This window comes from Nicotiana sylvestris, chromosome 12 (genome assembly GCF_000393655.2).
Source record: "Nicotiana sylvestris chromosome 12, ASM39365v2, whole genome shotgun sequence".
Classification (NCBI taxonomy): Eukaryota; Viridiplantae; Streptophyta; class Magnoliopsida; order Solanales; family Solanaceae; genus Nicotiana; species Nicotiana sylvestris.
This window is the reverse complement of record NC_091068.1, coordinates 90,056,899-90,201,077: the sequence shown is the minus strand read 5'-3', so window position 1 is coordinate 90,201,077 and position 144,179 is coordinate 90,056,899. Positions and strand designations below refer to the sequence as shown.

General features: G+C 37.5%; 7 protein-coding genes and 2 long non-coding RNA genes across 15 annotated transcripts; 6 read left to right on the top strand and 3 right to left on the bottom strand.

The window, feature by feature from the left end:
* Window positions 1–42,102: 42,102 nt before the first annotated feature.
* Window positions 42,103–43,071, top strand: LOC104236034 (uncharacterized). The gene has a single exon (XM_009789877.1). The coding sequence runs from the start codon at window positions 42,103–42,105 to the stop codon at window positions 43,069–43,071; it is 969 nt and encodes a 322-aa protein (XP_009788179.1).
* Window positions 43,072–46,247: 3,176 nt separating this feature from the next.
* On the top strand, window positions 46,248–47,916 carry LOC104236030 (uncharacterized). Its single transcript, XR_713340.2, has 3 exons — window positions 46,248–46,423; window positions 46,771–46,834; window positions 47,610–47,916. It is a non-coding gene; the product is annotated as an uncharacterized lncRNA (long non-coding RNA).
* Window positions 47,917–49,641: 1,725 nt separating this feature from the next.
* Window positions 49,642–50,853, top strand: LOC138883349 (uncharacterized). Its single transcript, XM_070164030.1, has 3 exons — window positions 49,642–50,070; window positions 50,515–50,632; window positions 50,774–50,853. Exons 1-3 carry the CDS (start codon window positions 49,642–49,644, stop codon window positions 50,851–50,853), a joined length of 627 nt encoding a protein of 208 aa, XP_070020131.1.
* A 3,128-nt stretch (window positions 50,854–53,981) lies between these two features.
* LOC104236031 (uncharacterized) lies at window positions 53,982–59,914 on the bottom strand. Its single transcript, XR_011404498.1, has 6 exons — window positions 59,758–59,914; window positions 59,394–59,547; window positions 59,204–59,303; window positions 55,073–55,172; window positions 54,883–54,985; window positions 53,982–54,799 (listed from the first exon to the last, which is right to left on the bottom strand). It is a non-coding gene; the product is annotated as an uncharacterized lncRNA (long non-coding RNA).
* Window positions 59,915–74,353: 14,439 nt separating this feature from the next.
* LOC104236033 (two-component response regulator ARR9-like) lies at window positions 74,354–75,900 on the bottom strand. The gene is made up of 4 exons (XM_009789876.2): window positions 75,440–75,900; window positions 75,188–75,336; window positions 75,022–75,092; window positions 74,354–74,917 (listed from the first exon to the last, which is right to left on the bottom strand). The coding sequence occupies exons 1-4, from the start codon at window positions 75,543–75,545 to the stop codon at window positions 74,611–74,613; spliced, it is 633 nt and encodes a 210-aa protein (XP_009788178.1). The 5' UTR covers window positions 75,546–75,900; the 3' UTR covers window positions 74,354–74,610.
* A 17,379-nt stretch (window positions 75,901–93,279) lies between these two features.
* On the top strand, window positions 93,280–111,518 carry LOC104247479 (uncharacterized). 7 transcript variants are annotated; one of them, XM_070165184.1, is made up of 10 exons: window positions 93,280–93,419; window positions 97,461–97,523; window positions 97,803–97,933; window positions 98,578–98,723; window positions 99,754–99,859; window positions 100,767–100,940; window positions 109,809–110,294; window positions 110,377–110,463; window positions 110,540–110,635; window positions 110,782–111,518. In XM_070165184.1, exons 4-9 carry the CDS (start codon window positions 98,676–98,678, stop codon window positions 110,599–110,601), a joined length of 963 nt encoding a protein of 320 aa, XP_070021285.1. In that variant the 5' UTR covers window positions 93,280–93,419; window positions 97,461–97,523; window positions 97,803–97,933; window positions 98,578–98,675; the 3' UTR covers window positions 110,602–110,635; window positions 110,782–111,518. The 7 variants fall into 7 exon arrangements, with proteins under 7 accessions (XP_070021285.1, XP_070021284.1, XP_070021283.1 ...); XM_070165183.1 differs by lacking the exon at window positions 97,803–97,933 and adding an exon at window positions 96,555–96,624; XM_070165182.1 differs by lacking the exon at window positions 97,803–97,933.
* A 3,412-nt stretch (window positions 111,519–114,930) lies between these two features.
* Window positions 114,931–120,879, top strand: LOC104247478 (ASI1-immunoprecipitated protein 1-like). Its single transcript, XM_009803501.2, has 3 exons — window positions 114,931–115,068; window positions 119,972–120,437; window positions 120,514–120,879. Exons 2-3 carry the CDS (start codon window positions 119,994–119,996, stop codon window positions 120,670–120,672), a joined length of 603 nt encoding a protein of 200 aa, XP_009801803.1. The 5' UTR covers window positions 114,931–115,068; window positions 119,972–119,993; the 3' UTR covers window positions 120,673–120,879.
* Window positions 120,880–127,417: 6,538 nt separating this feature from the next.
* On the top strand, window positions 127,418–128,167 carry LOC138883348 (uncharacterized). Its single transcript, XM_070164029.1, has 3 exons — window positions 127,418–127,729; window positions 127,814–127,892; window positions 127,947–128,167. The coding sequence occupies exons 1-3, from the start codon at window positions 127,418–127,420 to the stop codon at window positions 128,165–128,167; spliced, it is 612 nt and encodes a 203-aa protein (XP_070020130.1).
* Window positions 128,168–134,869: 6,702 nt separating this feature from the next.
* On the bottom strand, window positions 134,870–135,280 carry LOC138883346 (acyltransferase Pun1-like). The gene has a single exon (XM_070164028.1). It carries the CDS (start codon window positions 135,278–135,280, stop codon window positions 134,870–134,872), a length of 411 nt encoding a protein of 136 aa, XP_070020129.1.
* Window positions 135,281–144,179: the final 8,899 nt, after the last annotated feature.

The following is a 144,179-nucleotide window of genomic DNA, read 5'->3' as shown; positions in this document are numbered from 1 at the left end:
TAACATAGTGCATTTGTATATTTTTATGAGTTTTCTACATGCTGACATAATAAATATCTAGCTAGTTGGGTAACTCTAAGAAATAGGTTGACTTTTTTGTATTCTTGCAACAAAAAAGTTACAGAACAATATTAAATAACAATGCTTGTCTATTCTGTCATTTGTAGTACTTTAATTTAGAACCGTACTCAACCCATGCATTCAGTTCTAAAAAAAAATTAGACTTCAGTTGTAACTTAACTCAAGGCATCATTAGTTAAACCCCAAGATAGCAATAAAAACTAATTCAGAGTAACATACATAACAAGATAAATAAGCGAAATACACAAATACACTACCAGCAAATTCAATTACCAAAAATTTAAATTAAGAAAACTTACCAGCAGCAGGTGTTCCCTAAATTACCAGCAATGATTTCTCCTCAACTACCAGAAATAAATTTTCTCTCAGCTAATAATATCTATACCACCAAAGAAGGTTTCTATAGATCAACAAGGAGGAGCATGCAAAAAAAACAAAAAAATGACATCAGAGAAGGATTACTTGGAGAGCATTCAAGCAACGAGAACAAGAAATAATTTTGCCTTAGATACAAAAACAAACTAATTATACTCAAAGTTTATGCTGATAAAGATGTTGAAATAGTCATGTCAACAATTTATGGAACTTATGTACTATTGGAAGCTATCAGAATCCAAGTAATAGCAGAAGGGAGTGTTATAAAAATCAAGATAATGCTTTTAATCTATAGATGAGTGTTCTACCAATGGCCAAAAGTTACTTTCCACTTTGTGTAAGAGAGGATTCTATGTTAATCATATTTGCTAGTAGTTGACCATTATATTACCATTTCTTCATTAAACCAATCATTAAAGGAACATACAAGCTAGATTAAAACTATTGGTTAGCATTTCCTTGTCATGTTTGTAATCACCAAAGGAGACAAGAGGGGTTGTTCTGATGGTAAGCTACCTCCACTTCCAACCAAGAGGTTGTGAGTTCGAGTCTCCCCAAGAGCAAGGTGGGAAGTTCTTGGAGGGAAGGATGCCAGAGGTCTATTTGAAAACAGCCTCTCTACCCCAGGGTAGGGGTAAGGTCTGCGTACACACTACCCTCCCCAGACCCCACTAAGTGGGATTATACTGGGTTGTTGTTGTTGTTGTTGTTGTTTGTAATCACCAAAGGAACATAACTGGAAGAGAAAAAAACAGTTTGAGCCTCCTTAAAAGCTCTTCTTTTTTCCAACCCAATATGCATAGTGCAAGAAAGAAATAAAGAAAGCTATTATTTGTAGACCACTAGAAGAGATTACAGAGAATTCCACTATGAATAAAATAAGTACAGTACTCCTAGTAGTGAAAGATTTATCTTGGTTATAAGATATTCTTGATGTGTGGGAAATCTTAGACACCTTTATGCCAATTATCTTTCTACACAAGGGAATCAAAAAATACTTGTACAACTGACAAGGTATGTAATCTTAACTGAATTGGTGTAAAAAGAGGACAGAATCTGAGGAAAGCTATAAATATTAAGTCCTCTTTTTCTTATATTTACTTAGCAACAGGCCAAGGAAAAAAGTGAAGAAAAAAATAAAAGATTCTTTGTTAGTTATATAAAGAGGAGGTTCTTCAACTGTGGTGAGAGCTTCTTTTCTTGAATGACATATTGGTATGTGTAAATGCATGGACAAGAAAGTGGGGTACTATGAGAAATTAGCCAATGAGTTGTCTGAATATAAAGGAAATTGGCAGCATAGTTTCTGTTTCCCAAATGGATTCTTGAAATCAACTAATTGACATTTCTCAAAGATTTTGTCATGTCCTTCCTCAGCAATTATTTTTTCTAGTACATAAGTTTCCAATCAAGAGGACCACCACTTTCATCTGATTTTTCATAATGGAGTTCAAGTTGATACCTTTATATTCATCTTTATGAAAAAAATTCAACTTTTTAGCAGTAGTTTTGACTTGAAAGTTTCTTCATTGGTCGATATTATCAGTACAAGTGTCAATTAATGTTTTAAAAAGTTTGATGATTTTCTTGGATGGCAAGTTCATTTGCAGCTATAGGAGGAGGTATTGGAGGGGCAGTAGTCCTCTTGGGAGTAATTTTATTTTTATGCTTATGCGCGTTTCGCAACAGGAATAATGCAAATAAGAATTCAGACAGTGCTTCTTCAGATCCATCTGCAGTAGGTAATGTAGAAAAAAATATCATCACTAGTTTACAATAGCAATGGAAATGAACTAAAAATTTGCCCTGCTAACTCTACTTTCTGCTAAATGTACTGACCAAAATAGTTACAATGGAGCTGAAAAAGGGAGGACCAAGCCCATCTTTTAAGCAGTTCAGTATGGAAGAGTTGGAGAAAGTCACAAGGAATTTTGATGAGAGCAATAATGCAGTATTACAGACACATTATGTTAACAGTTACCTGATAACATAAACTTAATATTTCTACTCAAGCAAGCAAGAACAATGGAGTGGGAATCAAATTTAAAATTAAACATCGACAAAATAACAGCAGACAATAAATTCAGGAAATCACAATAGTCAATACTTAATCCTAAATTCTGATATTCGAAATCAATTTAACCATTCCTACTCAACCACATTATTACCAATTGAAAAGACTCATAGTCCCAAAACTTTTAAAATTAAAGAAGTTCTTGACAATTCTTGAATCCTAAATGGTCAGCAACAGCGAGCTTCAATGTCTGTAAGTTGAGTTGATTTAACAAAAACAAACAAAAAAGCAAGAAAAAAATCAGATTCACAGCCCTAGAGCAATCCTACAACAATCAATATAAATATAAATACACCAGCCCTAGAGCAATTCGATAACCTCCATGGATAGATTGAAGAGTTAAAAAAAGGCATCAAAATAACTTACATGGCTAAAATCACTGGTGTTGGATTTAGGAATTTGGGGAAAGCACCTATTTTGAGGAAGTTTGCTCAGATGCCTCAAAATTTCGCCACCCCCTTCACGATACCCAAAATTTTGCCACACCCACTAAATCAGCAAAACTTATTTGTAAAAACCTATCAAACCAAGTTCAGAATGAAAGAAAGGAATATGATAGAGAGGAAGAAGAAGATTTTTGAAGAGAGAGAGGCGTTTGCAATCGAAGTTGTCTAAGGGTTCTTAATTTGGGGGTATCAGCTATAGCATTGGGGGTATCGCATGTTTTAATGGGGAAAAAGCAAAAAAGGTCTTTTCACTTAATATTTTCATTATTAAAATTATTCAAAAATAAAATAAATAGGGGTTGTTTTGGCGGGTTTAACAAAATTCAGGGGGGGAAATAAGGAGGGAAAAAATAACCGTTCCAATAGAATTTTTTACAATAAAAGCATTCCAGTAGATAATTTTATTGGGACGGTTTATATAACCGTTGCGCAAGATTAATCTATGGCAACAGTTGTTTTACAATTGCAACGGTTGTATAGCTTAAGTGTGCTGATATCATCTAAATGCTATTGTAACGGTTGTAACTGTTACCATAGATGTGTTATGGCAACGGTTGTTTAATCGTTGCTAAAATAATTGTTGCCATAGGCCCTTTTCTGGTAGTGAGGAACGCTTGTTTGCATCACGTGCATTTGACTTAGGAGACTCAACACAGGGGTTAGGTCCGTCTAGGACTAGTGTACCCAAAAATAAAAAAAGACCATCTTGATGCTTCCTATGTGCTACATGTTGCATTTCCTTAAGGGTAAAATGGTCATTTGGCGGACTAATGAGGGTTGAGGATAAATGAAAAGAAGAGAGGGTGAAGTGTAAAAAATAAAGCAAGTAGGGCTCGTTTATGTTTTTCTAAGAAAAATAAAAAATTCAAAAAAAGATTTTGTACTTTTTCATCATTTTCCGAAAATCAAAAAATCAAAAAAAAGGGAAAAGAAAATTCAAAAAGAGTATACATGTTTCATTATTTTTTCCAAAAAAGGACAAAAAACATATTTTTCTCTAAATTAGTTGTTGTTTTTTTAATTCTCGCCCGTATCAGATCTGCCCGAACTACGCATACCTGATTCTCGTCTTTTGGGGCGTGATACGTAGGCAACCCGCATAGGGTCCGATTTTCCTAGTGAATCTTAGGTTCTTGGCTTCGCGGGGTCTTAGCCAAATTTTGCACTTCTAACCACCTTTTGGCCACATAAGCTGTTTTGTAAAAATAGCCTCAATCATGTCTCATGTGTCTAATAGGGAATGTTATTATCTCACATAGTGTTGGTTAAAGTTTTCTCATACAGGTATGGATCTACTTACCGGATTTTGAGCATGACAGAGCCCCGGGACCATTTAGTCAGGATCGCTTATTTAGGAGTGGATTAAAAGGATATTTTCTTTTCTTTTTTATGTTTTGAGTTTTTCTTTTTATGTCGTCTTTTACTTTCTACTTTTGTATAGTAACGTCAAGTTTTTTTATAATTATTATACTTTCTGTTTTGCATTTGAAAAAGTGTGTTATAAATCAACAAATCCAAAAAAAAAAAGGATGTTGCATTTTATATTTCCGTTAGAAGTTTTCTTTAGAATACTAATTCTAGGAATAGGAAAATAAAAATCGTTTGAGGTGGTTTTCCTTTATTGAATTAATATCTAGAAATAAAAAAATTATTTTTATATTCCTTTAGTATATTAGGACTAAAAATTCAAAAAAAAAGAGAATTTTCTTTTAGTACCTCTTTAAAAAGTTTTCTTTAAGGTATTAATTCCAAAAATTCAAAAAAGATTTTCTTTTGAGGTTCTTCTTTGGGAAATTAAAGAAAAATGAAAAAAATCTTTTTATTAGAACTTTAGGATATTGTACATAGAAGAAGAAAAACATACTTTATCTTTTGTTTATCTTTAAAGTTTCTTTCTTAGGTAATCAAAAACTGAAATCCAAAAATATTTTTTATCTTGTTCATTTCTCGTTTCAAAATACTTCTTCAGGGATATCAAATGAAAATTCAAAATACTTTTTTTTGGTTTATTCTTTAGATTTCCTTCCTAAAAAAAATCAAAAAAATATTTTTTTTCTTCTAGGGTTTTTTCCTTAATAATTTTCCGTAGAGTATTTGTTTCTAAAAAAATATATGCTCATTAAGCTCGAGTTTAGAATAGGTTATAGAACATTAAGTCTAGAAAATTTTTAAAAAAAAGGATTTGCTTCTTTTATTTCTCTTTTCTCATCAAAGTAGTCATTAAGGTAAAAAAGAAAGGGTAAAAGAAAAGGAGAACGTTAGTTTGTTTACTTTATTCCCGATCTTCCCGAACTACGCAAAGATTTGATTCATGCGACGTCATGATACGTAGACAACCTACATATGGTTCGATCGAATCATTTTTTTATTAAAAAAAAGAAGAAAAAAATAGGGGAAAAAAGAGAAAAGGAAAAAAGAAAAAAAAATGAAATTATGGGATGTGAGAAATGAGAGGAAAGAAAAGAGTGATAATTAGAAAGAGAAAAAAAAGAGGAAGGAAAATGAGCAAGCAAGTGCTGGAAAAGGAAAGAAAAGAGAAGTTTGAAATGAACAAATTGGGATGATGCCATATGACCTTCATACCCTCGAAGTCATGTTAGAACCAATAACTGTGACTAAGTGCATTGCACATAATGTGAGATTATCTTATGTTAAATTCCCTAACGCTAACGTGATGACTTCATTCTTTTCCTTTTGTTATCTTCATTATTGCAAAAGGGTGGTTGGTTTGTAGTTCTTAAAGTGATAACTCTTCTCTACAACATAAGGTCGAAAAGCAATGGCAGACGGCAACGGAATTGAGTCGATTGATACTGGTGCCCAAAAGCAATTGGTTGAACAGGGCAATGGGTTGGTTGAAGAGGTAAGGATGTTAAGACAACACATGGCAAACATGTATCAGGCTTGGATGGCTGGTAAGGCACCACCCCCGCCACCACCTAGCTTCTTAGATGCTACCCTTACCCAAATTCCGGTCATAGTGCCAGATGATCCCTCATACTCTCCAGATCCACCAGCTTATCACAGCTTTCCCAACCACCCTAGTAGCTCCATCACTCATCTTCCAATTACCTCTCCCCAAAATTGCCCTCCTGTCATATCCATTATCCTCATGATCACAACTTCTCAACAATCTTCCCTTCATAGATCTGATAATGAACATCCACTCAAAGCCTATGATGCCCAATATTACCCCTCAGAGGTTTCCCACAAGGTTCCTGACTCATACAATCAGAGCCTTCGGAATGAGCCTCATGTTGAAATGAAAAGTTCACAGGAAAATAAGGGCGAGATGGGATATTCAGAAAGTTAAAAGGGTTTAAGATGCCAAAGTTTAATTTGTATAATGGGCGTGGAGATCTAGTAGCCCATCTGAGGGGTTATTGCAGTGAAATGAGAAGTGTTGGCGGGAAAGATGATTTGTGATGGCGTATTTTAGTGAGAGCCTGACTGGGGAAGCTTTGGAATGGCATACTCGTCAAGATGTTGGTTAGTGGCATACATGGGATGACATGGCTCAAGATTTTGTGCGACACTTTCAGTACAATATAGACATTGTCCCAGACCGCTCCTCCCTATCTCAGATGGAAAAGAAACCCAAGGAAAGTTTTAGCTAATTTTGGTTTAGATGGAACATACAAGTTGCTCGGGACAGTCCTCCCATTGATAGAAAAGATGTTGCTGAGCCCAGCCAACGACAAGATCCAGTGGGCATTCTTGCTAAATGCTTTCAGCCTCAATACCGACCCCATGAACATCCCCAAACTCCACATAATCCACCCCAGTATTATCCTCCGAACAACATCCGGCCATCTGTCCAACCACTGGGTCGCTCCAAAAGGCGAGCACGAGCACCGCAAAAGCTTCACCAGCTTCCACAAAATTTTCAAGTGCCCTATAACCCACATTCAAGCCAAGGGTGTAGAAGGGAACAAAGGCTGAAATATAATTTTACAACAATAGGAGGTTCCTATGCAAGTTTGATTGAGAGAGTAAAGCATTACGACATGATTGCACCTATTCCTCTAAATTATATAGACCCACGTGCGAGAAGCTTTGACCCTGCTAAAAGGTGTGAATACCATTCCAATCCCTAGGGACATAATGTTGAAGATTGTCGTGCTTTGAAAAGGAAAATAGAAAGAATGATTCAAGAAGGAAAAATTGTGGTCCAAGGCAGTAATACCCCACGTGTCACACATAATCCTGTATAGGTGCATGACAACGCACAGATTGTTGGGATGGTTTGCAATAACGAAGGGTTGGTCAAAGGAGTCAATGAGCTACTTGGTGAAGTTAATGATATTGAAATTGGTAATGTTCTTGGTAATATTGATGTGGAACTCAGTGGCTAAGATGCCGAGCTTGGTAATTGGAAAGACGCTCCTTTCTTGGCTAGCCAGGGAGGAGTTTTGGTATTTCATTTTGTTGTCATTTCTGTTGTCCGGGTTATTTCAGGGTTGTAATTCGGATATCGTCTTGTGACTCAAACCCTTCTGCCCTTTATTTTTGCCTAGTTCCTTTAGTCGTAGTGACTCATTTAGTGTTATCTAGGTTGTTCCAGGGTTTTACCCCAGTTTATTTTGCTTCTCCTGTTGTTCAAATCCTTTCAACGTCTGTCTAATGCAATTTTCTGTTTTCTGTTATTTCTAGTCATTTTTGTTTAGTTCTCTTTTTATTTTATAATTTTGTTCATGCTGACTCTAGTGACATGACATGCACATGTAATTCTCAGCCTGGTCTTAAAGATTAGTTTAGTCATGAAGCAATGAAACAATTTTGAAGATGATAGGGACACTTGAGGGAAATAAGTACAGATTTGGATATTTTGAGATCATATGAAGACCGAACCATGTGAAACTGGGGCAGATAATTTGGGAAGTTAATAGGGACAAGAATTCGTTAAAAGAGAGTGCATCCTGGACAATTTGAAGCAAGCAACCTTGAGTTCAAGTGCATCTCAAGTTACAAGATAAAGTCACTAAAGTTTTCTCCGAATTGATAGAGGATATCTATTGTGAAGAGGTAATCACCCAACGACGGTTCTGTACTTGACAAGGCACTAAAAAAAGTGGAGAGCATATCGGTAATATCAATGCTGAAGCTGTAAAACAAATGTTGTATGTGCTATTCCTTTTTCATTTCAAGTTGCATGTGTTGTACTTGGCATTTTCAGGGATTGGGAGGCCCTCTTTCAGCTACCCAAACACTTATACCATTCGATACCCTTTTGAGCCTGTACTGATTTCTTTGACCTCCCCTCTTTTGAAATCAAGTTAGAGTCATACGAAAAAAAAAAGTTCATGTCCCCATAGGTTTATTTTAGAAAGTTCATTCCGAAAGGAAAATTAAAAAAAGAGGAGAAAAAATAGAGATAAAGAAAAAAAGGAAAATAGTAATAAAAAGTAGTCTTGTGAACTACGTTCGACCTGATTCTTATCACCAAAAGATACGTAGGCAGCCTTACAGTTCGGTCGCACCAAATAAAATATTTCATAATCCCACGAAGTTAAGAGTGGGGTGATTTTTCTTAGAATCAAATTCTCTTGTTTTAGAAATTAGGGCAAAGTTTTGAAATGCATTCCAAAAGTTGTAAATAAATTAACCTCGTCGTCTTAGTTATTTTGAGCCTTTATGATATCTTTTCTTTCTACTCTTATCCAAAAGCCACATTATAGTGCAAAAAAAAGACCTCCCGAATAATCTTTGAGAGTACTGAGCTTAGACATGCCAAGAGTATATGATGTTTTTACCATGGTTAATGCCTTGTCATCTGCAGAATTAGAGGAAATAAGAAGAAAAGAACAAAACGAGAGAGTTTTATCGGTGAAAACCTTTACAGGCACCAAAAGGCGATGGTGAGTTGAGAGAAATAGCAAAATGAGAGAGGCTTGATGGTGAAAACCATTTGGGCACTACAAGTCGGATAAGGATCGTGAATCAGAGTAGATAATCAGAGCATTGAAGCCCAGTTTCACGGTATAACAAGAGTTGGACATCAGACTTGCTTGACAGATTAGGCCACAGGTGCATGTCATGGTCATTAGAGTTGGTATCCACATATGATAAATTTCTACTTTGTAGTTTTCTTGTTAGGAATCGTCTCTTTCTATTGTCCTTTACATTGTTCCTTTTGTCTTGTTTACTTCCGCTTCCTGAGTCTGTTTGGTCAGAACAAGTGAGAAATGACTTTAAAATTTGTCACCAGCTTTCCAATTGCACAAAACGGGATCTGACTAGCACATCAAAGTGGCATAAGTTAGGGAAGAACAGCATGCGCACTGAGTTGGTAACAATCAACATGCTTTGGGATTCATGTGAAATACAAAGGTTTGGTATATGTCAATTAATGAACAATGCAACAGATAGAGGATGTTGGGTGAATGGATCAAAGGTATTTTCTGTGATAAGGTTGACAGAGAAAGTGGTTAACCAATGACAAGCAAGGCTTTCCAAGCGGAAATCAAAGTTATCATGGCAAGTGAAGGAGCAATAGACCTCAAGTCCAAGGCCAATGGGTTAAGTCAGGAAAGAACAACATGCACACTGAGTAGGTGGTAATTGACGTTGCTTTGGGATTCATGTGAAACACAAAGGTTCAGTATATGTCAATGCATGAGCATAATGCAACAGATGAATGGTATTGGGTTTGAACGGATCAGAGGTATTTTCCATGATAAGGGTGACAGAGAAAGTGGTTAGTCAATAAACAAGCAAGGTCTTTCGAGTTGAAATCAAATTCATCATTAAGTGAAGGAGCAATCGCCCTCAAAGTCAAGTCCACAAACCAACCACCATGTTTAAACTCACAATTTTTCTTTGATTGAAACAAGGGCAGGAAATTTTGTTTGTTCCGGAGAAACCCTCCGTGAGGAAAGCAGGTGCCAAACAGGCTCGGCAGTATGTTTCTAGTACCCTCCTGGATAACGGGATTTAGTAATTTCTGAGACCCTCGGGAGTGACAAGGTCTGACGAGAATTTTATTTTTGGGAAGTATAATTTAGCAGTTAAGTTTTTCACTTTTTCGATGAGACTTGGTTTGAATTTTTTCAGGATAAGGGAATTTAGCTTAGAACTTATTTTGATAACAAGAATTGGTTAACATTCACAGATGTTTCCAATATCAAACTAGAGCAGAAAAATTTCTTTTGTTTTTTTTGTTTCGTTGTAATCAGGTGCCCACCTGGATAACAAGGGAAAATAGTTTCAAGTGACAAGAGAAAATGGTTCAAGCTCAAGGGAAAACAGTTTCAAGTAACAAGAGAAAAGGGTTCAAGTTCAATGGAAGACATCACGAGTTTCAAGAATACAAAGCAGTTAAAGTTTTGGCAATCAGGCACCCACCTGGATAAACATGGGAGGACAGTTCAAAGGAAAAATAGTTTCAAGAAGAGGAAAATTTAGGTTCGGCAATCAGGCACCCACCTGGAAAACAAAAGGAAAGCAGCAGTTTCAGAGGAGTCAGTTTGAGTTCGGCAATCAGGCACCCACCTGGAGAACAAAGGGAAAGCAGTTCAAGTGTTGGAAATTAGGAGCCCACCTGGAGAACAAAGGGAAAGCAGTTCAAGTGTTGGAAATTAGGAGCCCACCTAGAGAACAAAGGGAAAGCAGTTCAAGCGTTGGAAATCAGTAGCCCACCTGGAGAACAAAGGGAAAATAGTTCAAGCATTGGAAATCAGGAGCCCACCTGGAGAACAAAGGGAAAGTAGTTCAAGCATTGGAAATCAGGAGCCCACCTGGAGAACAAAGGGAAAGCAATTCAAGCATTGGAAATCAAGAGCCCACCTGGAGAACAAAGGGAAAGAAATTCAAGTGTTGGAAATCAGGAGCCTACCTGGAGAACAAAGGGAAAACAATTCAAGTGTTGGAAATGAGGAGCCCACCTGGAGAACAAAGGGAAATCAATTCAAGTGTTGGTAATCAGGCTCCCACCTGGAGAACAAAGGGAAAGCAGTTCAAGTGTTGGAAATCAAGAGCCCACCTAGAGAACAAAGGGAAAGTAGTCAAGTGTTGGAAATCAGGAGCCCACCTGGAGAATAAAGGGAAAGCAATTCAAGTGTTGGAAATCAGGAGCCCACTGGGAGAACAAAGGGAAAGTAATTCAAGTGTTCGAAATCAGAAGCCCACCTGGAGAACAAAGTGAAAGCAATTCAAGTGTTGGAAATTAGGAGCCCACCTGGAGAACAAAGGGATGCAGTTCAAGTTTCAAGGAGAAACAGTTCAAGTGATGGAAATCAAGAGCCCACTTGGAGAACAAAGGGAAACAGTTCAAGTCTCAAGGAAAAACAGTGCAAATGTTAGTAATCAAGAGCCCACCTGGAGAACAAAGGGAAGCAGCAATGTTCAAAGGAAGACGGTTCAAGTTCAGCAATCAGGAGTCCACCCGGAGAATAAAGGGAAAACGAGTCAAGGGAAAAGCAATACAAGTGTTGGAAATCAGGAGCCCACCTGGAGAACGGGAAAGCAGCAATATTGTCAATCATGCGCCTACCTGGAGAATAAGAGAATTCACTTTAGAATGCGATTCAAGTCAGCAACAAAAGAAGCTCGCGGCAAGAATGCGAGTCAACAATCCGAGATGATCAACAGAAGTTAATCACAATCCATAATAATAAAAAGGAAAGGCAAGAAATGAATCCAGATGCAGAAGTTGATGAAAATGTGAGCTGCTCAAGACATGACTGAAGTCACAAGCATGGTATGTCCGGTTTTGGTCCGAAAAACTGAAGAAGAATGAACTAGCACCTGCAACTAGCAAGCATCAAGGTTCAAATCCAAAGTGTGCATGAAGAACCATTCAAGACTCAAAATCAAGTTTCAGAAGACTTATAGATAGAAATCTTGTAACTCATAGTTGACATGCTTAGTTAGTCTTTTTCACTTTTTTTTATTTTGATATAATAACAGGACCGCGACGGCACCTCAATCGGCTCTCCATCTCGGTATACTCCATCATCTCACTCACTTCTGAACTACACGTGGCCTGATTCCTTTATAGCCAAGGATATGTAGGCAACTCAGATACCAGGGTTCGGTCACTTTTCCCTTTCTCTTAGTTTTGGTCTCCCCAAATAAGGTTCGGGTCAAAAAACCTGTCTAGTCATTCTTTGTCTGAAAATATTTCGTATTTCCAGTCAAAGAGAGGTAGTTGTAGGCATGTGATTTTTGACCCTCCCCAAGATTTTTCATATTTTAGCACGTAAATATTTAATTTAGGCCTAATATCGCTATTTCAACTAATTTTGATTCTTTTACTTTATTTTATTACAAGAAAATAAAAATTACAAAAAAATAGTTTCATTAATATTTTATAGTCATTTTTAATCTTGAAAAATAACAAAAATAGTTTTATTTTAATGATCAGTATTATTTTAATAGTTATTTTATTTAAGTAAAATTAATTAATAAATAAGGTAGTATTTTAGTCTTGTTCGCGGCGAAAGAATAAAATTTGGGCTCAAACGACTCATTTTAGGCTTAACTTTTGGACCTAGCCCATAATAACCCAATCCCAATACCCTAAAATCCTAAACCCATAAAAAGAAGCTAACCTAAAATGCCTAAGAGAACTAAGAGCTGAAAATACAGAAAAGATACAAGAAAAAAATGCTGACCTAACGCCTATAGGGACCAAAAAAAACAACGGTGTATTCATCAAGAGACCCCCCCCCCATGATCTCATCTTCCTCGCTCCACCCCAAACGACCTCTGCTTCTTCACTCGATCCCAACCACATCAACCATCAGCAACCTTCTCATGCCGTAGCAGCCAGAACAAAATGACCCCCACCCGTTCTCTTCATCTTCTATAGCCGCCAGCCTCTCCATTCTTCACAAAAACGCGCGCACACACACACCCACGAAATAGAGGCTGAAAACGAAACAAAACATGGAGCAAAAGTGGACTTAGAATCTAGTTCGATTTTTTGCTTTTCTATGTTTCATCATTTTCTGGAATTCCATTGGTATTTCAAGGTGTAAAGGAGATGTGTAAATCAAAGGCTAAATCTGACAACAACAGTTCGTTATAGAGGTCATTTGAATTTCGATGTTTTTGTTACTTCTGATTTCAATGGAGATGAGTTAAATTCTACCCGTGTCGGAGTTTGTTTGAGTGTTCGTCGCCGCTCGTTCGTGGCTGTTAATTTCTCTTTCTTATCTACGATTTGCATTGGATTTTCACTACCGGATTCTTTTGTTCTTTGCTCCTAGAATTAATTGAAGTTCTGCAAATTCAGGTCCATCCCTTGATTCCCCCTTAATTTACTTGTAAGGTGACTAACGTATGGTGAGAGCCTAGGGTAAAAGAGATGTAGGAATCTGAAACATATGGATATGAAAAAATATCAGTAGATTACAAATTAGATGAGGTTTGCTTAATTATTAGCGTGGGTATACATACATATTTTGATGCATTACGGTTCAATTACGTGTTTCTTTTTTTTTATTGAGTTAAGATTTATGTGGTGTCGATGTGATAACTTGCGCTTTGATGGATTTTATAGTTGTTAAGAGAATTGTGAATCAGTGATATGTTTACTTGTGAATCCTTCTAGCATTTTGTCTGTTGAAGTGAACTCGAGGCTGCAACAAAAGGAATGTTTCGAATCCGTTGTTCGTCACTTGCTTAGTTGCTCGAATCTCTTTAATATTTTAGCTCAATTTGAATCTGTACCTATCAAGTTTGGCATGAGTGAGGGAAGCATGTGCTAGTTTCAATGCCTCTGTTCAGTTCATTTTTTCCCCTTGGCAGCATGAATAGTTGATCAACCCTTTTTGCTTTAAATTCGATCTTCCTGAAAATACTAAGGTCTTGCTTCCTTAATAATTATATTTCTTAATAATCGCTAGTTGCTTTAGCTGCAATTAAATAAATTGTCATTATCATGGGTACGGTTCCCGTGACATAGTTGTCATAGCTACTACTAAAATCCGGGTGTACATTTCGTGTGACCCGGTTCTAATTTCCAACAAGGTTAAATAGAACGTAGCGTGAATCACGAGTGCATTTCATGTAGCGTGGCTTGCGACGTGTTTTAAATAACCTTGGATTAATTCTTTAAATAAATAAAAGCGGTTATAAAGTTAAAATATGCACATAGGTTCAAAAGTGTTTTTTAAAAATCAGATAAATGGGCCAATAATAATAGTGAGCGACCGTGCTAGAACCACGGAACTCGGGAATGCCTAACACCTTCTCCCCGGTTAAAAGAATTCCTTACCAGGATTCCTGTGTTCCCGAACTATAAAATAGGGTCAATCGTTCCTCGATTCGGGATTTGAACCGGTGACTTGGGACACCATAAGTTATTCCAAGTGGCGACTCTGATTTTAAATAATTAATCATATTTCGATTGTCACTTAAATTGGAAAAAACTCCTTTATACCCAAAAGGGAGGTGTGACAGAAGGGATCTCCCCCCTCACAACCATATCCCGAGAAGGGTCCCTCGCCTGTACCGACTGAGAACGACCCTCTCAGGCAGACTCTATTGATACCCAATGTTTCCCTATATATTTTAATTATGCATAAATGCCTTCAAAATAGCATATATATGCATATATAAGCATGCACAAAGTTTTTATTATTTTTTCCATAGTTTTAAGTGTTTAAATTCATTTATTTTCTCCTCTTTTATTCATAAAATTCCTAATAATTATTTCCCAAATTATTGTTATGATAATTCATTTATTTAATTTCTATACAACAACAACAACGACCCAGTATAATCCCACAAGTGGGGTCTGGGGAGGGTAATATGTACGCAGACCTTATCCCTACCCCGAAGGGTAGAGAGGTTGTTTCCAGGAGACCCTCGGCTCAAGAAAGCAACAAGAGACGATATATTAATACCATAAAAACGCATAATAAAATAACATCAATATAAGAGATATGAAATACAGAATACGAAATACGAAATAGATGGCTGGTATAGTAAAAACTAGCAGGTAAAGCCCTGCATCAATAGACGACCAATGGCATTCTTAGTCTAACTCCTAACTGACTAGTCTCACTCTATTGTGCTGTAGAAATATTCACAACTTTCCCCTAACCTACAACCTTAATGCTCGACCTCCATAATTCCCTGTCAAGGGCCATGTCGTCAGTAATCCTAAGTTGCGTCATGTCCTGTCTGATCACCTCTCCCCAATAGTTCTTAGGTCGCCCTCTACCTCTCCGCGTGCCCACTACAGCCAGTCGCTCACACCTCCTCATCGGTGCATCAGTGCTCCTTCTCTGAATGTGCCCGAACCATCTGAGTCTTACTTCCCGCATCTTGTCCTCCATGGGGGCCACACCCACCTTCTCTCGAATATCTTCATTCCTAATCTTATCTATCCTTGTATGCCCGCACATCCACCTCAACATCCTCATCTCTGCTACTTTCATCTTTTGGATGTGTGAGTTCTTTACCGGCCAACATTCAGTTCCATATAACTTGGCAGGCCTAACCACTGCTCTATAAAACTTACCTTTTAGTAATGGTGGCACTTTCTTGTCACACAAGACTCCCGATGCTAACCTCCACTTCATCCATCCTACCTCTATACGGTGTGTGACATCCTCATCAATCTCCCCGGTCCCCTGAATAACCGATCCAAGGTACTTGAAACTACCCCTTTTGGGAATGACTTGAGAGTCAAGCCTCACTTCAACTCCCGCTTCCGTCGGCTCAATCCCAAATTTGCACTCGAGGTATTCCGTCTTCGTCCTGCTCAACTTGAAACCTTTAGACTCAAGAGCATGTCTCCAAACCTCTAGCCTCTCGTTGACACCGCCTCGTGTCTCGTCAATTAGAATAATGTCATCAGCAAATAGCATGCACCATGGCACCTCCCTTTGAATATGATGAGTCAGTGCATCCATCACCAGGGCAAATAGGAATGGGCTGAGTGCATACCCTTGGTGCAACCCCGTAACAACTGGAAAGTGTTTAGAGTCGCCTCCTACTGTCCTAACCCGAGTCTTAGCTCCAGCATACATGTCTTTAATCACCCTAATATAGTCAACTGGGACCCATTTATCCTCTAAGAAACTCCATAAGACCTCCCTAGGAACCATATCGTACGCTTTCTCCAGATCAATAAACATCATGTGGAGATCCTTCTTCCTATCCTTGTACTGTTCCACCATCCTCCTAATAAGGTGGATAGCTTTTGTGGTAGATCGCCCCGGCATGAACCCGAGCTGGTTGTCTGAAATAGACATCGTCCTTCGCACTCTCATTTCTACCACTCTCTCCCAAACTTTCATGGTATGACTTAGTAATTTGATGCCTCTATAGTTGTTACAGCTCTGGACATCACCTTTGTTCTTATACAACGGAACCATTGTACTCCACCTCCACTCTTCAGGAATCCTATTAGTCTTGAATATAACACTAAACAATCCAGTAAGTCATTCCAAGCCTGCTCTACCCACACACCTCCAAAATTCAACCGGAATTTCGTCTGGCCCGGTAGCTCTACCCCTTCTCATCTTACACATTGCCTCCATGACTTCATCGATCTCAATGTCCCTACAATTACTTAATTCATGGGGACTATTGGCATTCCTCAATTCCCCAAGTATAATATCCTGATCCCCTTCTTCACTTAGAAGTTTATGAAAGTAGGTCTGCCACCTCCTCTTAATCTGGTCATCTCCCATCAAAACTTTGTCGTCATCATCTTTTATGCACCTCACTTTGTTCCTTAGTTCCTCATACAGACGAGCAAAAGTTGTCGTCTTAGCCTCCGTCACTTCCATCTTCGCCTCCTTCCTAGCTACCTTATACCTTTCATTGTTCGCTCTTTTCTCCTCCTCGTCAGTGCTCCCTACTAACCGTAGGTAAGCCGCTTCTTTGCTTCCACTTTACCTTGGAGAACTGCATTCCACCACCAATCTCCTTTGTGGCCACCATTGTGGCCCGTAGATATCCCTAACACCTCTCTCGCCGCCTTTCTTATATAGTCCGCCATCGTCGACCACATTGTGTTTGCGTCCCCACTACTTCTCCAAGCTCCCATTGCCGATAACTTTCCTTCCAACTCCTTAGCTTAATCCTTAGTTAAGGCGCCCCACCTAATCCTGGGGCGTCCTTGTACTGACCTCTTCTTCCTCCTTATCCTAATACAAATGTCCATCACCAAAAGCCTATATTGCGTTGAGAGGGTCTCACCTGGGATAACCTTGCAGTCCTCGCACAACTTTCTGTTGCATCTCCTAAGGAGGAGATAGTCAATCTGAGTCTTCGCCACCGAACTTTGGTAAGTAACCAAATGCTCATCCCGCTTCATAAAACTTGAGTTCGCAATGACTAGATTGAAAGCCTTGGCAAAGTCCAACAGCGAAATGCCCCCTCCGTTCCGCTCCCCGAAACCAAAGCCGCCATGCACCTCAGTGTACCCACCTACAGATGACCCAATATGACCATTGAAATCTCCTCATATGAATAACCTCTCAGAAGGCGGGATACTACGAACAATCTCATCCAACCCCTCCCAAAAGCGCCTCTTAATATCCTCATCCAAGCCTGCTTGCGGTGCGTACACGCTAACGACATTTAAAGTACCCTCACCCACCACCAACTTAATAGTCATTAGTCTATCATTCACCCGCCTGACCTCTACCACGGACTCTCTAAGATGGATATCTACCAGGATACCCACTCCATTCTTACCCCTCAGGACACCAGAGTACCACAACTTATACCCATCCACGTTTTTCGCCCTCGATCCGACCCACCTAGTCTCCTGGACACACGCTATATTAATCTTCCTCTTCTGAAGGATTTTCACCAACTCTATGGATTTACTCGTTAGTGAACCTATGTTCCATGACTCGATTCTCAACCTATAGGCTCCCTTGCCCCCTCTACCTCCCCTGCTACCCATCCCACCCCCTGACCCCAGCCCCACACTCTGCCCCACCCGAGGACATGCCCTTATTCTATCATCCCAGACTGCAGCCACTACACCTACAACAGTCTAAAGAAGACTCGCTAGTGCACAACGGACAACGAATCAAACTAGAAGGAAACAAGTGGTAACTAGTATCCTAGTTGAAAGGTTTAACTATTGCGAAGTAAAGTAACAGTAATTTAGCTAACACCAAAAGGGAAACAGTAAAACAGGAGGTACCAACTCCCGATAACAAAACCTGTGGTTGATTTACTGTACTCGATATAGTTGTACGCTCACGCACCACTTCCAACCGCCCTTTGCTGACACTCGCCCAAGTTGCTCTCCTTTGCTAGTGCTCGTGTGCCCAACTTGTCTCCAATACTTCGAGAATTCCTGAAAACACAGAAAATACCACGACCCAAAAACCAGAAGGAGCTATCACAGCTACCACTGGTATAGCCCCGACAATATAAAATGTACAAAGAAAGGAGAAGAATAAAATGAGAATATAAGGGGGTGGGGCAAGAAGACCCGAAAATCAAATAAGGGCCAAAAACTTCTGAGATAAAGCTCAGCTGCGACAGACCCGAATTCAGCAACAACTATAAAATCCCTAAAAGATGTATGCGCTGGTTTGGTCTTTTGGAAGGGATATCTCAAAGAATTTCTACTATTAGAAATAAAAGATGCAGAAAACCTATCCAATTTTGTGAAAAGCTCAGAATCTTGAGTAGCAAATAATCAAACTAAGGACTCAAATAGAAAACAGTAGCTGAGGCAGTTTATACTCTATAGCAAATCGGAAAGAGAGATAAACAAAGACAGAAGAAAGAGAAAAGTTTAAGTCTACTTACTAACCAGAAAACGGAAGAGACGACGATCGCCGGAAAACTCCACCGGAGATGGCGAGTTCTTAATTTAGTTACTTACCCGAAAAGTAGCAGTAGTCTCAACATCTATATTTTGAAGAATGAGAGAAAGTACTATCTTAATGTTTACACCATATTAAAGAATTTAAACTTAGCAATTAAAGCCTTATTCCAAAATATGGCTAATATAATTTTTATGCATTTTTATAATTACATTAGTATTTTTAAGCTAAATTGCATATAATTGCAATGTTAGCCCATTTTAAGATACAATTATATTTTATATGTGTATACGGTGAAATCGGATGAGTCTATTTCTCGCCACTAAGGTGCATTAGGGGGTTCATATCAGTATCTCGAGGCTGCAGGACTACGATCGAGCTCCCTCCCCCAAGGTTCGCCCGCGACCCAACAAAGGTCCCGAGGATGGGAACCCGAGGCAAGCAACCAGCATCAGCAGGGTCTAGCATCGTGCCTAGCCGTCCCATCCCTGTATCTTTACATTTAATGCACTCTGTACTATATTGTATTCCCTCTCCTATATAAAGGGAATCCATGCCACTTTGTAGAGGGCGAATGTTGCTCCATCTATTTTCTCCACAAGATCAATAATATCTCTCTCTCTCTCTTCTCTCTAACTTACTCGTTCCTACTAGCTCGAGGCAGCTCTTAGAGTTATTAGGTTCATACTTGTTCTCCATTCATTGCTTGGTATTGGCCATAAAGAGCCTTATTTGATCATATTTCAACTATTATCCCATCCCCGACTACCCTTGATAGCTCGAGCTCGATCCAGATATCGACCTCGAGATCCTTCATCGACCTGTCCGAGGATCGGGCTGCCAGCATCTCGGTTTGATTACTGCCTTGTTTTAGCTTGTATTTCTTCATTAAACTTCATACTCTCAGCATCAATTGCTCTAACAACTAGCATAAAAATAGATCACGTATTTTTAGAATCTCATTTACAAATTTAATTGTTGTTACCATTTTCACGGTAAACAGTTTGGCGCCCACCGTGGGGCTAAAAATAATAGTGATTATTTTCTTGCTGGTTTCATTCCACAAACACAAGTTACCTTTCACACTTTTTTTGTCCAAGATCTTTTGATTTCAGGTCAAAATGTATGGCTCGCTAAACAGAGTCGAGAACGACAACCTCGAAAACCACGGGGAAAATGGCGTGGCTGTTCCGGCTATCGGAACGCAGCCACAGAATCCCGATAACGCGCCCGGACCAATTCTGGCGGACGCGAACTCACAGGACGCACAACAGGTCGATGAAACCTCACATATCGATGGAAGCATACAGCATGGCGACCAACTGGAAGCCCAAAAAACCCCGGCTCGGGAAGCATATGAAGTTAGTCTTCACAAAAATTTTCAAATGTTGCAGGCACAGCATTTGGCTATAGCCCAGTTACAAATCTATGCGAAGACCCCTAGCACAGTAGCGCCGGAAACTACTCCCCCAGCCGAACGGGTACTGGAGAGGTCAAGCAACGACGAATCGTTAGACGATCCTGCCATCGTGAAAATGCTGGAGGATCTCACCAAAAGGATCGAGTTAGGCGAGAAAATGATAGCATCCAACGATAAGAAGGTCGAAACTTATAACTTTAGAGTTGACCAAATCCCGGGCGCACCCCCAGTTTTGAAAGGTGTAGATTCAAAGAGGTTCGTGCAACGGCCGTTCCCAGAGGAAGCGGCTCCGAAACCCATTCCAAAGAAGTTCAGAATGCTAGAACTCCGAAAATACAATGGGACTTCGGATCCCAATGAACACGTCACTGCCTATAAGTGAGCGGTGAAGGGCAACGACATAAAAAGCGATGAGATCGAGTCAGTCCTACTGAAGAAGTTTGGAGAAACGCTCTCAAAGGGGGCCATGATGTGGTACCACAACCTAGCTCCCAACTCCATAGATTCATTTGCCATGCTAGCAGACTCCTTCGTAAGGGCGCAAGCCGGTGCCATCAAGGTAACAACAAGGAAATCCGACGTATTCAAGATTAAGTAGAGGGAGAACGAAATGTTGCGAGAATTTGTGTCTCATTTTTAGATAGAACGAAAGGAGCTACCCCCGGTCTCCGATGACTGGGCAGTGCAGGCCTTCACTTAAGGTCTGAATGAACGAAGCTTGGTGGCATCAAGGCAGCTAAAAGAAAATCTGATCGAGTATCCCGCTGTAACCTGGTCGGACGTCCACAACCGATACCAGTCAAAGATCAAGGTCGAGGACGACCAGCTGGGAGCCCCTTCAGGCTTAGTATACCCGAGCAGGCTCTTGGCGAAGGATCCAAGATCAAATAAAGAGAGGTACCAGCCATAACCCGATGATAGGAGAAACGATCAAAGCTCAATTCGGCCTGTTACAACCGATTGGTAACCCAGGACAGAAGCCTCGGGGACCCTTCAACAGAGGTGGCTTCGACGGGCACGCGGGACCAACAGGGGCGCCCCGCCTATCAGAGTACAACTTCAACGTCGATGTGTCAGACATTGTCATTAGCAAAATCAGGGACGCCAGATGGCCCAGAGCAGTACACTCGGATCCTTCCCAAAAGAACTACAATTTGATTTGCAAGTTTCACAACTCGCATGGGCACCGAACTAAGGATTGTAGGTAGCTCCGAGAGGAAGTGGCCCGACTGCTCGATAACGAGAACCTTCGGGCATTTCTTATTAGTCGGGCTAAAAATCAATCCTGAGAAAGAGAAACGACCAAAAGGAACAAAACAGACGAGCCCCTACACATCGTCCACATGATTTTTTGATGGTCGCCCCAGACGCATTCAAATAGAGGACCACCTAGCAACCGCCAAACAAGCACCAGAACTCGAAAACACAATCGCCACCAAGGTATAATCACCAGTCCCTCTTTCTATCTTCTACTTCACGATAACTCTTGCGCAGGCCAACGACCAAGGTAATCGGGATGCCACTCCGGCTTGAAGACCCTGAGGTTTAAAAGCGTCCATTGCACTCTTTTTCTTTGATCGATTTTTTATCCTGTAGTGGGTTTTTACCGGCATGGGTTTTTAACGAGGCAACACCTACGCATTCCCAAGAAGGATTCAATGAGCCTATGAGACTTTCTTTGCAACTAACCCCGCTCTGAGAAATGACGAACGAGACTCCAATAGGAAATGACGTACCAGACCAAATGGTCCAAGGATCCGCGCGGGCCGAGCTCACAAAAATGAAATAGCATGTATTCACGCCAAACAATAAAGAATATCTTTCAGCATCTCGTACTCCAAAGAAGGAAAATTTAGCATGTTCACGGTAGGGGTCCCTCCACCAAATGCGTCCCAAAATACTCGGAGACTTAGCGTCAACAATTTGGCACTCGCACGACCCAGGTCGGAACTCCGGGCTCATAAAGCCCCAACAAGGTAACTCCGAGCTCACGAATAACGGCCTTCGAGCCTAAGCAAACTCGATGACTCGGAGATTGTCTCCAATCACTGTATACTGGAAAACCCGAGGCTGTAAGACCCCGAGCGGGCAAACTCGGTATAACCAGATCTATTCTACATAGCAACAAAAACTGTAAGACCTCAATAGGCATGACAAACTGTAAGACCTCAACAAGCATGAAAATTTTGTAAGACCTTACTACAGGCATAAAACTCAATTCCGAAGTTTAGACTATACGTTGCATTTGTAAGAATCCCGAAAGGGCATACCCTAGGTGTAGACGCCTAAACTATCACTCGGGACCAAAAATGGCTCCTGCTAAACACATATGACTACGGTCAAAATGGCTACTCCAGCCAAATTAATGTGACTCGGGAACGCCCGATTGTCGCTAACAAAATCATAAGCCATTAATTCGAATATACTTCGAAAAGAACCGGTTAAAATAGGCTTCCCTCAATAGGCAAATGAGTTTCGACCATGTCAGTTCCAAATCACAAGGCTTCGAGCTACTCAGCACACGAGCTAAGAACCTTTCGAGGTGCTCGAACATCGCCGCGAACGACTTGAAATCGAGGTTCTTCCCAAACCGACGATGAGTCAGACAAAATCATTTCAAAAATACTTTAAAGAGAGGAAAACAAAGCCTACAAAATGTCCACGGGCAAGAGCGTAAGAGCCATTGTCGCCAGCCAAACGAGCCTCCGGGCCGCACACTAAAAGGTCTCAACGACCAAACAGCGTAAGAGCCACTATCGCCAGCTTGAAAATTGAAAACTTGAGTATTAAAAGAAGCTCGAGTCGTAACCCGATTCGGAGAGCGTATCCAAAATTGTTAACTATGTATGCCTAAGGGCCACATACATAAAAAGTCGCTCCGACCCAAGGCATAAGAGCCATTATCGCCAGCCCATGCAAACGTAAAACTCAAGGTTAAATTGAGCTCGAGTCAAATCTCGACTCAGAGACTAAACCCAAAGATGGTTAAAGTACACAAGCCTAAGGGCAAAAAATAAAAGCTGCTATCGTCGGCCTAATAAACATCAGGGCCATATTGCAGGTTTAGAGTTTCTGTCAGTCCAAATGTCGAATCGACCTGATTGAAATCCGACGAACAAGAGTATAGAAGATACAAATTGCAGGGTTCACCCTCTTATTTTTACATATTGGCGGTGAAGCACAATCTCAACCTACGACATATTATGAAAGCTATAAACACAAAGAGGACAGCAGGGAATAGACGTTCCCCCTTTCGACAACTATGGCCAGGTGGCCTCCTCCTCACCGTCCTCAAAATCGGACAGAAGGAACTTGGCATTGTACTCCTCTCCTTTGGATTGCTCGATTTCCCCCAAGAAATCGAAGCCCCTGGCATGAATCTCCTCAAGGATTTCCCTCCAAGATCTGCACCTCACATATTTCTTGCTATTGCTTGCATGATCGAGGGCCCTCCTCAGCTTAGCTTTAGCAATGCCAGCACTCCTTGAATAGGACGCCACTTTTTGTCCCGCCCTGGTATTGTTCATCACAACCTCGGCCCGGACATTCACTACCTCGGTTTTCACCCTCGAAAGCTCGGATGAAAGCCTTGCGATCATCTTTGCCCGAGCAGAATCGTTCGCAGGGATGGTCTGGATTTGGGCCTCAAGAGCAGAAGCCCCGGCCTAAGCCCTCTCTTTGGACACAAAATGGGCACTAACATGCGCCTGCAGCTCGGTGAATTTGCGCTGACTCAGCCAACCTCGCCTCAGAGTTGACCCAGCTGATCTGCATTATCCTTTAACTGAAATATCAAAACATCAAGATGCCAAGATAGAAAGGGAGCGCAAGAACGCATGAAATACATGGTACCTATTTCTCCAGGAGGACCTCCCAGGCTCGGCTCTGATCCACCTCATGCCATAAGGAGACGGGCTCATTTTCCTTTGCCGCACAAAGAAGCTTGAGGACTTTCTCCCTATCCAGAGCCTCTCGCAATGGGGCATCGCAACGAAGAAGCTCGACTTTAAGCCTGTCGAAGGCCTATGAAAGAAAGCTAGGTAAAGAAAATGAAGAAGAGCACAAGGCCAGATGATTCTTACAATAGTCGAAACTTACCATAAGGCCAAAACGCTGAGCCTCGCCGAAGGCTAAAGCAACATCTGATGACGTGCCACTCCCGGAAGGTTGCCGATCAACCGAATCGCTTCTCCTTAACCGCTGCGAAGAAGTCGCCTCACTACAAGCCTTCTCGCACCCGGGAACATCTTTCCCTTTATCGGCACTCCTTGATCCCGAGGCTAACAACCTCTCCTCCTCCCCTGGGGACACGGCCTCGCCTCGAAAGGACTCCCGGCACCGGCGACAGATAAATCAAATAAGCCGGCAAGAAAGATGCCATTTCTTAGGAGGCAGAGCATCGGGAACCTACCATGATGCTTCGCCTCCCATATCCCTTTTGACAGATCTCGTCACCGGCGCCTATCATAAATCGAGAAAGCTGCCAGCTTACGAGACCACTCGGCTAAATCAGGGACCACGCCGGGCGACCAATGAGTTGCTATAAATAAAGAATAGAAAGATATCATTACGGAACCAACCTCAAGTTGAAACGAAGACAACTCATATGAAGCACTTACGTTTGAAGTTCCATTTCTCAGGAAACGGCAAAAATTCTCCGGGGATAACATCGGTCGTTCGGATCCAAACGAACCGATTCATCCATCCATGGTCCTCATCCCCCTCGCTGCCAATTGTAAGAGCTCGGGTGGATTGATGCTGAAGAGCAATCAGGCCCCGGTAGAGCAATGGCCGATACAACCTTACGAGGTGGCTGAGGGTAAATTCTATCTCGGCCTTGTCAGCAAAATATCTCATCGCCTGCACTATTCTCCAAAGAGAGGGATGAACCTACACCAACCTTACTTGATATATTCGACAAAAATCAAGCACGACCCAGTTCGGGGAACCCGATGCAAAAACATGAGTGTATACGCTCAAAATTCCCTCAACATATGTCATGGCACTCTCATCGGGGGAAGGTACTTGCAAAATCGTGCCTTCCCCCCATCCGCAATCTTTTCTGATCACCTCAAGGTTTTCCTCCCTCACTGATGAAATGATCCTCGACACATGCTCTCGATAGCCCAGAACATTGGGAGGTTTCCCCGGTGTGACAGCCCTCCTCGAGGCGGAGCACCCCGAACCTCGCTCTCCATCGGAGGCGAGCCGCTGGCACCGACCAAATGTGGAACGTAGGAGAGACTCCCCTCCACCCGATGATCAGACTTCAAAGCAGCGGCCATGGATAAGGCAGATTAGGGGGAAAAGCAAGGATCCGAGCAAAAAGTTTCTGAAACAAGGAAGCGGAAGGGCTAGCACAAAGCGCCAGGCTCTACAGAGGAGATAGCCTTATCAAGAATAGAAAATTCACCACTTAAGATACAGATAAACAAATATATAAGGGCAAAGAAACAACTACCCGCTTACCCAAGAAGGCCAATTAATTTTGGTCGCATTAACGTCACCCTCTCCTAGGGGAACGTACTAGCAAAGTCACTCCGGCTCCCACGTGACTCAGAAAACTACGGGACCTCAGGGAGATCCCCGACGTCACAAACATCGGTCTGAGAGGAGCTGTTGATTTAACCTCGGGGTATGGCTAGTTTCAGGGCCCCGGTTGATCCGAGAGCAGGCCCTGAAGGGCCGAGCCGAGACGCAAAAGCAAAGGGGAAAAGAGAAGGGCTAACAGAAAGAAAACTCCTTTTCTACATTATCAAAAAAAAACATCTTTACACTGTCCATTCCCCGGGGAGCCACATACATAGGGAAAGGGAAGGTATACAAAAATGATTTGGAGACTACTCCTCGTCACTATTATCTTCACCCTTATCGGGGGCAATCAAAAGCGCCTATTTTTCCTCCACTGCACGGGCCTCCTTAAGGTCAGCTGACATGTCAGGTCGATACCTCTGGCCCCGAGTTCCTCCAGGGTCTCTCTCCTCGACTCCGCCTTAGCATGCTCAATAGCCCGGGTTGGTTTCTGTTCAGCTGCTATGGATATGTCACGAGCTACTCTATGCGTCGTGGCAGCGTCCTCCTGATAAGTAATAGCATTTTTCTCGACCTCGGACTTAGTCGTGGCCAAAGCAGCAGTCTCCTTGCGAGCACACTTGAGAAGATCCCGGGATGTTGCCAACTCCCCGGCCGCTATTTCATTTCACTCTCTCAAATCGGAGATCTCCGCATTCAATTGATTAATCTACGAGCCACTCTACTCGACCTACGTGAGAAGGGTAAGACAATGAATATATGAATACAGAACATATGTGAATACAGGATAAAAGTCGGGCACGAGCAAGGCAAAGTACCTGAGCAACAAGATCGGTCTTCTCTCGGAGCGCCATTTCCAAAGCGGCCTGAAGTTCTCCCAGCTCTTTATCTCCCCGGGCAGAGAGAGCCTCCGAATGATGCAGCTTTGAAGTAACTTTCTTACACTCCTTTTCCTGATAAGAAATCTCCCCGCGGAGCTGGAGGATGGCATAATCGTACATCTCATCACACTGCGGCATAGCGGAAAAGTTATAAAGACGAAGAATGATGCTCAAAGACGAAAGAAATGCACGAGAAATGGCTATCAACTGCTGCATGAACTTTTTGCCGCTTTGACGGCTCTAGGAATATCGAGATCAGCTCTGTCAATAACACCATTAAAGATGGTAGCAATAAAGTCCCCCCTTCCCCCCTTGAGAGGAGTCCCCATTGTGGCGCCGATCATCCCGTGGGCATCCTACAGTTCCCCTGACGAGACAGGAAAGCTCGACATAAAGTCGTTCAGGTTTCTAATTTCTCCAAGAGGCAACCCACGTTCATGGGAGGCTCTAAGCCCCGACCCTTTAGGACCAACACCAGTGGTCCCCCTGGCGGAAGCTGCATCAAATCCGGCTGCGTGATTCGAAGCTACATCAACATCCTCTTCAACGACCCTCGGCCCACGAGCCCGACTAGAGCCAGTTGTTTCAGACTGAGCAGCCTCTGACCGAGGCGCCTGCAAGTCTCTCGCACTCGACCTTATTTTCCTCCTTAATGGGCTTCTATCATCATCCTCTCCTTCGGTATCAGGATTCGACTTTGAGGTTAAAGCAGTAGTATCGGTAGCAGCTCGATGCTCGAGTGACCTGGTTTTCTTTGCCGCAAGATGGACAACAACTGCCCCGCTTTTTCTCTTCTTGCTCATGTCGGGCTCCAATACCCCTTCTTCGTCACCAAAGGGCAGCCTCATCAGCATATTCTCGCCAAGACCTGCACTAGCACAGTAACCGCAATACGCTTTCGCTAAAGGATCAGAAAGAAACACAAAATACAAAGCATAGGCGGTAAATGAACCTCACCATGATTCTTGGCCACCCAACGCTTCTTATCCAGGCTGGTCCAAGACCGAACGCAATATGGAACTTTTCATTCAATTGCCCGATCCATCCCGACAAATCTGGGACCACCTCCGGGTGCCAAGGGGCGGCTGCAGGGAGCACAAAGAGATTATTATTTCAAAAGGAAGAATAGTTGAAAAGCGTCTAAAGGGAAAATTGCCTACGTCGGGTATTCCACCTCTCCGGAAAGGGCATCCTCTAGGCCGGGATGATATCTGAGGTCCTTACTCGGATAACCTGCTAATCCATCCTCGATCCTTTCCCTTGTTGACGCTCTTGAAAAAAGATTTTTTGGACCGATGGCGGAGCCTGATTAAGCCTCGATACAATCAAGGGTTGTACATCCTGACCAGATGATTGAGGGTAAAGATCTCACCCTCAACCCCTTCGGTGAAATAACGAAGCATCAGCACTATTCTCCAAAAAGAAGGGTAGATCTGACCAAGCGTCACTTGGTATCGGTCGTAGAAATCAAGGATAACTAGATCTATCTCCAGGGGAGGGGACTCGACAGATTTATTAGGTCCTAGGGTGAATGGGTAGGTGTACACATGAATCCAGCCTTAAAGTCAGTTATATTATCGTCGGGACCGGGGATCTCCAGCTCCACTACCTCGTTCCATCGGGAGACCTTCCTCACCTTGCTAATATCGGTCACAATGCTAATGTATCAAGACACATGCTCGCATTGGCCCGGTGTAGATGAAGTGGCATCGACATTAAAATCCTCTAACATATCAAGAGCAGGTGGGGTACATTGTTCCAAGGAGGGAACTGCTCTGGATTCTTCCTTAGGCGATCGGGATGATGATGCAGCGTCATTCCATCGGGGAACTGTCCTAGAGGTCCTAGCCATGTCAATGGTAAAAATCCTTCTAAGAAAAAATAAAGGGTATTAAATACAAAAATTCTGGCTCGTGAGCTTGGAAGTGGGGTAAAAGTGGAAAGTGTCAAGCAACCGATGCATTTATAGGAACCGCTAGGGAAGTGGAAGGGATGAACCAATGGCAGTTCATGGGTTTCTCGATTACCGCATCTGACAACGACCTTGCACAATTCTTTGGAACATGGCATTTAATGCTCTTAAACGGTTGACGTCACGGCAATGATGACCTCGAGACGACGGTTCAAAATCGTTTCCTATTACTTCATTCTAGGAAACGCGGAGACTATCTGTATACGATGAAATCAGAGGAGTCTATTTCTCGCCACTAAGGTGCATTCAGAGGGTCATAATAGTATCCCAAAGCCGCAGGACTATGATCGAGCTCCCTCCCCCGAGGTTCGCTTGTGACCCAAAAAAGGTCCCGAGGATAGGGAATTCCCGAGGCAAGCTGCCAGCATCAGCAGGGTCTAGCATCGTGCCTAGCCGTCCCATCCCCGTATCTTTACATTTAATGCACTTTGTACTATATTTTATTCCCTCTCCTAAATAAAGGGAATCCATGCCACTTTGTAGAGGGTGGATGTTTCTCCATCTATTTTCTCCACAAGATCAATAATATCTCTCTCTCTCTTCTCTCTAACTTACTCATTCCTACAAGCTCGAGGCCGCTCTTAGCGTTATTAGTTTCATTCTTGTTCTCCATTCATTGCTTGGTATTAGCCATAAAGAGCCTTATTCGATCATATCTCAACAGTTATCCCATCCCCGACTACCCCCGATAGCTCGAGCTCGAGCCAGATATCGACCTCGAGGTCCTTCATCGACCAGTTCGAGGCTCGGGCTGCAAGCATCTCGGTTTAATTACTGCCCCGTTTTAGCTTGTATTTCTTCATTAAACTTCATATTCTCAGCATCAATTGCTCTAATAACTAGCATAAAAATAGATCACGTATTTTTAGAATCTCATTTACAAATTTAATTGTTGTTACCATTTTCCCGGTAAACAATATGCATAAAATTGGTACCTATATTTTTAAAATGATAATGATGTATTTTAAATCATTTTGGCCCCTTAAATTATTTTTCAAAAATTACCTATTATTTTTATAAATTAAAATAGGGAAAAACTGGCTATTGAAATAATAGCCAGATTTGGCTTTAAATTGTAGCTCAAATCGGACCCAATCCCCAACCCAATTTCCTATTAAATAACCCGACCCAGACCCTACAAACCCTACCCAAACTTGGAACCCACCTACCCGGTTGAGTCCTGACCGTTGATCTCCCAGATCAACGGTCCAAACAAGCCCCTTCCTTTTTTAAACTCTAATCAACCCCCTAACCCTAATCACTTTTCTAATCTGCCGCCTTCAGATGCTCTCATCTCCCTCTTCTCTCTCAACCTAACCCTAATCACTTTTCAACCGCCGCCTCCTTCTCCGGTCTTCTCCGGCGACTACCTCTCAACCCCAAGCCTCAAATGGTCACTCCACCACCTTTCTCATCATCTCTAAAGCCTTCAAGGATCCTGGGCCATGCCGATTTGGATCTAGGGTTTCTGTTTCTGTTACTTATGGGTTCTCCGGTGTGACTTTGGGCAAATTCACACCTTATTTGTCACGATCGGTGAAGTTTACGAAATAGGTTCTTTCGTTCAATTTGGGTTTCCCTTTGAAACCCTAACTCTCATTTGAATTCCTTAGATTTGTGTTATTTTTAATGCTTTAAGTCTGTTTCTTCTTATGATTTGCACTATTCTCGAACTTCTTCTGCAACATCCTCAACTTTAAACCATTTTTACTTTCTTTAAAAAATTAGGGTTTTCTCGGAGTTCTTTATACACTTGTTTTAACTGATTTTCTTTATGATTTAAACCTCTTTCCTTGCTTATTTTGACCAATCTTACGTTCTTACTGCTTTTAATTCGCCTATGTCAAAAAGCCCTAATTTCTAAGATTTTCTTTACTTTAGTTATGTGTGTTAGCCTGTTTACTTGATTCTTGATAATCTTCTGTGGTTACCATGCTTTGAATGTGTTTTTACTGAATCTTTAGCCTACTTATGTCACTTCTGTATGACTATACTCATTTTGTTTGTTCATCTCTTGCTTATTTTTGTCACTATGGTTGACTTTGCCTGTTTGCTATGTATGTTCGTTCTTCTCTATTTATTTGTTGCAATATAGAATCATGACCCTCTCTTGATTTGATTCTGATTTCCTTAATTGATGGCTTGATTGCAAGACTTTCTTTCAAAACCCTAAAATTCTACTCGTTAGTTTAAATTGATTGATTTCATTACCTTATTTGCTATGGTACTTTATTTTTACTGAGTCATCCCTTAATTGAGTTTTTCTGAACTTAGTCCTAATTGACTACTCTATACTTACTGAACCTTGACTCCTTCCTTATTTAGTCATGCACTGATTTTTCTTCTTGCCTTATATGATACTGAATCTTCCTGTTTGATTTGATTCCCTTGACTTAAGGGAGTACTTCCTTGATTTTCTAATTGATTGATTCTGAGTTCTTCAATTATTATGCTGTTATGATTCTTGCCTTATTTCACTATCTGCTTTCAACTATAAATATTCTAAGTCTTTCACAAACACGACACGAACACTTAGTTTTCAAAACTACCTCTCTTACTAAAAAATTTCTGCTCTCCCCTCTCTCTTGTGCTGTTTGCTGCTATTTGACGGCTGCAAGCCAAGGCTAATCATTTGTGCTCTCTTGTTCTTTCATTCTGCTTACTTCCCTCTTCACTGGTATGTCCTAGTTCTAATTTAAAGCCTCAACAACAACATGCTTCTCTTATTGCTTCAGTTTCTCTTATTTCTAGTATGCTTCTACTTGGTTCTGTTGTGAAACTTGTAGTTGAGTTACATTACTAGCACGTTATTATGTCTCCATTTCCCTTTAGATTAATGTATTCCCGTATGTGTGTTTCAAAGCATGCCTTGTCAATTCTCTTTTATTTACCATCTTATGAATCCCAAATCCCTATCCCCCTCTATGTGTTTATATTATCCATGACTAGTTTGTGATTATGCCAGTGTCAACTATTTCTGAGCATGTCCAAACCAGTCCTAAGACCTTTGCTGGGGTTATGTGTTTGCAGTCAAATGTTTGTGTATCCCCAAACCTCTTGACCCCTGTGTGACTATTGAATTCATTTGGATCCTGTGTGTGACCCTATCCTGAAGTGCCTGACTTTGTTTACCACTCCAACCTCTTTTCAAACAACCTCTGTTGCTTTACTAATGGCTTTCAAAACAGACTTCTAAATTTTGTCTTTAATAAACCTCTTTCAACTTGTGTCCTGCACTTTCACTTCACTCTTAGTTAATAAGTTCTGCCCTCTCTAGTATGTGTACTGCCCTGGAATCCTCTTGAGAGCCCTCTGAACTCTGGCATACTGAGGCTAGCCTTTCCACACTACACTGGTTCAATGCTTGGTTGCTAAGTCTAGGTGTAAGCATTGTCCGGGGTCCTTGAGACCCTTAGGGAACTTTGATACACCTAGACTCTGATTTGTCTATGGAAATGAGGCTTATGAGACCATTGGAGGCTTTGAGAAACTTGAGCCTGATTGCAGGCTCCCTATAGAATAGCTTCTTGATTTCTATTTCTACTTATGTAATTCATTTATTGGCTTGTAATAATTTGTAAACAGATATTTGGGGTATTTAGTAAAATGGTGAGTAGATGTATACTTTGTGGGGTAATATGGGTAGAAATCCTGCTTTTAGGATCTTACTTTCCAAATCTGCCTGCCTTAATCAGTAGAAAACATGCTCATAGGTTTGCTCTTGTGAATCTGATTGCTTTTGCCTAATAGAAATCATGTCTATAGGATCTTATTTCCAATTTCTTTTGCATCAGATAAAAACCTTCATCATAAGATTCTGCATTTGTCATGTTAGAAACCATGTTTCTAGGTTCCAAACCATTATATCTTAAATCAGTAGATGTCATGCTTGTAGGACTTAATTCTGATTCAGTTCTAACAAGTCTTTTCATATGTTACTGCAAATTGACTAAAATCAGTAATACGCCTAGATACCATGCCTATAGGGATTTCTATTCGCAATTATGTCTAATAATCTAATTAGCCTAATAAATCAATTTCATTTCGCCTAGTTTACTTCTTAAAACTGGTCTTATTAAGTGTCAATATTTCCTAAAACCAGTTCTTTCAAAATTGCATCAATCACATTAGATATCATGCCTATAGGTATTAATGTCGAAACCCTGTTTGTTTCTGCATAATACCAGTATTCTGCATATAAGCAAGCCTTAGGGCATTTTCAAAAACTTTATTTCTCTAAAACTGTCTCTGTCATTTAACGTTTCTGATTCTAATAAGCTTTTAAAAAAGGAATCCCTAGGCAACTACTAGTTTATAACTTCTGGGTATAAAAGGTTTGGTCCGTTTTTGCATAGTCACTTAGAGATCCTGCTTTAGGACTTTGATTAATAAGGACTTTAACTGTGCTTGAGACGTGCTGCTTGTATGTTTGTTTGAGGAGGAAACTGTAAGCCTCTTAATTGCTCCCATTATGTGAAAGTCCTAAATGTTTTGACTGTCGCCTTAGAGTTTTTCGTCTTTCTAAACCTTAAGGGTATGTCTATAACTACCTATAGGTAGAGGTCCTAACTCCCTCTAGGACCATTAAGAAGGGACGGGTAGCAGCACGTAATAGGAATCAATGACCAAACACTCGCTTTACATGACCAATAAGGGGATGGGAAGGGTAGACATGGGATATGATGACTACGCGTTAATGACACGTGTAGCCCCTCATCGAGGAGTGTTTACCGGACATTGCGTGGGGTGAGCCTATAGGAAAAACAACCTAGGACCCCTCTCTACCAAATCCTCTCTTTATTTAAAACTTTTTGTCGTTTACAACTTGTTCAAACCTTTATCTTACTACTTGAACTATCCAACATGGTTTACTTGCAACTCGTTTGATTCAACTGTTTATATGGACTAATTTGTAAATATAAGTTCAGTCGGGACCCACAGTTGTGGACTAAGAGGGGTGCCAAACACCTTCCCTTTGAGGTTACTTCGAGCCTTTACCCTAATCTCTGGTAATGCAAACCAATTCAAGAGTTAATCACTCTAGGTGCCCTAACGCACCATAATCCGTTAGGTGGAGACTCTTCAAATACCCAATTCCCAAAAGGAAATGAGTCATTACACCCCGTGAATGTCTGAAACCCAGACTTTTCTCCGCGGAGGAAAAAAGGGGGGCGTGATAGACTCATTCAAAGTGAATTGCATTCCTGAGGAGGCGACAGCCTAACGAAATGCAGGGACTAGGGCCCTCCGCCTAGAAGCTATGCGACCTATCATCATAAAGAGTCGTATCAATAGACTATGTTATATAGCAGAAAAGTTATACAGAGGAAGACACTCACCATATGAAGCTTTTGGCCCAAAATGTTTCACGAAAGCGGGCAAGTCTTGAGTCTCCGTTGCATGGGGCAATAGACGGGCTACCCAATCCCTTATACCTGCAATGGGATACAGTGGGCGCCCCATAGCTACAAAAGAGACCCGCAAATAAACACTAAGGTGAATGAAGTAGAAAAGAAAGAGTAAACAAGAGGCGACATTTACGATTCTCGTTCCACCGCTCCGGGAATCTAGCGGAGTCAGACACGATGTGTTCAGTTCTAATGAAGAAGTACTTATGACAAAATTTGCAACTCGCCCGATCATCGGTTCCGACCACCGGCCCTTTTGTCCCACGGTGCCTTAGATGCACCATAGTACCCCTATGAAAGTTGGGTGAAAACAATTGTAGGAGGTGGTGAACGGTAACTTCGCACCCCACCAACTCACGCGTATTTTGTCAAGAACAGGAGTATTTTGAGCGTGTACGGGGAAAGTTGCGCCGGGCAAGCCTGATAAAATCGACAGAATTCTTCCGCTAACGGGAGAAGGGGAAAGGAATGACCAATCACATAGGGGTACTCATAAAAAGTACACTACCCCGGACTATGGACTTCCACGAAGTCCCTTCCCGCTAGAACTATCTCAATATGAGCGGGAATGTTATATTTTGCATGGAGGGCATCAATATGGACTTGCTCAGTTTTAGAGAATACTGAGGCGGGAGTAGGAGGAGGATCTTTAAGAAAGTCGTTTCGAGACATGGGGTGTCTCGTCAGTAACTCCTCTACGGTGGGAACGTTATCCCCTTCCTCCACCGTCATGTCCTCACCACCATAGGGGAGCGCCATGGATAATGAGGTGGCATCAGAAACCCCCTCACGAGATCGGTGTGTTATAGGCATCTCTATGGCGGAAGATGTGTTAATATAACATAAAAAGCTAAGAACGGAGAATGGAAGAGAGATAGTAAAGAAATCGTTGGAGCAAACACGGGAGGGATGAGAAAGAATAACCAGAGACGAAATGGCCAAGAGTTTTTGAAAAAACAAACCCTATACCTATTTATAGGATTGGGTGGCGCCAGAATCGAAGCGGAAGGCAGCAAAATGGCACCGAAATCGAAGCGACAAACCATCATCCTATGTCTCTAAAACACGCATAATGATGACGCGCATGGAAGTGACGTCATTTCCCGATAAGACACACCACCCAGGGTATCGTTGGGCATGCTAACCTTCCGTTATTAGCCAAACCATGGCGATTCGTAAAACCAAATTTCTCCACAGGTGTGGGCGATGTCCGCTTATCGAGGATGCACCAGGCCGCAATCTCGACAAGCGGAGGGACTAATTGTATAGGTCCCAATTTGGACGACCACGGCTACTGACGAATACGAAAAGAGACGAGATCTTCACGGCACGACGCCCTGTGTCCGTTGAAGACGGCGACGATCGACAACGGTTAAAGGACGCATGAACTTTGCAGCAGTATAGGCCCAACAGAAGGCAGTAGGAATATACTTTCGATTATTCTCTATGATATGTCTTTTAGGGTTCAGGAGGGGATTATCCCTTATATATAGTGAGTAAAAACCCTTGTAAAAGACAGGAACTTTCGGCTAAGAGCACCCATTGTAATATCTTCTACATTCTAGGTTGTCATTTTTCACGCTTAATCATTCGGTTCCACAAGATCAATAAATATTATCTACCTTATTCATCCCGTGTATCTTTCATTCTAGAGTTTATTATACTTGGCTGAGATTTACCTTTTCATCTTCTTTAATTGATTTCATCAAAAGGCTTCAATATCTTTTGGATCAAACAGTTTCCTCTTATTCTCTCCATGGAATAAAGAACTTGACTAATCCTTCTATTTAAACTATATAAATGAATACAAAGTGCAATTAAGCTTCTAAAACAATAAGAAGATCCGTGCTTGGGAAAATTCGATGTTATCTTGCGTGCATGCCTAAACTCTCTATTAATTATTTCCTCCGGTCCACTTTAAATAATTTTTGGATGTTTTTACACATTTAAGAAATTTATTTTTTAGTATTAATTAACAATAAAATTGATCATATTAAACTTAATCTATTCATTAGAAATACAATAAAACACTCATATGCTCTTTACTCCAATGATAACTTTGAAAAAAAGAAAAAGTTAATTCCTTCTTGATATTTAAAAAAAAAGTTAAATATTATGGACCACAAAAAAGGTAAAAAGTTAATTAAGTGGATCGGAGGGAGTAAAAGCCTCATTAAGCTCGTTAATTAATATTACCTTTTTCGGATATATTTATTTGAAAGGGTGTGTTCGAAACATCATATTAAAACAATAAAACCGGTTTATTTGCAGATAATTACATGATTTGACGTTTATAGCTTTCAAATTCTCAAGAAGGGTTTTTTATTTTATATATTATTAGCATGTAATGAATTTATTATTTAGATGTTTCAATTTATGTGAACGGTTTGAGGAATGAGGATCAAAATGCTTAATTTTGACTATGAATTCGATTATAATTTTTTTGAAACTTTTAAAATAAAATTTATAAATTTGAAAACTATTACCCTTCCGGTTCACAATAAGTGACCAGTTTACTTTTCCATTCTTCAAAATAAGTATCCGGTTAGATAATCAAGAAAAAATTTAATTTGTTTTTACTCTTTTACCCTTACGTGCATATCCCTAAAAAGCTTTCTCACTCCTCACTATAACTATGTGACCAATATTTAATAAGGGTAATTTAGTCATACTAGGTATTTTTGTATAGGATTTAACATTTTCTTAATGGACGTGCTAAAAGGAAACTGGTCACTTATTGTGATCCGGAAGGAGTACATGTCAACAAATATAGAATGATTCAAAAAAGTTTAAGAAAAAACTATTTAATTCGCCAACAGTATCATCGTCACATTTAATGGTGCGGAGGGAGTGATAAAACATACAAGTTTGATATTTTTTGAAATGTGATAGGGGATTTTCAGACAAATAACCTGAATTCAAAATAAACTTACAATATATGGTAATGAGCAACTTGATGACGACTTTTGATAATTTAAAAAGAGAAATTTTCATAAAGCACTATTTTTTAGTGGTAATTAGCTATCTATAGATAACATTTGCTATATTACGGATTGTAGATATGTTTTCTGTTGTTATAAGATGTATTAGATGTATTTAAGCTACTGTATTCATGAATACAGTAGCAAAAATAGGCGTGAACTAGGGAAGTCCAGCTAATCAGTTGCTGTATTCGACTGTATTCATGGCGTGAAACATGGGATTACAGCTGGACATATTATTGTATTCGACTGTATTCACGGCGTGAAATAGGGGATTACACTGTTTCTAAATGGAAAGTGAATCAATTAACATAATAGACTCCTAATATAACTCAACAAACTCAATTATAACACACAAATTTTGTATTTTCGGTTATAAAAAAGATTCTCAACCGAAAAATACCCCCAAAAACATAGCAATCTTGAGAGAAATTATATAATACATCTGAATACATAAATTATATTAATTAAAAAAACATATGAATACATTCATGGAATATAGCGAGACAGTGAATACAATAAAATACATAGAATGCAGCGAGATACATTGAAATACAATAAAAAAGACAATGAATACAATGAAATACATAAAATACAGCGAGATACATTGAAATACAATGAAAAAAACAATGAATACAATGAAATATATGAAAATACAGCGAGATACATTCAAAATTATTAACAGAAAATTCAAGTTGCTCAGCCTCCAACTCCGTCGTCTTTGTTCAAGAACAACCCTAATGTCGTCTCGTTGAAGCAACATCAATATCCAGTCCTTGCTCGTCGTCACCGTTGCCTCCGGTTGCCGACGATTAGCATATAATTACCAGCAAAATAACGGAGATTTTTATTGATCTGATATGTTGCATCAGAGAATGTGGCACGCCACTGGCCGTGAAATCGCCCGCCACTATGGTGTTGACGCCGCCCAATTTTTCCTTATTGAAAGCGGCAGCTCGGGTCCATTCAAAAATAGTGAAGAAAATGTTAGAGATAAATATGATAGAGGCAAAGAGAAGAAGAAGGGTATGTGGGGGCTGATTAAGGCATTGAGTTGTAGTGGTGGTGCCTCCTACAAGGCACAATCAGTTGTCAAAGGCCTCCATTGGTTGCATTTCACTTGTCTAATATGGAAAAAAAAGATCGTTCAATATTAATTTCATTGGCAATGTCAAATACAACCCAATTTTTGATTTATACATAATCATCTAGCATTAGTCGGAGAGAGAGGGGAGAATAGATATGGGGAAGGGGATAGGAGAAATTTGAGGGAATATGAAAAAGAAAAATAATACAAAGCTTATTTTATGGCTTAAGGGTAGGAGGTAACCATAAATAAATATTTGGTTATAAAAAATCAAAAGGTAGTTATGGAATATTGTTTTTTAAAAGGGTATTTATTTAATATAAATAAGGTATTAACCTTTGTTATAGGAGGTAACTATTCCTAAATTCAAAGACGTGTCAGCCCAAACAATAATTACGGGCTAGAATAATTGAATTTATTATTTAAATTCAATATGCGTGAATGGATTTAATTAAGAGCCTGAGTTAATTGGGCTAGTTCATCTTGTTGGATATGATAAGCCCAAAATTCATGTCACGTGTCAAATGACATGGCACGCCAAGTCAAATCAAGGGCCACTAAAATCATGTCACGCGCATAAGTGATGTAGCATGCCAAGTCAAATGTAAGGACCAATCAAATGTCGCCAAATATTCAAATGACATGGTTCAACCAATTATGTGCAAGCTTATCACATAGCTTTAGTGATAGGTTTGATGACTCAAGTTGGCCAATCAAATTGGAGGAAAAAGATATGTGTTTATCACAAGTTCCCTCCCCTCCAACTATAAATAAGGGGTCTCTATAAGGCTAAAGGGACAAGAAAAAAAGATACATATTGAAGCTCTCCTCCACAGTTGTAATACCCTATATTTTTTTTAATAAGGGTGTATTGGTCATAATAATAATAATAACAATAATTGTAATAATAATAATAATAACTATAAGAAAGTAACTTAAAAAAAATTAATAAAAAAAAGAGAATAAAACATTAGGAGAATGGGCTAAGCCCACTGAAAAGTGAAACGAGAAAGGTGGAAACAAAACAAAATATAAAAAAAATACAAAAGCTAAGGGATTTTGGGGGAAAGGAACGCAACATATATGCTGCAATTGAAGCAGAAGCTTTGAAAAAGAGAAAACCCCTTTAGCCAACGCAAGCATCAACAGAAAAAAAGAAACAAAAAAGTTTCTGGTGTACTCGTAGTGTCGAATATCGTGTTTCACCATATTATCGACATAAATTCTTGAGCTTCGACAATAAACTCCAGGTGATTTTATGTAAAAAAAAATTCTTTTGAGACAATATTATTTTATATTCATGATTCTTTTGGGACTGAGTTGGGATTGGATTAAAAGTTTAAAGATAAATTAAGAAAATTGGGAGAAACCCATAAGACTTTTTCAGATATTAACGGAGTATATTATATAAATAGGTTGTATTTGGTTGATTTTTAGAATTTGGTTTAAACTACCAGTAGCACGAGAAAGTATAAATCGACGAATTAAAAGTCAAAAAAATCTCCGAGGGTTGGGCATTCTAAATTAGCTACGAATTAGCCTAAACAAGAAAATTAACACGAGATCGATGTTGGTGTGGTTATAGATTGATTGAAGAAAGTCGTACGGATCGCTCGAAGTGACGAGTTTGGTATTTCGATACGAGTACTGTGAGTAGTAATCTTACCGCAATTTGTGTTTTCATAACTTGCATGATTTACACATGATTTTTTTAATATGAATATGTTACCGATTATTTTGAGTTGTCTGTGGGACAAGTCTTTTACTCGATATGATAATACCGAAATAGTTATTTGAGATGGTTACCGTGGTTTTAAATATTTCCGTTGTCACTAGATCTGTTTTATTGTCACTTGAATTTACTGTTATCGAAATGAAATTATATGATTTGATAAGAACTGAAATGCCCTATATAGATTTAAAGGATTTTATATGAGTATATACGGATTACAGAGACAAGTATAAATGGGAGTAGACATTGAAGGATCATGTAGCTAATGACGGGTTCGTTAGACCTGGTGCACCTTGTAATTATAGATTATCGTTATAGCCCTTGCTAGTGGGAAGGTAGAACTAGCATACCGTTACCGATTTCCCTCGAGTAGGGACTACCGTTATATTTGACTTCTTGCGAAGAAGTCCACAGTTATACCGATTACATGATCCGTTCATTGAAACCTCCCAAATGTGAATATTGATATTAGACAGTGGTTACCGAGCTTATTACCGAACTGTTAATTGTATTATACTACAAGAAAAGCACGACGAGACTGAAATTATTTATTGTTTCTGAAAGGGCATTTTTATGTTATTTTCTGTTTGATATACTAGCATGTTTTCTGACTTGTCCCCAATAAAAACGGTTGTGGTTAAGTGTTATTACTCACTGAGCTAGCGACTCATTTCCCGCTAATTTTTTTTACAGAGACAACAGTTGGCGCAGGCGAGGATTTCGTTAATTAGAACGCACAGGTTGATAGTTCTCGGTGAGCCTCGCACTTGTTCGCGTGGGCAGAGATTTTATTTATTGTTATGGTCTTTTCTTTGAATTCTTAGAGTCGCTCCATAGTCATTAATGTCATGAGTATTATTTTGCTATTAGTCTTATGTCGAGTATCGTTCTTTATTATCAAAGTCGGAGATAAATTAGTATTTCTGGTTGTTATTGGGTTGATTAGTAATGGTAAAGACTATTTTGGTTAATTGATAAGTTGTCGATTGTTTGAATTACTATTAGGATGTTTGGTTGCTGATTTGAGACAGGAAATTTTTTTGGGATAGTCCAAAAATAAGGGAACTCTGTCCGATTTTCTGTAAAATACCGATGAGGCTTACTTGGGAGCATTTGCTCCTACGGGCCGGTCACGATCCTAAATTGGGTCGTGACAAAGTTAGTATCAGAGCTTAGGCTTTAAGTCCCGAGTCATGGAGCAATATTTAGTAGAGTCTTGTTCATGGGTATGTAGGCGCCCATACTTATGATCTTGAGGCTACTGAACATCTAGGAATATTTTCTCTTCTTTCATTCTTTGATCGTGCATTGAGATAACTTGAGATTGACTTTGGAATATTTCTTTCGCAAATGGCTAGGACACGCACACCCTCATCTGCTGGACATAGTGTTGGACGTGGTGCTACCTGGGGTGGCGGTCAAATTGGGGTTCATCAAACTAGAAGACGGACTGCTCCTCAACCCCAAGTTGGGAACATGGGTCAAACCCAAGCTGTTATGCCAGATCAAGTGCAAGAGCAGGGAGTTCAGAACACTCTACCACTAGTGCCAACTGTTGTACCTACTGTTGCCTTACCTGCAGATGCAGTAACAAGGTTATTGAATGTGTTAGAGGCATTGGTTCCTACTTAGGGCGGAAGTTCAGCTCCTCAGGCTACCTTACAGACACAAGCACCTACACAGACTCAGCCTTTCGGGAATAAGGAAGTATCCCTACACGAGTCCCTAAAATTGAAATCACAAAAATTCATAGGTTCCGATAATTCAGCAGATCCTCAAAGTTTTTTGGATGGGACAATCAAGGCATTACGTGCTCTTGGATGTTCTAGTGAGAGAGCCGTGGAGCTCGCAACATACAAACTAGAAGATATGGCCAACACATGGTATGAAACGATATTGCTAGGAAGGCCAGCAGGAGCACCACCACTGACATAGGACGAGTTCACTAAGTTGTTCAAGAATCATTTTCTTCCAGACAGTCTAATGCAACAATATGCTGGAGACTTTGAGAGATTGGTTCAGACTCCATATATGGATGTCAACATATAACACTAAGTTCTGTAAGCTGGCTATATATGCTCCTCACTTAATGCCTACCGAAGAAGCTCGAGTTCAGAGGTTTGTTGATGGATTGGTTGGTCATCTATACACTGCAGTAGCCCCACAAATGAAGACTTTATCCTACTCTGATGTAGTCGACCTTGCTAGAAAGATTGAAAACAAGAGACGTGAGGAGCGTGCAGCTAGTGATTTACGTAAGAAAGCCAAGACAGGAGAGGCTTTCAGTGGTGATTTAGTGAAAATAGAAGAGTAGGAAATCAGGGAAAATAACAATAGGGTTCTCAGACAAGGACACACATGACTTCAGATTCCACATACAGACCACATTACAAACAAGGTAATAGGGGACCATCATCTTCTGGACATCGTAATTCTTGGCAAATTTATGCCACTACTCCAGTCTGCCAGACTTGTGGTAGATCACATTTGGGCCAATGTCGTGTTCTAACTGGAGAGTGCTTTCGGTGTGGCCAGTTGGGACATCACTTGAGGGATTGCCCTCAGCCTCCGAGAAATTTCAACCAGGCTTCTATTCAGTCAGTTGCACCGACTCAGACTACTCGTAATACTTTAGGTGCTACCGGTACAGGAAATAGAGGTCGAGGTGCTGGAAACCGTGCTACTGTGAATCAAGGACAAGGCAATGCTGGTAAAGGTCAGGCGAGAGTTTTTGCATTTACTAGACAGGATGCTCAGGCCTCGAATGCAGTGGTTACAGGTATTCTTTCTGTCTGTTCATTTGATGCACTTGTGTTGATTGATCCGGGATCTACTCTCTCCTATGTGTCCTCGTACTTTGCTTTGAGATTTAGTAGACAACCCGAGTTATTGAATGATCCTTTTCTAGTTGCTACTCCTGTTGGAGAGTCTTTGTTAGCTGAATACGTGTATCGTGCTAGTCAGATTCGAGTTGAGGGTAGGGATACTCTAGCTGACCTTATTGTACTTGGTATGATTGACTTTGAAGTGCTGATGGGAATGGATTGGTTATCTTCTTGCTATGCTATAGTCGATTGTCATGCAAAGATAATTAAGTTTGAGATACCAAATGAACCTAGTTTTATTTTAAGAGGGAGTCAGGTTCCAGAGACTTGCAAAATTATATCTTTTATGAAGGCTCAACGACTTCAGAAGAAAGATTGCTTGGGTCTCTTAGCTATTATAAATGATACAAGAAAGGAAACAGTTAGTATAGAAAATTTACCAATAGTGAGAGAATTTTCTGATGTATTTCCTGAGGATTTACCAGGATTGCCTCCAGTATGAGACATAGACTTTAGTATTTATTTACTACCTGACACACAACCCATATCGATATCCATATATCGAATGGCACCAGCAGAGTTGAGGGAGCTAAAGCTACAGTTACAGGATTTGTTAGATAAGGGTTTTATTAGACCTAGTATATCACCATGGGGTGCACCAGTACTGTTTGTAAAGAAGAAAGACGGATCCCTGAGAATGTGCATTGACTACAGGCGGTTGAACAAGATAACAATACACAATAAATATCTTTTGCCTCGTATAAATGACATGTTTGATCAGTTACAAGGAGCTGCCCACTTTTCAAAGATTGACCTCCGTTCTGGTTATCATAAACTTAGAATCAAAGATGAAGATATTTCTAAGACTGCTTTCAGAACTCGATACGGGCACTATGAGTTTCTTGTGATGCCTTTCGGACTGACAAATGCTCCAGCTGCATTCATGGATTTAATGAATAGGGTGTTCAAGCCGTTTCTGGATAGATTTGTAATAGTATTGATTGATGATATCCTGATATATTCTCGTAGCCAAGGAGAACACGAGAATTATCTCAGGACTGTGTTGCAGACATTGCGAGAACATCGACTTTATGCTAAGTTCTCGAAGTATGAATTCTGTCTAGACTCGATATCATTTTTGGGACATATTGTATCCAAATATGGAATTATGGTAGATCCTAAGCAGACCAAAGCTATGCAGAAATGGCCCAGACCTACTTCTCCTATAGAGATTCGTAGCTTTTTAGCTTAGCAAGCTATTACAGGCGTTTTGTGCAAGATTTTTCCAGAATAGCAGCGCCGTTGACCAAGCAAACACAAAAAAATGCAAAGTTTCAGTGGATGGAGGAATGTGAGCAAAGCTTTCAGAAGCTCAAAACGTGTCTGACAACTGCACCAATATTAGCCTTACCATCAGGTTCTGGAGGATTTTTAGTATTCCGTGACACCTCGAGGGTGGGATTAGGATGTGTACTCATGCAAAATGGTCGTGCTATTGCTTATGCTTCGAGACAATTGAAAAAGCACAAGCAAAACTATCCTACACATGATTTGGAGATGACTACAGTGGTATTTGCTCTAAAAATTTGGAGACATGATCTATACGGCGAAACTTGTGAGATTTATACTGACCATAAAAGTCTGAAGTATATCTTTCAGCGGAGAGATCTAAATCTCCGGCAGCGTCGTTGGATGGAACTACTCAAAGACTATGATTGTTCTATTTTATATCATCCTAGAAAAGCCAATGTGGTGGCTGATGCATTGAGCAGAAAATCTATGGGGAGTTTGGCACATATAGCCCCTACAAAGAGACTTTTGGCCAAAGATGTTCAGAGACTAGAATATACAGGTATCATGTTTAGTGTCGGAAATTCAGAGGCATTGTTGGCTTGTGCTCAAGCTAAGTCTTTATTAGTTGAGCGTATTAAGGCCATCCAATATGAGGATGAACGATTATGCAAATACAGGGATGAGGCCTTAGCTGGTAAAAGCAAGGATATGATTGTTGAAAATTATGGTGTTCTTCGAATGGGTGACAGGCTATGTGTAGCAGACATAGATGGGTTGAGACATGTTATTCTTAAAGAAGCTCACAACACTAAATACACTATACATCCTGGATCCATAAAAATGTACCATGACCTGAAGCAATTTTATTGGTGGGAAGGTATGAAGAAAGATGTTGCTAACTTTGTTTCTAGTTGTTTGACTTGTCAGCAGGTCAAGGCTGAGCATCAACGACCCGCAGGACTACTACAACAAATTGAGATTCCAGAGTGGAAATAGGAAAAAATTACTATGGATTTTGTCACCGGGCTACCACAAACCTTTAGAGGTTATGACTCGGTATGGGTGATTGTAGATCGACTAACGAAATCAGCACACTTTTTGCCGGTGAAGACTACATATGGTGGAGTCAGGTATGCACAGATATTTATGAATGAAATTGTCCGACTTCACGGAGTTCAAATATCCATCATCTCTAATAGAAAATCACAATTTACCTCACGTTTTTGGAAATCTTTTCAAGAAGCATTGGGTACGCGAGTAGATCTTAGTACTGCATTTCATCCACAGATAGATGGGCAGTCTGAACGTACTGTACAGATCTTGGATGATATGTTAAGAGCTTGCATTCTTGAGTTTGGTGGTAGTTGGGACACGTATCTACCGTTAGCTGAATTTTCTTACAACAATAGCTGCCAATCCAGTATTCAAATGGCACCGTACGAAGCATTGTATGGTAGAAGATGTCGTTCTCCTATCGGATGGTTTGAAGCTGGTGAGACTAATTTATTGGGACCCGACTTAGTACAAGAAGCTATGGACAAGGTCCAGTTGATCAGACAGAGATTGCTTACAGCTCAAAGTAGACAAAAGTCCTATGCTGATAAGAGAAGAAGAGATTTAGTGTTCACAATTGGGGACAAAGTATTCCTACGAGTCTCCCTTATGAAAGGTGTGATGTTGTTTGGGAAAAGAGGTAAGTTGAGCCCCAGGTTTATAGGACCGTATGAGATACTAGACCGAGTGGGAGTTGTGGCTTATCGTTTGGCACTTCCTCCTGAGTTGTCCTTTATTCATCCAGTGTTTCACGTCTTAATGCTAAGAAAATGTATATCAGACTCATCTCAGATGATTGAAGCACCGACTATACCACTCGATAATAGGTTGTCTTACGAGGAGGAGCCAATGGTTATTGTTGATAAACAAATAAGAAAACTACGGTCAAAAGAAATCGTGTTCGTGAAAGTCTTATGGATAAATCATACAGTTGATGAAGCTACTTGGGAAATAGAAGATACTATGCGAGTCAAGTACCCCCAATTGTTTCAGTCTACAAGTACGTACTTGAGATAAATTTGGGGACCGAATTTCATAAGGTGAGAAGGATGTAATACCCTATATATTTTTAATAAGGGTGTATTAGTGATAATAATAATAATAATAATAATAATAATAATAATAATAATAATAATAATAATAATAATAATAATAATAATAATAACTATAAGAAAGTAACTTAAAAAAATTTAAATTAATAAAAAAAAGAGAACAAAACATTAGGAGAATGGGCTAAGCCCACTAAAAAGTGAAACGAGAAAAGGGGAAACAAAAAAGAATTAAAAACAATACAAAAGCTAAAGGGATTTTGGGGGGAAAGGAACGCAACATATATGCTGCAATTGAAACAGAAGCTAAAAAGTGTTGAAAAAGAGAAAACCCCTTTAGCCAACGCAAGCATCAACGGGAAAAAGAAAGAAAAAAGTTTCCGGTGTACTCGTGGTGCCGAATACCGTGTTTCACCATATTATCGACATAAATTCTTGAGCTTCAACAATAAACTCCGGGTGATTTTCTGTAATTTTTTCTTCTTTTGAGACAATATTATTTTATATTCATGATTCTTTTGGGATTGAGTAGAGATGATGTTGGGATTGGATTAAAGTTTAAAGATAAAATTAAGAAAATTGGGAGAAACCCATAAAACTTTTTCAGATATTAACGGAGTATATTATATAAATAGGTGTATTTGGTTGATTTTTAGAATTTGGTTTAAACTACCAGTAGCACGAGAAAGTATAAATCGACAAATTAAGAGTCAAAAAAAAATCTCTAAGGGTTGGGCATTCTAAATTAGCTACGAATTAGTCTAAACAAGAATATTAACACGAGATTGATGTTGGTGTGGTTATAGATTGATTGAAGAAAGTCGTACGGATCGCTCGAAGTGACGAGTTTGGTATTTCGACACGAGTACTGTGAGTAGTAATCTTACCGCAATTTGTGTTTTCATAACTTGCATGATTTACACATGATTTTTTTAATATGAATATGTTACCGATTATTTTGAGTTGCCTGTGGGACAAGTCTTTTACTCGATATGATACCGAAATAGTTATTTGAGATGGTTATCGTGGTTTTAAATATTTCCGTTGTAACTAGATCTGTTTTACTGTTACTTGAATTTACTGTTACCGAAATGAAATTATATGATTTGATAAGAACTGAAATGCCCTATATAGATTTAAAGGATTTTATATGAGTATATATGGATTACAGACACAAGTATAAATGGGAGTAGACATTGAAGGATCCCGTAGCTAACGGCGGGTTCGTTAGACCTGGTGCACCTTGTAATTACAGATTACCGTTATAGCCCTTGCTAGTGGAAAGGTGGAACTAGCATACTGTTACCGATTTCCCTCGAGTAGGGACTACCGTTATATTTTGACTTCTTGCGAAGAAGTCCACAGTTATACCGATTACATGATCCGTTCATTGAAACCTCCCAAATGTGAATATTGATATTAGACAGTGGTTACCGAGCTTATTACCGAACTGTTAATTGTATTACACTACAAGAAAAACATGACGAGACTGAAAATTATTTATTGTTTCTAAAAGGGCATTTTTATGTTATTTTCTGTTTGATATACTAGCATGTTTTCTGACTTGTCCCCAATAAAAACGGTTGTGGTTAAGTGTTATTACTCACTGAGCTAGCGACTCATTCCCCGTTAATTTTTTCTACAGAGACAGCAGTTGGCGCAGGCAAGGATTTCGTTAATTAGAACGCGCAGGTTGATAGTTCTCGGTGAGCCTCGCACTTGTTCGCGTGGGCAAAGATTTTATTTATTGTTATGGTCTTTTCTTTGAATTCTTAGAGTCGCTCTATAGTCATTCTTTTAGTGTCATGAGTATTATTTTGCTATTAGTCTTATGTCGAGTATCGTTCTTTATTATCAAAGTCGGAGATAAATTAGTATTTCTGGTTGTTAGTGGGTTGATTAGTAATGGTAAAGACGATTTTGGTTAATTGATAAGCTGTCGATTGTTTGAATTGTTATTAAGATGTTTGGTTGCTGATTTGAGATAGGGAAATTTTTTGGGATAGTCCAAAAACAGGGGAAACTCTGTCCGATGTTCTGTAAAATACTGATGAGGCTTACTTGGGAGCACTTACTCCTAAGGGCCGGTCACGATCCTAAATTGGGTTGTGACAACAGTGATGATTCGCAAGTCTTCCGCATAGCAAGAAGTCATCGTCTCCAAGGGGTGAGCCGCAAGTTTTCCATCCTCCACGTTTGTGATCAAAGCCTAGCTCTGCATTCGTGGTCAAATCCCAACAACAAGTGGTCCATCAATTCAAGAACAAGCGAAGCTCTTGAATTGACGGTCGTGAGGAGAAGAATTAGAGGATTACATCTTTTAAACTTAAGATTGTTCAAAGATTGTAGCCCGCGTAAATTATTAAAATACAAATACTTTTTTTGTCGCTATATTTCTTGTCTTGATTATCATTTTCAGGAATGAAATTTTAGTTGTTACAAATTTTGGTACACCCAGTGGGACTATCTTTGCCTCTCATCTCTTCTCTCCAACAATCAAAATCCAAGAACGCTAAAATGACTTCAAAGAAAATCAACTCCGGTTCAACTTCCACCAAGGCTGCTAACTCCAGGTTCTATGCTGATGTGGAAAGCATCCTCGATATTACCTTTGGAAGCTTCGGACCAGCTATAAGGAGCAAAGCAAGCTCTTTAGGACACCAAGCACCCCAAGTGTCGTCCGCGTCAACCCCTGTTTTCGGATCTTCATCCTCAAAAGGAGCAAGATCTTCCACAAACGCATCTGAAGGAAGAAGCGATGTTGCTGAAAAGATCAAGAAAACTCTTGCTTTGCTTAACCTCTTCGGATCCAAGCACTCTGCTGTGAAGGAAGATGGTGATGCTTCAAGTGATGGATTCTCCCCACTTACACCACATAGCGTGAGCCGATCAAGGATCAATCTGTATAAAAATCATGCTACTCTCTGTCGTCCACGACAATCATACAAGCCATGGTGATAAATATTTCATTTGTAGAGGAGCAGTTGGCAAACTTGACGGAAGTAATCACTGGCTTGACCAAATGCATGCAAAATCAAGAGGCTAGAATCGACAAGCTAACAGACAGGGTGAGAATCTTGATAGAAGAAGAATCCACCCATGCACCCGGCAAGCTCCCAGAAGTTCTAGAGAATGACTCTAACCCAAGACAAGCAGCATCCACTAAGGCTATCCCTGTCTCATCTGAAGGAATGATTCCAATCGATCAACTGAAGGAGTTCATTGAAGGAACCATTAAGAACAAATATGAAGTTGTTGTCAAATCCTCCCTTTATGCAAAGTCGTACACTGCAAGGGTCGATATGTTGAAGATGCCTGCTGGCTATCAACCTCCAAAGTTTCAACAGTTTGATGGTAAAGGTAACCCCAAGCAACATGTTGCGCACTTCGTGGAGACGTGCAACAATGCTGGGACTTATGGAGATTACCTTATCAAGCAGTTTGTCCGCTCGTTAAAAGGAAACTCTTTTGACTGGTACACGGACCTCGAGGCTGGATCTATCGATAGCTGAGATCAACTAGAACAAGAGTTCCTCAATCGTTTTTATAGTACGAGACGTAGTGAGTATGATAGAACTTACAAATACTCGTCAACGAAAGGGGAAACCAGTTATCAACTTTATCAATCGTTGGAGGAATGCAAGCCTCAGCTGCAAAGACAGGCTTAGTGAAGCTTCATGCATAGAGATGTGCATCCAAGGCATGCATTGGGGATTGCGCTACATCTTGCAAGGTATGAAAACAAGAGGGTGGATGCTTCAGCTGCCCTAGCTTCATCGTTAACCCTGCCTGATCAGGCGCAAGTTACTGTCTGCCAAAAATGGGTAGTACCACCGCCAAATGAGGCTGAAGGTGAAGAAAATGAACTCAAGCATCTTGTCATTGTTTCTGAAGTCGAGAAAGAGGAATGGAGACAACCCATTATCGACTACTTGTGCTATGGGATACTTCCAGAAAATCCACGGAGAAGAACTGAAATCCGTCGTCGTACACTTCGCTTCCTTTACTACAAAGATACCCTATATAAAAGATCATTTGAGGGAGTACTCTTGCGATGCTTAAGGGAAGATGAAGCACTCCATGCTTTGCAAGAAGCGCATTCTGGGGTATGTGGGTCACACCAGTCTGGACCAAAGCTCCACTTCCATATAAAAAGGATGGGATACTATTGGCCAACGATGGTAAAAGATTGCTTGGACTACGCTCGAAGATGCAAGGCTTGTCAATTCCATGCGAATTTTATTCATCAACCTCCTGAAGTGTTGCACCCAACTGTGGCATCCTGGGCGTTTGACGCTTGGGGATTAGATGTTGTTGGACCACTGCCAAAGTCCTCTGGTGGGCACCTATACATCCTGGTTGCAACCGACTACTTCTCAAAATGGGCTGAAACTATTGCTCTTAAGGAAGTAAAGAAGGAAAATGTTGCAAATTTAATCCGAGTAAACATTATTTATCGCTTTGGCATTCCTCGTTACATAATAACGGATAATGGAAAGCCATTCGATAATAGGTTGATGAATAAGGTTTGTAATCTCTTTGGCTTCAAGCAACATAACGCTTCGATGTACAATGTTGCTGTCAATGGTCTAGCTGAGGCATTCAACAAAACTCTATGCAATTTGATAAAGAAAGTCGTCTCCAAATCCAAACGAGATTGGAATGACCGTATGGAAGAAGCTCTATGGGCATATAGGACGACTCACCGCACGCCAACACAAGCAACGCCTTATTCACTCGTTTATGGAGTCGAAGCCGTCTTTCCACTTGAGCGTCAAATACCTTCATTACGACTGGCTATTCAAGAAGGGATCATTGATGAAGAAAATGCTCGACTTCGATTAGCAGAGTTGGAGTCTCTTGATGAGAAGAGGTTGGAAGCTCAATAGAGTCTAGAATGTTATCAAGCTTGATTGTCTCGCACCTTCAATAAAAGAGTTCGTCCGAGATCCTTTCAAGTAGGAGATCAAGTCCTTGCGGTACGAAGACCCATAATTACTTCCCATAAACCTGGAGGGAAGTTCACTTCAAAATGGGATGGGACATATGTTGTACAAGAAGCTTACTCAAGTGGGGCTTACAAGCTGGTTGATGCAGATGGCATGAGAATCGGCCCTATCAATGGCAAGTTTTTGAAGAAGTACTATCCTTGAAGTTGCAATGCTCCTCGACATACGAGCCTAAATTGCAAGTCATGAAGCTCCTTAATGCAAGAGCCCAAACTACACGTTGCTACACTCCTAGCCTGCATGAGTCTAAACTGTGTACGGCCCAACCAAAAAAAAAAGAAGCCCGCTAGGTTGAAAACCTCGCGAGAGGTGGCTTAGGCAAAAATTAGGACCTAAAAAAAAACTCATCCCTCTGAACTACGTTATGACTTGATCCTCTTCACCGAGGTACGCATGCAGCTTAGACTTTCATTCTAAGTTCAGTCACATGAGTTTTAAAAAAATAAAAGTTTGTCATCATCAGATCATTACATTAATTCTTCCAAGTGTAGAGGCACATATCTATGAGGAAAATGAGACAATTTGCGTTGAAGTATAAAAGATGTTTTATTGCTTCAATAGTACAAAAGTTGATACATCCAAAAATGTAGAGACAACAGGAACTAGACACTTTTCTATACAAAAGCCTAAATCATGAAGATGATCATAAACTAGGCTTTGTTGCTGACGTGTCTAAATGCTTTTCTAAGTCTATATAACGTCTCCACATTTGATGCCATCCTCAATTGTTGGTTGAAGGTCCCAATCCCCATGGGAGCCGCCATTGATGAGCTTCAAGACTATCAACAAATCAAGTGCAATAGTTGGTGAAGGGGTGGCTCCACATCTTGTATGACACATCGGTCTGATATCCTAACTCTTTGAGCTTCTTTGCGAGTTTGCAAAAGAAATAAATGAAGAGATAAGATTTGTGATGCATATAGCCAAAGCTACTACACGCAAGAATGTAGAGTCAATTTCAAGAAGAAAAAAAACATTTGTAGGACAACTCAGAGAGCATAGAGCTGGAAAGCAAGCTCGACAGACGACGTGATCAACTTTGGAAAACTACCGCAGTCCATCTTGAAGAGGTTCTACTCCTAACATTTTATATGTTGTAGATTTGGATGTCTAGTTTGTATTAACACAAACCATTTGCAATTTGGAGGCCCCTAGCTCAAGATATATTTTTTTTGCCGGAACTACACGAATCTAAAAGTTATTGCAGCTAGGTAGATTTTGAGAATTTTCTGTTTCTAGCTCGGAAGGAGTTCTGCCACGAAACTCATTAAGTATTGCAGATCTCTGAGTTTACTTTCTAACGATGCAAACGGATCTCAATTTGGAGTCTCATAGCTCGAGATATGAATCATTCGACATGAGTGCGCAAAGCAGAAACAAACGCAAGGCGGACATCAGGAGAGACTTCAAAGTAATATCGCGACCAATCTAAAGGAGTTCTGCCGCGATATTTTCAGACGTTGTAGGTGTCGAACTTATCTTTCCGAGGTTGTAGACGTCTTCGGATTCTGATACCCATAGCTTGAGATATGAAGTTTTCTGGTGTCGAACTTATCTTTCCGAGGTTGTAGACGTCTTGGGATTCTGATACCCATAGTTTGAGATATGAAGTTTTCTACAAAAGTGCGCAAAGCTGGATTGCAAGTGCGGCAGACATTAGGAGCAATTTCAAACTACTATTGTGGGCGATCAGAAAGGAGTTCGTCCTTGATATCTTCAAGTGTTGCAGAAATTGTAGTGTTCTCTCCAATGACGCAGATGGCTTGCGATTCCGACACTTGTAGATCGAGATATGAATTTTTCCACGAGTGCACACAAAGCTGAATAGAGAGTTCGATAGACAGATGGGTGAATTTCAAAATATTGCTGCGGCTAATCTGCTAGGAATTCTTCCATGATATTTCGGGGATTTCCTTATCTCTGAGTCTTCTTTCCAGTGGCGCAGACGGCTAGCGATTTGGACTTTCCTAGCTTGAGATATGTACGTTCTAATGACAGCATGCAGTGTTGTGAAGCCGAAATAACAGACTTGTGCATCGCCTTCAAAAGTTCATTCTGACTTGTCCTGTTGCAAGTTTTGATTCTGCAGAACCAAGCGGATTACAGTTTGGACACTCATAAGTCGAGATACAGTTTTTTCAATGCAAGCATGAAATGCTATGAAGTCAAAGTAGCAGAGACGCGCCAAGTGCTTGCTCACCGAAGTTGAAAAGACCAACTCCAAGCCTGTTCCGCGCCAATCTGCAAGAATCATGAGTTTTGCCCCATGCACGCTTGCATAGAAGAATACAGTCGCTCCAACTCCAAGCCTCTTCCGCGCCAATCCGATGAGAGGAGCCACGTGCTCGCTCTTCAATGATGAACTCGGTCTTCGTCTTTGACATGACCATGGATTTCGAAGGTAAGATGCCAAAGGACCAGACATATCGCAATTCGGATTCACCATATACAAGATATGATCTCTTTTGCAAAAAACAAAAACAAAAAGAAAGTACACGAGTTTGAAAGTTTACTGCAGTTAGGCCAACTTCAAGAATTTTCTGTTGACAGCTCGAAAGGAGTTATGCTATGGAAATCGTATAAGTTGTACGTCTCTGAGTGTACTTTCTAACGGAGCAAACGGATTTCAATTCCGATTCCCCTAGCTTAAGATACATTGTTTTTCGCTGAAAGTACGCGAATCGGAAAGTTTACTGCGGTTATGCCAACTTCAAAAGATTTCTGTTGACAGTCCAAAAGGAGTTTTGCTATGAAAATTGTATGAGTTGTAAGCCTCTGAATTTACTTTCTAACGGAGCAAACGGATTTCAATTCCGATTCCTCTAGCTCAAGATACATTGTTTTTTGCTGAAAGTACGCGAATCCAAAAGTTTACTGTGGTTAGGCCAACTTAAAAACAATTCTGCTGACAGCCCAAAAGGAGTTTTGCTATGAAATTCGTATGCAATGTAGGTCTCTAAATTTACTTTCTAACGGAGCAAACGGATTGCAATTCTGATTCCCCTAGCTCAAGATACATTGTTTTTCGCTGAAAGTACACGAGTTTGAAAGTTTACTGCAGTAAGGTCGAATTCGAGAATTTTCTGTTAACAGTCCTGAAGGAGTCCTAATATGAAATGCATACATGTTGAAGGTCTCTAATTTTACTTCCTAACAGCATAGACGAATCAGAATTTCAACACTCCTAGCTCGGGATATGATGTTCTATGTTGAAAGTATGCAAACCTGTAAAGTTACTGCAGTTAGAACAAATTCAAGAAGCTACTGCAACTAATCCAGAAGGAATTTTGATCTGAAATTTTGACACGAGGTTGCGGTATAAGTCTGGTTTCAGGTGCATAAACTAGCTTTTGGGTTGCAGTCGCCTACACCAAGATATGACTGGTTCAGCAAGAGTGGACAAAGCCGTGAAAGGAGCGAGTCACGATTGGAGGCCGACTTCAAAAAAAAATTAGTTCTGGTCGATCCAGAAGGATATTCAATCTGAAACTTTAATATGTTGCAGCGCTTGATACCTGATTTCTAGGGGACTAAGGGTTTCGTGATTTGAGCACTTCTAACTAAAGATATGGATTTTTTCCACTATAGCGCGCAAAGCTGTAAAACATATGTATCTGACTTAGAGATTAACTTCAGGAATCAGCTTCGACCAACGCGGAAGGAATTTCATGGTGCATGAAGTGAATGACACATGTTGTAATAGAAAACAACTTTGTCGCACATGATCTTCACTGCCTCTCCAGCATCATATCATGAAGCTTTTGCTCTGTACTATTTTCTAAACTTGGTGTAGGCTTTCAATACAAATGGACGCACTGCGAAGTCCCTAAAAACATATGAGCAAGTCATCCAGTTAGAAGTCATCAAATACGTGCATCCAGTAAAAAGTTACCTAAATATGTTTATCACCGAATGGAGTCCATGGCTCGCGTTTGGGAATGGTCATTCGACTGAAGCCTCCATGAGTAGCTAGATGCAACAAAAAAAAACAGCTTTTCCAGCGCAGTGGAAACTGAACCAAAAAAACAAAGGGAATTCTTCTGAGAAGCATAATTAAAGCAGCGCAGCAACTTTGAATACTATAGGCAAAATAACTTACCATTGTGCAGTAAACATAGCCGATCGAGCTCAAGTATTGCGACACTAAAAAGTGCAGCAGCGTTTCATTCGGCAATGTCTCCAACAACGGAGCAAAAAATCTGAAAAAGCAACTTTGGTCGTTCAACTACCTTTCTTAGCAGCATCAGGAAGCAGCAATTAACAAACATAGGGTGCAACTCTGACCAGCAACACACCAAAAATGGGAATTATACAAAAGTGTAAAGACGGAGAATCGGCCAAGCAAAGAATCTGAGCGTCATATGTTTTAGAAATAAACTGTTTCAGAACTATGACACCAGTTAGTTTTTCTCGATTAACCTCGATATATCTATATAATTCATCCATGCCATAATTCACAGGAAACTCAAAATTCAATGAGACAGTGCAAATAGAAAGAAAGTACTTTTATTTCTCTAAGAAAAGAAATATCAATACATGATATCCGTTTTAAAAAAAGGGAAAGAGGCAGGGGATCCTAAATTAAAAAAAAAAAAAAAAATCTAAAGCTATGGAAAAGGTTTGAAGCTAAGGATTTGCTGGACACTCGTTTTAATTGCATCTTTCAAGAGGGACAGTTTCTCTGCTTCATCATCCGACATTGGAACGTTCGCCTCAATGGTATAAATCTTGCCTTCGGTAATGGTGATTTCCTTTTGACTTTTGGACAACTTCTCTTATTGTTTATTCAGGATCACGACGATCTTCTTCTTTTTAGAGGTTAGGGCTGCTAATTGTGTCTCGACACTCGCAATAGCCACTTGAAGTCTTTCAGCGGACTCATTTGCCTTCCCATATTCCAACTTCGCATCATCAAGGCGTTGTTGTACATTAGAGAGTGAATCTTGGTGTAATTCTTTACTCATCTTGGACGATCTTAAAGCATCATACTCTGCATGAGTCTTGAAGAAAGCTTTAATAAGATCCTCGAAAGTAGAAATATCAATGATATTCTCTCTTCGTATTTTCGTAAGAGTCAAACTAATACTTTCCTCCAACTTCATAAAGTCGTCCGTGGAATCTACAGAGAACTCCTTGATCCACTCGCACAATCTACGCCACATCACAGAAACAAAAGTTGATTTGGCACGACAAATAGTCCTATGCGGCTCTTTGGTTGAAGCACCAGGCTGCAATGGCCATGAGGAAGGCCTGAATGATTTCGGGTGCATGACCTCAGTTGTAGCAGCCGCAGCTTCACTCGTCACAGCTGGTTGGATAAACTTTCTATGAACCGAAGAAGAAAAATATGGCTTTCTAGGTGGAATTAACTCCACCGAAGAGGCTCCACCCATACCATGATCCTTAGAACCATTTGGTGACTTGTGGGAGCTCTTTGCGGTCATACCAAGATCATCTATGTCGGCAAAGCAATCCTCAATAATGTCACCCCCAAGCTCATCATTGCATAATTCTTGAAGATCCGACTGAAATATATATATATATATATATATATATATATATATATATAAAAGAAGAAAAAGCTGATAGTATTCAAAAAAAAAGGGAAAAAATAAAGTAACAGGAATACAAAGAAGAAGAACTCTACTTGTTCTGGTAATTCAGGGAATGGCATTGTTAAGCCCGTATCCTCATCCACAAAGGCATCATCCTCAATAATGATGGTATCTAAGGCAGCAGTACCGCAACAATCGTCACCCAACTCCTTCGCCTTCTTGTTCGGACGGTTCCAATGGTGGTCTTCGCTAGATTCACTCTCTACTGGACTGGAAGCTGTAGTAATATCTCCAATACCATTTGGCAAAACGGGAAGATGATTTTTCTCTTCACAAAGCGGCACAAGGCTAGGCTCTCTATCGCTGCCCTAGTTTGATGAAACTAGGCGCTCCTTCCTTTTGCAAGAGTCGCTGGATACCTTGAGGGCAGTAGTAGTTGTCTTCAAGGCCAATGAAAGTCGCCTAACTTTCTTTTTTGCCAGTGCATCCACATCCTTCATGACTTTGGACTTGGAAAGGGTCTGGGCTGCTTGTAGAAGGTCACTTGACTTCGTCTTAGGCTTGGAAGAAGGAGAAGGTAGCTTTACTTTCAGTCGACTCGGGACCCCTTCAGATCGCACATGCACTTGATCTTGCCTTGGACTTGTCGAAACAATATAAGGGCTCTTTTTGGAAGGATATAGTCAATGTATTGGCCACCAGTCTATGTACTCACGAGTTATTAAAGGCATATCGTTTACCGGACGTAGTGGCACAATGAATTCCGAGGAGGTACCAAGACGTGTGGATGAATCCCAAAGTTGCACTAGTGCCTGCAACGTACCATCATAGGGCTACTCCATAAGATCTCCAGGGATGTCTTGGCAAAAACCAAACTGCCTACTAAACCTGTGAGGGCTGTAGGACTCCACGATAAAAGTAGCATCATGCCTAAGGGTGAGATAGCTAGAGTGAAGAGATATAAAAAATTTGCTGAACGAATCTGAAAGTTTGCCATTGTCTGTAAAGTGTAACTCTTTGCCGCGCAGCAATGCCAAATGGTGGAGTTGACGGGCATCATCACGTTGGAACAACCTTCGAGCATCAGAAAAGTTGAAATATTTAGCCATTTTCTCGCCTGAAATTTTGCATAAGGGTAAACTTTGGTGCGTGTTATTAACACGATGATGGGTCTCAAAATACTCTCCCATCCAGTCATACACATAATGTATGGGAAAGATTACATCACTTGCAATCAGGTCGTTGGAAGTGGAGATCTCCCTCAAGCCACGATATATGCTCGCAAGGACCGGGACTGCTAAAGAGAATTTTACTCCATGAGCCATTAAGCTTGCAACTTTGAAAACACTATCGCGAACGTGGTCAACCTTCTTATTTGGAAGCACAAACTTACAGAGCCAACATGCAAGGAAAGCCGCCAAGTTAGTCTCATTTATAAGAGACTCCTCCACACCTAGCTCGATAAAGGGGGCATTCTCCTCGTTTGTTCGTGTTAGGAAGGTTTTGTCTATACGTCCCGAAGGATTATGATTCTGCCTTGGCTTGGTGGTCTGCACCTTTGACGTCTTTTGCGGAGGCTCAGCATACCTGCTCGGCCCTCTAAACTAGAACCCCACCCAATCATGGATGGAGACCTCATGAAATTCCCCTTTTGCAAGTCTGTGGAACGCTGAAAACAAGTATAAGCAGCTTTCTGGGAGGAATGGCTTCGCTTGATGGTCCATTTCTATCAACTCCTTCGCCAAAGGAACTACTTCGTCATTAAAGGACCCATGCACGGGAAGGTCTCCAATGGTTCGCAGGTCCCATAAAGATATAGATAATTCTCCAATGAAGGTAGCAAGTATGTTGGTGGAAGGACGCCAAAGCTCACAAAAGGCCTGAAGCACGTTGTCGTTATAATCGTACGTAAACAATGAAGCGTATATGGCATCGTAGACCTTCAGATCTTCTAAAAAAAATTTGTGGTGGGGGAGCACATCTTCTACCCACTCCCAGTAGCCGGGTGTATCGCGAACCTTGCCAAAGCCAGAAGGGGGAACATTCCAAGTGTGGAAGCATCCATCGCGATGAGAAAATTCAGACGGGGCGACTTCCCGATGAGTTGCGAACTTTAAAATAGGGACCTTCATGTTAGTGACCTCGCCCGAAAATTCGCCCATAACATCTTTGGCCTCCCTTATCCACCATTCTGTAAGATGAAGAGATGCGGCAGGCAACTTTCTAACAAGAGGGAAGGAACCAATCACTGGAGGATGAACTTCCAAGGTGAGAACTTTATCGGACTGATTTTGCTCGTCGCTCATGATTTCAATATGAGGGTGCGGCTTATTATGGTCATGAAATTGCATCTTGATTGCCTGAAGTCAAGGTTGTATACGTTGCACGAAAGGAATTGAGGAAGAAGATTAAAATTCGTGAAGCATGTCCAAAACTGAAACAGAAAAATCATATCCTGCAGCTAACTTTAAAAAAAAATCATAGAAACCAGCACACAATGAATTGAAGTGCGAGTATTTGGTGTAAAGGTAGTAAGGTAGTCTCTGAAGTTTAGTCTTCAAAGGATCATGAAGTGCTTGATTTTGGGCCTACGTCAAGATACAAGCTATCTAGTGAGCGCGCAAATCTGGAGACGCAATATAGCAGGATCTCAACTCTGAATTTCAGAATATTACCTGGATAAATCTATTATCTTTCTGGTCATGATTTTTAGGTATGTCGAAGCTCCACGAGTCTACTTTCCAGCGCCACAAACCCTTCGTGATTTTGGTATCCCTTCAAAAAGTTATTAAGTTTCTCGTGACGACGCGCGAATCTGAAACCATCAGCGAATTCGAATTAAGAACCTGATTTCGAAGAGATTACCTGAACAAATCTACAAGCTATGTGATCGTGATTTTCGGATATGTCAAGGCTCCGCGAGTCTACGTTCCAGCTCCACAAACCGTTTAAGATTCAGGTGCTCCTACAACAAGTTATGAATTTTCTCCCGCAAGTTCTCCAAGCTGCCAGGAAAGTTCTGTCACAAAGACAATAAGGGAAGAACAACATTAGCTACAAGCTTTGCTTCATCTGAGCATAATAAATTATATGATCAACCGGAAAATGCAAAGAAAGCAAGGCTAAGTCCATAGCGCCGCAACAGAAGTTGGAACGATAGAAGACGCTTATTCAATTAAGCATCATGATAAGAGGCAAACCAGAACAAAACAAGTGTACGAGGACTTACATAAAGGAAGGAAAGACTCGAAAGAGCTGGTGTGAATATAATGCATCGGAATGAGTCCTTATATAGACCACCAAAGGTAGTGTTTGATTCGTTCCCAACATGGTTTCATTGAGCTGTCACTCTTTGAGAAGAACTCAAATTTCAGGATTGAGTTTATATCCTAAAATTTCTGGACAAGAAAAGTTGGGTTCTAAAAGAAAACAAATTGGAAAAAAAATATTGCCCTCTCTTGTTCCTAAAAGAAAAGGGAGTTTTCGTTGGTATGAGTCCTAAAATATCTGGACAGGAAAACCGAGCAAGTGATACCAATTGAAAGTTTTTTAAAACAAAATAAAAGGGCGCGGCTTTCCATTTTTCAATTTCAAGTAGAGAACGACTTCCTATAGTATTGATGGACTCAAATCTGAAGTTATTGAGCTGGAATATCGCAAGGCGAATTCGAAATGCCAAATCAATTCGATCCAAATACTATATGTTGTAAACTCACAAGGTCGTATTTCCAAAATAGGAAAGGGCTTACAAGGAGTCAAGTTTGAGGTTCAAACAAAATAAAAGTTTATTAATATTAGTACTTCAAGCCTCGCCGTTAAAGTTTAACAAGTTTACAAACTGATGCAACTTGAGGTAGGGGCATTTGTAGACGATTGAATTTTATTTGAGTTTAAGTCCATTAAATTAATTGGACCACATGATAAATTCAAAGACGTGTCAGCCCAAACAATGATTACGGGCTAGAATAATTGAATTTATTATTTAAATCCAATATGCGTATATGGATTTATTAAGAGCCTGAGTTAATTTGGCTAGTTTATCTTGTTGGACTTCAAATGATAAGCCCAAAATTCATGCCACGTGTCAAATGACATGGCACGCCAAGTCAAATCAAGGGCCACTAAAATCATGCCACGCGCATAAGTAATGTAGCATGCCAAGTCAAATGTAAGGACCAATCAAATGTCGCCAAATATTCAAATGACATGGTTCAACCAATTATGTGCAAGCTTATCACATAACTTTAGTGATAAGTTTGATGACTCAAGTTGGCCAATCAAATTGGAGGAAAAAGATATGTGTTTATCACAAGTTCATCCCCTCCAACTATAAATAGGGGGTCTCCATAAGGCTAAAGGGACAAGAAAAAAAGATACATATTGAAGCTCTCCTCCACAGTGGTGATTCGCAAGTCTTCCGCATAGCAAGAAGTCGTCGTCTCCAAGGGGTGAGCCGCAAGTTTTCCATTCTCCACGTTTGTGATCAAAGCCTAGCTCCGCATTCGTGGTCAAATCCCAACAACAAGTGGTCCATCAATTCAAGAACAAGCAAAGCTCTCGAATGGACGGTCGTGAGGAGAAGAATCAGAGGATTACATCTTTTAAACTTAAGATTGTTCAAAGATTGTATCCCGCGTAAATTATTGAAATACAAATACTTTTTTTTGTCGCTATATTTCTTGTCTTGATTATCATTTTCAGGAACGAAATTTTAGTTGTTACAATACTCTTGAGAGAAAAAAAAGTATTTCATCTAACTCAATTTATGTGGCACTTTCGCTTCTCGGGAGTCAATTTAACCAATTTGTAAAGCTAAAATGGATTAGATCAACTCAATATTTTAAAATTTTAAATTTAGATATTCAAAAATTATATGAAAAGCATTATAAGTAGCAATTCTTCTCATATCAATATGATGAAAAGATTCGAGGAAAATATGATAAAAAGACATATTTTAATTTGAAGTAATAAAATTATAAAACTGGAACAAACTTTTAGTTGGATATATCGACTAATGACTGAGTGCTACTATGGACATTTTCTTCTTTTATTGGATTGCGTATATAGGATTGACATTCATCATTTTAAGAACACGTATACTTTTATTTTATAGTTCAAACATAATCTTATAATATAATATTTATTTAATTTTAATACAAATATTTACCTGTTGAGATAGCAGGCACGCACAACACGAAGCCACTATCAATATGTTATTCGCCTTTTTAAATCGTGTTATGTGCATTCCAAGTTGGATATAATTATAATTGTGATCACCAATAAATTTTAATTTTGGGAGAAATAAAAAATTGTCGTGCATTTAGGTTTAGTATTCTTAAGTTTTCTTTGTTAGGATTAAGATTTGTAAAGTTAAATAATTAACATTTGAATAGAACACAACAATTACATATTGGCTAAAAATAGAAATCCAAAAGTTACGACTAGGTCGCTATTTCTGATGACTCAACTTCTCCTATTTTCTTCTGACATCAACTTTGGCTCTATATTTTCAATCTTCTTTCTAAGCTTTATTTTTTTTCTATTGAGTTGGTGAATATTATGATATTTTCTTGATTTTATGACCAGTATCTAAATGTATTGATCCAAAGTATCAAACGAAAAATTAAGATGTTAAAAACAATAAACTGTCAAATCTTGAGATTGATTTTGATGGCAGAAAGGTGGTATAAAGAAAAAGATGGGGAAAAGGTAAATTAAAAAAATCGAAGAGATTTTATAGGGATATTTTGAAATTCACAAGTGGGGATATTTTGGAATTCACAAGTGAGGTTGGCTAATTTTTAATATTAAGCATGTATAGATGACAAATTGGTTCGATGTAGCTGAGATATTCCATTCGATACTAAAAATGGATGATGGATTAGACTTGAGTTCAATTACTATATTAACGTAATATTCATTTTACTATTTAAATGAATATTACGTTTATCTCGATAACATTAATATTATTTATAATTTATTCTTATTCTATATTATATGTTATATATATTTTTTATTGATATACGCAAAATATACGTGCAATGCACGTACACTAAATCTAGTATAAAACAATAGCGTAAAAACATTTGATAGATTTTTGCTATATTTGCTTAGGTAAATATAAAAGAATTTTGTCATTTTTATCAAGTTAAACGATTTTTAATATTAGAGTTTTATCAAGTTACCAATTATATTTTTTCTAGTTATTTATCTATATTTACCTTATTTAATAATCATTACAGAAGCACACTCATTTTTCTTTGTTAGCCCCTCTTTCATAACTATATATACTATGTTACTAAACTCTATTCGTAATCAAATACCAAAAAATTAATTTAAAATAAATTCTCTTTGCTAACATATTTTTCATGGAGGGTATTTTCATGCAAAACATTTTACATCATATCAAACAGTTAACCACTTGTTTTTCACTGTGACTTCTCATGATCATTTCTCAAAAAAAACATATCAAACGATATTATATGGAGTATAAAATAGAGCGTGGACTATAGGTGTGTTTTTGTTTTCTTCTTTTTCATGAGGTTTAGGAAGTGATATGCGGACATTCATAAAATGTTTTTTATTGTGAACTTCTCATGATCAAACCAATATTTATACCAAACAAATTAATACTGTGTAGCAACCCTATAGCATGATGTCGTGATTGAATTTAAAAGAATGAAGCATTTTCTCCATTCCCTTTTTTCCCCCTAACTTTGTAACTCAAAATGCATATACTATACTGGACTTAGTTGAAGTCAGTGACTTGAAAATTAAAGGGCAAGCCCAAACGATAATGTCATTATGTATAGCCTAAGTCACTCAGGCCCATAGCCAACAACAGTATTCTGCAATAGGTCGACCAAAGCTACGCTGATGTTCCTCTCATATCAAAATAAACAAATTGAAAACACGATGTAAAGCTAACTTTATGAGATAGAATTGCATTCGAATAATTTGACGTTTGTTATAAATATATTATATTATGGACGTTCATTTAGTACTCCGTTGTAAATAAGCTTCTGAAGAAGCTTATCCATATGAGACTCTGCCGTAAATATGTGTATCTATTTAGTACCTTATTGGAAATAAGCTTTATGAAGAAGCTTATCACTTCGGTACCCGGTTATGGATAAATATTACCCTCGGTAGAAGATTATCCATACCGGGTACAATGAGCTTACCCTTTCAGTACTCCGTTATGGATAATCATTACCCTTAGTAGAAGATTATCTATACTGGGTACAATGAGTTTATCCATTTAGTACTCCGTTATGGATAAACATTGCTCTCAGTAGAAGATTATCCATATCTGGTATAATAGCAACTTACACAGCAGCTTGTAGTAGCAGCTTGCAGAAGCAGCTTACACAACAGCTTCCTTTCTTCTATAAATAGAAGAGATTTCAGTTAATTATGTACATCAGTTTGAATTCGAATAATATATCAGTTTCTCTCTATATTTATCTTTATTTTACAGTCTTTATTTTATAACACGTTATCAGCACAAGACTCTGCCATCTCGAGCAAATATTTTGGAAGTATCTGAGGTAAGAACTTTCTTTTCCTAAATAATATCAAATCTTTCTAAATTTAAATTTATAGCCCTGGATAAAATCGGGCAAAAGCTACATGTCTTGGGTATTTGATGCTGAAATTCATCTTGATGCGATGGGTCTGGCAGACACCATCAAGGATAAAAATCAGACATGAAACCAAGACCGTGCCAAAGCAATGATATTCCTACGCTATCACCTTGATAAGGGCCTAAAAATGGAGTATCTTACTGTTAAAGATCCAGTCATAGTGTGGAATAATTTGAAAGATAGATATGACCACCTGAAGATGGTTGTTCTTCCACAGACACGATATGATTGGACTTATCTAAGGCTATAAGATTTTAAATCTATCAGTGAGTATAATTCTGCTATGTTCAGAATTATTTCCAAATTGAAATTATGTTGGTGATAATATTACTGATCATGATATATTGGAGAAAACTTTCACCACTTTTCATGCCTCGAATATGCTCCTGCAGCAGCAATATCGTGAGATGGGATTTAAAATGTATTCCTAACTTATCTCACATCTTCTTGTAGTCGAACAACATAATGGGCTATTAATGAAAAACCATGAAAGTTGACTTACTGGTTCTTGTCCATTCCCTGAAGTGAATGAGACGAACTTCCACCAAGCTAAACGTGGAAGAGGTCGTGGCCCCAATCGTGGTCATGGCCGTGGTCGGGGAAGAAACTTCAATCATGATAATAATAATGCACCAAAGAAATCTCCTCACCACCAGCAGTGGAAAAAGAAGGAACAAAAGCATGAAGTAGTGCAAGCACCAAATGCAGAAAATGCATGCTATAGATGTGGAGGAAAAGAGCATTGGTCACGTACTTGTCGTATGCCAAAGCACTTGGTTGAGCTTTATCAAGCCTCCCTGAAGAAGACAAAGAAAAATGTTGAAGCAAATTTTATTTCTAAAGATAATTTAGACTTCATGCATTTGGATGTAGCTGATTACTTTGCACTCCTAGAAGGAGAAACGAGTCATGTAATCGGTACTAAATCTGTAAAAATGTAAATATTTTAATTTTTGTTATTTGTAATAGATAGTATGGTTATGTAATTATTGTACATAAATAAAAGTTATGCTTTGATAATGATGTTTACTATAATATATTTTATTTATGTCATTTTGAAGAATATGGATAATCCTCAAATTATGTTTGGATCAAAGACAAATCATGAAGATATTTGTGTTATTGATAGTGGAAGAACTCATGTCATATTCAAGGATCAGAAATACTTTTCTTATTTGCATAAGGAAAAAGCAAATGTTTCAATAATTTCTGGTAATATAAGTTTGATTGAAGGCTCCGGAAGAGCCATAATATTTCTGTCTAAGGGAACAAAACTTATTATAGACAATGCATTGTTCTCCTCCAAGTCCCGAAGAAACTTGTTGAGTTTTATAGATATCCGCCGAAATGGGTATCATGTTGAGACAATAGATGAAATGAACAGGGAATATCTTTGTATTACAAAGAATATTTCTGGCCAGAAATGCATTGTAGAAAAGTTACCGACTTTATCTTCTGGCTTATACTATTCAAAAATGAGTACAATCGAAGCACACTCTCTCGTAAACCAGAAGTTTTCGGATTCAAATACTTTTGTGCTTTGGCATCGCCGTTTGGGCCATCCTGGATCAATAATGATGAGACGAATTACTGAAAATTCGAGTGGGCATCCATTAAAGAATCTGAAGATTCTTACAAATGACGAATTTTCTTGTGATGCTTGTTATCAAGGCAAAATAATTACTAGACCATCACCAATGAAGGTTGGCATTGAATCTCTTGCCTATTTAGAGCATATACATGGGGATATATATGGACCTATTCACCCACCAAGTGGGTTGTTTAGATATTTTATGGTCCTAATAGATGCATCTTCAAGTTGGTCTCATGTGTACCTACTATCATCTCGCAACCTGGCGTTTGCAAAGTTATTAGCCCAAATAATTTGATTAAGGGCACAATTCCCAGATTATCCTATAAAGGCTATTCGCCTTGATAATGCTGGAGAATTCTCATCTCAAGCTTTTGCTGATTATTGTCTATCAGTTGGGATAAAAGTTAAACATCCTGTAACTTATGTTCATACTCAAAATGGCCTTGCAGAGTAATTTATTAAACGTCTGCAATTGGTAGCAAGACCACTACTTATGAAAACAAAATTGCCCACTACTGTTTGGGGCCATGCTATCTTGCATGCAGCATCACTTATCCGTCTTAGACCGACACATTATAATAAGTATTCTCCGTCACAATTAGTTTTTGGCCATGAACCAAATATTGTCCATCTACGAATTTTCGGATGTATTGTATATATGCCAGTAGCACCACCACAGCGCAGTAAGATGGGACCATAGAGAAGGATATGAATATATGTTGGGTTTGAATCACTCTCTATTATTCAATATCTTGAACCATTGATAGGAGATTTATTTACTGCTCGATTTGCAGATTGTCGGTTTGATGAAACAAATTTCCCACAATTAGGGGGAGAAAAAGGAAATCAAAAGAGAAATTGTGTGGAAAGTTTCATCATTATCTCACTTTGATCCCCGTACCCCTATATGTAATCAGGAGGTCCAGAAGATCATCCATTTACAGAATATAGCAAATCAAATGCCAGACGCATTTACTGATTTGAAAAGGATAACTAAGTCACATATCCCAGCAGAGAATGTGCCTATCCGAATTGATGTCCCAGTAGGACCATCTACTAGCATGAGAGCTAGTGAACCTAAAGCACGCCTGAAGCGTGGTAGGCCTTTGGGTTCTAAGGATCGAAATCCTCGAAAAAGAAAATCGACAAATGATCAAAACGATACTATGAAGGGATCCCCTGAAGAGACCCAAAATCTGATTAGTTCTGAGATTCCTGAAGAAATCAATGAACCTGAAGCTCATGTGAGTGAGGAACTTTTAATAAGTTCGAACGGTGATGGGATTAATTTAAATCGATTTGAAATAGTGGTGGATAATATTTTTGCATATAATGTTGCACTTAATATTATGCAAGATAGTGAGGATCTTGAACCTCGATCTGTCGAAGAATGTCGACAAAGATCTGATTGGCCAAAATGGCAAGAGGCAATTCAATCGGAATTGAAGTCACTTGCTAAAAGAGAGGTCTTTGGACCAGTAGTCCAAACACCTGCTGGTATAAAACCAGTTGGTCATAAATGGGTTTTTGTGCGAAAAAGGAATGATAAAAATGAAGTTGAAAGATACAAAGCTCGCCTTGTTGCACAAGGATTCTCACAACGACCTGGAGTCGATTTTGATGAAACATATTCACCTGTTATGGATGCCATAACATTTCGATATCTCATCAGTTTAGCACTACATGAAAAGCTTGAAATACATCTAATGGATGTAGTTACAGCTTATCTGTACGGTTCACTTGATAATGAAATTTATATGAAAATCCCTGAAGGATTTAAAATGCCTGAAGCAAAATCTCAGGAAATGTATTCAATCAGATTACAAAGATCTTTGTACGGTTTAAAGCAATCTGGGCGCATGTGGTATAATCGCCTTAGTGAATATTTGCTGAAAGAAGGTTACATAAATGATGTTATTTGTCCATGTATTTTTATAAAGAAAATGGCATCAGAATTTGTTATACTTGTTGTTTATGTTGATGACATAAATCTTGTTGGAACTCCAGAAGAGCTCCAAAAGGCAAGTGAATATCTTAAGAAAGAATTTGAGATGAAAGATCTTGGAAAGACAAAACTTTGTCTTGGTCTGCAAATTGAACATTTAGCAGAAGAGATCTTTATCCATCAATCTGCCTATACAGAAAGAGTCTTAAAACGCTTTTACATGGACAAAGCACACACATTGAGTACACCAATGGTTGTTCGATCACTTGAAGTAAATAAGGATTTGTTTCGACCTCCAGAAGAGAACGAGAAACTCCTTGGTCCCGAAGCACCATATCTCAGTGCAACTGGTTCACTAATGTATCTTGCTAATGATACAAGGCCTGACATAGCATTTTCTGTTAATTTACTAGCAAGATATAGTTCTTCTCCTACACGGAGACATTGGAACGAGATTAAGCATATATTGTGATATTTAAAGGGAACTCTTGATATAGGTTTGTTTTATGCTAACAAAGATAGTGCAGATCTTGTTGGTTATTCAGATGCAGGTTATTTATCTGATCCCCATAAATCTCGATCTCAAACCGGGTACGTATTTACATATAGAGGTACTGTCATACCATGGAGCTCCACAAAGCAATCTATTGTTGCTACTTCTTCAAATCACGCTGAGATAATAGCTATCCATGAAGCAAGTAGGGAATGCGTATGGTTGAGATTAATAATTTATTTTATTCGAGAAAAATGTGGTTTGGAATGTGAGAAAAGACCCACAATTTTATACGAAGACAATGATGCATGCATAACCCAATTGAAGGGAGGATTTATAAAAAGAGATAGAACGAATCATATTTCACCAAAATTATTCTGCACACACGATCTTCAGAAAAATGATGACATTGATGTGCAACAAATCCGTTCAAGTGATAATCCAGCAGATTTATTCACTAAAAACTTTAACTTTTGAGAAGATGATATACAAGATTGGAATGTGGAGACTCAAATATTTAAAACAAGGTTTTCATCAGGGGAGTAAAATATGCGATGCACTCTTTTTTCCTTATTAAGGTTTTTTCCCATGAGGTTTTCCTTGTAAGGTTTTTAATGAGGTACATTATCTTTTAATGAACATCCAAGGGGGAGTGTTATAAATATATTATATTATGGATGTTCATTTAGTACTCCGTTGAAAATAAGCTTCCTGAAGAAGCTTATCCATATGGGACTACGCCGTAAATATGTTTATCTATTTAGTACTCTATTGGAAATAAGCTTCCTGAAGAAGTTTATCCCTTCGGCACCCGATTATGGATAAACATTACCCCCAGTAGAAGATTATCCATACCGGGTACAATGAGCTTATCCTTTCAGTACTCTGTTATGGATAATCATTATCCTTAGTAGAAGATTATCTATACTGGGTACAATGAGCTTATCCATCCAGTACTCCGTTATAGATAAACATTGCTCTCAGTAGAAGATTATCCATATCTGGTATAATAGCAGCTTACACAGCAGCTTGCAGTAGCAATTTACACAGCAGCTTACAGTAGCAGCTTACACATCAGCTTCTTTTCTTCTATAAATAAAAGAAATTACAATTCATTATATACATCAGTTTGAATTCGAATAATATTTATACTTGTCTTTATTCTATAACAAAGTTTTTAATAATCATCTCATTTTGAAAGAGCGATTGCTCACCCGTAATAGAAGATATTGTGCTTTTATTGAAACAAGCGGTCCGTTTTATGATTAAATCAATCAGTGACACTTTCAAAATGCCAACTCATTTATGATAAGAAAAGTAATTTCAATTCCATTTGCTATAACGCCAGATCATCTAGAAGGAAAGAGAAGAAAGGTGTTACATACTTACATCACATGGTTGTCATAATTTTCTTAGATCATCTCCGGCCCTAACACTAAATTTCACATCAAAATAGTGTAACATTAAATTTACTTTAACCATTACACTATTTTTATACTAAAAAGGAATATTTCTTCTCTCTCTTCAATATTATATTATTATCTTCTATTTATATTTTTTTTATTTCGTTCAAACAAATTCTATCTTTTTTCTTTTTTCCATATTCATCACATATAATTCACATTCACCATTTATATAATCATTTATTATAAAATTATTTTACAGAATAAATTAACTAAAAATGAAATCATTGATAAAAGATAATTAAATAAATATTACATCATAGTCAAATTTAATTTAAGTACCACGTGAATATTCAACTTTCGCCTCTATTCTCCCATAAATGCTTGATTAATGCATTACGAAGTGCGAAATGCGCATCTTTATCCTTAATTTTTTTGTGTCGAGCTAAAAATTATTCAAATCGGTGATCTTCATCTACTGTCATTTCTACCGTAGGAGCTGGACATTCATGTGCATCTTGAATTGATGCATTAAGATCACGCTCGTCCTCAATTATCATGTTATGCAGTATAATACATGTGGTCATTATATCACCTCTTGAGGCGATGGAAAAGTCTAAGTAACTCAAGAAATGAAGCTTCGAGAAAAAAAGAATTCAAAAAAGAAATAAAATTTTATTGACGAAGATGAATTCCATTGACGATCCAAATCTTCGTGAATTTTTGCGACAAGAACAAAAACGAATAATCGATAAAAGAAGTCAACAATTTCAACAAACACAAGCACAACAATTTTCTATCCCATTCTCTTAGTTTTTTAGTAATTTTGGTGCACTGGAAATGACATACCAGATTACTAAACTTATGTTTTATCTTTTTTAATGTAATTTCAATTTTAATGTATCCTCTTTTGATGTACTTTTAATTTTAATGTATTTTTATTTTATGTATTGTTCATTTTCTTTTTTAAATTTTAGTTTTTACTTTTTAATTTTAGCAACATTAGATATCTTACATTTGCATTTTTTATTTTTAAATAATGGTTATATTTCTTTTTATACAATAATAATAATAATAATAATAATAAAATTAATTTATAATTTTATATAAATATAATATATACAAAAATTAATATATCAAAAAAAAAGGATATAAAATTAAAATTATAAAGATTTTAATATAAAATTAATTATATACACAATATATGATAAATTAAAAGTTCAAAAAAATAAAAAAATGAATAAAATAATAATAAATCAAATTTGGAGTTGATGAATAGTGTCACACCAAATTTGGTGTGACACTATTCACACACTAAAATGGTCTATAATTTGGTGTTCCATTGGAGCAAAAAAAATTAAATTTTACACCAAATTTAGATTTGGTGCAAAAAATAGTGCACCATTGGAGATGCAACAACAACAACAACAACAACAACCCAGTATAATTCCACTTAGTGGGGTCTGGGGAGGGTAGTGTGTACGCAGACCTTACTCCTACCCTGGGGTAGAGAGGCTGTTTCCAAATAGACCCTGGAGATGCCCTTACCATATTCGATTTTTCTATTTTTTGAAGGAAAGGGCTACATACTTATCATAATTAGATTTTTCTTTTTCTAGAAGGAAAATATAATTCTTCCATATTTGGCTAGTTCCTTTTCTTAGGGGAAAAGATTTGGACTTCTATAAAGTGAGAATCCTTCGACAGTATCCACAATGTAGGGTTTGAGAGTCTTGTTTAGGAAGAAAATTTTCCGGGACAAGTGTTATTGCGCCACTTGTATTTGCCTATTTGTGAGGTTGTTCTCTCGATATTTTATACTCTCTTTTATTTAGTAGATTGTTCATTTCCGTCGTGGATGTCAATTAATTGACCGAACCATGTTAAATGTTTGTGTATGTTTTGATATATTTATCTTTTGTTGTGTGATTTATCATCGTTCAAGGTTGCTTTACTAGATTTCGCATTGACAAGCGCAAAACACAACATAAAATTAATGCTCGCTGGTCAAAGATAGTATCGTTAATTTATCATCTCCACGGGGATTGAATTTAAATAATGTTCAATTAACTTATGGTTTTCTGCTATTCACAATGATCAACACTTGATTTAGGGTAATTACTAACTACACTTAACTACTAAATTAAGATTACAACTAATTAGACTTGACCACAGATAATATAGTTAAACTAAAATGGTTTGTAAACAACATGAAAAATAAGGGCGACAGAATAGGTGTATGATAACTATTCAAGATCTTAACTCTGTTTAAATTCACTTCTAATGTTTTAATGATTTTCACGAATTCACTCGATAATAAGCTTAAATGTAAGGTCAAGATTCCTTTCTCGATTAAATATGAACTATACAAAATAAACTAATATGAAGCACTATGAAAATATGCAAGAATACGTGAATGGACTAATCTTTAGGAAAACGTCTCTCGAATATTCTCCTATCTTGGTTTAATCAATAATTTAAAAAGTTTTCTCGATTACTTAGATGAATTACTAAATTAAACCAAACCAAATAATATAAAGATAATCACCAACATATTTCTCTTTCGATTAAATAAACCGGTGAATAATTTTGCAATCAATTCAAAGCTCCATAAATATATTCAAACAATTAAACTAGAGTTAAATCTACAAACAACACTCAAAATACCATATTCGTTAAAACCCTAGGAAAGATCTATACCATAGATGGAGAAAGTCATCACAAATAAGTTTAAGAACATATAGAACATCAAAGACAACTTTGTAATACAAACTCACGTTTTGCCTGATTGTTGGCAAGAGAATTGATGAAATCTTGTGTCTTCAATCCGTGGTAGCTCTCCAAAACTTTTCTAGGTCGAACGTCACCTAAAAAGCGTGTTTCCAGTGTATTTATACCAAGTAGGAACGAACCCGGACGAAACTACCCTCTTTGAGCCGAAGTGAAAAAACCTGCAAACTTATTACACTTCATGTGTCGCTCCCGCGTCGCACTATGCCTTGCATTAGTGTAATTTACTCAGTTGCAAACCCTCTGAACTTCGCTTGTCTGACAGACTTTTGTACTAATGCATCGCACTATATCACGCGCCCTGCGTCGCATTAGTGTATTTTATGTCAAACCCAAGAACTCCAAGTCTTTGAACTTCTAACGAGCTTTTGTACTAATGTGATGCTTAATGACACGATTTATATGATGCAATAGTACATTTTGCTCCAGCCCATGCGTTTTCTTTCAACTTTCATAAGCAATGCCGGTCCACAAGCCCCGGATGCGATCCCGGTTTAATTCTTTGGCTTTTACACAAACTTCAAAGCTCCAAATTATTCGATTAAGCTCTAATTTATTTTTTTAATTCGGAATCATTTCCTGCAAGACATAAACACGTAATAAGTGCAAATCACCATCATTTAAGTTCAAACACACGTAAATTGCAGTAATTAAAATATAAACTACGGTTAAAACACAGATTTCTAGCCTACCATCACGCATGACACCCGATTACTTCAATCCTATATAACAAAAGGCCATTCTTTTCAACCCTCCAAAGCAAAACTTATCCAAGCCATTTATTGCATCTTGTAAAGCTACCATAATATTTTTTGAATAGAGAATATGATTTTGAGGAAGCTACGTACTTTTAAACAAGTAAAAAAGGATGGGCGTGAAACTTTAATAGCCAATGCTGCAATCATCAAAGTTGGTACGATTTCTTGTGAGCAATTGATATATGAAATCTTTTTATATTCCCCGATCGATTGGAATAAAACCAAAAGACAAGCAAATAATACTTAACAAAGTATGTGCATACAAATACCTTGAGGTTAGAATGGTCAAAAACAGCGTAAAACTCAATAACATGTAGAGAAAATTGCTCACCAATACTAGGACTCATTGTCTTTTTATTCATATGTGTTTTTTAATTTGGATAGCAAGCATGTTCGGATAAGTGTCTTTTTATTTAGAACAAGGAATCTTAATAGCTCGGTTGTGAGGGTTTGATTCTTACCTTATAATCCCCTTTTCTATTTTCCCTTTAGAAAAAGACCTACTTTATGATTAAACCAACAACACCACTTTGAAGATGCCATCTTGTTTACAAGAAAATTTCCAATTCCATACAAAGCAAAACTTATTCGACCTATCAATTGCATCTTGAAAAATTACCCACACATCTTTCCTTTAAAGAGAAGCTTTGAACAAAGTAAACAAGGATGGCCGTCAAACTTTAGTAGTCAATGTTACATTAGGTAGAGGTGTTAAAAGAAAATAGTTATTCGTTTATAATATTCATTAAAAAATATGTTAGATAATAAAATTTTTAGTAACAGGTCCAATATAGATAAAAATCATATTATCTACTTAGAAAATAGATAATCAGATGGATAACTAATGGGTTAACTTTTATATTTGTAAAGACTCAAATTAGAGATTCCTCAAGTTTGGAAGAATAAAAATTCTCCCAAATATGATCCTATTCAGGAAGTCAATGATAATATGGATATCCATATTATCCTCCGAATAACCCGTTTTTTATCTATATTAAATATGAGTCGGATCGAATAATTTACCCGTTTTTTAAGTTATACATTTTGACACGACCCGTCCGTTTGCCCCTAGTCAAAGTTAATACGAATTCTTGTGAGCAATTGATATGTGAAAGTTCTTTTTGACATTATTCGCGTATATAATTGGAATTAAAAAACAAACAAACCATACTTGAACTGAAAATTAACATGTTCAATGAAAAAACACTTGTATGTTATATATCTGTCTATTTACAAGAAGCAAGAGAGAATATGTTGTAGCCCCTCTTATATTAGGAAAACAAAATTGGCTGAAATAATTTTCCATGTCGCTTAATCTCGTATTCAAGCTATGTAAGTTGGTAATTAAAGAACGTTATAACAGAAACCAAAAAAGAAGTAACCTAAATATTAATATCAGAATTACTTGCTATATTTGTGGAGAAAAAGTAAAAATAATATATGCATCATTAGATCAGACAGCGGTAAGGCCATTAATACTGTATCTTGGTCTTGTTCTGTCTAATGATAGATTCTCTTCTATGGCCTTCCTCTTGTTATTATTATTGGCTTGTAATTTCTGCTGTTGATTTTGTTCTGTATTTGACTCTGTTTGTGGTACTTCTTCTGATGCAATTTCTATTTTTTCTTGTGTCACAATTTTCTCAGCATCTTGTTGCTGGCTTTTACTTCTGGTTTTCATCATATGAGGTCTAAGTTTATTAACATCTGATAATCTTACTGGCTTCAAGAAAAATTCTTCTGCCCCTCCTTCTAAACATCTGTAAATTAATACAAAAATAAATTATTTTTCCATCAACATACAGGAAGATAAAATTTATTTATTTTTTACTCCAAAAGAGATTAAAATTTTCTCATTTCTCACCTATTGATTCTTGAAGGAACATTTTCAGATGACATAATCACTACAGGTATGTTTCTCAGAGATGAAGATTCCTGTCATAGAAAAAAAACTTTAAGATTAAGTAAACACAAGATCTAAATACAAAGTTAAAATTGGGTTTTAAACTGAAATTTGCAAGAAAAAATACCTTAATTTTTTTGAGCAAATCATAGCCTGTCATCCCAGGCATACAGTAATCTGTGATAATAAGATTGATTTCAGCTTCTTGATGATTGTTGCCATCTTCTTGTAAACCCAAAAATTCTAAAGCTTTACTTCCAGAATCAACAGTAGTAACTGCATAAACAAAACACAAAATACCAACAACAAAAAAATCAGTACCAAAACAAAATAAACCATAAATTAAATACACTTCAATAAATTAAAATGAAGAAAGTACCTTGACAAGATGAAGTTTTTAATAGCCTTTCAACGAGTTTCCTGTCTATTATGCTATCATCAACAGCTAAAACATGAAACTGAGACTCTGCTTCTGCCATTCCCATTGTTCCAATTTTTCAAAATTTAAAAACAGATCTTTGAAATATGAGAAGAAAAAAAAGTTGGCTTTTTTTTTTGATGGGGTTCTTGTTTTTTTGCTTACTTTAAAATGGTGATGAGTTTGGCTTTGTAAAGAAGTAAAAAATGCAACAAAATCTCCACAACTCACAAAGCAAGATCTGACCAAATCTTTCCAAATTTCTAAGCTGATTTTGAATTATAAGGCAAGCAATGGGCAAGTCTAATAAAAAAAGGGAAAATAATATAAAAGAAATCAATATTTTTACAAATCTAGAACATGGGGGTTGGCTACTTAATATTGTATTGGTTGAAGAAGATAATGATTCTTGGAGGTTGAAGAAAAATACATATAGCTACACTTACTATAAATATTATAGAGAAGAAAAGTTTTGAGGATTAGAAAGGAAAAAAAGGAAGGTAGGGGTCGGCTGTTTTGGAAGGAGGAGGGAGCAGGGTGGGTGGGTGTGTACGATGTTGGACCCACAAAATCCACCCAAAAGATACAGGTGATGTCAGTAGTGATACTTTTTTCCTGGTGTGAAATCTTGTGCGATTACCGTATCTTGAGCAGGTGGTAGGTGGTGCAAATATGCAAAATATTTCAGTCTTTTATTGTACAGTTTTCTGTCAATTTATACGAATGTGTGAAAATTTCGAGAATAAAACAAATTGCTATTTAACCGTTATTTTATAGTATATTTTTTAAATAATAATTATTATAATTTATAATATTTTTTATGTAGCTTCTAAATATATAAATCTCTTCAATCTTAATTAGAAATTTTAGGTTCAAACCCCAAAAACAATCCCAATACGAAGTGCTTTCTTATATGAAAACTGAATATCTAGTGGGAAACTAAAAAACAACATTTAAATATTAGAATAAAGAGTTTAATTATAAGTAGTGGTATAGTTAAAATATTTATATAATAATTTTACTTTTGAGGTAACTATAAATAAATATATGGTTCAACTCAAGACCAATAAAAAAGTAAAATTAAATTAACTAAAACTTTAGTGCGTACACATCTAGTGGCTAAGTTTTCAATACGATATATCCCCATTAGCATATATTCTGATCCGCTGTTATTCATGTGTTGATGTTTTTATTATCAACTCATTCACCATCTAATGCTCAATAAATACTACTACCAGAAACTGTTGCTAATTAATTTTTTAATTTCGCACTTACGCTACTATTTAATAATCCCATAAAGCTGAATCGCATTTGATTTCGTTTACTTCCATTAATTGTTCTTTATTTAATGCTTCATTAGTTAGCTGATATAGTACCACTGCATTTTTATTGAGGAGAGATAACATGTGCAAGTACAAATTTGTTGTTTTGAACATGGAGATTTGGTAACTTAACATAACTCCAATTTACGGGGAAGTGCACGGTTGACTACTAATAACATATGTATTTACTTTTAAGTCACCGTTTAAAATATTTTTAGTTTTTAGTCACTGCTTTAATAAACTTTAACTGCCCGAACGAAAATACTCTTCTGCTCATGTCCTTAACTTCAGGATTTCAGGACTACATATCCTTAACTTTTGAACTTGAAACTCTAAGTTCAGGACTACATGTCCTTAACTTTTGAACTTGAAACTCTAAGTCCACGACTACATGTCCTTAACTTTTGAACTTGGAACTCTAAGTTCAGAACTTCAAGGCTACATAAGCGTCCTTAACTTTTGAACTTGTAAGTCAAAGTTAAGGACCTATTGTCCTTAACTTTTGAACTTGTCACTGTAAGTTAAGGACTGCTTATCCTTAATTTTTGAACGTGTAACTATAAGTTAAGGACTGTCTGTCCTTAACTTCTGAACTTGGAAATCAAAGTTAAGGACCTATTGTCCTTAACTTTTGAACTTGTAACTGTAAGTTAAGGATTGTTTGTCCTTAACTTTTGAACTTGTAACTGTAAGTTAAGGAATGCATGTCCTTAACTTTAGAACTTGTAACTGTAAGTTAAGAACTGTCTGTCCTTTGTGGACATGTAATTTTTGACTCGCACAGTTTTAAAGTTTGTCATGGTCTTTATATTTTTATTTTTAATACAATCCTTGAAAAATAAAAAAAATAAAATATATATATATATATATATATATATATATATATATATATATATATATATATATATATATATATAGTTTCATGTTTTACCTTATTTCTATTTGGTTTAGGTAATTAATATTTTTATAGCAATATATTTTGTTTTACTATGATTTTTACCTTTGTTTTTACATAACATAGATATATAAAATATATATAGTCCATAGTATGATATATTAATCACAATTAATTTTATTTAAAAGAAAGGTTCAAAGCTTTATTTGTTTATGGACTTAAAAAGGGGGTTAAAAGTCCCAAATTTCGGCCCAATTTCGGCTAAGACAAGGCCCAAATTTGGGCAACCCAATCTCCTCCTTTGCCCCGTCTGCGCTACCCGCGCAATGCTCGTCCAGACCCGCCTCACTCCCTTCTAAATCCTAGCCCTCCATCCCCTTCAATCCCACGGCTAAGATCTATCCCCGCCTTGGTATAAAAACCTAATTTTACCCAACCCTAAACCTAAACACCCCTAATCAAACCGGCGCCCCCCATCTCTAGCCTCTGCCGCGTCCCGCACCAACTCGCCGGAAAATTCACCAAACCCGGCGAGTTCACCAATCCCACTGGTCCCCCTATGGTCCCCCCCCCCCTCATCTCTTTTCCTTCTTCCACGTAGCGATGAAAACAAACTCAGGATATTTGCTAATGATTTCACCCAAATCGAATCCGCCTTCTCCCTCACGCGCTTTGGTTTTCTTGAGCAAATCTCGGATAAATGGGAGCGGTTGGATGTGAGTGAAAACATCCACGCCTTCCATTTTCCCGATTTTTGGTCTTATGGAAATATTATGAGGATTTTCAGATTTTTGGGGAGGTTTTTCGGATTTTTCTTGGAGAAGAAGAATAGAAGTTTCTAGGGTGCCTATAAATAGGGGGATTTTGGAAAAGGAAGGGGGAGAAGAACTAAGGTTTTAGGCTTCAGAGATCTTTGTTCGGATTCCACAAAAAAAAATCAAAATTGTTCGGTTTCTTATTTCTGTTTCGAAAAAAAACATAAGAATCAGTTCATAGTTTTCTTTGAGTTTTTGTTCAACGATGGAGACTGATTGAGCCGAGGTCGAGTTCAGCGTTCGAGTGTTTTGTTCGTGTTCGCCGCCTCTATTCGTTCGTGTTGCTGTTTTTTTTGTGTTCGACCTTCGCACAAGAGATTGTACTCACCGATTTATCCTGCTATTACTAAAGGAATTTTGGCTCAAACAGGTTCATTTCTTTCCTTTTCGCTCTCATTAGTAGTGTGATTGAAAAAATGATAAGAGCCTAGTTAGTTTGTAATATGTTAAAGAGTCTGTTTAGCCGCGCCTTATTTGGAATTGATACTCTGTTTTACTTTGATATAAATTATATTTCTGTTTTTGAAGTTAAGTTCGTTGTTGGCTTAGCTCGATCTTTTTGAGTTTCTGAACTTTGTTTGTTGTGTAACTTATGGATCAGTGATGCGTGTCGTTTGCAAATTCAATTATTGTCTTGTATACTGGTTTGAAATCGAGATCGAGGAGGAATGAATATATAGATTAGTCGTGTTGAAATCTACTTGGATATTTAAATTTATACATTTGGTTTCATTTTCAAGTTTGTATCCATGTTTTAAAGACCATGTACCAAAAGCACTGTTGAATAGTTTTGCTCGTTTAGTTGAGCTCGAACTTGAAAAGGAGTGTCGGGATTGTCGTTCAAAGTTTTCTTAGAGCCCAATGATCCTTTGTCACATATCTAAGCACGAAAATTAGCGTGTTTACTTGAATCGACACTTGAGTAGCCTGTGATTACTTTGTTGGATCCGATCCTTGTTCTGCTTGCCTCCATGATTTTTGATGAATCAATTTGTTTAAGAATTACTGTTTATATGATCATAAAAGGAAACAAAAACGGTCTTGTGCATAATTAGGGTTCCTATTAAGGACATGATCACATTTGCTACTTAATAATTGTTCGAGGAGTCTCTTAAACATTTTGGATAGCGGCAGCACATAAATTGGCTCCGCAAGGTTTAATGTCTGGTAAAAGGGTGCTTTTGAAACCAAAGTTATCATTTTCAGAAGTCTAACCTTTGGTACATTAATCTCCTAAATGAGAAACTTCACATTTAGAAAACTATAATGCTTAAACCTCGTTAGGGACAAGCTACTTTGCTTAGATTTGTTTTGCATTGATTTCAAATTGCATTCTTATAGGATTGCTGATTATAAATGTTAGCAGCTTAATCTATCGACATGTGTTCAAAATTCTCGATCACAAAGAACCATGAGTTCAACTTGGTTTTGCCATTTGCTATTTGTCTTGGTAGAATCGTCATATGTACTGCGATTAGTCTGAGCGTTCTTTTGAAATATAGTTCTTTGAGCTGAGAAGTAAGAATACTCAGTAATTAGAATCTTAAGAGGCTCTTATCATATTTTGATCCCTCATTTCGCTTTATTTCTTCTCGTATTCTTTGTGCTCTTGATGCTTTGTTGGACATCTTGAATGATTGTTGGGCCAGGGAATCGGGACAAGGCTGAGCTCGCTAGTGGTTAAATTTGTTGGCATGCTTTAAGATTGGGCTCAGTTTAACAAATAAAATCAACAGTTTAGAAAATGAGCATGATTTAAAATTTTCTTTTATTCGTTTGTTTATTTTGCTATATGGCCCTTTAGGAGCATGTTTTAGGCCGACTACACTTGGGTAGGCAAGCTTTAGGATTTTGTTAGCTTCGAGGCGAGAGGTCATTCCCTTAGTTAAATTTATCTGGGGAATGCCCCGAAGGACTTGCATATATTTTATTCCGGGGAATGCTCCGAAGTACTTGTATTTGGAGACCTAAAGTAGAACTCATAGTATTTTATTTTCATTTTTATTTTTATTTCTTCTTTTATTAGGTGGGAACGACCTCGAGCCTCTTGTGTGTTTATTTTCCCGTTTCTGTGTTTTTACCTTAATTCGAATATCCCAAAAAGTCAACTTGATCATGTACGCAACCGTGATTTTCACGGGACTTGGGGAGTGCCTAACACCTTCTCCCCGAGTCAAATGAACCCCCTTACCCGAATCTCTGGTGCAAATTTAGTTTTGGAGTCTCAAGTATTTTGAAAGGAAAATATATTTTTATAAAAACGGTAACCTGACACACCGAAATCAAATGTTAGGTGGCGACTCTGAGTTATTTCTTTTTAAACAAATTTTGTCACTTTCTAATTGAAAACCCTTTTTAAGCTTTACTAAATCTTTTTATTTATTTAAGAGGGTTGGTGAAGTTTGGTTAAAAAAAAAAGGGTGTGACATCCTTAACTTTTGAACTTGTGTCCTTAACTATTGAACTTAACTTTAGGACTTCAAGACTACATTTCCTTAGCTTTTGAACTTGAAACTCTAAGTTCAGGATCATGCCTTAACTTTTGAATTTAACTTTAGGACTTCAAGACTACATGTTCTTAACTTCTGGGAAGGAATTGTATTTCCTGTTTACTCATCACTCTTTTTCTTATTTTCACAACGTCATATCTTAATCTTTTTTTAAAATCTCGAACCTCTCCCCATTCTCCTTTTGCTTTTGTAATCGTTCCCTTATGTTTTTCATGCCTGTTTAGCTTATCAACAAGAACTATAACCAAGGGCATTTAACACTCAGTAGCATTAATAGAAGTTCGTACCATTTGGTGCTCTTGTTGACCTTCCTTACCAATGGGTGAAGGTGAGGTTCCGAATACACGATTGCGCACCTTAGATGCGGAAATGAAACAATATAAATACACTGCATTTCCATTTGGGAAAAGAGATAGAAGAAAGGGTAATATAGTCTTTTCATATTAATTTTAATAGACTAGTGGTTACTATTGCTAAACATTAAAAATGCTGGATAAAAAGTAAATACCAGCTTAAACAGTGGCTATCCCACGCCATTTCTACCCAATTTATTGCCTTATAGTTGTGGGAGATCCATTAGTTGAGGTTAGAGCTGCCAAAACGAGCCAACCCATCCTAAGTCTCGTGGGCTTTTGAATTTGGCGGGCTAGGACGGACCGGCCCGCCATATGAATGAGCCTTAAAATGGTCAGCCCAACCCGGTCTAAAGAAGATCGCGGGCTAGGACGGGCTGACCCTTCAATTTTTTTTAGAAAAAAGAATTTCTTTAAATTCTTAAGTAATTTTTTCGTGACGTAATCGATTAATCATATAACCTTCTTTTTGCTTAGAGCGTACAAAAAGCTTGATATTTGACGAGTAATCTCGTAATTGAAATGCAAATTCTCCATATCTCTAGCTCTTCTTTTTTAAAGTTACATGAATATTTTTTTAATACTTTTCTTTCGTTTTCCTCAAATTCAGGGATTGCTTCAATAAGTTTATATGTTGAGGTATTTTAATTTAGGATTAACATCATTTGTTGATTTCATCATTGTAGTCCATAAAATTTTTAAAATTCCTGAAACTTGCTAGTGGTCAATTTTTTTTTGTGTGTACTTAAAATTGATCTTTTTCTATGTTGAAGAACAGTCTAAATATTAATAATATATTAAAGTAATCCAAACTTATCATTGACCACTTAAAATAATATTTTCTTTTGAAAAAAAATTATTATTAGCCACCTAAAACTTTTCGAGTTCGTTATTAATTAATAAAGAAAAATTAATTTTGTTATATTACATGCATGTCAAAAATCTAAATTCTAGTTGATATGGAAGGGTAAATAAGAAATCTAGAGTTGGGGAATGAGGATTATAGTTAATAATTTTTTAGTTTTTATTTTTTAAAATATTAAATAGTTAATTAATTAAAATTTAATTAATTTTTGGCCCACCGGCCAGCCCAGACCCAGCCTCGATCAAGCCTCAAGAGCCAACGGCTGACTTGGGCCGAGCTTATAAACCTCAGTTTTAAATAGGCTAAAAAAATTCCAGTCCAACCCTACTCAAATAGCGGACTGAGTTGGGCTGACATCACGAGCCAAGCTTATTTTGAAGGGCTCTAGTTGAGATAGACTAAAAGACCAAGTAAGGTTTATAGTATATTCCTTTTTAAGTTGGATAAATTTCATTGGTAATTACTCAATTTAATTTTATTACATTAAAGTCATTAAGTTATTTCTCGTAATAGAAGAAATTAAATTTACGTTGATTTCTCAACTTTTATTTTGTTACAGTAAAGTTATCAAGTTATTTTTCATAACAAAAAAATCACTCAATTTTACCTAAGTATCACCGGAGTTCTTTAAACTATATCTTTTTGTAATAATTAATATTATTCAACTTAGCGTTCGTATCATTAAAAAAATATTATGTTCATTGTCATTATGTCTCCTTTGTTTCCTCATATGGCTTTCTATATTAGAATTTTTTTGTGAAATTGTGAATATTGTGAGAGAATTTGAACTATAAGTCCTGGTTATTCAGATTCCTTAATGAGATAAGTCTAAGTACTACAAAAAATTAAGAGGCATTTTTAGAAATCACTATTGTTTAGTGGCTTTTAATTTTCTAATTCTATCATATACATATTTACTTCATATAGCCACTATTCAATTGTTACTGTATTGTATTTGTTGTATTCGCACTACTGTATTCATGAATACAACAACAAAAAGCGCCTAAAAATCGGGGTAGTCCAACTGTACGCGCATGTATTCACATGTATTCGCGCTTCTGTATTTATGAATACAACAGTAAAAAGCGCCTAAAATTAGGGCAGTCCAGCTGTACGCACATATATTCGCGCTGTTGTATTCATGAATATAGCAACAAAAAGCGCCTAAAATCCGGACAGTACAACTGTACACGCATGTATTTACGCTATGTATTCATGAATACAACAACAAAAAGCGCCTAAAATCAGGGTAGTCCAGCTGTATACGCATGTATTCACATGTATTTGCGCTGCTGTATTCACGAATACAACAATAAAAAATGCCTAAAATCAGGGTAGTCCAGTCGTACACGCATGTATTCGCGCCATGTATTCATGAATACAATAGCAAAAAATGCCTAAAATCAGGGTAGTCTAGTTGTACGCCCTGAATTCACATGTATCTGCGCTGCTGTATTCATGAATACATCAGTAAAAAACGCCTAAAATCAGGGCAGTCCAACTGTACGCGCATGTATTCATGAATACAGTAATGATAAATCACCTTTAAAATAGGCATGTCCAGCTGTATAAGAGAGAGGAAAAACATAAATAGCGTATTTCATGCATCAATAGTAATATATACCATAAATACTTATTTTGCTATAAAATATAAAAAGTAGCTATAGAAAATAACATTTTAAAATAATTTTGGTTTATAATAAATAAGGTGATATAATTGCTATAGGATAAATAGATATTGGGTGCACCAAGGCCAAGTAAAAGATGCTCCATCCGTTCCAATTTATGTGAAGCTGTTTGATTGGACACGAAGTTTAAGAAAAAATGAAGACTTTTAAAATTTGTGGTTTTAAACAAGTCAAAAAAGGGCCTACAGTAATTGTGTGGTTATAAAAGTTTCTCATTAAGGGTAGAATTGTAAGTTTAAGCTAAATTGTTACCAAATTTAGAAATAAGTCATTCTTTTTAGAACAGACCAAAAAAAATAGGTTCACATAAACTGAGACCGAAAGAGTATTGACTTTTGACCATTCGAAGAAAAGGGATTTGCTCGTGCAAAAAAAAAAATTCAATATAGCAAAATATGATATGGACCCACATAAGATTCTTCAAAATATGAAATCCTATAGCTGTCGAGATTACAGCCACTTAATTTCTAACAGTGATGAAAACCATTGACAGTGATTTTTTTTAAAATGAGAAGTCAATTGAATGCTAAAATTAAGCTTAAGAATGTCCATTGCACTAAGATCTTTTATAAAAAGCCACTGTAAAATACTTTCTAGTGCTGAGAAAAAGTAAAAACGTAAAAGGAGAAACCAAAAAAAATATTCTCACCGATTCATATTATTTGCCTTTTAATGTTTTTGCGCACGCTTTAAAAAATTATTTAATAGATTTAATTACAGAGATATATGATTAAATTAATACTATCCTAATTAAATAGTAAAGATAAATATGAAAAAAGTAATAAGTGCACATTATTTAAAAGTAAAATTTATTTCTAATTAATAGGAGCATTTAAAATCGGAGGGAATATTATTTGTGAGCTACCAGTTAGAATCAGAAAGACATCCTGCCAGAAAGCCCACATGTAACGTACAACAGTTATTGCTGTTTGTAGCTACTAATAAAAGATTCCCCGACTCAGTGTACAAGCTGTCTCATTGACGTTCACAGCGGAGAGCGAGCTGATGTGGTTGGTTAATGAGGAGAACTAACAAGCTTTTAGGCATGAAAAATGTGCATATAACTAATCTCATATTGAAAATGAGAGACGTGTGAAGTATTTTATTATACTGCAATTGATTACCATTTCAAAGAAACTGCATAAACACTGCTAGAAATTCGGCAAAAACCATCAACTTTGGTGGGTCAAAAAACCGGCCAAAACCGATCAAAGTTGGTCGGTTTTTCAAAATATTTTAATTTTTAATTTTTTTTTGACGAAACCAACCAACTTTGGTCGGTTTTCTTTGGCGCAGAAATGCGAAAAATTATTTTTGAGTCCCGCGAAATTTATTTTTCAAGAAACCGACTAACTTTGGTCGGTTTTTGCAATTAAAATAAATAAAAATTAATATTAAAAAAACCGACCAACTTTGGTCGGTAAATTCGGCCGGTCATTTTAAAAAACCCACCAACTTTGGTCGGTAATTTTATTTTTTAATAAAATCGACCAACTTTGGTCGGTTATTTTCGTGCGAAAATACAATTAGAGAGTATAAATAAAAAATAAGACAATCTTAAAACAAAATGCACCAATGGTCTAGTGGTAGAATAGTATCCTGCCACAGTACAGACCCCTTTGATTACATAATTAAAATATCGACAAACTTTGGTTTTCGGTTTTTTTTTTTGCAATTTTTTTTTTGAATTTAATTGACCAACCAACGTTGGTCGGTAATTTTCGACCAACTTTGGTCGGTATATTAAAACGACCATCAAAATACCGTCCAAGCATATTTCTTCGCGTTTTAATTGGTAATTGGCCATAATTGACCAAAGTTGATTGGTATTTACCGAATTTCCAGTAGTGAGACTCAAAAGGTCACTCGTATTCCTTGATTGTTTTCCTTTCAACCAAACAACAAATTCATGTTATAGACAAGGAGAACGTTAGTATCGCGCAAATTGTCTGTAATTTTATTCAGGGTGTTTGATATATATTTTGATATATAGATATATATACGGTATAAGTTTTTATACATAGTAATATGTTTTTTCGACGAAGAATATTCAATTTATTGTACGTGGCTTAGCCGCTGCAACCATGTACTACGCTTTGAAGAAAAAGCAATCTCGAATCCCAAAAAGAAAGAAAAGAAAATAACATTATTTGTCACTAAACAAACCAAACAGCTAGGGCAATACTGGTGAAGATTAACGAGTCCTTTTCCAAAACAAAAAGATGAAATGTATATACATATGTAGAATTTTTTTTAAATTTCTAGTGCTTTCTCTAGATCGGGTGGGGTTACCACCAAAGGATGTGGTACAGTGGATGAAACTGTTCTGCCCTTAACTAGAGGTCTCGAGTTTATGGAAAAATTCTTGGTTGGGACCGCTTCCTCCCGAATGGGGCCCTGTGCGGGGCAAATCCGAATATAGTCGAACTTCAATGCGAATACCGGACACCGAATTGGAATTCAAAAAAAAAAGGATAGGGTGGGGTTATAAAGGTGGGTGGTGGGTTAGAGCAGGACCTTTCTAGGCCACTATCCTTTGATTTTTAGGACAAGCAGAGTATTATGAATACTACAACAGATAGATTCCAGCAGATTGTGTCCACCCCTTGAGGAACCTTGCATGTTTCCTCTACCTATTTTTCATCATCCCCTTTGACCCCACCAAATGTTTCACGGACATTCCCATGTTTTCTGGATCCACAAACCAATTTATGGTCTCTTTTAGCTTAGGTTATTATCATGGGCGGAGCTAGGGGCGTAGGAGTTTATCCGAATTTTCTTTACCGGAACAAAAATTATATATATATATATAGTTAAATGTTACCCAAAAGCTCCATGTGTATTTACTTTTTCATATTTTGAATTCTTTTTGTGAAAACACTAGCTTGATTGGATTATCCCCAAAGTTAAAATGAACTTAATCTCTAGAAAATAACCTAATGGAAAATCGTATGAATAGATGCAAGAAAGCATTGACAGGAGGGGTCTCAAGGAAAAATCGTTACGAATATTTTCCTATCTTGGTTCAATTAATAATTTAAACAATTCTCACTGTTATTCAGAAGAATGCTAACTTAAATCAAATAATAGAATACTATATATTCACCAAACTATTCCTCTTTCTATTAAAATAAAACAATAAATAACATTACAATTCAATTCAAAGCTCCATCAACATCAAATAATTAAACAAGAGTTAAATAAGGAAAAACTACTCCTTAGATGAAAAGAAACACATCGCATTAAATGTATGAGAACTAAAAAATATTACAATCAATTTCAATTCAAGCTCGCACATTGAATCAATTGTTAATTGAAAAATTGATGAATCCGTGTGTCGCCAAGCCTTAGCCGCTCTTCAATCTTTCCTAGGTTGAAAGTTTCTTTAAAATTATATTCTTTATAGGAATAGTTACCTCCTATAACAAAGGTTAATACCTTATTTATATTAAATAAATACCCTTTTAAAAAATTATATTCCATAGCTACCTTTTGATTTTTTATAACCAAATATTTATTTATGATTACCTCCTACCCTTAAGCCATAAAATAAGCTTTGTATTATTTTTCTCTCTCATATTCCCTCAAATTTCTCCTATCCCCTTCCCCATATCTATTATCCCCTCTCTCTCCGACTAATGCTAGATGATTATGTATAAATCAAAAATTGGGTTGTATTTGACATTGGCAATGAAATTAATCTTGAACGATCTTTTTTTTTCCATATTAGACAAGTGAAATGCAACCAATGGAGGCCTTTGACAACTGATTGTGCCTTGTAGGAGGCACCACCACTGCAACTCAATGCCTTAATCAGCCCCCACATACCCTTCTTCTTCTCTTTGCCTCTATCATATTTATCTCTAACATTTTCTTCACCATTTTTGAATGGACCCGAGCTGCCGCTTTCAATAAGGAGAAATTGGGCGGCGGCAACACCATAGTGACGGGCGATTTCACGGCCAGTGGCGTGCCACATTTTCTGATGCAACATATCAGATCAATAAAAACCTCCGTTATTTTGCTTGTAATTATATGCTAATCGTCGGCAATCGGAGGCAACAGTGATGACGAGCAAGGACTGGATATTGATGTTGCTTCAACGAGACGACATTAGGGTTGTTCTTGAACAAAGACGACGGAGTTGGGGGCTGAGCAACTTGAATTTTCTGTTAATAATTTTGAATGTATCTCGCTGTATTTTCATATATTTCATTGTATTCATTGTCTTTTTTTCATTGTATTTCAATATATCTCGTTGTATTTTATGTATTTCATTGTATTCATTGTCTTTTTATTGTATTTCAATGTATCTCGCTGCATTCTATGTATTTCATTGTATTCACTGTCTCGCTATATTCCATGAATGTATTCATATGTTTTTTTAATTAATATAATTTATGTATTCAGATATATTATATAATTTCTCTCAAGATTGCTATGTTTTTGGGGGTATTTTTCGGTTGAGAATCTATTTTATAACCGGAAATACAAAATTTGTGTGTTATAATTGAGTTTGTTGAGTTATATTAGGAGTCTATTATGTTAATTGATTCACTTTCCATTTAAAAACAGTGTAATCCCCTGTTTCACGCCGTGAATACATCTAATACAGTAGCTTACATACATCTAATACATCTTATAACAACAGAAAACATATCTACAATCCGTAATATAGCAAATGTTATCTACAAATAGCTAATTACCACTAAAAGATAGTGTTTTATGAAAATTTATTGAATTTATCATGTGGTCTAAATAATTTAATGGACTTAAACTCAAATAAAATTCAATCGTCTACAAGTATAATACAGATTGTTTTGTTTAATTAATTACTAAGAAATAATACATGAGTTATCTCCAACATATTAGAAAAAGAATAAATTATTATTGCTTGTTTTGTATACTCAAATTACAAATATACGAAGAAAAGGAGTTATGAAAAATGAAAGATCTACTTAAACTAAAAACTTTGTTACTCGTAAGCATTCCTAAAAGTGTGAAAGAAAAAGGGGTCTTGACACATTTGCCCACAAAAACAAAACTATTTATCCTTGTCTACCTATTTGTTTTTCTACCCATAAACTAATTACATTTCCTATCCATAGTAGGTTTTGTGTGGAATTTTCTCTTTATTCTCCAATTCTTTTTTATTTCTATGCTTCTTTTCTTTTCTTTTTCTTTTCTCCTTTTCTTTTTTCTTGTTTTCTTCTTATTTTTTTCCTTTTTCCTATTCTAAGTTCATTTAACTTCTTTTTTTTATATTCTTTTTCTCTTCATAATCTAATTTCATTTACTATTTTCACTATTTTTTATTATTCTTTTTTTATATTATTACTAAAGAAAAATCAAATTATGTACCAATTAAATGTAGCTAATACAACCAAAAAAATATTAAATAACATTTGATACCAGTATAGTATATAGTTATACCAACACGGTATACAATTGTACGCAAAGAGTTAAAAAAAAGTTTAATTCAATTATTAAACTGAAATAATATCAGTTGTTAATAAAAATTTAAAAAAAAATCTAAAAGGATCTAATTGTAAGAGTATACCGTTACATTATATAAAATACAATAATTTATTTATTTTTTGCATTTTCAATTTGTCGCTCACGCTAGGTAAAAGCTTAAAACAAATTAAAAGAGAAAAGACAAGTGAATTTACGGGTAATAAGTATACTATTATAGTATATTGTATACTATTACAGCATATTGTTACAATATCTTGCATATTATTACAGTATAACATAACAATATATTTGTATACTATAATGGTATACTTTGTAGTATAACTATATACTCCTATAGTATATTAGTATACTGTAGCGGTATACTATTAGGTAATAGTGTTTTTCTTCGATTATTACAATATACCGTTGCAGTATATTGTAAACTATAATAGTATACTGTTGCAGTATATCTATATACTCCTACAACATATTGTATACCGTAGCGGTATACTATTGGATAGCTGTGTTCTTCCATTTTCAGCTGAAAATTTCGATCTCAATCACCTCAAATCAGCTCCAAATGCTATCAAATTTCACTATGAACTTCAAGAAGGTACTATAAGCAATATTTAACAGCACCCACTTTGAATCAAACAAGAAATCTTCAAAAATAAAATTGAGCTTCAAGCTCAACAATGGTGGATATTCAAATACACATAAAAATTTAGACCTGAGAAGCTTACTCGAAGATACTATAAGCAATATTTTATACCACCCACAACGAATCAAACAATAAATTTTCAAAAAAAAAAAAATCAAATTCTGGAGCTTCAAGCTTAACAATGGTGGGTCTTCATACACACATTATATAAAAAATAAAAAGAACAAATATGTAATATAAGACGTACATACATACAGAAAAAGTAAAAAGAAAATAATTGTATAATTAAGTGAAATTGATCTATATGAATAACATAAAACACAAAAAAGCATTCAATATAGAGAAAAAAAGAGGAGTAATATAGGTCGTTTCACTTTCCTTTCTTGTTTAAATGTTGTTCGTAAATAATTTTATAGATAATAAATGATAATTAATATTTAGCAGTTCAAGTAAATGTTATTAACAAATAGTAGTATTAATTGATGTAAGTAATAGTAATATTTATTAGAGCCTTTTGGTCTTATATGCAAGTATTGTCGCTTTTATTCCTATTTTCCTAGTCACAGGAGATATTATTTATTCTGTGTATATATACACAAATCGCTACCATAACCGAGATGGTTAATTTGATAAGCCAAATCACAGATCTTCCTAATGTGACTTGGATCCGATATCAAGAAATCATGTGGGACGGGTAAATAGTATTGGTTGCATAGGTAGGAAAAGTAAATGATTTAGGTTTGGATATTTAAGGGTAAATAGTTTGGGTTTAATGGGTATAAAGTGAGATTTTCTGGTTTTGACACAGTTACCCACAAAAACAAAACTATTTACCATTGTCTACCCATTTATTTCTCTATCCATAAACTAATTACATTTCCTACCCATAGTAGGTTGGGAATTTTCTCTTTATTCTCCAATTTTTTTTTATTTCTATGCTTCTTTTCTTTTCTTTTTCTTTTCTCCTTTTCTTTTTTCTTGTTTTCTTCTTATTTTTTACTTTTTTACTATTCTAATTTCATTTAACTTCTTTTTTTTTTATATTCCTTTTCTCTTCATAATCTAATTTCATTTACTATTTTCACTATTTTTTTTATATTATTACTAAAGAAAAATCAAATTATGTACCAATTAAATGTAGTAATACAACCAAAAAAAATATTAAATAACATTTGATACCAGTATAGTATATAGTTATACCAACACGGTATACAATTGTACGCAAAGAGTTAAAAAAAGTTTAATTCAATTATTAAACTGAAATAATATCAGGTGTCAATACAAATTTAAAAAAAATCTAAAAGGATCTAATTGTAAGAGTATACCGTTACATTATATAACATACAATATTTTTTTTTTTTTTGCATTTTCAATTTGCCACTCACGCTAGGTAAAAGCTTAAAACAAATTAAAAGAGAAAAGCCAAGTGAATTTATGGGTAATAAATATACTATTATAGTATATTGTATACTATTACAACATATTGTTACAATATCTTGCATATTATTACAGTATACCATAACAATATATTTGTATACTATAATAGTATACTGTTGTAGTATAACTATATACTCCTATAGTATACTAGTATACTGTAGCGGTATACTATTAGGTAATAGTGTTCTTCTTCGATTATTACAATATACCATTGCAGTATATTGTAAACTATAATAGTATACTGTTGCAGTATATCTATATACTCCTACAACATATTGTATACCGTAGCGGTATACTATTGGATAGCTGTGTTCTTCCATTTTCAGCTGAAAATTTCGATCTCAATCACCTCAAATCAGCTCCAAATGCTATCAAATTTCACTATGAACTTCAAGAAGGTACTATAAGCAATATTTAACAGCACCTACTTTGAATCAAACAAGAAATCTTCAAAAATAAAATTGAGCTTCAAGCCCGACAATGGTGGATATTCAAATACACATAAAAATTTAGACCTGAGAAGCTTACTCGAAGATACTATAAGCAATATTTTATACCACCCACAACGAATCAAACAATAAATTTTCAAAAAAAAAAAAATCAAATTCTGGAGCTTCAAGCTTAACAATGGTGGGTCTTCATACACACATTATATAAAAAATAAAAAGAACAAATATGTAATATAAGACGTACATACATACAGAAAAAGTAAAAAGAAAATAATTGTATAATTAAGTGAAATTGATCTATATGAATAACATAAAACACAAAAAAACATTCAATATAGAGAGAAAAAAGAGGAGTAATATAGGTCGTTTCACCTTCCTTTCTTGTTTAAATGTTGTTCGTAAATAATTTTATAGATAATAAATGATAATTAATATTTAGCAGTTCAAGTAAATGTTATTAACAAATAGTAGTATTAATTGATGTAAGCAATAGTAATATTTATTAGAGCCTTTTGGTCTTATATGCAAGTATTGTCGCTTTTATTCATATTTAAATCCTAGTCATAGGAGATATTATTTATTCTGTGTATATATACACAAATCGCTACCATAACCGAGATGGTTAATTTGATAAGCCAAATCACAGATCTTCCTAATGTGACTTGGATCCGATATCAAGAAATCATGTGGGACGGGCAAATAGTATTGATTGCATAGGTATTTAAGGGTAAATAGTTTGGGTTTGGATAATTAAGGGTAAATAGTTTGGGTTTAATGGATATAAAGTGAGATTTTCTCAAAGAAAAAGGGTAACAAGGACACCCGGAACAAAAATTTATACATAAAAGTAATACTGATAAACTTAAAAAATACTCGTAAGTCTAAAAAATGGAGTGATAAGTGAAGACTCCTAAAACGGAAGGGAATTGAGAAAATTCGAATCAATAATATAATTTTTCATGTCAAACTCCTAAATATCAGCTGATCATTTATAAATTAGGAAAATAATTAAATAATAATTTCTATATATTAGGAAAATAACTTAAACAACTATTTTATCCAATGTGAAAAATGTTTTTAAAAATAATAAAGACGAACGATATTTCCCTAAGGGTCTTTTAATATAGTATAGATAAAATAATAATCCCGAGTATCAAACATAAAAAGGGATAGTGGAAAAAATTCCTATAATTGTAAGACACTATTGAAAAGGAGAGGTAACTGTCTTAACTGTTTCTATTTTGCATCCGGGGTCAATTCATAATTTTACAAAAATAGTGGGGTCCCAGTGACAACGATATGAGAAAATAGACACCGTATAAGGACCTCGTCATCGGTGATCTCTTCGAACAACTTTGCAGAAAAAGAGAAAAAACGAGGAAGCGGTGAACAGAATCAGAGTGCCGGCACCGGCGGCTTTTCCGATTTGTCTTCGCCGGCGATTTTCTTCTAGCTTTGGTGATTCCGCAAACTAATTAGTGTAACAGAGGTGAAGTTTCCTTATGACTTTTTCTTTCCAATGATTGCCCTTTATATCTTGAACTCAACACATTTGATAACTCAAAGAGCTTCTAATGCTAGAAAAAAGTTATTTACATTAATATTGGACTGACACGGGTGTAAATTGAGCAACATGCACAGTGAACAATTCACACAGCAGAATAAGCTGATTCCGACTTGCTTTTGTGATTAAGGCGTAGTTTGTACATGTTTGAAAACGGTGAGAAATATTTGATTGTTGTTTATTTTGCATTTTCTGAAATGTATAGTTTTCCTTATAGATCATATAGAGTTATGGTGGTTCTGTTCAGTGGCAGAGCCAAGAATTTTAACAAGGGGATTCAAAAATTTCGAACTTGCGACCTAAATTAAGTCGAGAGAATTCAAAAGTGTACATATATATGAAAAAATTACTTATTTTTTCCTTTTTGCGTAGTATAATTATTGAGCGAAGGAGATCCTATTGAACCCCCTTCTTTGGCTGTTGCTCTGCCACTCGTTATGTTTATGTGTCTCTTCTCGGTATCCCTGGAATAGTTATTACTTCCAAGTTAATTATTTTAAAAAGATTGTTACATTTGATTCTCTTTGTGTTATGCTATACATAACACAAAGCAAGTACCTTATGAAGTTATGATAATATAAAGGAATACCTAACATTCTACAAGGAGATACCTGTCTAAATGAAGCTATAGGCTGAAAGAATATTGCGAAGATGTAGTGTTTCTGAGAGATATCTAGAAGCTATTCTTGTTCTAGTAGTCTACGGTTTGTAATGGAGTTAAGTTCAAATTACTCCAATGAGGTGTACTTTATCTGCTGGGTTACAGTCGGGCATTTGCAAAAGGTTTCTAATCTACCCTTGTGTGATTCCTGTTGAAGCATGCCTCCCATAGAGATCACTTCTAGATGAACGAAACATTGTATTTTAATTTAACATATTATACGAGCTTCACCTATCATATCTTTGTTGACATGGACAAGTTCTTGCCTATCTCAAAAAATGTGTTTAAGGTTCTCTTCATGCCCCTCAACACCTTGCCCAAAATTAAGACATCCTAGCTCTGCCGTAACTTATGGTTTAAGTTTTTATATTGGAGGAGTGATTTTATGAGGTGAATAATGAGTGTTCGTTGCTCCCTGGGGTCTGCTGAAGCTTCATACCACTTGGCAGCTTAGCATATTTTAAAGGGAATGATTTAGGCTCATGGAATTTCTCTTTCTTCTGTTACTTTGCCTGCTCTCTCCTTGCATAGCTCCGAAGCGTTACTCGCCATCTTGCTGCAAACTTTAGTATCAACAAAATGTCCTTTTGACTTATTGCCTCTCCATATTTGTCTTTCAATGCCTTTACATGTTCCTCTATTCGTTTCTCTGCAATTCATCAACATACTGGAGTTTCCTTCCGTGCATCTCTTTTCCTGACATCCATCTTTCTTATTATCCAACTTGCTGTAGCTCTTTCCACTGCTTTATGTAGAACTCATACTATATTCAACAAGATATAAAGAAAGGTCCATACGCTACCACATAACTACGCTGAATATAATCCGTATTCAAGTTCTCCTTAGCAAAAGAGTAATCTGCATGCAAAGCTTCAGACATAGTCCATATCTTACAACTGGTTTTTCATGAATGAAATTGATTTGTGTGACGACCCGGCCGGTCATCTTAAGAATTTATGCCCCGATCCCCTATTAACTTCTTTCCCCGAGTTTATTTCTACTATTTTAATTTGTCGGGATGTTCGGTTTTGAGTTTTGGAGAGTTATGAGACACTTAGTCCCTAAATGAGAGCTTAAGTGTTGGAAAGTTGGCCGTAGTCGGACAGTGTGAAGACGGCATCAGAATGGAAATCCGATGGTTCCGTTAGCTTCGTTGGGTGATTTCGGGGTTAGGAGCGTGTTCGGATTGTGTTTCGGAGGTCCATAACTAATTTTGGCTTGAAATGCCGAAAGTTGAATTTTTGAAGTTTCCGGTCCGATAGTGTGATTTTGATCCGAGGGTCGGAATGGAATTCCGGAAGTTTGAGTAGCTATGTAGTGTTGAATGTGACGTGTGTGCAAAATTTCAGGTCATTCAGACGAGGTTTGATAGACTTTTTGATCAAAAGCGTATTTTTAGAGTTTTTGGAATTCTTAGGCTTGAATCCGATGAAAAATGAGTGTTTTGATGTTGTTTTGAGCGCTCCGAAGGTTGTAACAAGTTTGAATGATGTTTTAGGGTTGGTTGGCAGGTTTGGTTGAGGTCTCGGGGGCCTCAGGTGTGTTTCGGATGCTCAACGGATCATTTTAAGTTGTAAAAAAAATTGTGTTGCAGAGGAATTTTACTCTTCGCGTTCGCGAGTGGGCCCTCGCGTTCGCGAAGAGTCAGTTGAGGAAGGTGAAAATTAAGCCTTCGCGTTCGCGAGGAAGGCACCTCGTTCGCGAAGTGCTAAGTGTTTGTACATCGCGTTCGCGTGGGTGGTGTCGCGTTTGCATATAAGAAAATGAGCGGCTGAGTTTCAGTAGATTTAATGCATCGCGTTCGCGATAGGTGGAACGCGATCGCGAAGGCCTGTCTGTGCAAAGCATCGCGTTCGCGAGGTATTGGCCGCGATCGCGTAAGAGGAAAAATAGTCAAAGTCATTTTGTGCTTCGCGAATGCGAGGGTTTGACCGCTTTCGCGAAGAAGGAATTACCTGGGCAGATATAAGATTTCAAAAATCGAGGGTTTAGCCATTTTTATCAAAACTTAAGCTTAGGAGCTCGGATTTGAGCGTGATTTTGAGGGATTTTCAGAGATATCGATTGGGTAACGATTCTAGACTCCTTTTTGCTTGTAACCCATTAATCTAAACATGAATTCATCCTTTAATTTCGAAATTTGTATGAAAATTGGGGAAAAGTTCTTTGACCAAGAAATTGAGTTTTGATTGGGGATTTGACATCGGATTTGGATAATTTTGGTATGGTTAGACTCGTGAGAGTGTGTGGATTCTGAAACTATAAATTTTATCCGATTCCGAGATGTGGGCCCGAGGGGCATTTTGGTCATTTTACATAATTTCGCCTATTAGCTTAGAATTTAATTGTAGAATCAGTTACTTGAAGTGTTATTTACATTATGCAATTGAATTGAATAGAATTGGGCCATTTGGAGTCGAGTACTCGTGGCAAGAGCGTGGTTTCGGGTTGATTTTGAGCCGGTTCGAGGTAAGTGGCTTGCCTAACCTTGTGTGGGGGACCTTCCCCTTAGGATATGATATATTTAATAATTGAAATGCCTTGTACGTGAGGTGACGAGTGCGTACTTGAGCTAATTGTTGAAAATCCGTTTTTTCTTTAAGTATTTCAATTGAGTTCCTTTTTCCTGTTTTATTCCACTTGCGAATTTAGCCTGTTGTTAGTTTAGAAAAGCATGTTTAGATGACTTAATTGCCTATTTGCTTAAACTGCCTTAATTGCATTACGTGAAGCATGTTAGGCTAGAATTATCTGTTTACTTAGTACGAAATTTAGCATTTATTGAGTATTCTTGTGTTGCTACTGTGTGTTTTTAATTTGGGACTACGGGACGGCATCCCGGGAGATCCCCTGTACGTATTTATAATCTGGACTGAGGTGCGGAATACCAAGAGATCCCTGGCACGTATATTGAGGATACCAAGAGATCCCTAGCATATATTGAGGATACCAAGAGATCTCTAGCATATATTGAGGATACCAAGAGATCCCTTTTGTATATATAAAGGATACCTAAAGATCCTCGGGATACCAAGAGATCCCCCGTTATCATCCTTGTTATGACTAGTACTTCCTTGTGCTTTGCCTTTATCCCTGTTTCCGTTATTGTACCCTTATTATCCTGTATAGATTCTTACTGTAGATTCTCAATTTTACTGCTTATCTTATCCGGTTATTTTTATATTTATTTAATCTTAGTAGGGCCCTGACCTTCCTCGTCACTACCCGACCGAGGTTAGCTTGGCACTTACTGAGTACCGCTGTAGTGTACTCATGCCTTTTCTGCGCATGTTTTTCATGTGCAGATCCAGGTGCCGCTACTCAAGCCTACCATCCTTGAGGGAGGCGACTACTCTAGAGACTTCGAGGTACATCTGGCGCGTCCGCAGACCGAGAAGTCCCTCTCTATTCCTGCTTTTTAGTACTTAGCCCTTCTGTATTTTCTGTTCTTGTTAGACATTCCGGAGTTAGAGCTATGTAGTACTTCTTAGCTTGTGATTCGTGGGTTTCCGGGTCTTGGATTTATGTTTTGGTATTGAGAGTTAAATACGGTGTAAGCCGAGCGGCACATTTAAACACTGTTATTACTTTATTACTGTTTTAAATTGTTTTACTTCCGCAAATTTTGGTTTTCTTCCGCAATTTAGGTAGAGACTAGGTGCCATTACGATGGTTCACGGAGGGCGAACTGGGGTCGTGACAATTTGTGCTTGGGGGTCAAGAGAATGCCATAGCAAACTACGGTCTTGCGTCTACTTTAATCCATGTGGTTGATCAGGTGGTCATCATATCCTTGACTTGTGAACCATAACTGTACTGGAACTTCTGAAGAGACATGATTACTTCTGCCGTGCAATTTAACAGCAGTAATTGTAGGATACGAGATTGACTAGAAAAGTATTTCTCACAATTTGATTTTGTAGTCACCTCTCTCTCGTTTTCTTTCCCTTTGCAGTAGAACATAGGAAAAATTGAAGTTACACAGATGGAATTAAAATCCTGTCTCTGGTACCATGCAGAGAAAAGAGAGATGTTTTGGAAATATTTCAGCTTGATTGTGCCATCAAGCTAATAACAGTTTAAACATTGATGTACAGTATTTTCCTAAAATAGAAGGAATTTACTGAGTACATAATTACAAGCAAAGCATCTTCTTAATTGACCCTAACTGATAATGAATCTCCCTAATTGATATTGCGATATATCATATAACTACGATATTCTTAACATGTATGTTCACGTGCATTTAGATATTTCTCCTCAAACTCTACTACCTGCATTTTGCTGTGGTTTTGCTTGATGCCATAGTGTTGTGTCTTTTGTATGTGTATTACTAGCTTCTCTGTGTATTCGTTTAAATTTACCTTTTAGGGTGTTTTGGTGACTACATCCTAATTATCTAGAAGTTACATATCTTATCAGGTGATATCAATTGTAGTGGATTTTTCCTTTACCGGGGCTTGTCAACAGGAATTGCGTCGAGTTTCTGCTGAGCGTATTTGGCATTGGAAGATTGAAAAATGTCTAGTGGGGAGGTTAAGAAAGTCTCACGTGAAGATATACAACTGGTAAGCATCGAGCTACAATCATAACATTGGCTTTCCCATTTTTTTCTGTATGAATCATTTTAGGATGCCTGAATCAAATGGAAAGAGATAGAGCACACATTTTTCTTTGAGCATATAGAGCACGTACTTGATTGAGTTGTGAATAATTTGATAATCTTTATATATAATTTTTGATACTTACCACTCTCTAAGTTACTTCAAGGCAAAAGATACTTCACTCCCACAAGAATTGTTGCCTAACTCTGTAAAACAAGAATGTATATTTCAATTAAAGCAAATACCAGAATATGCAAGCAAGGCTGTTATTTGGAACAAGCAAGATTGTTGTTTGAAAATTGTCTTCCTTTAATTTAGCCTGATTCCCAGTTTTGTCCATTTATTTTGTGTTACCTTTAATTGTGGTCATAGGTTAGGTGACAGATCATCACTGCTAGAGTCTATATTTAGAACCATAACATCTAGCTTATTTATCGGTCTCCAGTAGTTATATGAGTCACAGAGCATTAGGGAGGAAAAAGGAACTATGGAGTTCTCTTTCCTGTTTGAAGGGTTATATATTGAAGGGTTATATTCAGAGGCGGAACTAGGATTTGAAGTTTGTGGGTTCTAACTTGACACCGAATCCATAGCATGTTTTAGTTACTGGGTTCACAATTATATATTAATACAAATTTAATAGATTTTCTAATACAAATAAAGGGTCTACGCAAAAGCTAGTGGGTTCGGCCGAACCCATAAAGAATACCCTACCTCCGCCCCTGGTTAAATTAGATTATCATAGAGGAGAATACTGTAATATTCTTATGGACCTGTATGCTATTTCACATGTTGTCCAAGTTCCATGGGGAATTATCATAAAGAACAGCATTACAATCTTCTGGTGGACCTTCTAGGAAATGGGCTTCTTGGTTCTGATATGGTTCATTCTTACTAATAATGACTTGGAGTTCAAATTTAGTTCTTTCGTATTTTAAAATTGCTTGCATTGCACAAGCTTTACTCTCCTAACACTGACCTTCTTTGATTTCAGGTGCAAAATCTCATAGAAAGATGTTTACAGCTTTACATGAACCAGAAGGAAGTTGTTAACACCCTCTTACATCAGGCAAAGATTGAGCCTGATTTCACCGAACTTGGTGCATACTCTCTCTCTTACCATTCTGCTCTTTTTGCAGAGTAACATATTTATCTGTACTCTCAAGTTTCATAAAAATTACTGAATTTGGAAGACCCGTGAGGAAATAATTTAGAAAAATTGACCTCTTATGAGCATTATTATAGGAATTAACTAGCATATTGGAAGATCAATCGGCCAAAATAACCATGAGCGGCTACGATGTTATAAGTTTCTTCCTCTTGACCGAATCTGTAACCTTCATTAGCAGATTCATTTTCTGTGGTTTCCCTGATCAAACTAGAAGTTACCAAGGAACCATGCATAGCACTGAATAGGGAGCCGCCGAATACACCAGCTACGCCTAACATGTGAAATGGGTGCATAAGGATGTTGTGCAGCTCTAAGGTTTTTTATATTCGGTGGAAGGCAGGCTGAAACTCTGCCCCAACCAAGTGAAACTAAGGGTCTGAAAGAGTTCACGATCTGATCTATGGGGTGTTAGTCGGATGAGAGTGAGAATAGAAAGGAAGCTGGGAGGAAGAATGGAGTATAGCATTACCTCTAGAGTACAACCCGGACAATCGCTGTTGAAGCTCTACCCTCCTTTGGATATCAGGAAGGAGAGGTTGCTCTAATTCCGGAACGAGGACCTCGCCGCCCGCATTGATCAATATCAATAAGAATAGCAATCATTTCCCTTTTTATGGAAGGCGTTTCCTCCCTACTTATATTTCGGAGAAGTATTAGTTACCTATCGAAAATCAAATATTTAAGCTTAATTCTGATAGAGATGAAAATATCTGAGATTATTTGTAGAATTTCTTTCAGACTCTGCTTGGCCTTTCTTATCTCAAGTATCTGGTTGTGATCTATGTGCTCCATGTGTGTCTACTGGAAGATATTTGACATCCTGATCTCTTTTCCAGTTTGGCAAAAGCTTGAAGAAGAAAACCAGGAGTTTTTCAGGGCTTATTATTTGAGGTTGATAGTGAAGGATCAAATTCAGAAATTCAATGACTTGCTTCAGAGACAGGTCGAGGCAATGCAGATGTATGCAACTGGATCCGTCCCCATTTCTAATGGATCTCAGATTCAACCAGGTAAGACATGAATATCATAGATCCCTATTGGTCTTCTTGGAAATAATTTTCTGCTATCATTCTTCTTTTCCATAGTGAAATTTGTCATAGATCCCCACCCTTTTCCAGTTTTCAGCTTCCTTGCTTTAATTTTTCATACAATTGCCCTATTATGATTCTGGGTTGGATAGTCAAAGGAAAGGTCTGAGGCTTTTGAAGTGGAAGATGAAATGTAAATCATATGGATAGTTGTGGGAAGGATTTTATCAGAAAAAACATCCGAGAGGGATCTGTCTTTGGGCGCTGTGGTTGTGTTTTCAATATGAGACTGTGGGCATTTGTCAAAGTTGGTGATATGATAAAATTAGTTTCTGGATCTTCATATGTGAAATTGAGTAAAAGTTTGATAGAAATAGAGGGAGCTATAAATGAAATTTTGGCTTTCTCCACAGCATCATATTAGCAGTCTCAAAATCTTTCCTTGCAAAATCTTTGGATATGTATCCAATGTTTTCCATCTGGAAGTTAATGAAGTTGATAGATCCTTCAATCACCTGAATACATTATTGACATCCCATCTTATTAGGACAACATTACTGATCTTTGGACTTACGGTTAAGTGATAATGTACATTTCTAGGCTTTTACAGTTTTAGTTCTTATATTCACAAGTACTTTAACTTGATGCCCTTGGGTTTGTTTCCAAATTTAAAAACTGTTGAATGATAAAGGAATGAGACATTTTTAGGAGTGTTCAGCTTGATTATCCCTCAATATATTGGGCCTTAAGTAAGATATTGGGTCTTAAGTAACATTTACTTAGACCAAAATGTGAAAAGATATTACGGGCATAAATCTTCTTAATTGATACATACTATTTTCATATCTAGCCCGGATGGTTTTGGTTCGGTTGTTAGGACACAACAGGGTATGTATGGATAGGTTCTCCACGAGTTCGAACTCTACCATCGGCAAAAAGCCTAGTATTTAAGAGGGACCATGGTAGAGGGATGGACCCATACTCCCCAAGTTTCAACCTGTGAGCCAACTGAGATTGCGCGAACTAACTCATAAGAGATTACTTGGTTATAAAAAAAAAAAAAGAAACTAATAAAAACTTTTAACTAATATATACTTACAAATATTTCAAACGAGCCCCTCAAGATGCAGTTTATATATCATTCACTCCTTGTCGCTGGTGTGATTAATTTTGGAGCCTCGAAGTGATTTGTAAGGTTATCCAGTAGTTGGTCATTTGAAGCGATGAAGCTGTGGCAATACATACTGGCTTAATCATAAAATGGCAATCTACTGCTATCTGCTTCTTTTGTGAAACACGAAATGTGAAGCAATACTTTGTGCTGCTTATTTGTTAAAAGTCAGTTTTGGTACTTCACCACTTTGACATTCCAAATGTAGAAAAATCTGGTTTAACCATTTAAATTAAACTCACATGTGGCTAAAGTCATGAGTAAATATTCTGTTTCCGCGCTTTATCTGCTACCACATCTTGCTCCCCCTCCAATGGAGAAAAATGGAAAGAAAAAAAATAAGAAAAGGGAACCCCATCACCTGTAATGGTGTATTTGGTATTAATCATGTATATTGGGTAAGTTCCTGCATTTGATTGACTAGCATTATACAAAATCGAAAGACAGATTTTTTGATGAACATTATAAAGCAGGTTGTGCTGTTAGTTACAATAAATTCACTTGTGATAACTCTTGTTGGACATATGGCTAAGCGCAAAGGTAGGGAATAGCCCATCATCAAGCTCCACACTTTTATTATGGATTGTAAAGAAAGCTGTCTACCTGATTAGGAAGTGTATATGGAAATTTTTTCTTTTATCTTATTGTTTTATGAAGTATAATTCTAACAAGGATTGTTAATAGCAACTTGTCACGACCTAAAATCTCACCTGTTGTGATGACGCCTATCGTGGTACTAAGCAAGCCTCAACTCAACATCTCAACACAGAAGAACTTTTTAAATAAAGGCGAAAGCAGTTAATATTAAATAAAACTTTTTAGAACAGAATATAACTCCAAAAGTACTAAACAATCTATCCCCAAAACCCAGTGTCACTGAGTGCATGAGCATCTAAATGATAATAACATCCGACTGATAAAACACTGTCTGAAAATATAGAACAGTACAATATGAAAGGAAAGGAGAGTCAAGGTCAGCGAACGCCATACAACTACCTCAATAGTTTCCTGAGTCTGACTCCTCAATCAACAACCGCCGTGACCAGAAGTGCCTGGATCTGTACACGAGGTACAGGGGGTAACGTGAGTACACCAACTCAGTAAGTAACAGAAATAAATAAGGAACTGAGAAGTAGTGACAGGCTATACAATAGAGTTATCTCAATAACTTTCAAATAGGATTAGGCATACTTTCGATTGCAGTAATTTAGGCCCAAACAGTAATTTCATATCAAATTTGACTGAGCAGTAAATAATATCCTTCAATAATTTTCAAAACAGTGATATATGGCAGCTACGATGCAACAATAATGTAGCCAATGCTTTCTCTCAGAATAACAGTCACTCTGTCCTCCCATTCACTCCAACCTCACAGTCACTCATTCCTCCCAATCGCTCGGCACTCGGCACTCGCACTCAGCAGTCGCACTCAGTAGGTACCTGCGCTCACTGGGGGTGTACAGACTCCGGAGGGGCTCCTACAGCCCACGCGCTATAACAAACCACCTCGTGGCATCAATCACTCAGGCCCTCGGCCTCACTCAATCATAAATCAATAACAACATGCTGCGGCGTGCAACCCGATCCCATAAATATCCTCATAGATCAGGCCCTCGACCTCACTCAATCATAAACCTCTCAAGCCACTCGGGCTATCAGTAAAACGAGATGCTTAGCCCAAAACAACATTTCATATGTTTCAAAAACAGAGTAATAAAGACTGAATTATGAAATCAGTAAGTATAGCATGACTGAATATAGATTTTCAATCAGAACAGTGAGGGGATAATAAGTAAAAGACCCCTAAGGGTCCAAACAGTTCTGGCACAAGGCCCAAACTTGGCATTCAACCCCATTTATAGAAACTCTTTCCAAAACACATAAGTATCATATAGTTTCAGTCAAATACACAACTTTATAGTTGCTACATGACGGACCAAGTCACAATCCCTAACGGTGTACGCCCACGCGCCCGTCACCTAGCATGTGCGTCACCTCCAAAATAGTCATACGACACAATGTCCTGGGTTTCATACCCTCAGGATCAAATTTATAACTGTTACTTACCTCAATTCGAGCAAAATCCTACTCCGCAATGCCTTTTCCTCTCAAATCGACCTCCGAATGCCTCGAATCTAGCCACAATAATTCGATTAAATCAATAAAAATTATAGGAATTAATTCCATATGAAATTCTACATTTTTCACTAAAAATCCGAAATTGCACTAAATATTCGCCTGTGGGGGCCACGTCTCGGAACCCGAAAACAATCACGGAATATGAACCCCCATCCAACCACGAGTCGAACCATACAAATTTTACCAAAATCCGACAAAAATTCGGCCTCCAAATCATCAATCTTATTTTCAAATCTTTAGGCTCAAATTCCCGATTTACACCTCAAAAACACGTAATCTAGCCGAGATATTCAATGATAATTCAATAATATTGACTAACAAGGATCACAAGGGACTTACCTCAAGAATTTCCGTGATTTCTCGCTCAAAATTGCCCAAAACCCGAGCTTGGCAGTAAAAAAATATGACCAAAAACTGGACTGCTGGACTTAAAACTGTCCAGAATTGTCGTGTTTGTTGTTCACGCTACTGTACACGGATATTGTTCACGCTACTGTATACGGCTACTGTACACGCAGGTGCGGTCATTGTTCACACGTGCGAAAAATGCAGAAGTTGCCCAGAAAATTTCTGCAGTTAAATTCAAGTCCGAATTGATCCGTTAACCTTCCGAAATCCACCCGAGGCCCTCGGGACCTCAACAAAATACACCAACAAGTCCTAAAACATCATACGAACTTAGTCGAAACCTCAAATCACATCAAATAATGCTAAAACCGCGAATCACACCCCAATTCAAGCCTAATGAACTAAGAGCGTCCAACTTCTATATTCGATGCAAAAACCTATCAAATCAAGTCCGATTGACTTCAAATTTTGCACACAAGTCATAAATGATATAACGAAGCTATGAAAATTTTCAGAACTAGATTCCGACCCCGATATCAAAATGTCAACCCCCAGGTCAAACTTCCAAACTTAAATATCTTATTTTTGCCATTTCAAGTCTATTTTAGCTACGGACCTCGAAATAAATATTCGGACACACTCCTAAGCCCGAAATCACCATACGGAAATATTGGAATCATCAAAAATCCATTTCGGGGTCATTTACACATATTTCACCTTCCGATCAATTTATCCAACTTAAGCTTTCTTCTCGAAGACTAAGTGTCTCAATTCATTTCAAAATCTCACCGGACCCGAACCAATTACCCCGGCGAGTCATATATCAACTCTAAAGCATGAATTTAGTAGTAAATAGGGAAAAAAGGACTGTACTATTCAAAACGACCGGCCGGGTCGTTACATCCTCCCCCTCTAATACAAACGTTCGTCCTCGAACGGGTCTAGACAAATACCTGGAGTCTCAAATAGGTGTGGATATTTGCTCCGCATCTCCTGTTCAGTCTCCCAAGTAGCCTCTCCGACTGGCTGGTCTCTCCACTGCACTTTCACTGAAGCTATGTTCTTTGACCTCAACTTTCGAACCTACCGATCTAAGATTGCCACTGGCTCTACATCACAAGTCAAATTACCATCCAATTGAACTGTACTGAAATCCAAAACATGGGACGGATCCCCAATATAATTCCGGAGCATAGATACATGAAATACTGGATGAACACCCAATAGGCTAGGTGGCAAAGCAAGTTCATAGGCCACCTCTCCGATCCTTTTAAGTATTTCAAAAGGTCCAATATACCTAGGACTCAACTTGCCCTTCTTCCCGAATCTCATAACGCCCTTCATAGGCGAAACCTTTAGCAGAACCTTCTCCCCAACCATGTAAGACACATCACGGACCTTCCTGTCGGCATAACTCTTCTGTCTGGACTGGGCCGTGCGAAGCCGCTCCTGAATTAATTTAGCCTTGTCCAAGGCATCCTGAACCAAGTCAGTACCCAATAGCCTAGCCTCACCCGGCTCAAACCAACCCACCGGAGACCGACACCGTCTCCCATGTAAAGCCTCAAACGGAGCCATCTGAATGCTGGTAGCTGTTATTATAAACAAACTCCGCTAGCGGTAGGAACTGATCCCAAGAACCCCAAAATCAACGACACAAGCACGTAGCATATCCTCCAATATCTGAATAGTGCGCTCGGACTGCCCGTCCGTCTGAGGGTGAAATGATGTACTTAGTTGTACCTAGCTCTCGCTGCACTGCCCTCCAAAATTGTGATGTAAATTGTGTGCCCCTATCTGAAATAATAGACACTGGCACACCATGAAGGCGAACAATCTCGCGGATATAGATTTCCGCTAACCGCTCCGAAGAATAAGTAGTGCCAACTGGAATAAAATGTGCGGACTTGTAGCCCGTTTGGCCAAGCTGCAAAAATCAGCCTATTTTGAGAAGTGCTTTTTTTCAAAAGTGCTTTTCTCAAAAGTACTTTTGGTGAGAAGCAGTTTGTGTTTGGCTAATTAGTTTGAAAAGCATTTCTGAGCAGCAATTAGTGTTTGGCCAAGCTTTAAAAAACTGCTTCTAAGTGTATTTTTCTCAAAAGTGCTTCTCAAAAAAGTGCTTTTGGAGAGAAGCTACTTTTTTCTGCTTCTCCAAAACTGCTTCTGCTTCTCCTCAAAAGTACTTTTTTCCCTTCCAGAAGCTTGGCCAAACACCTCAAATTGAGGCCAAAAGTGCTTTTGGCAAAAAAAAGCACTTTTGGCCAAAAATAAGCTTGGCCAAACAGGCTATTGGTCAATCTATCCACAATCACCCAGATGACATCAAATTTCCTTGAAGTCCGTGGAAGCCCCACTACAAAGTCCATGGTAATACGCTCCCACTTCCACTCTGGAATATCAAGTCTCTGAAGTAGTCCGCCCGGTCTCTGATGCTCATACTTTACCTGTTGACAATTTAAACACCGAGCTACAAACCCAACTATGTCTTTCTTCATTTTTTCTCCACCAATAATGCTGCCTCAAATCCTGGTACATCTTTGTGGCACCCGGATGAATAGAATACCGCGAACGGTGGGCTTCTTCAAGAATCAATTCACGTAACCCATCTACATTTGGAACACAAATTCGACCCTGCATCCTCAACACACCATCATCTCCGATACTAACATCCTTGGCATCGCCGTGCTGAACTGTGTCCTTCAAGACTAGTAAATGGGGATCATTGTACTGGCTCTCTCTGATGCAGTCATATAAGAAAGACCGAGAAACCACACAAGCTAGAACCCGACTAGGCTCCGAAATATCTAATCTCACGAACTGATTGGCTAAGGCCTGAAGCTCCAATGCTAATAGCCTCTCTGCTACCGACAGATATGCTAAACTGCCCAAACTCTCTGCCTTTCGACTCAATGCATCGGCAACGACATTGGTCTTTTCCGGATGATACAAAATAGTGATCATAATCCTTAAGTAACTCTAACCACCTCCGCTGTCGTAAATTGAGATCCTTCTGTTTGAACAGATGTTGTAGACTCCGATGGTCAGTATAGACCTCACAATGGACACCATACAAATAATGCCGCCAAATCTTCAAGGCATGAATAGGATAATTCTTCTCATGCACTTTCAGCTGTCTGGACGCGGAGGCAATCACCCTACCGTCTTGCATCAACACCGCTCCGAGATCAGTACGTGATGCATCACAATACACGGTATAAGAACCGGAACCTGTAGGCAAAACCAATACTGTAGCAGTAGTCAAAGCTGTCTTGAGCTTTTGGAAGCTCTCCTCACACTCCTCGGACCATCTGAACGGCGCACCCTTCTAGGTCAATCTGGTCATAGGTGCAACAATAGAAGAGAAACCCTGTACAAATCGGCGATAATACCCTGCCAAGCCAAGAAAACTCTGAATCTCTGTAGTTGAGGATGGCCTAGGCCAACTCTGAACTGCCTCTATCTTCTTCGGATCCACCTTGATTCCTTCACTAGACACTAGGTGTCCCAAGAATGCCACAGAACTAAGCCAGAACTTACACTTACAGAATTTGGCATAAAGTTTCTCCTCCCTTGGCCTCTGTAATACAATACCCAAGTGTTGTGCATGTTACTCATGGCTACGTGAGTCCACCAGGATATCATCAATAAATACCACAACAAATAAATCAAGATACGACTGGAATACACTATTCATCAAGTGCATAAATGCTGCTGGGGCATTGGTCAGCCCAAAAGACATTACAAGAAATTCATAGTGGCCATAACGAGTCCTGAATGTCGTCTTTAGAATATCTGAATCCCGAATTTTCAACTGATGATAGCCAGACCGCAAATCAATTTTTGAAAATACCTTAGCACCCTGTAGCTAATCAAATAGGTCATCAATACGAGGCAATGGGTACCTGTTCTTCACTGTAACCTTGTTCAGCTGTCGATAATCAATACACATGCGCATGGAGCCATCTTTCTTCCTTGCAAACAAGACCGGAGCACCCCACGGTGATATACTGGGCCGAATGAAACCCTTATCAAGCAACTCTTGTAGTTCTTTTAATTCTTTCAATTCTGTTGGGGCCATACGATATGGTGGAATAGAAATGGGCTGAGTGCCCGGTACCAAATCAATACCGAAATCAATATCTCTGTCTGGTGGCATACCCGACAAATCTGTAGGAAACACATCCAGGAAGTCTCAGACTACTGGTACAGAATCAATAGTAGGAGTGTCCACATCAACATCTCTTATAAAAGCCAAATATGATAGATATCCCTTCCCAACCATTCGTTGGGCCTTTAAGTAAGAAATTGCTCTGTTTGGAACATATTCTAGAGAACCTTTCCACTCGACCTTGGAAAATCCCGGCATCTCCAACGTCACAGTTTTTGCATGACAGTCCAGGATAGCATGACATGGAGACAACCAATCCATATCCAAAATCACATCAAAATCAACCATACTGAGTAACAGGAGATCAACTCTGGTCTCTAGTTCCCCAATAGTTACCACACACGACCGATACACATGGTCCACAATAATAGTATCGCCCACTGGTGTAGATACACGAACAGATAAAGTTAAGGACTCACGGGGCATATCCAGATAACTAGCAAAATAAAATGAAACATATGAATACGTGGAACCAGGGTCAAATAATATAGAAGCTTCCCTGTGGCACACTGAGACAATACTTGTGATCACTGCATCGAGGCAATGGCATCTGGTCTGGCAGGAAGGGCATAGAATCGGGCCTGACCGCCACCTGATCGGCCTCCCTCTTTAGAGCGACCTCTAGCTGACTGGGCTCCACCCCGAGCTGGCTGGACGGGTGGTGAATCAACTGGTGCTGGAGTCATAGTCTGACTCCTCTGCTGCACTAGAAGTTTGAAGGACATCTAATGAGAGTTCAAATGGTGCTTGGTTGAGAACATCATGTTTACTGCTCTTGTTTCGGGAAGACAAACTCCAGTCTTGGATAAACGAACTATCCACTTCTGTTTTCCTTTTGGATTGTTTGCTTTAGTTTCATGTCAAACTTGAGAGACGTATCATATTTGTATTATTTTAGCTTTCCCTTTTTATGTTTGTCCGGATTCAACATGGATTGTACATCGCAACGCGAAATTAAACACGTCCTATACATTTGTATACCTATTTTATTGTTTAACGATGCGTAATTTCATCATATTGACAGTACCACAGAACCCAACATGGGAAGCAACAGAGCATGCTGGGCAAAATGTACAGCTTGAGAACATGCACCAGACTATTAATGGCAATTCACCTCATATTTACACAAATGGTGCATCCCCAGTCCAATCATATGTGCAAGCTGCTATCGATGTTTCTGCTCATGCAAGAAGATTTGATGTATCACCAAGCATGCTATTGTCTCAAAGCTCAAACCTCGGAATGATGCAAGGACCAAATGATGGGATGATCAAATCAGTTGGTTATTCAGGCGACTCGTGCTTCCTATATGGTAGTGACAGCAATGTCCTGGAGGCTCGTCCTGGAATTGGGGATCCATCTGTTCCACCTTTCAGCAATGTAGGGTCAAATTCACAAGCTCTGAATGGAAACGGCTTGGGTGCTGATACTTCTTCCTTTGGTTTCTTGGGACAGATTCCTCGAAACTTCAGTTTGTCGGACTTAACAGCTGATTTTACTAACAGTTCTGGTTTGTGCCTGTCTTCTCTTCTGGATTAATATCTTGCTCACTTTTACATTGTTTATATGTTTTGACTTTCTGTTCTATACAGATATTCTAGAGGGCTACTCTGGATCAGCGTTCCTTGCAACAGATACTAGCAATTTTTTGGACCCTCAGGGTAGGGCAGAACATCAAGGTAGTTGTGTGGCATGTAACATTGAATTCTTCAGCTTAGTGTACCAGTACTTATATCTGTTCCTATTTTTTGGCAGACATTAACGGGTTGGATAATATATCAGAAGGCTTGAGTTATGAAGATTTTTCTAGTGATTGAAGGACCATTCAGATTACCATCTTTCAGGTTTAGGGTATAATTTATTCGAATATTCTAGCTTAACATCCTTAGCAAAACAAGTTGTGGTTTTGACTGTTTTCTATTTTTCTCTATGTTAATAAATTGGTTTAGCACCTAGGACTATGTTTTTACTTTTTTGGGTATGGCTTCATTCTGTAGGTCCAATTGCTTGTAGATAAAGTTTTGAAGTGCTTCGACGTCTTTTGGAGTATTGATTCCTGTGGCTCTTGGACAAGTAAGAAATGATATAAGCAAATATATTCTTGAAACGAAAAGGAGAGAAATCACCCGAAACAGGGCTACTGTTCACGTCCAGTTTTGGGAAGTTCCAGATAGCAAAATCTGATCTTCACCGTTCAAATCAAAGAACAGGATATTGAGAATCTCCGGTCCAAATTTGAGTACGATCAAACGGTTAACGAATCAAGAATCGCTACAAGAAGAGGACAGCCTGGAGCAAAATTTTATGGAGCAAAGAACAATGTCTTCTTCTCCCTCAAGTCACCAAAAATAGCCACCTCTCAATTTGAGAACACAAGAACTAAGTTGGTCATATATATATATAGTGGCTTTACGGCAAAGTGGGTTAAGTCCAAAAGATATTTTGTTTAGGGATTTCCTAATTTTATATATTATCCGCCCTAAACAAGAATTACTTACAAATTATATATATACATTCCATCATTAGTGCCTTAAGTTAGGGGATTTAGTTACACCATTTTTCTTTTTTTCAATTCTCTCCTCTTTCCCTATTCTCTCTCTCTCTCTATATACACAATCCATTACTAGTGCCTTAAATTAGGGAATTTAGTTACATCATTTTCTTTTTTTATTAAAGTAGAAAAATATTGAAAAATGTTGTTTTTCAACTGCGTTTTAAAGGTCATTTCAACTGATTTTCATGGTTTTTGTAAGCTCTTTAGACTGTTTCCGAGCAGATTTTTGCGGCTGTTGATGGATAGTTTTGGGCTTGGTTTTAGGTGTAAAAGTGTGCGATTTGTTGACTATTTTCTGGGTTTAAAAGTGGTTTAAGTGGCTGAACACGTAAGTCGAAATTAAGTAAAATGTTCAATGCCTCTATCTCCGTCGATGTAGCACCGACAACATCAATAAAAATTCGATAGTGATAGATTTGTATGGTACGACAACATACAAATTAAAAATAAATTTTCGTACAAATTTGATACATATACAATAATATATAAACTAAAATAAATTTTATACAAGTAATTATATATTATACAACATATTTCCAATTTATCTATAATTTTCATACATTATTTTTACTCAGTTAAATACATCTACAACATCATACAACTTAAATACAATTTTCATACAAAATTTATACAATATGTCTTTTGTATGTATTTTGTATCTGATTTATATTTTTTGTATGTGGTGTGTTCTTCTTCCTCTCTAAAATTCCAATCAAAGCTTTCTCTCTTTATACAATTTTGATACATATCAACAACTTTATGTAAAAAGATAATATTTATTACTTAAATACAAATTTCATACAATAATTCATACAGTATACAACTATTTTCAACTTCATACAACATTCAAATAACGAAAATATATAACTACAACATAATACAACTAAAATACAATTTACATACAACTATAATACAACTTTAACACAATTTTGTAAGTATATTATATGTCATGTGTTCTTCTTCTTCTTCTTCTTCTTCTTCTTCTCGAATTTTCACCAAACACCCTCAAAATTGAGATATAAACTCCAAAAATATTCTAAATTATTTGCAATAACACCCAATCCAAACAAATAATAGTTTTTGAAAATTCAAATTCAAATTCAAATTCAAAGCTTCGAAACTTTTTAATGACTGTCAATGGTGGAGAATCAAACATCTTCCAAATTTATTGATTGATAATTTTAATTCGAACATCAATTGTACAACATGAAAGAGAATTGATAAGTTACAACAATTAAAATCCATTGATGAATTCCATTAAAACACTATACAATAAGAAAGTATAAAAAAACAAAGAACATCAAAGGAAGAAAAATGGGGGGGGGGGGGAAGAGAGAAGTAGAGCAGAGAATTGAAGTGAGAGGGGGGTGGGGGAACTATAAAGAGATAAGGAAATAACTGATATTCCTTATTCAATTACTAATATAAAAGGATACTCATTTAAAACTTATTTGTATATAATTGGTAAATTGTATATGATCATGTACTTAGGTTAAAACTTGATTAGGGAGAGTAATAAAGTTTCATATGTAGTATAGGAAGGTAAAAATTCTTTTTATATTTATCCACATAGGAAGGAAAAATGACCCAAAAACCCAACAATTACTAGTACTAAATTGGGAGAAATTCAAAAATAGCCATATTTACAAGTAGTAATTGAAAAAAATAGCCACAGTTTCAAAAGTAATCGAAATTTAGCCACTTTTCATGTAAAGATAAAATCTGAACGAAATCACTGTTCAAACTCCGGAAAATATTCCAGCATAATATACTGGAGTTCCAGGATAATATACTAGTCCAGCATAATATGCTGGAAGTTCATATACATGTGCATCAATCTCCAGTATATTATGCTGGAACTTTCCGTGTTACAGCAAAATAATAGTAACTATTTTTAATGACTTTACAAACGCCGGTTATTCTTCAATTACCAGTTCGAAAACTGGTTAGCCTATGGTATTTTCACAAAATAAGCCGGCGGAGTTAAAGTAGACCTTTTTTAACTCTTGGATTTTGTACAGATTGTGCATCATATGAAGCTAAATGTATATGTCAAATTAATTAATGCACTAAATATGCTTTATGATTTGATGTAAATATTGAGTGCGAATATATTTTTGTTTTGCAGCTTCTCCATCGACCAACGCTGATGCTTTGAAAATCCATTTGTCTCTGAAGCAATTAAATTAGAGTATGAGTTCTCTTTTCAACTTTGCTTTATAGGCCCAAAACGCTGGAAAATTTCAGGTGACATAGCCTACACATAAGTTTATTTATCGAATTCAAAATTGAAGCCAAAACAAAAATAATTTCTAGCATGTTTTTTTTAAAATTTTTTTAACAAAACATTTTCAAAAAGCATAATTTTATTTACTCTTACAATAATGTCATCGGTTTGACCTTTAATTTTATAATTTAATTTTTCTTTTTATTCCCTTATTAGTACTTTGTCAATATTAAGGATTCGTTCCATGTTTAGCTATTCTTTTCTAAAATGTAAATTGTTATAATATATATTTCTAAAATCTTTTGCTACAACTCGCTATTACCTGATAAGTGTTCTTATGAATATTTTATATTGTTTACACCATTGGGTCCTGTTATTGTTTGCGTGTAGGGGTGTACATAGGTCGGGTTGGTTTGGATTTTGCAATTACCAAACCAAACTAATTGTGTCGGGTTATTAATTTAAAGACCAAACCAAACCAATAAAACTCAGGTTTTTCAATCTCGATTTTCTCGGGTTTTCTGGTTATTCGGGTTTTTTTTCCGGCAAAATCTTCGTAGTACAAAACATATAACTTGTGCTCAAAATATTTCTTTAATCTTAGTAAGATACAACTATATAAGGTATTTTCTAAGAAAATAATACAAAATATGAGATGTGTCATGGCATTATCCTAAAATATTCAACAATAAAGACAATAAAATTATGTAATATAAATATTGCTAATTAAAAAGCCATAATAAAAATAAACATAATCTAAAAGTACTAAGTCATGCTAAAATAGGTAGATTAATAAGAGAGTATTAATTACATAACTAAACGCTAAAGAAAAAATAAAAATAGGTTATGCATTTTTATCTAATTAAATTATCGCAAAACAAAAAATAGATATTCAATGCGTTGTCGTTCGTAATATTGAATTGAATATCTTTTGTTAACATTAGTATTGATCTGATTTTGATTTGTGCTTTTGTTTGCATTATTTAAGTTGCTAATATTAATGACTATGAAACTTATTGGAACATACAAAAATTCTAAGTCCAACCTTGAAATAATTTTACCTTAAAAGATAAAATTATAAAAAAATTTAAGAAATATTTATAAATTACATCACAATAAGTATATTTATATATTAAATATATCTAAACTTTCTATATATGTAATGTCGGGTTGATTTGATTTCGGTTTGATTTTCTTTAGTTAAAATCAAACCAAACCAATTATGATCGTTTTTTTTCCAATACCAAATTAAATCAAACAAAATCATATTCAGAATTTGTTTTTACCCATTTGACTCAGATTATCGGATTGGTGCGGTTTCTTTATACCGTGTACAACCCTATTTGTTTGTATTCAAGGCCAAACATGAACTAGAGATAGTTTCGGGTTAAATTAAAACAAAACAAATTTCCTAGAGAGTCCACTGAAAAGCTTTACAACCATAGGAACACACCATCTGAAGAAGGTAGAAGAGTAAACACCAGCAACCTGGGAGAGCTCACGGTAAGAAAGTTCCCCTTTTCCTCTCTCTCTCTCTCTCTCTCTCTCTCTTCAAATAATATTTTGCGGTGTTGGGTGGGTGGGAGGGGGTCGTCTTCGGTAAAAATTGATTCTTGAAATTGGGGTTTGGCTTTGGAACATGAAATTAAACTATGGCTTGAATTCATGATTATTGGACCTTTTAAGTGGAAACTTTTATTTATTTATTTATTTATTTATTTATTTTGATTTGGTGAACACCCGCAAAAATAAATAAATAATAATACAACAACAACAACCCAGTGTAATCCCACAAGTGGGGTCTGGGCAGGGTAATATATACGCAGACCTTACCTCTACCCCGAGGGGCAGAGAAGCTGTTTCCAAGAGACCCTCGGCTCAAAGAGGCAACAAGATACACTATATTAGTACTATCAATAGACTCATAATAAAACAACATAAAGTACCATAAAATCCATAACATAACATAAATACCATACAAAACAAAGTACCAGCAATATAAGAGGTATAGGAAATACGAGAAAGATGTAAGGTATTAATACACAGAAGATAAAGCCCATCATCAGTAGTTGATCAATAGCATCCTAAGACTAATTCTTAACTGGCTAGTCTCACTCTAGTGCGCTGTAAAAAGACATCACAATTTCCCTAACCTACAACCTTAATGCTCGATCTCCACAATTTCCTGTTTAGGGCCATGTCCTCAGTAACCCTAAGTCGCGCCATATCCTGCCTGATCACCTCTCCCCAATACTTCTTAGGTCTCCCCCTACCTCTCCTCGTACCCACCACCGCCAGTCGTTCACACCTTCTCACCGGTGCATCAGTGTTCCTCCTCTGAATGTGCCCGAACCATCTGAGTCTTGCTTCCCGCATCTTGTCCTCCATGGGGGCCACACCCACCTTCTCTCGAATATCTTCATTTCTAATCTTATCCTTCCTTATATGCCCGCACATCCACCTCAACATCCTCATCTCTGCAACTTTCATCCTCTGGATGTGTGAGATCTTCACCGGCCAACACTCGGTCCCATACAACATAGCAGGCCTAACCACTGCCCTATAAAATTTACCTTTCAGTAACAGTGGCACTTTCTTGTCACACAGGACTCCCGTCGCTAACCTCCATTTCATCCACCCCACCCCTATACGGTGTGTGACATCCTCGTCGATCTCCCCGGACCCCTGAATAAACGACCCCAGGTACTTGAAACTACCCCTCTTAGGGATGACTTGAGAATCAAGCCTCACTTCCACTCCCGCTTCCGTCGGCTCTGCCCCAAATTTGCACTCAAGGTATTCCGTCTTCGTCCTGCTCAACCTGAAACCTTTGGACTCAAGGGTATGTCTCCAAACCTCTAACCTCTCGCTGACGCCGCGTCGTGTCTCGTCGATTAGGACTATGTCATCAGCAAATAGCATGCACCATGACACCTCCCCTGAATATGATGCGTTATAGCATCCATCACCAGGGCAAATAGGTGATGGATAATAATAATAATAATAATAATAATAATAATAATAATAATAATAATAATAATAATAATAATCCCTCCCAGGCTCAGCATAAAGACTTGGATGATTAAGTTATTGATGAAACATGAATATGTATTACAACAAAATGAAGGCAATTTGGATGGGAAAGAACTTTGCTTGAGCTTTGGCATTTGTAGTATTTATTTATTACAAGTTTGTATACAGCACATGACGATGTGTAGCAAATAATTTCCATGTACATTGTCCTTGTGTACAAAATTTTGTTAGGTGCTAGCTAAGTGTTGTATCAACTAGCTAGCTTAGTTCAATTGGCAAAAGTTGATGGATTTGGGGCTTAGGTCATTGATTCGAGCCCATGCGCCAGGCGAACTAAGCATGGTATTTAAGTGGAGAAGGGTGGAGGTGCAGATCCATTATCCCCGCGTTTCGGATGCTGCAATTGGTCCTAAGGGGTTGACCCAAATAGATTTATCAGTCATAAGAAAAGGGGTTGTATCAACTGAGTTTCTCTTTCGCCAAAGAAAGATAGTGGGGAAACAGATAGCAGGAGTCGAGGAAGGTACAAAAACAAAAGTTCCTTTGAATCGCGAGGCACAAAAAGACAGTGGAGACTCCTTTGTTAGTAACGTTATTAATAGTTGCACCTGTGTCATATTTGTTTTTTGAATAGATCCTGTGTCATATTTTTTGATAAGTAAAGTAGTTTAATCACAACTAAATTGAAAGCACCTAGGGCTATAAAAGCATTGCGAATTTTCCTTCTGTAGCTATCTAGATTTTTCATGTTTCTTACCTATATCACGATAAATTTTGCTAATCTGTTAGAATCTCAAGTTTACACTTTTCTTGAAACTTCTGCAAAGCACCTCAAGGTGGTTGAACACTCTATAAGACTATAACTGCTTTAGGCGTTGTCTAATCAGTTTCAGAAAGAAAATAAATTCCAGACATCTTTTACTGCCTTAATTTGCAAATAAGAGATGATTCATTGTTTTTCCCTCCTTTCCCAGTTCACATGACTATGTGCTTTTTCAGTATCCAGCTTACAAGCTAGTTTAGGAGTGCATCTTCCAATCCACACCCAGATATTGATTTTCTATTGGGGATGAGCGTGACTCTTCCTTGCTTTCACAAATATGTTCTGCACATCCGATTCAATATGGCTATGACTTCTTCTAAACTCAAAGACAACAGCTTTGGTAAAGTCTTTTATTAAACTGGTACCAAGCTGATACCGGAACAAGATTAATCTAATAGATGTAGACATACATACTTCCAAGTTCCAACTAAGCTAATTGAGTGCAAATCTGGTGCTCAATCAAGCTCATCTCATCTCTTGAAGATGCATCTATCCTGAAAGTAAAAGATTCTCAGAGCGTTTTTCTTACCTATTGCCAAAATTTCTAAAATAAGCTTCACTGGGAAGCCATCCGACCTTCATAACATTTCTCCTGCTCGTGAATTTACTGCTTCAATAACTCTCTTCTGGTACACCTGGTAAAATGAATTTCTTCCACTTTTGGCCACTAGTGCTTAGTGTCAGAGAATAGATTCTGATGAAAGTACGAGATTTCGTTCTTATTCTTATTTGCGTCCTTAATTGTTCTACCATTAATGAACAATTTGAAGATACTGTAGTAGCGATAATGTGCATTTGCCATTCTACACAAAATCTAATGTTTTTGTCTGCTTCCTTGATGGGTGATGCTCTATATTTTTGTTGCCATATGATGTCCTTTGTTAATGCCAATCTGCCCAGGTATCCGTTCGGCATTTTCATGATAAATCCTTTTGGTCTACTTCTTGGACTTAGTTGCGATGTCAAGAGGTTGAGAGTCCTTAACTTTCCTGGAATCTCGAGTTTCGTCTCTTCCAGTTCAAACACTTATTTACTTCCATTTTCGAACATCCCCTTTCCTATTTCAGCATCACGACCAACACAGAATCTGTGTATCCCGTTGCATGGTAGGACTCCAACCAGTTCTTTACTTGGTCTTCAGGCCCTTCCTTTCATAACTGCATGTTCTCTAATTTACGAGGTCTCTTGATTATCTATCCAAATCCAGCATCATGGGGAAGTGATCATAAAGAAGTCTTCGCTGTAAGACTCTTGTATTTGTATATTCTCTTTCCAATTACCTGAGATTAAAATTGTTCAAGCCTGGAAAACTTCCCTGTGTTTCCTCCACTCAAACCAAGTGAAATTTCCTTACCGTCAATGGAATATCTATCAAGTCCATATCCAGAATTAAGTACATGACTTATTTGATCTTTCTTCCAGAAAATTCATCTTAGGTCCATGGGCCTTGGAAAACACCAGGAGAAATTGCTAATGACAATTTCAAGTAAATAGGAAATAGAGTAGTTCCCAGCAAGTTTGTCTTGACATGGTTAACCTCCTATCTCGCATAACTACACTTTTACAAACACTGGTGCTACACACTCTGCTTGTATAGCTCATAGGATTTTGTCTATTTTACTGCCAGTTTTCACTCTTTCCCATTGTCAATGAACCTCTCCAATATCACAGGCAAGTCCCTCACTGCTGTATCATTTGCCAACTCGGCAATGATTACCACTGCTCTTCTTATCTTGTAAACCTGAACGTAAACAAATCTGCCATAGAGTTAGAATTTCTTATGAATTGCTACACATTTTTGGTTTTTGCATCTTTTCTCCATTTGTTACCTATCTAGCCTTTGCTTTCTGTGCTAGTCATAAGACATGCCAGCACTGCCTGAAGTTCTGTTTATCCAACTGTTATTGTGCTTGCCGATCCCCTTCTCTCCGATGATGCTGAACCGCACTGTTTCACCATGTTTGATTTCCTCAAAGGGTTTCTCTCCAGCAAGGAAGAAAGTCTCTCTCTCTCTCTCTCGTTGGGACTGCCATTTCTCTTGGGCCAAAAGAGCAGAAATAACTGGAGAAGACAACTGAGGACCCTGGTGCCAACCCGTTTCAGCCACGATCACGGTGCTGCAACTCGTGCCGGTGTACACGGACATCTTCTCTTCCGATGATGCTGAACCACACTGTTTCACTATGTTTGATTTCCTCAAAGGATTTTCCTCCAGCAAGGAAGAAAGTCTCCTTCTCTCTCTCTCTCTCTCTCTCTCTCTCTCTCTCTCTCTTCGGGACTGCCATTTCTCTTGGGCCAAAAGAGCAGAAATTATTGGAGAAGACAACTGAGGACACTGGCGCCAACCCGTTTCAGCCACAATCACGGTGCTGCAACTCGTGCACACCGGCACGGACACACATAGTGCTCTTTTAATCGCATTAAGTTGGTTGCAGCGTGATTAGCACTAAGATGATATATTTGTTTCATGAGTAATTTTTTATTCTATCAAAATTATGTAAACTGTGGTTACCGCTGTTTCTAAGATGCTGGTCAATTGCTTGTGTTTAGGTGAAATTTGGCGTTACTCATCATGGAAACTTCAGATAAAGAGTATGTTGCTTTTGGAGAGAAAGTGAAACGTACTATATTTATTGACAACCTTTCACCTGTGGCTACTGAAGCTGTTGTTAAAGCTGCTCTTGATCAATTTGGGAATGTCATTCAGGTCAAGTTTATCCCAAACTACCTTGAACCAAAGAACATTGGACAAGCTGCATTGGTTGAGGTGGAAAACGCAGACCAGGCGAAAACTATTATCTCTGAGTTAAGCAATTCCCCGTTTATGATATGTGGTATGCCAAGGCCAGTCAGGGCACGTGCTGCTGAAGCAGAGATGTTTGATGACCGTCCTAGAAAACCTGGTCGTAAGATAGTATGCCGATGGTTGGACTCTAGCGATCCGGATTTTGAGGTGGCTAACAAGATCAAGCTTACGGTTAGAAAACAGGCAGAGGAATCCAAGTTTTTGCTCAAGGTAAACTTTCGTTTTTACTTGCAGTGTATATCTCACATTTAAGTATTCCTGATGTTAGTTCATTTTCTCTATGTAGCATCAACTGGAGGAGGAAGAAAATCTTTCGAAGAAGCAGATGGAGACCTTGAATGCAAGCTATAAGAAGTTTGAAATCATAGAAAGTGTTGTTAGCAACAGAGTCGCTACACGGTTGGCAGAACGTTACAGAGTGCGTGTTGCAGATGCTGAGCATTAAGCTCATTGTTCGAATACTTGCACAACAAACTAGCATAGACCTAAAGATTCAACTTCTAGGCGATTGGCATGTTTTGCTTTTTATGAAGATCATATTTCAGGCAGTAGGGTTGAATCTATAAATCCCTGTATTCACTTGATCATGAATTGTAATTTGGCCTAAATTTACTTAATTATGTTTCAAGTAAACCTGCAGGAGATTAGCTTATATCTAATTATCTATGAATATTGTAAGAGTCTTAAAGCTAGTGTGTGTGTGGTTTTCTTTTTCCTTTCTGTGGCCAGGAGAAAGATGTAGTTATAACTAGGAGCGCAAACGGGCGGGTTGAGTCGGATATGGTTCGGGTCGAAAACTGGTAATGAGAAACGGATAAATTAATCGACCCGGCCCATATTTAATACGGATAAAAAACGGGTTAACTAGCGGATAATATGAGTAATCATATTGTCACGACCCTAAATTCGGACCCGGTCGTGATGGCGTCTATGAAACAAGGCCAGTCGACACAAATCCCCAATTCATTTAAGCAGTTATAATAATTCAATTTAAGTCATTAATAAGTGATAAACCCTAAAATACAGTGAAAGAAAACAAGTGCGGAAATAAACACAGTCTGACATCGGGGTGTCACAAGCCATGAGCATCTAAAACATCCGTCTAAGAGTTCGAAAAGTCTACACAGTCTAGTACAAGGCCAGTACAAGGAAAATAAAGATAGGAAGGAGAAACACTGGGTTGCGAACGCCGAGCAACTACCTAGTGAACTCCAATCAGCCTGCTGGAAGCAATCAGCCCTCGCTAGCGGGAGCCGAAGCTCCTGAACCTACACACAGGGTGCAGGGAGTAATGTGAGTACGTCAACTCAGTGAGTAATAAAAGTAAAGGCAGCTGAGCGATAAGAAAAACACGTAAAACACATAAAAATGCTACAAAGAGGCAGTGTAAAAATCAATACAATGCAATAAAATAGTGAAAACTTATAAAAACACCTTAGTTCAGTACAAGCTTCTTTAAAACATCTTTTAACAATGAAAAACAGTGAGAAAAGATAAATACATAAAACCAGCCCCTCGGGCAAAGTACCAACAGAATCAGCCCCTCGGGCTATCTCACAATCATTCGTGCCCCTCGGGCAATAACATGGAACAACATCAGCCCCTCGGGCTATATCACATCACAAACTGGGTACCCGCGCTCACTGGGGATGTACAGACTCCGGGAGGGGCCTTTTACGGCCCAAGCGCAATATCAAGCCATCTCATGGCATAATCAATAGGCTCTCGGCCTCATATTAAGCCACCTCGTGGCATAGAAACTCAGGCTCTCGGCCTCATAACCATAAATCAGTACAACACTATTGCGGCGTGCAGCCCGATCCTATAATAACCTCACAACACAGGCCCTCGGCCCTACTCAGTCTGAAATGTCTAAAAGCCACTCGGGCACAGTAAAATATGATGCTCAGCTCAAAATATCATTTAAGATGTCAAAATAGAGTAAACATGGCTGAGTTATGAAAACAGAAGAATATGGCATGGCAGAGTACAAGTATAAAGTCAAAATAGTGAGGAATAGTAGTAAAAATCCCATAAGGGTCCAAAACAGTTGGCACGAGGCCCAAATATGGCATTTAGCCCAAACATGATGATAGCAAACAGTTTTCAACCAAATACGCAGTAAAACAGTCATTCGGGACTGACTAAGTCACAACCCCCAACAGTGCACGACCTCACGCTCGTCATCTAGCGTGTGCATCACCTCAAAATAGCACAACGATGTGAAATTCGGGGTTTTATACCCTCAGGACAACATTTACAATCATTACTCACCTCTATCCGGTCCAAACTCTAGCCCGCGATGCCTTTGCCCTTCGAATCGGCCTCAACTCGCGTCGAATCTATCCAAAATCAGAATCATGACGTCAAAGTATGCTATGAAAATGAAGCCCATGCGAAAATAATCAAATTACAACATAAATCCCGAAATTAACCAAAACCCAATGTAACAGCCCAGCCCGCTAGTGATATTGTCCGCCCTGGGCCTAGGCCCTCACGGATTTAAAATGCGTCACTAGGGTCTAAGGCTTGTTAACTTATATACCCAGCATCCCTCTTGTGTTTTGCCGATGTGAGACTCTGTCTAAAGCCTGGGGTGTTACATACACTCCCTCTTATGGACTCAGCGTCCTCGCTGAGGTTTGCCCCACCGCATGGGATTTGCCTAGACTCAACATTGAGGTTTGCCCTACCTAACCGGGATTTGCCTAAACTCAGTTGAACTCTGACCCACCATCGGCATGGCTGACACAAGAGTGACTCTGATACCATCTGTAACAACCCAGCCCGCTAGTGATATTGTCCGCTCTGGGCCTAGGCCCTCATGGATTTAAAACGCGTCACTAGGGTCTAAAGCTTGTTAACTTATATACCCAACATCCCTCTTGTGTTTTGCCAATGTGGGACTCCGTCTAAAGCCTGGGGTGTTACACCCAACCCCCGAGCCCACGTCTCGGAATCAGATAAAAATTACATCAATTAACTCCTTATCATCCTACGAGTTCATCCATATCAAAAGTACCAAAATCCGAATACAAATGACCCCTCAAACCTTTACTCAAAGGTCTCCAATCTCAAGCCCTAATTCCCAATTTTTTTAACCCTTAATTCCCATTAATTTCAAGTCAAATCTGTGAAATAACATCATAGAAATGAGTTTAGGGTCCAAAAACCTTACCTCTATGACATCCCTCTTCAAATAGTTCCCTCAAGCTCAAACCCGCATGAAAATGGTGAGGAATAACTCAAAAATCGCGAAGGAAATCTTTTATACTTTCTGACCCAGGCTTTTCGCATCTGCGATCCTATTTCCGCTCCTGCGGTCCAAGCCACCGCATCTGACGTTTTCACTTAAAGCCCCAGCTCCGCATCTACGATGGAACTCTCGCACCTGCGCTATCATATGTGCGCTCACCCAACCGTTTCTGCAGTTCCAGCTCCCCAGGGCCAAGTCCGCATCTGCGACCCTCTGGGCGCTTCTGCGATCCCGCACCTGCGGTCCCCTAGCCGTAGGTGCGGTTATGACAGCAATGGGAAATCTTCAGCTGCCAAACCCAACTCAAAATCTTCCGTCAACCATCCGAAATCATCCCGAGGCCCCCGGGACCTCAACCAAAAGCACCAACAAGTCATAAACCACTATCCAAACTCATACCAATCTTCAAAACACCTCAAACAACATCGAATCAACCAAATCACATCGAATTCAAGCCTAAGGTACCAAAATCTTCCGAATTTTGTTTTTGATAAAAAAGTCTATCAAACTACGTCCGAATGACCTGAAATTTTGCACACACATCCCAAATGACACGACAGACCTACTGCAACTCCCGAAATTCCATTCCAACCCCTATATCAAAATCTCACCTATCAACCGGAAAACACCAAAATATCAATTTCTCCAATTCAAGCCTAAACCTACCACAGACCTCCAAAACACGTTCCGATCACGCTTGAAAGTCCCAAATCGCCTCCCAAAGCTATCCAAACCATCGGAATTCACATCCGAGCCCTTTAGCACATAAGTCAATATTCGGTTGACTTTTCCAACTTAAGCTTACTCAAAAGAGACTATGTGTCTCAAACCTTACCAAAACCTCTCCGAACCCGAGCCAACCAACCCGATAATATATAATATCGCTGAACAAGACAATAAGAAGCAGAAATGAGGGAAACAGAGAGGTAACTTAAGAAACGACCGACCGGTTCATTACACATATTATCCATGAATTCTTTCATATGATCACTTTTAGGAGAATTCTTAATCTCCCTAATTTGAGGAACTCCTAATTAGAGGCTTTACAAATGTAAAAGTTAGACCCATTGGTTATCCATTGGGCGATGTGCATAGATAGCCATTAATAGCACATGTCTTTATTTTTAAGCCACTGTTTTAAATGTCTTTAGTATTTATCCACTGCTTTAATAAATTTTTACCTACCTGAATGAAAATACCCTTCTGTTATAAGCTTATACCTACGCTCCTTATTAATGATCAGCAGCAGCAACACGTAACTACCTTCCGAAGCAGCAACAACGACTGTGATCGTTGAAAATTGCAGAAGCCTCTCTTCCGATTTCAAACTATAGAATTCAACTTTCTCGTCCAAAAATCGACATAAAATTACAGTAAGTTATGCTTTTGTGTGTTTCTGTTGATTTTTATTTCGTTACTAGGAATTCGATGCTATGAATTTGATTTTTTTGCTTTTCTGGATTGATAACGTTAAGGACATCATGTCCTGTGATTATTCTATAAATATTGAGGACATAATGTTAAGGATTTGGTGTTCTTAACATGACACATATTGTCCTGATTTTGCAAATTGTATTGAAAAAGTTAAGGACAATGTGTCCTTAACGTTTTTGCTGTTGTTCTGAATATTAAGGACATAATGTCCTAGTTTTGCAAATTGTTTTGAAAAAGTTAAGGACACTTGGTCCTTAACTTAGAATTCCAAGTTTAAAAGTTAAGGACACTTCGTCCTTAACTTACAGTTACAAAGTTCAAAAGTTAAGGACACATAGTCCTGAAGTTAGACTAACAAGGTCAAAAGTTAAGGACATTTGGTCCTCAAGTATGAGTTCCAAGTTAAAAAGTTAAGGACACTTGGTCCTGAAGTTAGACTAATAAGGTCAAACGTTAAGTACACTTGGTCCTTAACTTTGACTTACAAGTTCAAAAGTTAAGCATTCATGGTCCTGAACTTCAAGTTTCAAGTTCAAAAGTTAAGGACACTTGGTCCTTAACTTTGATTTCTAAGTTCAAAAGTTAAGGACACTTAGTCCTGAACTTACAGTTCCTATCCTTAATTTATATAAGGATTGCTCTATAAATATGTCCTGAATTTCCCATTCTCTTGACTTGCAGGATGGAAACAATATGTATTATAGTTGCTTTTAATGGTAGATGGACTGAAGACTATAAATATCTTGATCATCAAACAAAGCTTGTTCTAGTACCTGAGACAATTCGATTTGAAGATTTCATTAAACAGGTCTTTGAAGTTATTGAATTTGATAGAGACAAGTTTGAAGCAATGATATGGTTTGATATCAACCTGGGAACAAGCAAGGGAATAATTGTATCCAGAGATTTAGATCTTCACACATGTATAGAGTTACTAAAAAGTCATTCACTCTTCAAGGGTTGTCGTTTTATTGTTGATATTTCGGAAAGAGTTTTTGGATCTACAAGCACCTTTGAACATGCCAACAGAGAAAATCAACATGACAATCAAAATAAATGCCAACAGATAATGGAAATATATGTGGTTGAAGCTGAACCAATAACTAAAGAGGTGCTTCAAACATTTGATTCTATTCAAGTGGAAGGACAAAGCATTATAGAGATTGACAACGAACAAGCTTTGGGTATTCATGTCTTAGAGAGTGCACAAGTAATAGAAGAAGTTGCTGAAAAAACCTCTACTCAACTAACTAGACGAAGCTCAAATTTGAAACAAAAAGAATCCCCAACTACGATATTAAGAGAAAATGCTTCGTTGGATGAAATAAAAGTGGGATCAATATTTGACAAAAAGAAGAGTACAATTAACTGTTTTTCGAATATAGCAATTAAAGGACATTTTGAATTCAAGGTTGTTAGATCAAGCTCAATGAGATATTCATTGAAATGCAATGATGATAGGTGTGGGTGGTGTGTGCGTGCTTTCAGAGTTAAAGATTCAACACTGTTCAAGATAGTAAAGATTGAGAAAAATCATGACTGCTCAGTTAACACTATGAAAGCTGATCAAAGGCATGCAACTTCAAAATTGATTAGTGGTTACATTTATTGACAATCTTCAAGACCCAAGTTTTGAAGTTACACCAGCTTTTGTCATGGCAGAAATGCAAAAATTATATGGATTAGACATTGGGTATCACAAAGCGTGGCGTGCTATTCAACGTGCTTCAGCTTTAATAAGAGGAACTCCTGAAGAGAATTATGAATTATTGTCTTCATACTTGTATATGATGAAAAGTAAAAACCCCGGAACATATACTAACATAAAGATAGATGACAACAACATGTAAACAATCAAAAAGTTAGGACATGCTGTCCTTAACCAGTGAAAAAGTGAAGGACGTGATGTCTTTAACTTTGATGTGTGCAGTCAAAAAGTTAAGGACACTTGGTCCTTAACTTAGAGTTGCAAGTTAAAAAATTAAGGACTGCCTATCCTTAACTTTTGTACTTGTAACTCTAAGTTCAGGACTCCATGTCCTTAACTTTTGTTATACTATATTTTCAAGTTTCTTTATATATTTTATGCATATGGATCATCAATAACTGGTTGGAATCATTGTAGACCAGTGGTTGCTGTTGATGCAACTTTTTTGAAGTCAAAATTTCGTGGTGTTTGAATGATTTCAGTTTCAAAGGATGCAACTAACCAAAATTTCCCACTAGCTTTTGGAATTGCAGAATCTGAAAATGACAATTCCTATGAGCGGTACTTTAGTGAGCTTCGAAATGCAATTGGGAGTCGTGAGAATTTAATTTTTTTTATCAGACAGGCATCAAGCTATTGTATATGTCATTGCAAAGGTATCCTGAAAGCCACCATGGGATTTGTATCTATCATTTGGAGTAGAACCTAAAGCGAAGGAAAGTGAAAAGTGAGGTCATAAAACTTTTCCAAAGTGTTGCAAGAGTATACATGCGCAAATAATTTGATCTATACATGTCAGATATAATAAAAGTAGATAAGAAGACTTATGACTACTTGATGGAAGAACCACCGGAAAGGTGGGCACGTTCTTGTAGTCCACGACGAAGATATGACATGCTCACAACATACATAGTTGAGTTAATGAATTCTGTGCTATTAGAAGCAAGGGATCTGCCTATATTAAGAATGATGGATTTCATCCAAGTGAAGCTACAACATTGGTTTTATGAAAGAAGAAATGAAGCAGAAGGAACTTTTTATGACGTTTCTTGTTGGGTAGAAGAGGAATTGAAGAAAAAGATAGATTTAGCATTTACTTTGGATGTAAGTATTATGTTCTTTGTTTAGCTTATTATTTTAATAATAATTTAACATAATGTACTAACTTATAATTTTTCAACATTGAAGGTCTTCCCCGTTGATTCATGGCGTTCTAGAGTTGAGGAGGAAGGAATTACTTTCTTGGTGGACTTAAACAAAAGAACATGTGATTGTTTTCAGTTTTAATTGGATGAATTACCATGCATACATGCAATTGTAGCTATCAAGAAGAGAAACATCAAGAAGTCCAACTTTTGCTCGCACTGGTACTTAAAGGAATCTTGGCTGAAAACATATGAAAGACAAATACATCTTGTAGGACATACTGATTCTTGGATTGTACCAGAGAGTATTAAGTCACAAATTATTAAACCTCCAGATTTCAAAGTGCCACCAGGTAGAAGGCAGACGAAAAGGCATATTCTAGCTACCGAGTCATAAAAAATAACATTCAAATGTGGTCGTTGCAGAAGAATTGGTCATAATAGAACACCTTGTATATATTCTCCGGCAGTCCATCCATTCTCAAGGGAGCATAGAGAATAGTATATATATACACTTATCTTTATATACTCTTTTATGTTTTTGCTATAAATTGGATTCATTTAGATTATTTTTATTTGAGCAAATGTCCTGAATATTCAAAGTTTCTTTACGCTTACATGCTTTTTGTTTCTTTTGAGTTCCAAGTTCAAAAGTTAAGGACACTTGGTCCTTAACTTAGAGTTCCAAGTTCAAAAGTTAAGGACACTTGGTCCCTAACTTTGAATTCCATGTTCAAAAGTTAAGGACATCTGGTCTTGAACTTCAAGTTTCAAGTTCAAAATTTAAGGACATCTGGTCCTGAACTTCGATTTCCAAGTTCAAAAGTTAAGGACACTTGGTCCTCAACTAATACTTACAAGCTCAATACACTTAATTTAGGGATTGCAAATGGACAAATCAATACTTTACAAAAACAAAGAAATTAATAGCATGATGCCTTCATATTACTTCTGAAATTGTAATTTGGCATAGCTGTGTATGATGACCTGGCTAGTTATCTCATGAGTTACCGCTCCATTTCCCCCATTTCTAATTCTTATTGCTTTGTTTATCGGTTCTATATGTGATCGGGTTGGTTGTCTCGGGTTCGAAAAGGTTTCGAGAAGGTTTGAGATACTTAGTCTCTTTTGAGGAAGCTTAAGTTGGAAAAGTCAACCGGATATTGACTTATGTGTTAGAGGGATCGGATGTGAATTTTGATAGTTCAGATAGTTCCAGGAGGTGATTTGGGACTTAGGAGTGTGATCGGAATGTGTTTTGGAGGTTTGGAGTAGATTTAGGCTTGAATTGGCGAAATTGGATTTTTGGCATTTTCCGGTTGATAGGTGAGATTTTGATATAGGGGTCGGAATGGAATTCTGGGAGTTTTAGCAGTTCCGTTGTGTAATTTGGGTTGTGTGTGCAAAATTTCAGGTCATTCGGACGTGGTTTGGTTGGGTTTTTGATCAAAAGCGGAATTTTGAAGATTTTGGAATTCTTAGGCTTGAATCCGATGCGAATTTGGTGTTTTGATGTTGTTTTGAGCGTTCCGAAGGTTGAAACAAGTTTGAATGATGTTATGGGATATGTTGACATGTTTGGTTGAGGTTCCAGGGGCCTCGGGTGAGTTTCGGGTGGTCAATCGGATCATTCCTAGATATTGAGAGTTGCAGAAAACTGCCGTTCAGTGTTGCAAAAAAAATGGCCTTCGCGTTCGCGAGTAGGCCCTCGCGTTCACGAAGGGTTAGTTGGTGAGGCTGAGGATTTAGCCTTCGCGTTCGCGAGGAAGGCTCCGCGTTCGCGAAGGGCTGGAATGTTATGCATCGCGTTCGCGAGGCTGTGCCGCGTTCGCGTAGAGGAAGTTGAGTTGCTGGGGTTCAGGTTGAGTTTGTTCATCGCGTTCGCGAGAGAGGGAGCGTGTTCGCAAAGGTTGGGCTGAGGAACTATCACGTTCGCGAGGGTCTGGTCGCGTTCGCGAAGAAGGAATTGAGGCCTAGGCAGAATGTTTAAATAGTCATCTTGTCTGCGATTTTGGGGTTAACTTCCACCATTTTTGATCGATTTGGGAGCTTTTTGAAGAGGATTGAAGAGGGATTCAAGGGGAAACACTTGGAGTATTCAAAAGTTAAGGACATTTGGTCCTTAACTTTGAGTTCCATGTTCAAAAGTTAAGGATATTTGGTCCTGAACTTACATTTACAAGTTCAAAAGTTAAGGACACTTGGTCCTGAACTTAGACTTGCAATCTTAAATGTTAAGGACACTTAACTTTAGGAATTTAAAATTATAAGTTTAGGACACGAATTTAAGCAATTAACAAATAATGAAATACATTTAGGGGCTTACGCTTTTTTGCGACCTTTCCTTTTCTCCTTGCCCAACTACCCAATGAATGTCTTCAATAAGTTTGCATCATCTTTGGCATAATGAAAAATACATGTACGAGTATATTTTGATTTAATCCAGCCCGTATTCTTGGGAGTATTTTCATTGTGCGCCATCGATGTTCCTGTTTTTTTTCTTGTTCAAAAGGAGATTTCAATTGCCAACTAAGCTTCTTATTCCTTTTCCCTCAACCAATATCTTCTTCAACATTTCCTTCAACCTCCATAGACAAACACTCATCATTGCTCATTTGTGTAGTTGGAGGAGTAGGAGTAAGAATAGAAAATGATGGACCATCAAAACCAATACTATCTCTCTTCCTTTTTCTAGTATAATGGTTAGAGGCTTTATTTTTGTTTTGCTCTGTAGACACCACTGTATACATTAGTTTGCTGCAAGTTGTCAATTCTAGAACGAATTGTCAAATGAAGAGACAAAAATTAAGGACATAATTTTTGAAATGTACTGGCAATTTTAATTATGGATATAATATTTAGGACACAATCAATACTTGTGTTGTCTACCCTGCCTTCTTGTACTTCTTCAACAGACAATTGACCTGACATATTGGTTGCATTTTCTTCATCTTGCAACTTTGCATTTTCTTTATCTTGCAACTGTTCTCCATGATCTTCGATTGCAAGTTCACAAGATTATGCAAAATATTTACAAGAGCTAACACAATTAGTACTTGTTACTAATCTTTGATTAAAGCAAACATGTATAAAATTAAAAAAAAACTCCGTCTAACCTTTTGCAATTGTCAAGATCATGCCAGTTAAATCATTATTTTCAGTAGCATTTCTTGTCTTCCAATATTGTCGGTAAGACAGCGAGGTGTAGAGAGATCATATGTTCCTTCTATACATTTGCAAATAATCTCACTTATGCTTGTTCCTTGGGTATTTTCTAAGTCTTGAGATTGTCCTCCACTTGTCTCTTGATAGTCCACTCCATCTTCTTCCCTTGCAGCTTCAAAAGATTCTATAACATTTATAATTAATTCCCTTTACTAATAGTTTACTAAAACTAACATTCAACATATCATGAAAATTCCATCTAACCTTGATTGGCATCATTTTGAATTCCAAATTTCTCTTTAAGTGAGAGAGGTGTAGAGAGATCATATAATCCTTCAACACATTTGCATACAATCTCACTTACATTTATTCCCAATGGATTTTCTAAACCCTGAGATTGCGCTCCACATTTACAAATTATTTATGATGCTCTTGTCTCTTTTGAATTTCCCTGATCTTGACATTCTACTACATCTTGAACTTCCACTCCATCTTGAACTTTCACTCCATCATTAGATTCTACATATATTTGTAATCACAAATAAGTGTATATATATTACGCTATTGAATATAAATTTTAATGACAACAAATTTATATCTAACCTTTCCCAATTTCAGTGCCAATATCAGTTTCATCTTTTAGATGCGCATCTCTATAATCGTTTTCATAATGATCTTCTGCATGCACATCTGTATCATCACATTGACCATCACCTACATCTTTGTTAATTGGAACAGTAGGTTCTGTACCATCACAATGATCATCAACTACGTCTTTACTACTCGGAACAATAGATTCTCTCTCTATGTTCCTTTCATCAGGTTTGACAAGAATCTTCAACAGAGTATCAATCTTTGATCCTAGGTCTTTCTTTAAATCATGTGAAAGAAATTAAATTAAAAAGTTAAGGACATGTAGTCCTAAACTTCAAGTTACAAGTTCAAAAGTTAAGGACACTTGGTCCTGAACTTTAAGTTGCATGTTCAAAAGTTAAGGACACTTGGTCCTTAACTTTGAGTTCCAATTTCAAAAGTTAAGAACACTTGGTCCTTAACTTTGAGTTCCAAGTTCAAAAGTTAAGGACACTTGGTCCTGAACTTCAAATTTCAAGTTCAAAAGTTAAGCACACTTGGTCCTGAACTTAGACTAAAAAACTCAAAAGTTAAGGACATGGTGTCCTTAACTTAGAATTATAAGCACTAAAATAAATGATATTACCTTGATGTCATTTCGAATCTTTTTTCTGATACAACTATTATTTGATTTATTCTAGTAACTTCTGCTTGCATATCCTTTTTAAACTTCTCCGATAATCTCTGAATCAAAAACCATAAAAATAAAAAAGTCTCTTAAGCAAAAATAATCAAATAAAAAACTAATGCTATTCAAAGAGAAAACCTACTTTAACAATTTCCTTAAGCAAGGCTTCATCAAATTGTGCGGAGGAAGGCATTAAACTTTGATCTTAAGACAATGGCTCATGCACACTAACAGGCTCCGCATCTTCTTCAATAGGAATAAATGGTGTCACTTCGATCAACTTATACAACTATTATATAAGAAAAAAAATGTAAGTATTCAGAACTAAAACACATAAACAACAGAAATAGCTAGTAATCAGATTAACTTATTTTCATTATGGAAGTATTTTTTACACAGAGAATCATATTGTGGAGATTTCATATTTGAATAACATAATATCCGAGGATACCCATATTCTGTGAAGTTCACAATTTGTTTTTTTTGGAAAATTGAGAATACTTCCATAATCCAAACACAAAAAGCGAAAGGGAAGCCAAGTATAGTATAACTGTCCTTATCTTTATCTTTCTTTTTCTCACTCTCATTGGGCTTCAAACAACTCTTCAAAGATTTTACTAAAGTTTCATAATAAAGAGAGCCCCAGTTGAAAGAAGAGCAGAGTTCATTGTCATCTACAATTTTCATTAGTTGCTCGGACACATTCCGATTCTTTCGCTTCCCCATCAAAACAGATTCAACAAAATAAATTGTTGCCAACTTCACCGCATCATCATCGCTACCTAGTAATGATGCATCTGTACCATCTGGGTGACTAGTAAGAAAATTAAACAAATCTCCTAACTCAGTTCTATCTTTTCCTGGGAAGTAGACTTTCGAAAGCCTATTCTCTTTTTCACGCAAAACTGTGAAGTCCACTGAAGAAGAACATTTTAAACCAGTAATTATATGAAACGCATCCTGTGTAAACTGTACTTCATGGTCAAAAACCTTGAATTTCATTGAATTATAGTCATTGCTTACAATTTATGAAAGCAACACACAATGAATAAGTTTAAAATAGAACATCACATTTTGTAATCAGAAAAAGTTTCCGAAAATACCATCCCTCAACTTCTTCCATTGCCTATTCGACAAGAAACTTTTTATTGTTTCCTTATACTGTAAATCTCCTTTCCAATAGCTATTCGAATTACACCAAACATCAAACTCAAACACGATCTCCTTCCATTAGCACACTACAAAGAAGGAAAAACAACATAAGGACTAAAATTCAGGACCTAAGTAAAATGCATCTTAAAGTTAAGGACTTACAAGTTCAAAAGTTAAGGACGCTTGGTCCTGAACTTCAAGTTTAAAGTTCAAAAGTTAAGGACACTTGGTCCTTAACTTAGAGTTCCAAGTTAAAAAGTTAAGGACACTTGGTCCTAAAGTTTGAGTTCCAAGTTCAAAAGTTAAGGACACTTGGCCCTGAACTTCAAGTTTCAAGTTCAAAAGTTAAGGACACATGGTCTTGAACTTCGACTTCCAAGGTCAAAAGTTAAGGACCCTTGGTCCTTAACTTTTATAGAAGCACAGTTAACTAAAAATTCATAAACACAGTTAGCTTATGAATTCATACGACTATTGTTATGAAATATCCTTACATAATCAAATATATTGATTGAACCACAAACACATTTCAATACAAAAAAGCTCAGAATAACTTTCTTACAAAAATCCGCTCCTTATTCCACACTGAATCAAGTTATATTCAATATTTTGAAATTTCACACATACTTGATGCCAAACACAGTATTGATCGCCATTACAGTTATACAAAAAGAAAAATGCATAAAAGCAAAATAAAAAACATACCAGTTCGTTGGCTCGATGTAGAGAAGATGACAAAGGAGAAGAGATTAAGTGCAACAAAATACACGCAGAGAATCGCTGGGCAGGAACAAAATCGAACAATGATTCGCATGCACGGAACGAGACTGATACAGAGGGAGCGAAATTTTGCTTCTGAAATTTTGGCTCTGAAGCGTATAAAGGAAGGGTTTGGGAATAAAAGAAATAGAAGAAAGGATAAAAACGTCTTTTCATATTAATTTTAATAGAATAGTTGCTATTTTTGCTCAGCATTAGAATTGGTGGATAAAAAATATACACCACCTTATTTAGTGGCTACCACACGCCATTTTTACTTATCCATTGGTTACTCATTGGTTATCCATTTTCTAAATGGATAATATAGTTCTTACCCATATTTGATCCATTTTTAAAGAGTTGATTATCCGATCCATTTTTAGTGGATAAAAGGAAAAAAGAAAGCCAAAAGTAAAGCAGCAAAAGAAAACAGTACATGGCACAAAGTCTCAACAAACTGGACTTGAACAACATAACAACACAAGAATTAAATAAAACATACTTTAACAAAAGTCACAAGTTTCCTTAGACAACACAACTTATTAGACGTAGTATAAAATTAGATTGACGAGAAGACGCTTTAAATTAAAGATTTGGAGCTGGAATAGCAAACTCCAGAAGCTCAGGATCTCTTTCAAATATAGACATGTCTTGTTCGTCCAACATGACTATAGCTTCAACTCCACCTCCACTTTGATTATCAATTAGAAAAAATAATTTACTGAAGGGGCCAGTTGCCATGCTCACTTTAGCTGGCCTCCCTCAACCAAAGTCCGTTTCATAATGCGGGAATGCATTCAAACTGCTACAATAATAATCATCAGATTCATTGTTTTTCCCTTTTTCAAGTGAAGCAATTACTTTTGAGATAAATGCATTTTTGTTAATATTATCTTTATCCACAAGTTTCTCTTTCTCCTTTCTCATTTCACTAACCAATCTTGGACAATACATTTCCCTTTCATTGGTTATTGGCACCAAAAATCCAGATACAATATTTCCAGATGCATCTTGTGACAAAGATGGGTTCAGCCTTTGGCGCATATCTGCCACTTGAAACAAGGAAGATGGTCTAAATGAACCAAAATTCGCTCTTCGTGCAGCTACAGCACATTTATAAAGGAGTGCGGTCACAACTTCGGCTCGAGTAGGATTGCATACTCCTGAATCCATAGAAAATATGGCTTTGAGTGCATTTACTTTAGCAGCAGGAAAAATAAATCTTTTCCCTAGATATCCAGGTTCTTCTGACTTTATAGACTTTGACAGAATAGAGGGATCACTAGATTGAGGGTAGATGGAGTCTTCAACAAAATGAGGACGAGATAAATTTGCACTTATATCACGGCTCAAAACCCCCCAGTTGTACAAGAAACTACTGGCGGTGCAACCATCTCCAATCTTGTGCGATAAGCATCCACCAACTGCCGTTCCTCCGCAATCAAAATGGCTTACCTGATCAAAATCTGGATTAGTCGGGTTTAGGAGTGTCAAACGGGCGGGTCGGGTCGAAAACGGGTAATGAAAAAAACGAATAAATTATCCGACTAGATCCATATTTAATACGGATACAAAACGGGTTAACCGACAGATAATATGGTTCCATGACTTCTTGAATATGATCACTTTTGGGAGAATTCTTAGTCTCCCAAACTTAAGGAACCCCCAATTTGAGGCTTCACAAATATAAAAGCTAAACTCATTGGTTATCCATTTTCTAAATGGATAATATGATTTTTATCTATATTTGACCCGTTTTTAAAAAGTTCATTATCCAACCCATTTTTAGTGGATAATATGGGTGGTTAACTGTTTTCTATAACGATTTTGCCACTACTAGTGGGGTCAGTACAGTCAAACCTCTCCATAACAGTCTCATTTGTTCCAAATATTTTTGGGTGTTATAGTAAATTGCTGTTATAGAAAACACATATTATAATAGAATATGAGATTTGGTTTCGGAAATATTTGGCTTTTATAGAGAAGTGTTGTTATAGAGAGTTTTGACTGCATACATATATGGCCTCCGGATACCAGATGGTTAAACCAAAAAATAACTTACCTGAGTTATAGCTAAATTTCCTTCATTGTGGCCGTAAGGTTGGACTACTGGAAAAACTACATGTTCAGCATCAGTGTAAGGGTGATTAAAAATTTCAGACATGGGACAATGGACACGAACGTGGGATAACTCAACCCCAACGTCGTTACAATCAACAAAGGAACTATCCTTTAGTCCTCCAGCGTAAGGATAATAGAATGATAGTGCTTTAGAAAGAGATTTCTCAACAAGTTGAGATACGTGAGTAGGTTCATATGACTTGTCATTACGATTTTTAGGGTAGAAAAATGACATAGGAATAGAAAAATGAAAAACCTGATCGACAAAAGAAAATTTGTGAGTTCTAAGAGGAGGAGTCGGAATAGAGGGTTTGATGATCTTCTTGGAAATCAAAGAAACAAGTGACGATGCCACCATTATGCTTTCAAGTCTTAAGCAATACTGCACTTCTTTTTGGTTTGGTTAACTATTTGAGAGAGTTACTTATATACATACATATATGTTGCATTTTTTGGGTGCGAGTAAGAAATGGAAGAGGTACCTTTTGGATTGCACCTCTCCATATCACCCTTTCTTTGTCTATAAATTTAGAGCTTTGGCCTCATGTTTCAAATGAAAAAATCTGAAAAATTCTCCCATCTTTTCTATATTGTTGCATTATTTTCAAATAAATATAAGTGTCACGTGTGATTTGCTCCGTCTGTTGAGTTCGCTGAAATTCTGTAATTTTGATTGCTAGTATTGCAGAATAGTTATTCCGTTATATCCTGAGAGGAATTAATCCCAAACCTTGGGCAATCGTGACGGGATTAAATTCCTTAAGGACACACAAGCAAGTTGTGGGCTCGAAATTATTTTTCCGTTTTGTTTATTAAACTAATTTTTCTCTTTTTTTCTGATTTTCTGATATCTAACACCATAATACCAACAATATATGTCTTAGAGTTTAATTTTTGTCCATTAATATTGTACAATTATTTTGCAACGTGAAGTCAAGTTACTTATAAATGATACCGCACTACAAAAAAGGGCCTAATTGCGGGGTTATTTTTAAGGTTTGCGGCGGTTAACAACCCCCGCAATATGTTGTTACGGCAGTCGCTAAAACCCCACGATAAGAGTTGTCGCAATCAATTTGCGGCAGTTTTTTGCTGACCGCCAGAACTAAGTAGCGGTGGTTACTTCGTGGCGGTTGACCCCCGCAAATCTAAAATTTTTATCTTTCTAAAATAATTTTCAATTGTAAATTGCGGCGGTTTGAAACCTCCGCAATATAATTTTTAAACTTTTTTTAGCTTATATTTAAAGCACCTGCAGTCATAACCTCAAATTCATTAAATTTTTTGAATTCATATATTATTGACAAAATCACTAATTAAGCTGTAAATCATTATCAAAGCAAAAAAAAAATATATATTTTAAAGTTAAGAGAAATACATAACATATCATAAAACCATAAAATATCATTAGTCTTTAAAACTAAATTGTCACAACATTATTAGACTCAAAAACCAAATTTAAACACAAAACATTCACTCCAACATTCTAACTCCAACCACATAACTATATTGTCACAATTAATTATCTAAGACAACTACAATAAAATCAACGGTTGATATGATAACATGAAAATCAATGGCTGATATGATAACATGACAAAATCCGTATATATATATATAAATCTTGGGTGCATACACTGAACAATTTTCCATATGAGTAATTATTATAATCAATACTCATTGCGATGCCTCTAATACTTGGCATTAAATTGCATGGTTATGATTATTTACCTGGTACAAAGATAATATGCATTTGTTATAGGATTTATTATAAGCCTTTATATACTTTGAATCTTATGTGCAAAATTATGGATTTCAAGAATGAGACTATTTTTATAGAAACTAATTTTGGTAGATCTAAAGTTACTACCCGGTTCATTAAACCTGATCTTAACAGTTCCATCCGAGGTTTGTTCTATTTCAGTTACCTCTGTATTACCAGTGTTTTGGGGAGCTACCACTTCATCCCATTTTATAGGTCTTCTGGTAGTAACTTTAGATCTACCAAAATATAAGCTCTAGGTAATTTATATGAAATACCCATTTGACCACCACTAGCATTTTTCAATCGATGAGTGATTTTATAAAAATATCTAGAAGGTATTACTCCTTCTTTTATACAATTTAAATCTGCTCCACTATCAAATAAAGCAGTAAACTCTCTTTTAAAATTATAATCAATTAAAAGAGTAATTTTTATTAAAAACTTTTAGATAGTAAAATACTGGAGTTTCTGTAAAAATTCATCCTCAGCATAATCATTTGCTGCTAGTAATTTACCAGCAGTTTTGCCTTTAGATGTTTCTGTACCAATATTTGTCTCAGTATTATTAGTACCGAGTTCTTTGTCAATAGTAGTGTCAGAATTTTCTAGCTTGAAAATTCTTTCATCTAAGGCTACATTAGAAGCCTTTAACTCTGAGACTTCTTTCTTGAGATGATTACTCTCGATGCTTAAATCTTGGACAGTAGCCATTCTATCAGGCTGGGACTTATTCTTAATAAGCCTTTTGATTTCAGACATAGTGTAAGGCCCTTTTTGAGATGAAATTTCTTCTACCTCTGTTCCTACCTCTGAACTCGTAGGAAATTTATCAATAATTTGTGACCTTAATTTAGAGAATATTATTCCCTCTGCCATAGGAAGATGTCCTCCCTCTTCCTCTGCCTCGAGGAGGTCTGTATGCGGGCCTCATAATCTGTAATAAATAAAGAACTATGAGTCCAAATATTCTCTAGTAAGAAAATCGGAGAGAGTATTATCCGACCCTTTTTTGTTGACTATTTCAAAATTAAATGGGGCTAGCAATGCTTGCCACCTTGCAAACATTTGTTTGGAAACATCATGTTTGAAATCTTTATTAAAGATGAATCTTGCTGCTTGGCAATCAATTTTTATTAAAAACTTTTGATTATATAAATCAGTCTCGAATTTTATAACACATTTTACTATAACAAGGATTTCTTTAGCTACAGTAGCATAATTCTTTTGGAAATTATTCCATTTTCCCAAATGAAATTGAACAAGGTATTCTTGTTTATCTATTGGGGAACACTCTTTTAGTATTCCACCATACCCAATATCCGAGGCATCAATTTCAACAACTTTTGCCCAGGTACGGTTGGCAAGAGTTAAACATTGTCACGACCCAAAAATCGACCCGGTCGAGATGGCTCCTATCGTGTAACTAAGCCAACCGACACAACTCCCGAATCAATCATTTTCCAAATAAAGTTATTTTTATACCATTTATAAACCAATAATCTCATAATAAAACTTAAAAGAAAAGTGCGGAATAATTACACAAGCCCAACATCGGGGTGTCACTAGTCATGAGCATCTATTACAACTGTCTGATAACCTCAAGACCAACATGGTCGGGAAAATCACAAAATACACTAAGGGAGAATAAGAAGGGAGAAAAGCAAGGTTGCGATCGCCAGACAGCTACATTGCTAACTCCGATGAACATGCCACCGAGCTTAGAAATACCTGGATCTGCACACAAGGTGCAAAGAGTAATGTGAATATGCCAACTCAGTAAGTAATAAAAGTAAATAAAGGCTAAGCAGTAAGAAAACATATAATTCACGTCATAACACCACAATAGGTACAATGTGCTTCCCAAGCAGTATATAAATCAAACCCTTTTGTCAAAAATTCAGTTTTCGGTGGAAATCATTTGAAGATGTGTAAAATCCATTTAAGACATCTTTCAGTAGTTTTCAAAACAAGTGATAAAATAATGAGTAAAAATGGTGAAATAGCCCATCGGGCAAAACTTACTCGCATCCAGTCCCTCAGGCAACATAAATCATAAATTGCCCATCGGGCAACATAAGTCATAAACAGCCCCTTGAGCAATCATCACTGTCACTCATATACATCTCATAACATAAAAATCTCAGTGGAAATAACAAAGCCAAATCGAGGTAAGTGGCTTGTCTAACCTTGTGTGGGGGACCTTCCCCTTAGGATTGATTTACTTGGTAATTAAAATGCCTTGTACGTGAGGTGACAAGTGCATACTTGTGCTGATTGTTGGAAATCTAATTTTCTTGAGTAATTACTAGTATGTTTCCTTTTCTGCTTCTATTACTTGCACTATTAAGCTTGTTGTTAGCTTAGAAAAGCATGTCTAAGTGACTTATTTGCTTTAATTGCTCAACTTGCCTTACTTGAATTCGGTGCAACATGTTAGGCTAGAATCACTTGGTGCCTTAATATGTAGTTTTGCCATTTCTGTATATTTTCCTATTGCTGCTGTGCATTTATTTTGGGACTACAGATGTGGGATCCAGTAGCTCCCCCTTGTCTGTTTATTTTGGGACTACGGATATGGGATTCCGTTAGCTCCCCCTTGTCTGTTTATTTTGGGACTACGAATGTGGGATTCTGGTAGATCCCCCTGCACAGTTATATGGAACTACGGGAATGCACCTGGTAGATTTCTGTAGTACTGGGTAATTACATTTGGGACTACGGAACGGGATTACCGTAGATCCCCGTGCACTATGAGTTGAACTACGGGACAAGATCCCGGGAGATCCATTGGATATGTACATATGGGACTCCAGGACGGTATCCTAGGAGATCCCCGATTGCTATTATTGGTGCTGAGCTGTATTTCTTTTCCGTGTTTACCTTGCTTCTGTATAGTTGTTGCTGTCTTATACATCCTGTGTTATTTTACTGCTGTACTTTTTTATACTGTTCTGTTCTATACTGTTGATCTTTATATTTTATTTAACCTCAGTGGGGACCTGACCTTCCTCGTCACTACACAACCGAGTATAGGCTTGGCACTTACTGAGTACCGCTGTGGTGTACTCATGCCCCTTTTACGCATGTTTTTCATGTGTAGATTCAGGTACCACTACTTAGGCCTACCATCCTTAAGGGAGGCGACTGCTCTAGAGACTTCGAGGTACATCTGCCATGTCCGCAGACCGAGAAGTCCCTTTCTATTCCAGCTGTTAAACATTGCCCTTCTATATTTTCTTTCTTGTTAGATATTCTGGAGTTAGACTGTTAGATATTCCAAAGGCTTGTGTTTCCATGAGTTTTCGGGTTTTGGGATAATGTACTTGGTTCCGAGAATGTTGTGTTGTATATGCCGAGCGACACTTTTAACACTGTTTTTATCACTCTTCATTCTGTTTTAAATTTGTTTATATTTCGCATTTTGGTTATCTTCCGCAATTTAGGCTTACTTAGTTGTAGAGGACTAGGTGCCGTCACGATGGTTCACGGAGGGAGAACCGGGGTCGTGACAAGAACCCTTTTTCTTATTAAGAAAATCCTCTTTTCTATGTGATCTTTTCCTATTAGCAGGGATATAAATAGCAATTTTTTCGAAAAATTCCCCTAGTTGTTGTCTCTCAGTGAGACGATGCTTCTTTATCTCTTGATTTAGCTTAATCTCTTTGCATAAAGCTAAACCTTCTTGGGTGCATACACTAAACAATTTTCCATATGAGTATTATTATAATCAATACTCGTTGCGGTGCCTCTAAGGGTTTTTCTGACCCTTTCCGCGAATAGAGGAGGGAGTCCATCTATAAATTTAGACTTCCAATGAGTACTATTACTCTCTGGTAATTCCATTACTCTGGACAGAAAAACATCTTTATACCATCTAAAATATGTTAAGGTTTTACATAGAAGATTTTGGAGCATAGTCCTAATAGTCTCACTATTATCAGACCATCTTCCAGAAAATGTTCTATAATATTCATGACTAAGAAATAGACAGAATTTTGAACAACCTTATCATCTTCTGTCTTTGTCGCGTTCATGATTTGAAAGCGCTAGTTATGGGTGAGATAATTATCCCACAAGCCCTTTAACTGACTAGTAAATTCGGATATGATTATTTCAGCAATAGCCCTATCTGTATTTTTATTAACTTTACGGATAGTACTGTACATAAGCATTCTATGTACTGCCGTATAGATTTGCCTATCAGCAAGGCCATCTATGTTCCATTCATAGATGTCTGATCCATTATAACCTTGGTAGTAGTGGTCATTGTCTTGTTCTTCTGTTAGAATATCTTGTGGGGTTGGTCTTGGATAATAGAACATCCATTGGTATGGTTTGCGAGCATATTTCTCAGAGATTTTATTAATCTCGTCATCCACTTTTAGACTTTTATTAGACATATGCTCTAAACTTAGAGGATTAGCTCTAAATTCCCCAAACTTCTTATTGAGAAGTTCTTCAATGTCATCAAGACTTTTTAATTTAAAGTCTTTTACCTCAGGAGGAGATTGGATACTTGTAGTAGCAATATGCCCTTTACCTTTAGTATCCTTTTGCTGGATTTTTTGGACTTCAGCTATAAGCTTGTCCAATTTTTCTTATATTGTAATAATATGCTCACCCAGAATACTAACATACATATTAGTATAATTATTTTGTGTGAGCATAGTCTTCAAATTCTTAGCTGTAATAGTAGCTACATCATTTTCAAATAATTTTGAAAAAGAAGTAAAATATACTATTTTATCCTTTACAAACTTGGACCAGATCGCTTCCAATGTGCTCCAGGAGATAATTACAGGAACTCCAGTCCTGGCCTGATTGTTAATAAACCTTAAACCACGGTCCTCCTCACAACCCTTTCATGCCTAACCACACTTTAACGGGTTAACTGAGGACCACCGGTTAAGTTGCCTTAACCAAGGTTTATTAACAACCGCCTGGGCTATATAGTTCCAACCTTCGGCACCATCGGGTGACTCCGTTGTTGCTTAATAGTAAAGCATATTTTGTAAATAGCCTATGGATACTTAGTTTAACACTTAAGTTTTTAACCTTTTATTTAGGCTAAACAGTACAGTAAAATAAATAAGTATATAAAGAAAAGCAAATTCAATACCTGAGACCGCTAGATTTTTGGCCAAGTGACCTTTTTGATTTTTATTTTTATTTAAAGGATTACAAAGGGGTTCTTTTACAAGAGTAGATAGAGAAGATAGAGAGAAGGGAGAGAGTTGGCTAATGCCTACCTCCTTTGAAGAATAAAATGATCCTTTTATAATGGATCGACACCAAAACAAACAAAACCTAAATATGCTATGACCGACATAATAATTACAAGATGGCCCATACTAATAGCATTATTACTACCAGACAATCTACTTTTATAAAAGCAGATTCCCTCTATAATGGAGGGGTCCATGACTTTCTTAAAGTTTTGTATTTGTTCCCCAATAATTGATGTGCTGGGGTAGGCCTTCAATTATTCAAGCCTTTCCTTTTCCCTTGTTGTCGTTTTTTGCAGAAGATTCTTCTGCATTTTCTTTCAATTTTGCCAAGAATTCTTCAATCTTGTCAAGATTATCACTTGTATCCTGGCTTCCTTGAGCTTCTCCTGCTATACAGGTTTCTTCATCTGAAGTATTACCAATGGAAGTCATTGATATATCATCACTGACTTCTGCTCCGAAATTTCTTGCCAAGTCCTTTTTTTATCTCTTCGAAGTATGATTCAAGGATTTCTTCCTTGGAGATGGCTCCTTTCTTCATTTGAAGTTTTCTGCTTACTTGTTGAAATGGACTTAATTCTTCCACTGCAGTTTCTTGTATTTCCTGAGTTGCATAGGCCTCTATTCTAGCCTTGATATTATTAATTAAATCTTCACCATACATCTTTCCCTGTTGATCTAGTTAGAGTAATTTACTCCAGAATTTAGTATAATAAATTCTATGTAAGCAAGGAATTCCTTCTTTTGTAGTTCCAATATCTACATCCCATTTCATTATCCATGGGATAGAAAATTCTATAAAAAAGTACATTGCTCCAATGCTCTCATAAAAGATATTATCTTTTTGTAAAGAAATTATTTTAGCTGATATATCAATCCACTGAGCATATAAATTCTTGAAAGATGGAGGAAGTATTTCTAATGATGGACCATATTATTTTCACCATTTGCAAAACCA

Bases quoted from the DNA above. Each gene is read 5' to 3' on its own strand.
- LOC104236034 (XM_009789877.1), top strand. From the start codon at position 42,103: ATGACTTCAGATTCCACATACAGACCACATTACAAACAAGGTAATAGG.
- LOC138883349 (XM_070164030.1), top strand. From the start codon at position 49,642: ATGCATAGAGATGTGCATCCAAGGCATGCATTGGGGATTGCGCTACAT. The intron at 50,071-50,514 runs GTATGTGGGTCA...TTTGGCTTCAAG, and splicing joins TGCAAGAAGCGCATTCTGGG to CAACATAACGCTTCGATGTA. The intron at 50,633-50,773 runs GTATGGAAGAAG...CTATTCAAGAAG, and splicing joins CAAACGAGATTGGAATGACC to GGATCATTGATGAAGAAAAT.
- LOC104236033 (XM_009789876.2), bottom strand. From the start codon at position 75,545: ATGGGAATGGCAGAAGCAGAGTCTCAGTTTCATGTTTTAGCTGTTGAT. The intron at 75,093-75,187 runs GTATTTTTTCTT...TTTCTATGACAG, and splicing joins ATTTGCTCAAAAAAATTAAG to GAATCTTCATCTCTGAGAAA. The intron at 74,918-75,021 runs GTGAGAAATGAG...ATTAATTTACAG, and splicing joins GTTCCTTCAAGAATCAATAG to ATGTTTAGAAGGAGGGGCAG.
- LOC104247479 (XM_009803503.2), top strand. From the start codon at position 98,676: ATGTCTAGTGGGGAGGTTAAGAAAGTCTCACGTGAAGATATACAACTG. The intron at 99,860-100,766 runs GTGCATACTCTC...TCTCTTTTCCAG, and splicing joins GCCTGATTTCACCGAACTTG to TTTGGCAAAAGCTTGAAGAA. The intron at 110,464-110,539 runs GTAGTTGTGTGG...ATTTTTTGGCAG, and splicing joins GGGTAGGGCAGAACATCAAG to ACATTAACGGGTTGGATAAT.
- LOC104247478 (XM_009803501.2), top strand. From the start codon at position 119,994: ATGGAAACTTCAGATAAAGAGTATGTTGCTTTTGGAGAGAAAGTGAAA. The intron at 120,438-120,513 runs GTAAACTTTCGT...TTCTCTATGTAG, and splicing joins AATCCAAGTTTTTGCTCAAG to CATCAACTGGAGGAGGAAGA.
- LOC138883348 (XM_070164029.1), top strand. From the start codon at position 127,418: ATGTCAGATATAATAAAAGTAGATAAGAAGACTTATGACTACTTGATG. The intron at 127,730-127,813 runs GTAAGTATTATG...TCAACATTGAAG, and splicing joins ATTTAGCATTTACTTTGGAT to GTCTTCCCCGTTGATTCATG. The intron at 127,893-127,946 runs GTGATTGTTTTC...ATGCAATTGTAG, and splicing joins GGACTTAAACAAAAGAACAT to CTATCAAGAAGAGAAACATC.
- LOC138883346 (XM_070164028.1), bottom strand. From the start codon at position 135,280: ATGGATTCAGGAGTATGCAATCCTACTCGAGCCGAAGTTGTGACCGCA.